At 38.7% G+C, this 107967-nt stretch overlaps 4 protein-coding genes across 6 annotated transcripts; 1 reads left to right on the forward strand and 3 right to left on the reverse strand.

Moving 5' to 3' along the window:
• Positions 1–41557: 41557 nt before the first annotated feature.
• On the forward strand, positions 41558–46080 carry ptger4b (prostaglandin E receptor 4 (subtype EP4) b). Its single transcript, XM_028602337.1, has 3 exons — positions 41558–41628; positions 41742–43012; positions 44414–46080. The coding sequence occupies exons 2-3, from the start codon at positions 42233–42235 to the stop codon at positions 44984–44986; spliced, it is 1353 nt and encodes a 450-aa protein (XP_028458138.1). The 5' UTR covers positions 41558–41628; positions 41742–42232; the 3' UTR covers positions 44987–46080.
• Positions 46081–50903: 4823 nt separating this feature from the next.
• Positions 50904–64372, reverse strand: ttc33 (tetratricopeptide repeat domain 33). Of its 2 annotated transcripts, none has more exons than XM_028601536.1 (5): positions 64301–64372; positions 63606–63833; positions 58725–58806; positions 55335–55466; positions 50904–52083 (listed from the first exon to the last, which is right to left on the reverse strand). In XM_028601536.1, the coding sequence occupies exons 2-5, from the start codon at positions 63830–63832 to the stop codon at positions 51709–51711; spliced, it is 816 nt and encodes a 271-aa protein (XP_028457337.1). In that variant the 5' UTR covers position 63833; positions 64301–64372; the 3' UTR covers positions 50904–51708. The 2 variants fall into 2 exon arrangements, with proteins under 2 accessions (XP_028457337.1, XP_028457338.1); XM_028601537.1 differs by lacking the exon at positions 64301–64372 and adding an exon at positions 63989–64291.
• A 597-nt stretch (positions 64373–64969) lies between these two features.
• On the reverse strand, positions 64970–75267 carry prkaa1 (protein kinase, AMP-activated, alpha 1 catalytic subunit). 2 transcript variants are annotated; one of them, XM_028601599.1, is made up of 9 exons: positions 75045–75267; positions 72321–72462; positions 70804–70897; positions 70342–70486; positions 69978–70065; positions 69625–69849; positions 68947–69466; positions 68443–68569; positions 64970–67620 (listed from the first exon to the last, which is right to left on the reverse strand). In XM_028601599.1, the coding sequence occupies exons 1-9, from the start codon at positions 75139–75141 to the stop codon at positions 67340–67342; spliced, it is 1719 nt and encodes a 572-aa protein (XP_028457400.1). In that variant the 5' UTR covers positions 75142–75267; the 3' UTR covers positions 64970–67339. The 2 variants fall into 2 exon arrangements, with proteins under 2 accessions (XP_028457400.1, XP_028457401.1); XM_028601600.1 differs by lacking the exon at positions 64970–67620 and adding an exon at positions 67649–67849.
• A 5633-nt stretch (positions 75268–80900) lies between these two features.
• aif1l (allograft inflammatory factor 1-like) lies at positions 80901–96668 on the reverse strand. The gene is made up of 6 exons (XM_028602157.1): positions 96527–96668; positions 96286–96347; positions 93934–94000; positions 88024–88065; positions 86946–87108; positions 80901–83005 (listed from the first exon to the last, which is right to left on the reverse strand). Exons 1-6 carry the CDS (start codon positions 96543–96545, stop codon positions 82918–82920), a joined length of 441 nt encoding a protein of 146 aa, XP_028457958.1. The 5' UTR covers positions 96546–96668; the 3' UTR covers positions 80901–82917.
• Between the last annotated feature and the right edge of the window lie 11299 nt (positions 96669–107967).

The following is a 107967-nucleotide window of genomic DNA, read 5'->3' on the forward strand; positions in this document are numbered from 1 at the left end:
TTTTTGTATGTTTTGTATGAGATTGTTCATCAGAAGGGCTGTGAGACATGCTGACAGCTGAAAACCACTTTAAACAAGACTTTTCTGCCTTGATTCTGCATGCAGAAACTGTGTTTGTTGGCTTATTATTTTTGTATCGATGTTGTCTTCTGCATAAAGCAATACGTGATATGCAATTTGTCTCTTCCAAGTCCCCGGATGTCATGGCAGTGCAATACTAAGTCGTTGAAGTGACCCTTTTAGTGCTATTTTTCTATTTCATTAGTGTTTGTTTGGTTTTAAAAAAAGATTAAAGCTCAGTTTTCTGTGGACATATTTTGCAGAGGTCCTGCTCCTGTATGATCCCAGAGTTTTATTCTCTGTGTGCAGCTGAATGCTCTGGCGTGATGATTGCTTTATTTTAATAAGAGGGACACAAAGGTTAAGAGGTTTAGTCTAATTCCGGGAGATACTGTTTCACTGTAAGATTATGTACATACAGTAAGTAAGTGCCATTGTGTAATTACAAAAAAGGTAATTATTTCATTAAAAAGTAGCAGCAGTTGCATAAAATAAAGGAAAATAAAATAATGTTGAATGCCTTTATTAGAGTTCATAGTAGAAAAAAAAACAAGTCCAGAGATGACTGGATATGGTCAGCGCCTATTAATAAAGACTTATTAAATGTAATTTAATTTTAGTTTGAGTACCATCAACACAGCAAATCAAATGTAATACAATATTAGAAGTTGACCCAAGCACTGTCCACACATGATGTTTGTCTTTATGTACTTATATGCATGAAGTGTTTAGCTTCCAACCCAACAAGTACCCAAACATACTGTGTCTGATCACGGTATTCAGCTTTAATCTCACTCACAGTCTTAAGAGTTTCAAGAGCTTCACTTGAAAAAAGAAAACCTCTTTGATTGCGGAAAGCTTCCATCTAGCGCAAAAAAAAAGAAATAAAGTTTTCGTATGAAATAAATAATAAATCAGAGGGGGGTTTAAAGAGGGACAACTACAAATGAACAGCAACTGAAAAGCATGGAGATCAAAAGGATTTCAATGTAGCCTATGTATGGCATGCGTAGATGTTAAATGTTGTTGGTAGTGAATAATATTCCATTTTATCTTGTGATGTAAACATAAAAGATGCTTCCCAGGAGGATATTCTGAACAAGCAGCTACAATTTGGCCCTTTGTGAAAGCAGACAAGAACTGTAGCCGTCTGTTGCAAGAACAAACGTCACAAATTTGACGGCACAGGATGAACAAAAGGACACACACACACACACACACACACGCACACACACACACTTTCATGCTGGATTTCCCTCTAGCAAGCCTCATTGATGTGATTCGGTCTCATCTCACTGCAGGTGCGTTATTGCCTTTAACAAGGAGCTCCTGGATGTGAATATTTCAGGGCCTTTGTGGCCTGGTGGGTTGGGATTGGTCATCTTCTCTTAAGGCCATGGGAGGGCAAATCAAACATTTATCATACACAGCTGGGACAGAAGGAAGGCATTAAAAATACAACATGCTGCCACCCAAAGTCTCCCAGACACAGGCAAAGGAGGGGATGAATGTGTGGAGGAGGGTTGATGGATAAGATCGCTGTAGGATCCTGTTTGCGCACATGCATTTGTGTCTGTGTCCAGACAGGCAGTTAAAAAAAAAAAGAAAAAAATGAAATGAAAGGATTTTAATAATTCAAAAACCTTAAACCCTTATGGGGCTTACAAAACATGAAATCCTGTGATGCCTCAGGTCACTTGTAAAAAAAACAACAAAGAAGTGAGATACATTGGAAACAGAGAGCTATATTCAGTAAAGAAACAAAAGATCCAATAAAGAGAAACGAGAAAGTAGTATTTGCTAAGACATAATGAACGTAATGAAAAGTGATTTTACCGATATTAAAATAGGTTTAATCAAACTTAATCATTTTCATCCCCCAATGCACTGTACACGTCTTTTTACATTAGATTATTTGGCCTGATTTTCAATACTGATGTCATTTTCATATCAAATAATCTCGCAGTTTATTTTTTGAACAATGCACCTTCTCTGTCCAAGCTCTCTTTGTTCACTCATGTTGCTTTGAAAATTCACATATCAAAGTGCTGCTCGCAACTGCTGCCAAATCCATCCTAATGTGACACACATTGGTACTCGTGTTTTGAAGCAGGTCTGATTAAGTAACTTTAATTTAATTTAATTAAATTTTATTTATAGTATCAAATCATAACAAGAGTTATCACAGGATACTTTACAGATAGAGTAGGTCTAGACCACACTTTATAATTTACAAAGACCCAACAATTCCAGTAATTTTAATAACTTTAGTGTTAGCACAAATATAGTGTGGATACTAAGTCAGCTAGTCCTTTCTTGCTTTTGTCTACTGCTTAAAGTGGCTTTCGTTTCTTTCATAGCACTGAAACCCCACTCATCAAAGTGACTGCTTTCTGTCAACACTGGTCAGTTTTGAAACTGTCCACTGCTCAATTTCTATTGATAGTTTGGAAAAGTCGACTTTTGTGTTAGAAATGTCACTGTTGAAATTGGTAGGACCTCATTCACGCCTGCCTCATCTGTGGTGTCAATTTAAGATCCTTTGCATTTTCATCAATATCTGCTAACAGGGTTATAGTAGACTCCTTCCGTTTGACAACATGTATTCAGGGTATCATGTTAGTTTCTTAAATTTAACAGTTTTTAACCTGTTCTGGTTTTAATCTTTGTATCTCCCTCATTGTTTTACTGTTTAATGTCCGTTCTAACTTTAAAATATTCTGATTGTTCTTGGAAATGTTCTCGCTTACTGTTTGTTTAACTGGACTTGTACTTGCTGTAAGTGAAGCACAAGCTATCCCTAAATCATACGTATTAATGACAATCATCTGATATGACAGGGTTTATTGTCATTATTTGTTGGCATGGAGACAGCCATCTGTCCTGACTTGGCATGGGGCCACAATGAAGACTTTATTGCCATGGTGAGAGAGAGTGGGTTTGTGGGTAATACATCTTTTCACTGGCTGCATGTCGCTGGCTCCTCCTGTGCGCAGTGCAGAGTTGGCACTAAATGTTCATAATGGCACATAAGTGCACAACAGTTATTAACATTTAAATGAACTAAATTATGTATTAAATAGATTTTTTCAGGCATACTATTTAAATGCTATAAATCAACACAAACTTGAATATAGCAGGAAAATGTAACTAAAAACATGTCATCTAGGTGTCCTTGTAAGCCATGCAAGTGTCTACATCCACAGTATGGGGGGGGGGGGGGGGGCAGCAGTGACAGCCAACAGTGTAAGACAAGTAAACGGTTCACCTTGAGTAAGGTTGATATGCAATGCATGTTTCTGTTACAGACATCACATGAGGGTTGTTGTTACACTGGTTAAACCTCCTAAGCATGCATTATTTGTTATTTAATGAAGATAATTAAGGTGGATCAATTGACCAATGGTGAAAGTAACTAAGTAACTAAGTACTTTTCTACTCCAATACATTTATTTGACAGCTATAGTTATTTTGTACATTGCAGATTACGATTTCACATACCAAAAAAATGTCATCCTAACTTAAATACAAAAGGTCATACATTTATAGAGATTAAACTACCCGAGTAGTGTCAGCTACAGCATTTCAAATGCAGCTTACATATTAATGCCATTTTGATTTTGATACTTTAGGTACATTTTTCATTAAATACTTCTGTACTTTTACTCAATTAAGATTTTGAATGCAGGACCTTTACTTGTAATGAAGTATTTCTACAGGATGGTACTTCTACGTTTACGTCATTAAAGGATCTTACCACTCAACGCTGACACTGACTCCTCCATCTCATCATAGTCCCTCTCTTTAACAGCTATACCAGCCGGCCCTTTGTTTGAATTATAACTCCTCGCAAAACTTACAAAATAGAGCGACTCGCTGGAATAAGTATGTGTGTGTGCAAGAGAGAACAAACAAGTAAAGTGTATCTTGAGAGATCAAATGAGGTCTTGCATGGTGTGGATTATAACTAGAATATACACACACTGTGTGGTTCTAGTACTGAAAAGTAACTGAAGGAAAAACTGGTTTTCTACAGAACTGTAGATGTTGCATTAATTAATGAATATAGGTCATGAAGCAAACACAAGGTCTAAATATTAACATGGAGAGGAAAGCACAGGTGCACAGACTACACTCCATCACTGAGGAGTCCCTCGCTCTGCCCTGCCTGGTCTCTCTGTGGTATTTCTCTGGGCCAGCCTGCACCCTGCTGAGCTGACAACACCTATGTGTCACCCCATTGTGTGTGTGTGTGTGTGTGTGTGTGTGTGTGTGTGTGTGTGTGTGTGTGTGTGTGTGTGTGTGTGCGTGCGTGCGTGTGCGTGTGCGTGCGTGTGCGTGTGCGTGTGCGTGTGCGTGTGCATGTGCATGTGTGTGCGTGTGTGTGCGTGGGTGTCTGAACATGACTGAGAGAGACAGAAATGGAGAGGCACAGAGTTCAATCAATCAGTTCACATGAGCACACAGAGTTTTACACGCTCAGTCATGACACTCAGTACAGTAGCCTATACATACAGTATTATATATATATATATATATATATATATATATATATATATATAGGAGTACTGGGATTCACCTTTCTATTATTGTCAGACTTTATCCTGTCCAGGCAAATTACTTGAAAATGCCAGGCAAAAGAAGGTTCTGACCTGTTTTTCAGGACACGGCTCACAAAGTCAAGCTAACTCAGTGTGTGTGTGTGTGTGTGTGTGTGTGTGTGTGTGTGTGTGTGTGTCTGAACCATCTGAACCCTGTTGTGACTGCTGTGCATGGACCATTACTGCCCTCAGACTGGCTAACTTGTTGGCTAACTGAAGATTATCGGGATGACAAAGTCGCTCTGTCGGTCAGTCGACCTCTTAGGTCCAGACTGAAATACCTCAACAACTACTGGATGGATTGCCATGAAATACAGAGCACAGGTATCTGTGTTTTACCGGAGGATGAATCATATGACTTTGATGATCCCCAGACTTTTAACACCACCAGCAAGGTCAACATTTTCAAGTGGCCTATCCAGTCCATCTACTCAATAGACTGGCACACATTTTGGTACAGACATTCATTCCCCCACTTCAGGATGTAATAACATTGATAATCCATTAACATTTCAACTGGTGCCATCATCAGGTCAGAGAAAAAAAATGTTAAATGACCAAATACTTGCAAAACTAATGACATTCCCATCAGCCTCAGCTTTTCTTGCTAATTAGCATACTACCACACTGAACTAAGCTGGTGAACATGGTAAACATTATATCTGCTAAACATCAGGATGTTAGCATTGTCATTTTGAGCATATTAGTATGCTGATATTAGCATTTAGTTCAAAGCACAGCTGTGTCCAAAGCCTCACAGGGCCGCTCGCATTGGTGTAGTAGACCTTTGGTCATGTGTTACTTATACCGCTTGCAGAAAAGGAAAATGACTTAAAGCTTTTGAGTCAATACATGTGATAAGAACAGATTGTTCTCACCATACAGACAGAGCCCCTATATCTGTTTAGGATTCAGTACATGCTGTTCTGACGCTTAAAGCATTTTTTTTATCATTGTTCTGGATAAAGTCATATTTTTAGGCTGGCACACACAGGGGAGGAGAGACAGTGTTACTGCAAAGTCAAAAGCCTCCCTCCATGACCCTCTAATCTGCAATTTACTAATTGATCTCCTATCAAGACTGAGAAAAGTATCATTGGCTGTAGGTGAAAAGTCTTTTTGGTAACGATCCCAGGAGGCATTAGCTCTGATTTAAGGAGCAGAACAATATCCACATGCCACCGAGGTTTTTCAACTTCAAAGAAAATGCATGCATTGCAACGCGGCAGAGTGGCGCAAAATTGCTGAGAAATTCTAGGATGACACAGAAAAAAAAAAAAGGAGTTGTGTTTCATAATGTCATCTTTTTTTTTTTTTAAATATAGGAGATCGTTTTTAGTTTAGACCATGTAGGCAGCTGTTTAGTATCTTGCAGAGTGCAGGAGAGGCTTTACCATAATTAGACTGACAGCTCCCTCTTGTGGTGATACAGTGACAAGCTTAAAAAATGACTTTCTATAAATTGAGGCTTCCCTTATTGTTTAGCATTTGCTTTACTGTAATACTGCCACTATGTGTATTCTATATTTATATTCTTATTGCACTTTTATAGAAAGTATGATGTTGCTGGCACTTTGGCCCTTTAGTAAAGAGTATTATGTTCTCTTTAGCACTAAAGAATGACAATGAACTATTTCATATCCTGCATTTTGAAAATGTTGTCATCATACTTGTAGTAGATTAAAATCAAGCAGTGGTGGAAGAAGTCTTCAGATTCTTAACTTAAGTAAACGTAGCAATACCACACTGGAAAATGAATCCATTACAAATAAAAGGCATGCATTGAAATTATTATAAAAAGTATTATTAACAAAATGCACTTAAAATAAAAAAGTGAAAATACTCAATTATGCAGACAATTGTTTTCTGTGAGTATTATAATATTATAATACTCTACTAGTAACTAGTAACTCTAGCTTTCAAATAAAGGAAGTGGAATAAAAAGTACAGTATTTGGCTGTAGTCGAGTCAAAGTATAAAGTGGCCTGAAATTTAAAAAACTCAAGTACCTCAAATTTGTGCTTAAGAATTGTACTTAAGTATGTACTTATTCAAAAATATACACTTGAAACATGATCTCACTATAAACAACTTGAGTCAACCTGAATCCCTGATTGCCTGTTTGTCTTGATCTTTAAAGGACACAGATTCTGATGACTAAACTTTAAAGTTACCGTTGTTAAACATAAACATTCTTCGCCCGGTGATGTCTCCATCTCATGTAAAGAGCTTCCTCGCCCCGGAACAGAGGAGAACATTTCATGGCCGCCCACAGGAGCTCAGCTCACTATCTCTGTGCTTGATCTCTGTGAGTCAATGCTACACCCTGATAAAAATCTTGATCATTACAACATGCTCTTCCTCTCTGAATCTCACTTAAACTGCACAAACTTCTCATTGCCTGAAATTCACACACACCCACCCACACACCCACACACACACATACACACACAGAGTGGAGCCGTTGACAATGACCTCTACATAAATTACAGAAAGCACAGAGGAGTACAATCTGTGAGGTCTTGTTTTTGCACCATGCTGGGCTTTTATCGTCAGCCAACTTGACGTCAGCTTTTTTTTCCACAAAAAGAATTTGAGAGAGACTGAGTGTAACGTCAGCGTTCTAATTATGTGCATGTCTGCTGGGGGGTGTTATTTGTAATTGAAACAACCAGTGAGTGGAGTTGTGGAGCAATAACATGATAAAATAACACCTAGAAAGAAAGGAAACTACAAATGTATGTCCTGTGTGTGTGTGTGTGTGTGTGTGTGTGTGTGTGTGTGTGATAATCAGTTTGGACATTTTGGGATTTGATTGTACAGTTAAGGGGGGTGAGAGTTAAAGAAAAAGTTTGAGTACATTTTGAGAAATATGCTTATTCTCTTTCTTTCTGAGAGTTAGATGAATGTGCGATGCAATATGACTCTCCCGTCTCTACACACAGCGGTGGAAAGTACATTTACTCAAGTCCTGTACCTAAGTTACATTTTAAGGTACTTGTACTTTACTGCAGTAGTTCCATTTTATGCTACTTAATACTTACATATTGAACTTTTTACTCGCCTGCATTTATCTGACAACATTAGATATTTGCAAAATCAGATTATTTATACAAAATATGGCCTAATAACCTAATAAATGATGATGTGTTATTATGGATTAGGCTACCCAGCAGTAGATTAATTAGTTATAGTTTAAATTAGCTCCACCTTTACCAGCTGCAACATTAAAGTGATGCTTACACATCAATACATCCATAATTAAAATACAATTATATAGTATACTTTATTCTGGAATGTGCCATTCTGCATAATGAGTACTTTTACTTTTGGAACTTTAAGTATATTTTGTTGGTAATACTTATGTACTTGTACTTGTAACAGAGTATTTTTACAGTGGTATTGCTACAGTCTTTATGCTAAGCTAACCTACAGCCTGACACGAGAGTGGCATCGTTTCATCAAGTCTCGCATTGCCAGACCTTCCTCCACAGCCCAAAGGAGGAGGGTCTGGCTAGTCCACACAGCTTGTGCTCTGGTTTATTGGCATTTCTTTAAACCAATCACAATCGTCATGGGCGACGCTAAGCGCGGGACGGACAACGGTGCCTCTGCAAACTAGCCTCTGGAAGGAACTTGTTTTGTGTGCACGTAAGGAGGCGAGCTCTGGAATTAAAATGGCTGTTGAGAGTATGATAAAAAGATAAATATAATTTGATTGTTGGTTCTGGCTCGGAGGATGTTTCCCAAATTGACTGGAGTTTAGAATTCCAACACAAAAAAAGTGGAAGGTGAGGGACATCCGGCGGGACCAGAACAATCTCCTAAATGAAACGTAGTTGATATAGACTACTTTTTATCTAACAAAGAAATTAAGCATATTTCCGATCTGAGTAAGTTATGCATTAAGTGCTGATGTTTAAGTTTTGGCTTAGGGAATTAATGTAGTTATCTGCGTCTACATATACACGTGCACTCTGCTTTGTGTGCCAACTGTTTCCATTTCAACAAGGGCAAAAAGACAACAGTGAGTAACATTAACTCCACCAACACCATTTCAGTGGAAATACTTGGCACCTCCTGCACAATATCCCACATGGCAGCACCCTTCCCGACATCTCAGTATGCTGGAGCGGCTAATAGAGCCAACTCTGCTTAGCAGTAAGTAAACTGTGGGAAAACACTGAGACCACATATCACAGAGTTTTCTTAACCAACGGTGGACCAAAGCACAGAAATAGAAAATATACTGACTGGTGCTTTTAGCTTGATTTTTAAAGCACTAACATATGTTGTTTGCCATTAATCAGAGTAAAAACGATTTATAACTTTTAAAGTCATGCCATTTCTTTATTTAATATAAATATTAAATTTTTTGCAAAATAAAGGAGTAAAAAAAATGTTATGTCACAAATACCAGAGATCAACCCAGTATTTCCCATTATGGGAATATGTAGGAATACAGACCGCCCTTTCCCAGTTAAAAGCAAAGGCTTCCTATTTTATCAGACCAGTCCTTCCTGTGGTCAGCTCTGTAGATTCTCAACCTCGGTATTAAATGTTGAAACATGTTGTTCTGTACAGAGGAAACTCCCATGTGTACATACTGTGCTGTTCTCTGCTGGTTCTTTGTTCTGGTTCCTGTCAGTTTAAAAGCTCAATCACTTCTTTAGTGATCACGCTATCCACCAATGGGTAGACTGATGTTCATCCAAAGCGCTTCAACCCCCCTGAAAGGTTGATTAAGAGACCTGGGCAAAGACATGACTGTACACCACAATAACAAGACGGACAAACAAGTATTTACAGTAACCTTATCATCTTGAAATGCACCATACATACATATTCATAAATAAGTACAGAGAAACACAAACTGTCATTTCATAAAATGTATTCTCAGGAAAATCAATACTGAAATACAGTAATGCCATTGAGAATGTAGGAGGTGGGGCGCCCATATATAGAGGTTTACTCCTCAATGCATTTGGCCCGGGTTCGACTCCGACCTGTGGCCCTTTGCTGCATGTCTTTCCTCCTCTCTCTCCCCTTTCATGTCTTCAGCTGTCCTGTCAAAATAAAGGCCGAAAATGCCCACAAAAATAATCTTAGAGAGAATGTAGGAGGTGAATCCCTGTAGTGACTTGGAAAATGGGAGACAACACCAGGGGTATCAGACTGGGGGTGGAAAGGGGACTGAGTACCCTGGGCCCTCATGTGAGGACGGCCCAAAAAAGATGCCAGAATAAATAGCTGTACCTGGGGGGGAGGGGCCCATAGAGAATGCCTTTCTACAGTGCCCAGAATTCTGTGCTACGCCCCTGAATAACACACAACAAGCCAAGCAGTAAGTAGCCGAGTCATTTCTATGCTTAGCAGTCTGAATCCCCCCAAATCTGGAGACTTAAATAAACAAAATATGGAGACGTCCCTATATTCACCTTTAGCATCTCTCTGTTCTGTCATGTCCGTTACTTTTTATGTGACGTGATTGTGCGCTTCACAAGGTTGGTTTCATCACTGTGTTTCTGTGTTTTCAGTTCCTTATTCCCAGAGGAACAATTAAGGGAAGCACTCTTAATTTTTCATCTTCACCAGGCAAAACTGACCAACAATACAACACAAGGCTTGTGACTCTGTTTAAAGTTCAAGGTTTTTTTTTCAACGATGTGATTGTCATTAGCAAAAAAGAATTGCTTGCTTAGTAGTTTCCTCTACGGGACGGTTAGTTTCAGTTAATTTGATATTGTATGTTGATTTTGTTGGTGTTATTTTAACACCCAGTTTCAAAAGAAATGTTTATGTTTTATCTCAATGTTTTAAAAGTCAAAAGGTCAATATCTGTATGTCTGTCTGTGTTCTCTCGTCTTTCCTTCGTTCTTTACAAAACCTAAAGCAGACCTGGTGTGTCTGTTAAGTGTATTTGGGTCTGTGTGGCAGCAGTGGTCAGGCCTGGCCAGTGTTATTGACTTCTGCCAACGGGTATGCCAGCTTGTCCCTGTACAGATCTCATTTCAAAGCCCACAGTGGGGTTTTTTTGGGCAGTGTTTACAAAACCAAATAAAGCCAATTTTTCAAAAGGCCAAGGAGCAAGCCTTCTTGGGAATGTTTTTAGAAATTGTCAGGTCAAAATCGAACACGAAGATTACGTCGCATGGGAGCGAGTGGCTGTTGTGTACACTTTGTCAAGTTGACCCTCCAAAAGAGCCACCAAAATTGCTCAATGTCACTTCTCATCTAGTCTCTCTTTGTCTCAAAGTGGAGCCACAAAGAGAATGACATTATAAGAAACAACGGTTTATTTGTAGGTAACTTGATGAAAAGGTTTGATGCAGCCATTATTATTTTGGTGAGGATTATTGTCTGAGCTGCTGTATTTTGTATATAAAGAAGAAACAAAAAAGCATCCCTTTTACTTCACCACTTGTTTTTTGTACATTTATCCTAGCAACGTGTGCTGTTTAGTATCTAGAGATGAACACTGGTGATGGTGCATTAATGCTGTGCAGAGGTTTTGTTAACACCAGTGCCTGGAAGAAGCTGCACGTGTTTGTGCACTTCCCAACTATATTAAACAAAATAGTTTGAGTCTTTTTTAACACATTCAAATATGATATAGGCGAGATAAACAAAAGGAAAAATACGACTTGGCATTGATATGGTGTTTTTAATTTACAAAGATGGCATGTGGTGCACAGTATTAAAGAATAGTTTTTTACAAGACGTGCCGGTGCGATAATACAGCTGTCTCCTGATCCGTCATACCAGGGGCATTACACATAGCAGAGAGCCTTTAAAAGCTATTAACAACTTCAGAGATGGAACAAAATGCTCACTCGACAGTCCGAAGACGCAATCCCACACAGCTTATCACTCCTCTAAGTCAAAGTCTTAGGCAGTGGTGCAAATTAAGCAATGAAAACACACATTTGGATGAAGACAAGTCACATATGCCCACAAACATGTTCACCCCAGTGGAATTAGAGAAGCATTAAATGTCCCCACTTTCTCTGGGAAAGCATTTATCTTCAACAGATCACACACTAATTATTTGGCCTGGAGTTCCCGGTCAGGACGGGACACTAGAGTTTGCATCATGATCACAGACGTAGTCCGGCAAGGGTCATTCAAAGTGCTGCATAGCTCTGAATCAATTCCCACGGAAACAAGGAACAGTAGCTCAGGAAATGGAAGACCAGTCTGCTTCAATATTTGCAATGATCCTCTTTTTATGTGCTGCTGGTCGCACTTTATTTAGATGATGGAATTTTACTATCAAGACCGTATAAAATGTCCCCGAAATATCTACGTCCTGGTGATACGATAAGTGTGGAAAAGCAATTTACAGACAGTTTGATATTTGTATATATAATATGCTTGTTTGTTTTCCTGCTGAGAGTTAGCCGATTAGCTTAGCATTAAGACCGCAAACAGGCGGAAACAGCTAGCTTGGCTCTGCCAAAAAACAACAGAATCCGCCTGGCAGCACCTCTAAAGCTCATTATTTAGCATGTAACGTGTAGTTTGTTTTATCTGTACAAAAACCAAAGGGTTTATGTCTAAGAAGACTGCATGAAGTCACTGCTTCCAGCCACACACCACCCCTATGCACTTTTTAAACTTTAAAACTGGAAACACGTTGCGTCTCAATTTGCGTACTTTTGTATTTATACTTGCTATTTTGAGTGCATAAATGCGTTCACACTGAGAAGTATGGCAAAATGCAGTGAACTATAATATAGTATATAATATATATAGTCTACACATTTAGACACAGCAACCGTAAAAACTAGCTTGTCTCTTTTCAAAGGAGGAAAGAAATTCAAAGGCCATGGTCAGAGTGGATATATGTGTTGTCAAAAGAGCTTAAAAATTGGCCTTTTTACCTTTTTTATGCCACTGTGTATTCTTCTAAATGAAAAGGAAGAGGAGAGCTGAACAGTGTTTAAAAGCACAGAAATCTCCCTCAATGTTTCCGTGACAATGTGATCATAAAGAAATTGGCTTGATTTTCTGCCACAATATTTTAACCACAATATTGCAATTGGAAGGTAGCAAAGTATCAACCTATGCGTGATTTCACACACAATCTAAAAAAAGATGCCTGAAAACAACATTGACATTTTGCCCCACTGAAAACATTCCAGACAATAATGCCTGCACCCCACTTGCATTAATGAGTTCTACTGAAAGAAAGTTACGGGGAAGGTATGCTGGAAAAAATGTGGTACTTTCCAAAGGTTCCTACTTCAATAAAGTGCTGTTTTTTGTAAAATAGACGGTCTCAGGCTGTCTGTCGAGTTTGTCCAATATGATGTAACTTACCTCAAGCTAATGATCCATGCATTCATTTCTTCTCCTACTACTCCAATACTTGTACATACCATCATATCCTCTTTATCTCTCTCCAACGCCCCTTCCTGAACACAAACTATTTTTCCCTGTAGTTTAATCCTGCTTGTTAATACAAGTGCAGCTGTTGAAATGTTGTTGTTTTTGCTTTAGATGAGCAGTCTGAAAGATTTCAACACTTAAGCAACTCCGAGTGATGAGGCTCAAGTAATAAAAAAGGCTCTTGGTGATAAGATAAAGCCTAGTAATTACTCATTGTGTTGGATTGTGTCCCAACTGATATTCAGCAGACGTGGTCAGGTCACCATGTAATTAGTATTATCTACAGACCCGACACGATACTGAATACTTTAGTTTTTTTTTTAAATGCAAACAAATTATATCTGGACTAAAAACTTGGTTATAACTTAAACTTACTTTTAAGAAGATACTTTTGAAACTGCAATATTGCATGTTTTCAAGGCACCAATGTTCAGCAGGTTCAGATTTAACAGCTAACTCACCTAAACTATAGCATCTACTCTACTGTAGGTATCCAAATTTACATAATGTGAACATGTCAATGAATACAACACATTGTGTCCTAGAAGTGTAAAAATGCCATGTCTTTGATAATTTTCACCCAGCATGTTCAGGCCTGCATCCAGTCAATTTTTTATTTGTCACATGAAATACGAGGTGCAATTCCAGTGAAACGCAATCCCATAATCCATCACTGCCGTAGGCATACTCTATATTTCATAGTTATTTGTAGACAAATCATATGAAAACAAACCATTATTATGTTTGTAGCATTTATAAAGTCAGGCTTATCAATTAATCTGTTGAAAGCCCTTTTGGGGAGCAATTCTTTCCGTTACACTCTTGCTAATAAACATGCACATTCCTTGAAATGATTTACACCAAGGGACGGTAGTGGGTGGCCGTATGCCTTTGTGTGTACTTCTTAGCTTACTTAGCTTAGCTAACTACCAACATCTCTAAACTTTACTAGTTGAATCATTATATATTGTTTCTTTAATCTGTACAACAAACGTAATGTAAAAACAAAAGTTCAGGATGTTATGGGCTGTAACCACTTCTATGCTGGACGCAATGTATTGTCATCACTGTAATGTTGCCAGACAACCAATTGCAGAACACAGTAACTAATGTTTTACCTGATGGTCCAAATAGCTAATTTTACTTCCTTTTAAGTGTGATTCGATTGAGATTTTGATAATTTGATGATCCAAATGGCATGACTTCAAGTTAAGGTTTAGATCTGTGTTCCAATGGAGTTTGCCTGATATCAGACCGAAAACACAGGCAACTAGCAGTAGTCGGGCTCATGGGTGATGGTTCTGGGATCTTAAAAAAAAAAGAAGTGGCATAGCACAGAGGTCGACAATCTTAAGTATTTGGAAAGGAATTTGCGGTCACATACTGTATGGGCTAAAAGTAATATTAGCTTGTTGGGGTTTGCACCAACCTTTAACCCTATGTCTAAATAATAATTTTACTATTAATCATATGAATTCTAAAGACACAAAAATGTCTTTGTGGAATGTACTTTATCTCCAAGACTGCCAGGAATTGGAAATTGTGGCATGGTAAAATATTAGCTATCATATATGCCATGAAAATGGTGGGATATGAATTATTTTACGAATGTGATTATCGTAATATTTATTTTGACATATGTATTCATTAATACATGCATATGCTTATTTATTTATCTCCACATCTGCTATATGATAATTTAGGATGGTGGAAATGTGGATTATTACACATGGAGATAAACACATACACAATAAATAAATGTGTAAATAAATTAAGAAATGTGGATATAGATTTCAAAAAATATGGAAAAATAAATAACTATAAAACAATAATAATATTCTTTATGTATTGCCCATGAATCTATTTACATTGCTATTTTTAATCAGGCTCATTTATTAAAAAATTTCTTTCACTCATTTATGTCACATTTGGGCTTCTATACATGTGAACACTGACAGTATAACGATGACTGCAATTAAAGAAGTGTCATAATGTAGGTTTGTATGCGTGTACTGTAGGTGTAAGCTGCTAGAGGAACTCAAATGTGTGAGATAAGGCTTTCACAATCTCTGTTCCAAGTTTTTATTTTTTAATTTTTTAAATACTTTATTGCAATGTTCTGTCACCCCCTTCCAGACAGTTGTTAACACTTCTGAGTCCATTGCACATTTCCTTTTTATACATGTACAAAGAAATTAATATCTAATCAATAATAACTGCAAAATGGGATGCCCAGCTAGCTCAGTTGGTCGAGCGGGCTCCCATATATAGAGGTTTACTCCTTGACACAGCGGGCCCGAGTTCGACTCTGTCTTGTGGCCCTTTGCTGCATGTCATTTATGGAGTTATATTACTGCCATTAGTCAAGAGCGCATTATTTCAATTTGAGAGCATTTCTCACTGATATTACGTTCAGATTTCTTACTGTCACACTCAAATAGTCACTGTTCGTGCTTAGATTTGCTCTGCTTGTGCTCAAACTTTCTGCTTAGACTCAGATATGTTGTTGTTTGGACAGATTTCCTGCTCTCAGCTTTGAACCTTCTCCTCGCACTCAGGCTGATTCTGCTCGCTTGCAAATTTTCTGCTCTCGGATCTCTCCTGCGCGCTTGGATTTTTTTGTGTTATAACCCCTGCCAAAAGTCAACAACCAATAGAATGCCAGCTGTAGTGTTGACCAATGAAATGATCCCTGCCCCGTTGAGGGTGCGTTCACTTTAAGTTAGAACGTCTGTTGAGGGCGGCTGCACTATAACCGATAACTGTAACCAAGTTTATATATCCCTGCGCCGTTCATTGCTTTATTATAAGTATATGTCAACAATGTGCACAGAATGGTCGACGCACTTTCACCTGCACCCATCAGGAAATGGGAGAAAGCTTTGAAGTGGGACATATGAAGATATGTCCACAACTACGAGGGTGAGTAACATAACTTAAGCACCTAGCTAGCTAGCTAACATATGGCGCTAGCATATAGCCTAGCTTGATGTCCATAAACAAATAGATTTTCTTTATTGTATAGCTAGATTGAACGACATATGACGGACTGTATGTGTATATGTGATGACCTCACTTTGTATTTTTTCCTCGTTTGGTTAACCATGTTCCTGGGATTTGGCTGATTTCATGTTAGAGCCAGTAGTAGAACCTAAACTGTAATATAACTGAAAGAACACCAGAAACTGGATTGTTTGTGTCAGCTTTTGCATCACTGTTGTGTTGTTCATCAGAATTTAGTCTTCATTCCTTCATATAGCATTAGTCTGAAAATGATGAATTAATATCAGTCTGGTCTGTGTACTTTTTCGTTCATTCAATTTTCATTTCATAAACAGGTATTAAAAAACAACTGCAGCCGGGACATTCTAACTCTTAACGTGAAAAAGCTTAATGTGGTTTAATGTACCTAAGCAATGATCAGTGTTTACCAAATTTTCTCTCATATTGCTCCTCATAACCACTGAAAACTGTCAAAAAATCTAAACCAAAGTCCAATTATTATGGACGTTATGTGACTGATAACTGACTGTTTAGTTACATTAAACCACGTTAAGCTTTTTCACGTTAAGCTTTTTCACGTTAAGCGTTAGAATGTCCCAGCTGCAATTGAGGGAAACTGTAGCCTATAACTTCCTAAGCGACTGATCATCCGTTTTTTGCCACCCTTTACATAATAAATATGGCTATGAAATAGAACATGAAATACATAAATGAGGCAATACATATATAGGCATTAGCTAGTCATTATAGTTCAATAGCCTAAATACATATGTTTTACTTATATTTATTTCCGGGGACTTTTATTTATTCCGTCTGTTTATATGCAAGTTATATTTTATATTTTATTAAGTTTTGTTATCTCACAGACTCTGACTAAAAGCAGCAGCAAGCCTGCCTGGCATCAGTGCATCATAGCATATCACTGCAAAGAAAAGAAAATATGAATAAATCACAAGCGCGGCAGATTCCCAGCTCAGCTAGAGCGGGTAACGCCAGCGAACCGCAGGGACCGAGGTCACAGGGCTGGTGGCTAGCTGCTAGCTAGCTGCAGCAGCAGCTAATATTAGAATATTAGACCCAGCACCGGAGGTCTGATCCCCATGATCTGATCCTGAACCCCCGGTGACTCTCTGCCAGATCAGCAAGTTTAACGGCAGCAACAGAAAGTTTGCTGGGATTGTTAACGGTGGCGTAACAGTACCGTTACAGCCGTGAACTGAAAGTCTGTTTCCTCAGTCAGCTGGTTCGATTCTTTTTGGGCGAAGTTGTCTGTGGCGGGAAGAGACTGAGAGTCAGAGGGAGGCAGGGAGAGAGGGTAATAAATACATGTGACATTATGAAATAAAATTCCCCCCAAGCATTATCAAGAGTACAGGTTTCCAAAGTAATTTTAGCCTGGGCTGAAAGCAACACTGGTAGGCTAGGCTGGTGCTGCGGCCTTGGAAATGACAACATCCGGTCTCTGAATATGAAAAAACAAGACTTTTTTCGTTTCTGTTTGAGTGATTTTATTTTTGTTATATAAAATAGAAAATCAAAATCAAAGCATATTTTAAATTTCTCCCATCCCCTGTTGACCATGAAAAGGAAAACATGCCTTGTATTTCAATTTCAAATGTTGTATTTTAAAACGAAAATCAAATAACCATCGTTTTTTGTTTTTCAATACCTGTTTATGAAATGAAAATCGAATGAACGAAAAAGTACAAGGACCTTTTTTCATTTCTATTTGAGTGTTGTTGTTTTTTTGTTATATGAAATAGAAAATGAAAATCATAGCATATTTTAAATTTCTCCCATCCCCTTTTGACCATGAAAAGGAAAAAACGCCTTGTATTTCAATTTCAAATTTCATATTTTAAAACGAAAATCAAATAACCATTTGTTTTTTGTTTTATAATACCTGTTTATTTAATGAAAATCGAATGAACGAAAAAGTACACGGACCCAGTCTGTTAAGTACAATTTCACCACTATAATAAAACAGATCTAGAAATGTTATGCTTTATTTGCAACTTAAATATGTTATTTTTTTAATTAATACAAAGCAAACTGAGCAGAAAAAAACAAGTGTTTTGTTTGTTTTTCTTCTTCTAGGTGTGACTGAAGTATCCCTGTTGTAATATAATAGTAAAATCATGTTACATACACTTATCATTTATGTTTCTTGCTTAAATTCACAGGGTGCACAACCAGGCCTGGGAGAGAAAATTACTGATATCCACAAAACCAAATCAGATAAGGTATGTATGTATGTATGTATGTATGTATAGTAATGATGTTAAAGAAAGCTATGTACACCTAATATCTTATGTGTTGATGTCTATGAATTTGTCTTTAATAGGAGCATACTATACAAAGACAACAGTGGAGAGTTGCTGGATCTTTCTGTCCTCAAAGCGCCAAAGATCTACAAGGACTTCACCCCTCTTTCTGCCCCATCACCTGCATAATCAAAGTGATAAAAGAGAGAACAAACTATTGTTTTCTCTGTTGACATGAATAGGTGCCTGTAATGTCTGCCAATATATTCAATCAATTCAATAAATGTTGATAAGTATCACTGATATTTCTTAAATCATTGTAGTTTTTCAGAACAATAAGATACAGATTATTAAAACCATGTTCATATTTGCAACAAATTAAAACCCTGATCAAGGCAAATTGTTTTTTTCATTTTCCATAACATTTATAACAAAAAAAACAGTACAATTAAATTGACCAGAGCTGACACTTGGTAAATAGCTTTAATTTACCTTGTCAAAACAATGAGTAATTCATAACAAATTGCACAATATTTGACACAAAACCTTAAAAGTGTATTGTTCATACAACGGTGAAAGCAGAACAATTTGCCTATAGGATTTACTGTAGCAGGAACATTGATATTGGCAAACAGATGACCCAGGTTAAGGTGAGTTTGTGAGCAGGGTTATGAATAAAGATAAGATAAGCCTAGTGTTCACAAGAGGGATGATTCAGGTATTGCAACACAAATTAAGAATAATTCAATTAAATAGGAGGTATATACAACTAGTAGAAGATAAATGAACTATACAAGAGCAATTAAGGTTAAATTATGAGGTAGTGGTAAGCTAAAGTGATGTATAATTAATAGCATGGAGTCAAGTCAACAGTGTACACCAGAATAATATATACTGTGGTTAAGTAATGATACTTACTGTTGTTTGTACTAATATAACAAAACAAAAAATATACTAATATAATATAGTGTGTGACGCAGTATGGAGAACAACCAAGTCCCATATGAACCCAAGAGACTTTTAGTGCAGCTGTTGATGTTCACTACAAACAAAACTTGCAGATGGTTGTAGTCTGTAGTCAGCCATACAGTAGGTAGATCTGGAGCAGAGGGTTGTAGTCTGTAGTCAGCCATACAGTAGGTAGATCTGGAGCAGATGGTTGTAGTCTGTAGTCCGCCATACAGTAGGTAGACCTGGAGCAGATGGTTGTAGTCTGTAGTCAGCCATACAGTAGGTAGATCTGGAGCAGAGGGTTGTAGTCTGTAGTCAGCCATACAGTAGGTAGATCTGGAGCAGATGGTTGTAGTCTGTAGTCAGCCATACAGTAGGTAGACCTGGAGCAGATGGTTGTAGTCTGTAGTCAGCCATACAGTAGGTAGATCTGGACCAGATGGTTGTAGTCTGTAGTCAGTCATACAGTAGGTAGATCTGGACCAGATGGTTGTAGTCTGTAGTCAGCCATACAGTAGGTAGATCTGGACCAGATGGTTGTAGTTTGTAGTCAGCCATACAGTAAGTAGATCTGGAGCAGATGGTTGTAGTCTGTAGTCAGCCATACAGTAGGTAGACCTGGAGCAGATGGTTGTAGTCTGTAGTCAGTCATACAGTAGGTAGATCTGGACCAGATGGTTGTAGTCTGTAGTCAGCCATACAGTAGGTAGATCTGGACCAGATGGTTGTAGTCTGTAGTCAGCCATACAGTAGGTAGATCTGGACCAGATGGTTGTAGTCTGTAGTCAGTCATACAGTAGGTAGATCTGGAGCAGCAGGGTGAATTCTAGCTATCATGGGTTGGTGATATGACACACACAGATCAACAGGGGTCGAGCCCCTCAGCCCCACCTGGATGAAAAGAATGTGAAACAAAATACTTGTTTTTTCAGTTCAGTTTGCTTTGTATTAATTAAACAAATAACTGCTATTTAAGGAGCAAATAAGAAAGCATATCATTTCTAGATTTGTTTTTATTATAGTGGTGAAATTGTAATTAATGTTACAACTTTTTAAACAGACTGATATGAATTCATCATTTTCAGACTAATGCTATATGAAGGAATGAAGACTAAATTCTGATGAACAACACAACAGTGATGCAAAAGCTGACACAAACAATCCAGTTTCTTGTGTTCTTTCAGTTATATTACAGTTTAGGTTCTACTACTGGCTCTAACATGAAATCAGCCAAATCCCAGGAACATGGTTAACCAAACGAGGAAAAAATACAAAGTGAGGTCATCACATATACACATACAGTCCGTCATATGTCGTTCAATCTAGCTATACAATAAAGAAAATCTATTTGTTTATGGACATCAAGCTAGGCTATATGCTAGCGCCATATGTTAGCTAGCTAGCTAGGTGCTTAAGTTATGTTACTCACCCTCGTAGTTGTGGACATATCTTCATATGTCCCACTTCAAAGCTTTCTCCCGTTTCCTGATGGGTGCAGGTGAAAGTGCGTCGACCATTCTGTGCACATTGTTGACATATACTTATAATAAAGCAATGAACGGCGCGGGGATATATAAACTTGGTTACAGTTATCGGTTATAGTGCAGCCGCCCTCAACAGACGTTCTAACGTAAAGTGAACGCACCCTCAACGGGGCAGGGATCATTTCATTGGTCAACACTACAGCTGGCATTCTATTGGTTGTTGACTTTTGGCAGGGGTTATAACACAAAAAAATCCAAGCGCGCAGGAGAGATCCGAGAGCAGAAAATTTGCAAGCGAGCAGAATCAGCCTGAGTGCGAGGAGAAGGTTCAAAGCTGAGAGCAGGAAATCTGTCCAAACAACAACATATCTGAGTCTAAGAAAGTTTGAGCACAAGCAGAGCAAATCTAAGCACGAGCAGTGACTATTTGAGTGTGAGAGCAAGGTTTTGAGCGCAAGCAGTGACTATTTGAGTGTGAGAGCAAGAAATCTGAACGTAATATCAGTGAGAAATGCTCTCAAATTGAAATAATGCGCTCTTGACTAATGGCAGTAATATAACTCCATAGTCATTCCCCTTTTCTATCTCCCCATTCATGTATTCTGCTGTCCTATCGAAATAAAGGCTAAAAAATGCCCAAAAAATTAATCTTAAAAAAAATAATATTAATAGTAAAATAAAAAAAAGTTTGGTTCAAGTTAGTTAAGACTTTGAGAGATTCTTGTGTAAAGGCAACACCTACAGTACAGGCCAATAGTTTGGACACACTTTCTCATTCAATGCGTTTCCTTTTTATTTTCATGACTATTTACATTGTAGATTCTCACTGAAGTCATCAAAACTATGAATGAACACATGTGGAATTATGTACTTAACAAAAAAGTGTGAAATAACTGAAAACACCACCCTTTGCTTTTTTATTAATAAGGGAATAAATTACACTAATTAACCTTGACAAGGCACACCTGTGAAGTGAAAACCATTTCAGGTGACTACTTCATGAAGCTCATTGAGAGAACACCAAGGGTTTGCAGCGCTATCAAAAAAAGCAAAGGGTGGCTACTTTGAAGAATCTAAAATATAAGACATGTTTTCAGTTATTTCACACTTTTTTGTTAAGTACATAATTCCATATGTGTTCATTCATAGTTTTGATGCCTTCAGTGAGAATCTACAATGTTAATAGTCATGAAAATAAAGGAAACACATTGAATGAGAAGGTGTGTCCAAACGTTTGGCCTGTACTGTATGAAAATGATAGCAGAGTAAATAACACCAATAAAATATGGCAAAGTAACATTTAAAGCTAAGCAGGCACGGATGAACAGGGGAACGTACACAAAGTAGTTGGGAAACTAAATTGGAAATACATACATTGAGTATGTATGTATGAATGTATGGTGATGCCTTCTCCCTAGAGTATTTTGTATTTCCTCACTCTTCAGACATTGTAACATAACAACAACGCCTGCAAATGAGAATACAATTATCATACAGACTTCTTCAATTTAAATCAAAATTAGTTTATCCCTCAAAAAAGGATTCGTTTGAGGTAAGCAAGTTTGATAAAACATGAAATACACTTTTTGTTAACTTATGGTATTTATTTATTTGTTTCAGTAATTCTATATATTTTATATCTCCTGTTTTGGATTTTATTTACTTTAATTTTTTTTTTTCTGCAATAAAATGTCTTAAATTTCTCATATCCTGATAGAAAATCTTAAAGAGATGAATAGCTAGGCGACGTTTTCTGTGATGTCAGAACAAACTGCAACTAAACATCCCATTCAAGTCTTTACGCTCCTCTTATTTTCTTTTACTTGTGTTATTCGTCCAATTGATTATCATCTTTTTCATCATCAATGTTCAGTTTGGAGTAACAACACTGAATGAAGGGGAAGATAACTGACAAGTGCAGGAAAAAGACAAAGAGCGGCAGCAGCAGGAGCCAACAAAGTTGCCAGTGGCTCCAATCAACCACAACATTAGACTCACCTGTGCTGATTAAGGAGTTGTGGGGCATGGAGTGAGAAGAAGAAAAATAAAAAAGCTAGAATCTACCAAAGAAATCTAAAAAAAATCATCATGAACTGCATTTTTACATACTTATTTCAAATTGAAGCAAGCACATTATGCTTGCAATTTTTAAAGGCAATCTTTTGGGGTTTCACATTTGAAAAAGAGATGTCATGATATAAAAGGTCCTACTGTATGTGAGTGGCATTCAGTAGTTACAGTAGATATTACATAACAGCTACTGCCCTAAAATTCACACTATCCTGGCAACACCGGTCTAAAAACATTTTTGACCTAAATGCAGCATTTGCTCCAAGATTTTGAAGGACAAGATTAAACAGAGGGTTGACTTTAAATGCTGCCTCTAATCCGCTGATCGCATTCACCGGTGCTAATTAAGGAGCTGTAGGGAGTGGAGTGAGGAGATAAAGCGACTTTAAATAAAATAAAAACTACCAAAAAAATGCAAGGGTGAATACTGGCGAAGTGGGACACTTTCTGATAATTTGCCTTCTGCGTCCTTTTAGGTAATGATCCAAATGTCTTAGCCCCTCATATGATACTATTCTAAATAGCAATAGAGATCTACCATATGCCGAAGATACATGAAAGAAACAAACACAGGATGGATGACTCTTCCTCAAACACACATAAAAAAACCCGCAAAACCCCATTTTTCCAGGCGCTACTGTCACTTCAAAACACATTCAACTGTTATTCAAATGTAAGCCTAAGGAATTAAATACACAATAATATTATAAACAGCACTTTTTTTTGTGATGAGTGGTAGAGCACTCATCGTGGTTCACTGCAAGGTTCTACAATATGGTGTGCCACATCTTTTTTAATCTCCTACTTGCTTACGATGAGCTCAGTGTTGATTTTTAGCAATGGAAGTATATACATGTAAAGATAAAAATGATGAAGCTTAACTGTTCCACTTCACCAGTATTCACCCTACACATGAATCTAACACATTTTTTTGTGTATTTGTTCATTGAAATGGGACTATGCACATTGCTTCGAGTGTTTCTTTAAACTTGTGTGTTGTGAAAGGGAACTTTCGGGTTTGAATTTTTGAAAAAAAGGTCAGAAGTTCATGATCTCTCTGCAAACTGGGATGTCAAATATTTGCTAAGTATCTCTAAGCCAAAATTCTACCCACATAGGGATTAAAAAAAACAAAAACCTCTCACATACATACCTGCCCACTTGCGTGAACATGACAGAAATCTAATACTTCTGACCTTTTCTTAACGTTTTTTTCCCCCCAACCGACACAGACCCTCCTCACTGGGACCACTGTGGCGTGTCATAGCAGGAGAAGCACAGGTGTAACCAATACCATTAACAATGTACCTGTTAAATTTACTGCAGTTGTCCCAGTTGGTAGAATCCACAATACTGGTAATCAGTTACACCTGTGTTTGACAATTACAAACGTCTATGTAGTACTTTATGTAGTAATGTACATGCTGCAAAGTTGCACAAGAGAAACAAATAGTATGATTAATCACATCTTACCAAGGGATGAAGTAACATTATTTTATACTGTATTAATTCCTCTTCTTACAGGCTGCCAAGTTAACGTCTGCATGTGGCAAGTGTGGCAACTGTAAACAAACATGTCTCACAGTCTCAGTCTGTTGGGTTTAACTCTAACAGACTGTGAGAAGGAGCAGGTGGTTTCTGCAGACATTCACTCCAATGTGAGATGAATAGAGGTCAGCCAAGTGTCTATAAAGTCAGACATGACTGGCCACGTAAGCTGTACGTACAGCTTTGGCACAGTAAGGAGATTTGCATGTGTATATCTTTAAAAGAACAGAAATTAAAGAAGTAAGCTCTGTCATAATGTTGCAATCATAACCAAGAGAGGGAGAGACGTGTTTTGAAAGAGCATCAGAGCTTCTTAACGAACCATGAAGGCACACTGATCAAGCGCCAGCCTCCGGACACAGATGGATGCATGCCAGTCACACAGCCCTCTTTCACTGAGGCAAATCCAAAATATTAAACGGCCTCAAAGCTCTGTGATGAAGATGGAGGACGCTCTGCCCGGCCTTTCCCTCCGTCTTGTGTTGGATGTCAAACTGGCCGCGCTGTTCTGATATTCAGGAAGCCGCCTGTGCAAGCTGCCAGGAAGTGCTTTGTTTTTCTCTACAAATATTTCATCACTCTGCCTGCAGGCCCCAACGGCCCCCCTGCCATTCTGAAAAGGACACATGAAAATAAACACACACACACACACACCTGACTTATATGATATAGCAGTATATCTTTCAGAGCTTGTGGGTGTTTTGTAACTCCTTTTTATTCATCTTCATTTTGCCTCGCCAGTTTTGTTCTGAGACTACCATGTTTGCTGTTTTACTGCATTTATACATACATTACTCTGACATACTTTTATGTATGAATTGCTGTTCTTCAAATCCAGGTCAGTCAGTCACAGCTAACTGCTGTTGAACTCTTAAATACTGTGGGGGAAAAAAATCCTTTCAACATGACTGTCCTGTATTAAGCAACAGCGTATCCACATAGTTGACATGAGGAAGTGAAATATGTATTTTTCATTAAGCCTTTGAGACAAGAGTTTCTCCTCACAACTACAATTGAAATGTTAGTCTGGCATTGCCAGATCTTCCTCCACAGCGCTGCGAAGGAAGGTCTGGCTAGTCCACACAACATTCCTGGATAGGAGGAAAATCATCTTTCAGAAATTGACTTTCAGTTATGAACAATGAGCATAGTGTTAGTAAACTAAGATGTTTTTTGTACACAGTCAATGTCAGATGTACGTAGAGTTGTGAAAAGAGGTACTTTTTGATGATCTGTTGGTTTATTTGTACTTAAGGTAGTAAAATATTACCACATACTTGTGAGAATAGTACCATAGCATCAGAATAAAAGTGTAAAATGGCTGTCAAGTGTGTGATGAGAATATATTTAATTTGATTATCGGTTCTAGCTTGGAGGATGTTTCCCGAATCGACCAGAGTTTAGAATGCCAACACAAAGAACGCGTAAGGTGAGGGACATCTGTGAATGAAACGTCATCGATATAGACTAAGGAAATGTAACACACTCAAAACTGACACTTTACTAAAGGAGCCAACATGATTGGTCATTCCTTAGATCAGCTGAAGATCAGCTGATGTGTTAGCAATGACCTCAGCCTGACCTAATTTGTGGCTTGCAACTTTTTCTCCACCCCATTTCAAACACAATATAGATTAAAAAAAGCTGAAGTCTCAATGTCACTATACCAATATGAAGCATCGTAGCAGGAATAAGACCACTGGCATAGAATACTGACTAGTTCTTTGAGTGAAAATACAGCGCTGCCTGAGCAATGTTTGTCTTTAGCACACAGTAAATTATTTCGCTGTCTTTTTTTTGCAAAGCTCAGTCAAATTCAGACAAATGGTTAGGCAGAAAGTGATTTGTCTTTTGCCTTCCAGCATTTTCACTGCAACTTCTCGATCCATCTCCTCCTCCCTGGCGCTTTTCCTTCACGCTTTTCTCTGATAATGGAGCACAGATTTGACAGACTGTGCAATAAAACTGAATAACGCAACATGGAACATCCCTGCACGATCTTATGATATTTCATCTGCAAAAAGGCTGCTGAAGTTGTAATATTTGTGGCAATATTTGCATGCCAGAAACTTTTAAGCTAGTGAATCATTGAATTAGTTAGTCAAATGTTTTAAACAGGGCTTGGGATGTTTGTTTAATGTTTTTTTTTAAATCAGATTAGTTCCACTGAAATAAGTTATTGATTCCTCTGGGATGTATTATACAATACAAAACAGCTGGACAATAATAAGCGATTGATAGGTTACAGTCCCCACACACAGCCCATATAACATACTAATCTCCTTACTTTTCACCCATATCCTTTTCCTATATTGATGTAGTGTCAATGATGAATGTCTGCACAGACAACCAGATGGACAGGAACCATACCTGCATGTAAGGATGTGAGGTCAGAGAGTCCTGTAAACACAACTTTTTATGACCAGGCAGGGCAAAACTTGCTATACAGACATATCCTGTCATTAGAAACACACACAGACATGCATGCATGCACGCATGCACGTACACACACACGTCCACACCCACACTCACACACACACACACACACACACACACACACACACACACACACACACACACACACACACACACACACACACACACACACACACACACACACACACACACACACACACACACACACTATCAGCAGTAAACATATATATTAGTTTGTCATTGTGACCACATATCACTGCAGCTTCAGATATCACAACTAACTGAAAATCATGTTTAACTCTCTGAACAAATATGAAAACCAAACATTTAAAAAAAAAAAACCAAGCCCCACTAAAATACTGATAATTACAATTAATTTGCTTTGTTCAATGTAACAGTACAGTTACTTGGTCAACAAGAGTTTAAACGTGTACACACTGTTTGCTTCAAGCAAGAACACCTAATTTGTGGACTCAAGCACAGTCGTAGGACTACTCAGTTTTTAAGTAGGCATGGCTCATCATACCTTCTCAGAGCACATTTACTTACTAGAGATGCTAACCACAGTCCACACCATTCATGTCACAGAAACCACAAAAATCCCCAAAACAAAACAGAGCAATACAGCCAAATAAAGTAGCCTAGAATGATATTCTTGCTTTTATGCAGCTGGTTTGCCGATAAAAAAGACTTTTATTTTTATTTGCCAGTTAATGAATGTGTGAAAAGACAAGCGCTTGAGGGAACACAGCGAAAGAATCTGAAATTAAAGTGATCATTTTATAGCTGTGCGCCAGTTTATTTAGACAAAGCTCCCTTTGTGTCTCTGTAGGTAGCAGCAACTATTATATTTTGTTTTGAAACCTGTAGGATGCCTGAGGGATAAAATGGTGGAAAGCACCAATAAGAAAACATTTGCATAGTAGTTAGTGAGCCCGTCACTGAGTTAGTGAAAGAGAGGGAGAGTGAGAGAGAGAGAGAGAGAGAGAGAGAGAGAGAGAGAAAGAGAACCCCTTGAGAACATGAAACAAACAAAGTGTGCACACACTTACCCACATGCATACACACAAGCAGTCTAACTGGCATGTGGAGCTCAACCGTCATTCTCAGACCACATTTATTGTCAAGGAATGTAGAAGAGGACAGGTGTGGCACTGTGGTATCATAACAGATGCCAGCATTCGCTACTGATGATTAATGACTGTCCTATTACATTTTTCAAAATGTGCTATGTGAATAGGAGGGAGCTTCCAGAAATGTCTTCATACCTCAATAAAATCAAATTGGTAATGGTGTACTGGACCATCCAGGTAGGATGAATGGTCAGATTCAACTCTTTTGTATGGGTGCATGGGGCACAAACACAACAAAGTGTAGCTATGACTTTATCAACACAATGACAAAGTGTGGCCCATGACAAGTGGCAGCACTGGGCAGTAACACATTACAGTGGGCTACAAGTAGTTTAAGGGATTACAACTTGAAATTCAGTAATTAAATGAGTTAGTGAGCCCAATAATGCTCCATTACTTCGACAATTTGGGGATCGAATTGTTGCTAACAGAAGCTTAGCGCAGGTTCTCAAGGTGTTGGGAGGTGGATAGCCTTTACAAAAAAAATTAGAAATGTGCCTCCCGATAAATCAAAAGTTCTCTTATTTTACGTTATGTGTCTGCTAGCTAGCCTCCAGTAGCTTTGTTAGTTTTTTCAGTTCAGGACTAGGTTCCCTAGGGCTAAGCTTACGTTAGCTGCTGATAGTTGGCAAACACTTCCTAACCTGGCTGCTTGTTACACCACAATGTCTTATTTTCTATTTAAATACAGAACTACACAATATAAATTTTTAGAAATAGAACAAGTAATGTAAGTAATAGTCGAGTTACTAGTTATGTATACTTACTAATTAATTAAGCTACCTTTACTTTTTCCATTTTCCAATCACAGTCACATCATCCTCAATCAAAAAAAAAAAAAACTTTTTAAAAATGTCACATTAACATCACTTTAAAATGAACTTGAGTCACACGAATGGATCATTGGTTTGGTGCATTTGCAGGGAACAACTTTTTCCGCACCAAAGACACAGCGTGCCATGCAAAACTCAGGTTTCAGTAGTGCAAACAGCCAGGTCAGCAAGGTCAACTGCTCACATGGTGTCTGAAGGGGCCTGTTAGATTCTAGGTCAACCTACTCTTAGCTGTGTTTGTGCATATGAAAGGTGTATGAAAGGCAGTGGTGGAATGTAACTTAGTACATTTACTCAAGTACTGTGCTTAGGTACAAATTTGAGAAAACTTGTACTTAACTTGAGTCTTTTCTTTTCATGCCACTTTCTACTCCGCTACATTTCAGGGGGAATTTTCTACTTTTTACTCCACTTCATTAATCTGACATCTTTACTTTACAAATTAAGATTTTTGCACACAAAACACATGTAGTTTATAAAATGGGATGTTTTATTATAAATTAAACTACCCAAAGATATGTAGGCCTACAAGTCCAGCTGATATGATTAGCCGATAAAACACTTGATTGACAGAACTGTTTTGATCGTTTCCATTTTCTAAGCTGTGAGGATTTTTCTGCATTGAGTACTTTTACTTTTATTACTTTAAGTACATTTTCCTGATGATACTTACATATTTTTTACTGAAGTAACATTTTCAATGCAGGACTTTTACTTGTAACAGAGTATTTTTTTACTGTGCGGTATTAGTACTTTTACTTAAGTAAAGGATCTGAATACTTATTCCACCACTGTTGAAAGGTACAAACAGCCAGGTCAGAAGGGGCCTGTTGGATTCTAGGCCAACCTACTCTAAGCTTTGTTTTTGCATAGAATGAAAGGTGCATGAAAGGTTTCGGCGTGCATCTTAATTTGGTAATTATACAATGCAGCTCCCCATCTCTGTCTCTCGCTCAGTCTCACACAGACACAAATACTGATAACTGTGGGACATGAAGTACTTGACATGAAGTACTTGATGTTTGTTCTTCAAGCCGCCGGAGGGAAATAGTTTGCAACTGTTGAGACTTGTTCCTCTAAAGCTTATGTTAAAACCGCACCTGAGTGTCGAGCTGATCAGCATAATTATAGCCATAAGTGTCTGAGGTTCTTTATGAATGTAGTGATTGAGAGGAAGAAACTTTGGGACAGATTAAAAAACAATGTCTAAAGGCAAGTACAAGTTGAAAAATACGTAAACAGAAAAAGATGCTAGCTTTTCACATATTTCCATTTCATCCAGGAAGTCAGGAAGGAGTCCATCACTCCAGAAAAACAAGCGATGGGTCAGATGTGTGACAGTTTGGCTTGCCTCCTGCAGGACTGCCAGGTTTTATCTATTCTCACACACACACACACACACACACACACACACACACACACACACACACACACACACACACACACACAGTCCATACTTAAGTCCAGGAGGCAAAGATAAAACTCCATTTTAAGCAAGTGTTGTCAAGACAGTACAGAACAGGCTGTATGTATCAACAAAGTCAGTACTGTTAGGCCATGAGTCAGGACTTAGAAATGTTACATCTGTTCAGTGGTGAGAGTAACTAATTATATTTATTCTGATTTCTGTAATTGAGTAGCTTCATAGCATAAGTGTTGAGAGAACGATGGTACTATTAGTGTTTTTCCACTAAAAGTACAGATTTTGTTAGCTGCCTGTAAGCATCAGAGACTAAGACCTACAGAAAAACACATGTGAAGTTAAAACAAGCCATCTGGCTTTACTTTGTGCTTTTTATTTCGCAATATTTCATTCTTACCAACACAAAAGAAAAAGATAACTCTCAAAAAAAACGAGCTGGTGCGGCCGGGTTGGCTCAGTGGGTAGAGCAGGCGAACATATATACTGAGAGGTTTACGCCTCAACGCAGAGGTCCAGGGTTTGAGTCCGACCTGTGACGACTTCCTGCATGTCTTCCCCCTCTCTCTCCCCTTTCTTACCTAACTGTCCTATCCATTAAAAGCGGAAAAGCCCAAAAAATTATCTTAAAAAAAACTGAGCTGGTAACTTTAAACTATTACAAATTTGTGTTCACTACTTTTTAATCAATGTTTTTTTTTTTTTACATGGGTACAACTCCTTGGGTAAATAATTAGCTTTTTTTAAGTGTTTCTTGTAGTGAGACACACTAACTGTATTTCAATCAGGAGAGACTTTGTTGCAGATATGCAAATATTTATTGTACTAGTGCATAATATGATAATCTTTGGAGATTAGACTCCATCATTATTAAATGATATATAATTAGGGGGTTAGAAGGCCAGAAGCTGATCCCCCGATGGAGTCTAGACACTGAAGGTGGTGTGAGGAACCCAAATACCGGACCGAAGAGTTGACGGCAGTCAGGTCAGAGGAGGAACCAGGAGCCGTGCAGGATGAAGACCGGAGGAGCAAGGGGAGGAGGAGGAGGAGGGTTGTGTTCTTAGCCTGAAATGACAACTGAGCAGCAGAGAGAGACAGTTTTAGAAGAGAGAGAAATGGTATTGAGTTTAGCAGTCTACCTGCAAAGAATTTACGCTGAGCTCCATTAGTTGCATCATAAAAACCTAGATGCTGAATTTGATGGGTTATCAGATTGCTGTGTGTTAATCATTTACCTTGCATTAAAAAAAACAAAAAAATATCTGTTTACGTGAAGAAAGGTCAGCAATCATGGTAAGCTGGTATTTTCTTACAACATCTTTAAACCTGTTCAAAAAAATGTGTCCAGGCCGTGTCTAGATGAAGACATTAGCATGTCATCCATAAGAACAGAATTGATGTTTTCCTGGATTGTGACCGAGATTATGAATGTATATAAAGCCTACAAATTGTGCAAAGACTGTTACATAAATATAAAAATATGAGGCAGATCGGTTTGGCAGCCAAAACAAAGAAAAACCAAACCCACCAAGTAAAACCAATAGCAAAGAAAATATGAATTATTTTGTGCATAGAAAATGTGCATTATGTCAGATTGCCGGTTAATAAGGTGATGCAAAGGTACGCTCTTTCTATTAATGTATGAACTTGGCTGATTTAGGTGAAAAAAACTAAATTAGGCAGCTTTTCTTGTGCTCCATTCACGGAGTTCCATAAAGGTGTCTCATCATTGTTCCTCCCTTTAATGACAACACTGACATGTGGTTAAGGCTAAATATATCCCCATATACAGATAACGCAGTTGTCTATGTCACTTAACGTATCAGGGAAACATTTGTGTTCACACTATTTATTTGTTCCTCTGACGTCCTCTTTTTCCATGCAACCACCTCTGAATGTTGACGTGTTACGATCAGATTTTTAGTACTATATGAACAGGCCGTGAACAAACAACTGTGGTATTCATAAGCATTTTAAAAGTAAATAGGATGACAATCTAGCTCTTTTTAAGCGACTGAAATTTGTCTTAACTTATATTCAGCTTTATTATGACTTTGATTGACATAATGAAGCATAGCAAAAATCTAAATCTAACAGTAAATCTATTTGCTATGATTGAATTACTTGACATAGGTGTCTCTGACTGATTTGGTGTTTCTCTATTAGTTATTTCTGTAGTCAAGCAGCTCAGTGCATTCTCCCAAGAAATTAGAATTATATAAGGTGACTGGCTAGTACACAAACTTTAATTTATTAAATGCTTATAAATTGTTAGTACAAGAACACAACAAGTGTTTATTATTGTACTGTATATAGTAACAATTATAACTTTTACAATGACAATTGTATTTTATATCATATCATAGCTGTGTTTTGCTATATTGTTATGCATTTTAAACATCACCTCCACTTATGGGTGTCCACAGGAGGAGTTACTAAACACATCTGCTCACAACTACAATATAGTGTTATAAACCATTCAGCAAAGGTGTATATGCTGTACTTCTTATGAATGCTAAATAGCAGTCATAATACTCACTAATATCACCATTTGTAGATATTGTATAAGTAATTGCTTAAAATACATTGTTTTAGGGATTGTTAAAAAGCTTTGTCGTCGAACATTAGGGTCTTTCAGAGTCTTTCTCAGAGTCGTCCGTTATCAGCGCTCTGTTTAGCGAGCAGGCTGCAGCCAGCTGAAAAGCTCCCACTTTATGCCTCAGTTGTCTCTCAGTGTTTGTTTGTTTGTTCTACTTTAATCTCTTTAAGAGCAACTGATCACAGTGGTGATATCTTTTTGGAATGTCCATTGCAGTCAAATCCAGAGTGCATCGTCGTCTCAACAGTTCCACTTTTAATCCGTGCCGTTCTACAAAACTGGGGGAGTAACCTGACTCCCTGGGGGCTTTACTCCTCACGAACAACATGGGAAGTTTGTGTGGGAAGTTTGATTAGCTGGATTTTCTCTAGAAAAAACACACAAACATGAACACAGATATATGATGGCCTTCTGTCTTTATTGTCAGACGCAGAATTGTTCAGTGATGTTTTTTCCAATAATTAATATTATTGAATTTGATTGAAGGAATGCAAGAATTGACAGCGAAGTACAGACAAATCAGGACTTGCCTTTCAGTGCTCTGTTCCCTTATTTAGAACAAAGAGGATCTTTAAGCTTTAATAAAGCTCTCAAACTGTTAACACTCAAACCTGTGTGAGAGCAAAACAAGTCAGAAACTGCAACAGTAAAATAAACAACAAAATACAGTTCTGCACTTGTAGGAGATAAACAGAGAATGGGATGGCACATTCACAATAGTATTAAACTGATTACAGTGACAATCATTTTGGTTTTAAAAAGAAACATGGCACAGATTTGTGTATATATGCACTGAAAGAACTTGTTTCCAAGTACAAAAGCCATGGGTCAACAATGTTTTTATGTTTCCTTGATGCATCCAAAGCTTTTGACCGTGTTAATCACGGTAAACTGTTTATTAAATTACGAGAGCGAGGGGTCCCTCCATACCTAATACGTATCTTGCATTATTGGTACTCCCATCAAACAATGCAAGCTAGATGGGGCAAGATTACATCAGATCCTTTCCCAGTTACCAACGGGGTTAGACAAGGTGGAATATTGTCGCCTGTTCTTTTTAATTTGTATATGGATGATCTTTCTAGGACATTAGAAGTGTGTAAAACTGGTTGTATGGTGGGAGATAGGCATATTAATCATCTGATGTATGCAGATGATTTAATTGTTATGTCTCCTTATAGTGTTGGCCTACAACAATTGCTTAGTGTCTGTTCAAACTATGGACTACAGTATGACATCAAATTCAATGCAAAAAAGAGTGTTGTAATGATTGTCAGAACTAAGGAGGACGGGAAGCTATGCTTTCCGTCTTTTTATTTGACAGGGCAAGAGCTAAACGTAGTTACTAAAACAAAATATTCGGGCCACATTATTAGGGATGATTTTTGTGATGATGATGACATACAGCGCCAGTGTTGTAAATTATATGGACAGGCAAATATATTGACACGTACATTTCATATGTGTACTGAAGAAGTTAAAACGTCTCTTTTTAGAGCATACTGTACACCACTTTATACAGCTCACCTATGGTGCAGCTATAGTAAAGCAAAGATAAATAAGATAAAGGTGGCATACAATGATGCATTTAGAACTTTGTTGAAGTATCCAAGATGGACCAGTGCTAGTCATTTGTTTGTGACGAGTAATGTTCCCACCTTCCATGCTGTGCTGAGAAATTTTATGTACAAATTTAGGTGCCGATTAACAGAGTCAAAGAATACAATTTTAACTGCCTTAACTAACCCTGCACTTAGTGATACAAGATTTACTTCCAAACTCTGGAAACACTGGCACACGCATTTGCATATGTTCTAAGTATTGTGTATAACTATCTTTGTGTCTGTGTATGTATGTATGTAGGTATGTATGTTTTGTATGTTCCCTCTGTGTACTGTGTGATAGACAGTATGTCTGTATGTTTGAGTGTACCCTTCTGTCTGTGGTGTGTACTTTTATATTGGACCTTGAGTCTGTAAATAAAGTTATATATATTATTCATTTTCTCTTTAACCCAAAACATGTTAATAAATGTTACTCAGCAAGTGCTCTCACATGGTTGATGTGCAAGTGCACTTGAGCAGCAAATAAATGTCTTTATGGTGTTTTTATTAGTTCCCTGGGGAAGAATAAATTACACTCACATGACCTGAATCACACATGACCTTACTCCACAAAGTGGACCTGAGTTGAGATGGGGAGTGGGATCGAAGTGGAGGCGGGGGGAAGATGAAGAGTGGTAGACTTGGTGCTTATAAACCTCCCTGGGGAACTCAAAAATGTCTCTGTTTTTCCCAGGCTGCGACAGTTTTTAGTTTATTGTGAAATCTGCATATCTTCTCTACATACAAAGCAGTATAAGTTCAGTAATTACAACATGCCTTCAAGTCTAAGATATAAGAGTATTAAAACAAATGTTCTTCAGACCCCCACATCATTTTATTGACAGCTGTCAGTCTGTCATCAAATTTGATGAGGCCGACGGGGTCCAATTGGTCGGTTAGGACAGAAGACAAACATTTCTCTCATTTAAGGTGGTTTATTATGGATGGAATAATAGAACTTGTATACCCTTGGTATACAAGGATTCCTTCAGTTTGAGAAGCCACAGTCAGCGGGTTACTGTTACTCTGTCGCGCCCCGCCCCAAAAGAATACTGAATACTGGTTTACATGAGATTATATAGAAATGTGCAAGCTATTATGATTGGCTAATACTTAGGTGGGAGGCAACCGTGGTTTAGGCTTGGCGCTTCCTTGTTGGTCCACAGGCTAGTCCTAGCCTCTTGGCACACGATGCTCCATCCAATGGGAGACGTCGACTCCCTGGAGGATTCCCTCTCTCCCTCTCTCCCTTCCTCCCGGGCATTTTCCACTCAAGAGGAATTTAATCTACTTCCAACCAGTAGGCTATACTACCCCCTCTCCTTCTAATATCAATGCTTTGTGTGTGAAGGACATGCATTACTTTATGTGTATGTGTTATCTTGCCAAGAACAGACATTCTTTTAAGATGACTGTTATCTACAGTATTGGTAAATATTCCTTACAGTACATAATCGTCCAAAACTCTGAGTGAATCATCGGTTCAAGGCTCTCCATCCCCTTGGGAACTCTGCCTAGTTAGGTATATCTTAACCTAATCAAACCTTCTCCAGGAGACATTCTTGAGCTGGCAGTTTGACCCCCCTGACCTCTTTACACACATTTCAGTCTCTTCTAACTAAAGTCAAGATCCGGTACATACATGCAATTATATTTAATGAGAGTCATTATAACTAATTAATTATTTGATTATTAAACATTTTATAGGCAGACATTATAAATGATTGTCTTTCTATTGAGGCCATTTTTATTTCCTCACATGGCTCCACGTTTCCTAAATTTTCCTGAAAAATGAAGTCAAATTAGATTCGGGAGCAGGGCCACACCGCAACCACATCTCTAATCACCTGTCAAGCCTACTTATGCCTGGATCCGGCATCGTTTGTCTCAGATTTCTCAACCCACCCTCCCTTTCCCTTCATCCATTTTCCTTCCTACCTAATCCTCTCATCCTTCACTCCTCATCCCTTCCTATTCAATCTGATTCATACCCTTCTCATGTTTCATTCTATGTAGCGTCTGGGGTCCTGTAGAAATACACCAGCAGTGTCATACTTGGAAACACGACTACTTGTGTGAAGTCTACTGGAAATAGACCAGAAAGGGCAGACATGTAGCCTTGACCAACTCTCTCCCTAGTTTAATGTGGCCATTTTGTCTGTTGAAGGCAGGGACTTTGGTATAAATCCCACTTAGTTGGTCTTACTCATTCTGCTGATGTTAGGGTTGTGGGTTTCTGTTGTTATATTTCCCGTTTTATTTTTTTTAACTCTTGCCCCGTTTGATTGATTCCTGTTTCCTTTGTTATTCATTATTTGTTAATTTTTTCCCCTGTACTCATCTTGTATATTTCGCTTGGTTTACTTCCTATATTATTTATATAGTGTTTGGTTTTATGTGTCTTGGTTTAGCTTTGTTTCCTGTTTGAGTCTGATTTGTCCCTAATATGTTTCACCTGTTCGCTCCCTCCCTGCTTGTTTGCCCCTGTATTTAATATCCTCTGTTCTGTTCAGTCGTTGTCATGTAATTGCCGTTGTCGAGTGTACCTGCTTGTTCCTGTTCCTGTTTTCTACGTACCCCTTGTGTTGGACATTTTGATGCCAGTAATTATTTTGGAATTTCTATCTTTTTTGGATTCTTTAAGACTCACGTAAGCCTGGATTGTTATCTGTTGTTATAAATTCTACACCTGCATCAGCCCTGTTGTGTCGTGCATTTTGGGTCTTCGCTGCTGACCAGCGACCCAGAGCCCGTGCTGCTCAGCAACCCTGAGGCTTTGCAGCCCAGCCTAGTGATGGACATCCAGCTGGATCTTCAACCGTTCCTGAGTCGGGGGTCCCGGTAAACGTCACGTCCTTGCCTGGGTACCAGTCGGTGGTCCAGCCAACTACTGGTCCCTGTCTTCTGTTGGTGGCTCGGCCGACTCCCCTCAGCTGCTGTGTTCCACAGATGCAGTTCTACAACTGCTGGCCTCCTATGCCCCCCGCTGGACTCCTAGGCCCCCCCTGGCCTCCTAGGCCCCCCGCTGGACTCCTAGGCCCCCCCTGGCTTCCTAGGCCCCCCCTGGCCTCCTATGCCCCCCGCTGGACTCCTGTGCCCCCGCTGGCCTCCTAGGCCCCCCTGGCCTCCTGTGCCCCCGTTGGCCTCCAGTTCCTGTGCCCCCGCTGTCCTCAGTTCCAGTGCCCCACTGTCACCAGTCCCTTTGCCTCTGTTCACCCCCCAAACCTTCTGCTCCCTGGACACTGTTCTCTCCTGACTCCCTACACCCTCCCGTGTTCAACTTGAACTTTCTGTTGTTCTGGACTTTAGAATTTATTTCAAAAACTGTGGGATTTTTGTCCCCCATCCCTTACATTGGAATTGCGTTAAGAAGGGACCTCTTTGCTGATGGACAACCCACAGTTTGTCATATCTTTCAGTCATAACCAAGTAAAACATGGGTCTCAAGATACTCCATCAAGAGGTAATAAGAGGCAATTTCATGCAGATATAAAATATCCACATAAAGAAAAGTGGGCAAAGCAGATTAAAACTTTCACTTCCTGTATTATTTTGTGGTCCCGTGTTTCAAGAGTTTAAACAGATGCTAATGGGTCAGTATTATCTTTATATATGCACAGTAATATTACTTAACTGTTGCCAATACTGAAACTAAGTAACATGACAGCTTATTTTGATTGTCAGTGGCTCAAGGTAGTTACGACGGGCCCTAGTGCACTCTATTATTATGGGCACTAGTGCACACACACAGACACACTCACACACACACACGCACGCACGCACGCACGCACGCACGCACGCACGCACGCACGCACGCACGCACGCACGCTGCCTGCACTGTCTATATTTACGGCCCTGTCAATTACACAGAATCTAAATGCAAATCAGAGCTACTTTTTGCTTGAAAAAATTTGTGAGGTTTGGTGGGAACATGTGGTCCAAAGATGGATAAAGATGTTTTCATTTTGAATGAAGCTTTGTGAACAACTGTGGCAAATGCAGCCCATCTGTGCTTCTACAGTACATCTAGCATTAGTATTGTGTAATCTTGAAAGCAGTACAAACCAAACTAGTGTTTACATCTGCAAATTTATTTTTTTGATGTTCATGCGTGTTGACGGATTTATATCAAATTCAAGTATGGAGACACAACACACAAAGTAGGGGTTTGTATCACTTTAAAGAGGTCTATGAAGACCATACAATAAATAAATCACATAAATAGCGCAGGCATGATTTGACGATAGATAGATGACAACTATAATTTGACGTAGAAATTGCTCAGTGCCACCTGATTTTTACGAAATATTTCATGAAGTGCACACCACCACCTGTTTCTGCACACGACGATGTGGTGAAATAATAGAAATCTGATCTTGTCCACATTGGAAGAAAAAGAGCAAAAGCAAAAAAAGAACTGCACAAAGTTAAAGTGGACCCATTATATAGCATTTTTATGTTTATATGCTTTAATGTTCAAAAAACACTTTTATTTTTCTCATACTGCCCATCGCTGCTGCACTTGACTTCAAAAATCACAGATAAAGACTTCTAAACCAAATACTACATAACCAGAAATGTTTTAGGAGTATTGTGACCCAGATTTTGGGAGAATTAACCACATTGGCTGCCAAGATTTCATCTTTTACTGCCGTTAGCATGCAGCTACATCAGGGGTGGCCAACCAGTTTAGCATAAAGAGCCACAAAAAAACACGCACCATAGCAAAAAGCCACACTATACATGCACATCCACATTACAACAGCAACAGTGACTTCCAGATCTAATGACAGTCATAATACATAGCAGTTTTCATAGGTTTTTTCTTTCTTTCTTTGATTGACTCAGTGTGAAACCTGACAGTCTTTGTTATCCACAATCCTTTTTAGGTCTGGTTGTACACAGTTGTGGCCACTTGAAGCGACTCTTTCACTCATTTGTCACTAGAGGGGCTTTTACACAATCTAATTCAGCATTGGCAATTGGCAAATGTATTGGCAGATGCATTAAAATGCATTTATTTTTTTTACTTATCTGAAATGTTTCAAAAAGTAAAAAAAAAAAAAAAAAAATCCACCAATAACACAGTACACTGTAAGAGCCTCAAAGGAGCAGGCAAAGAGCCGCATACGGCTCAAGAGCCACAGGTTCGCCATCCCTGAGCTACATGGAACAATGTTAACACCACAGTAGCTTAAAAAAACACTCCAGTCCTGCCTGGCTGGAGCAGATGACCAATCATAGAAGACCTGCTTGGAGCTGCGTAAAACTTAGCCGAGAGTAGAAAAAACTGATGAAACCGGAGAGTTCAGAACAGTTGGAAATCTGATGGTTTTAACTCACAGGGATTTCTCTGAAATACATTTACCTCATTATTTGACGTTTTGGCCACGTTTGACATGAAAATCCAACATTATGACATATGACAGGAAATACAGAAAAGCATAATAGTTCCACTTTAAGGGTTTTTAAGGTTTTAATAGCGTCCAAAATATTATGCCACGAAGGTCTTCACCTCTGCCTCATACCACAAGATTACCCTAGTAAGCAGATGATATGATTTGATTTTGGAGCAATGTGCTAAAATGTACACATCGATGAGGAGAATGTTACTGCGCTTTCAGTGCAAGACGTGCATTCCCTTCTTGTTTGTTCAAGAGAAAGCTTCAACCTGATGTCAGAAGAAGTGAAGGTTACAATCCGTTCAGTGGAGGAAATGACACATTTTCAGCATGCACAACTGATCACTCCACCACAACACTAACATCCTGCTCTGAAACATTTTGTTTACAGAACAAATAACAGAATAGGTTTGTTAGTTAGTCCGTTTGATTCAGTGAACACACTATCAACTTCCTGACTATAGTGTCCTAACAAACTTTAAGATATTTATCTGCTGCAGCTGTTTTTGTTGTTCTAAAACAATCCGATTGACTCCAAGTATAAACAGAATGCCGACAAATAAAAAATATCTTATAAATATAGCATAAAAAACAATATCAGGCTGAAGATTATACAATGTTCCTGTCTTAAAGTCGTGTTTGTACGTTCCTTAAAATCAATTTAAAAAATCAATTACTTTAAGATATATTTTAAATCTACTTCTAATTCATTGAGGTTTTTGCTGAGCAACTTTGCAAAGTATCATGCTGACTCAGTGGGGTGTTTATAACACGGGAACTTGTGGTTACGAGGTGCACATACCACAAGTTAAAAAGTACATTTAGATGACGCAGGTGTACGTTCACGTGTCAACAAACTTTGTGGACTGAGGGTGAGAAACAAAATTATCTAATAATGTACATATAGGTTGCTTATTTTGTAAAAACATTTTCTTATATTCTGCACTAAGTTTCTACATGTAGAGCTGACTTTTTAGTATCTTCAAACAAAATAAAGCATGTTGTTGCACTAGATATTAAGATGAATGAAGAAAACGTGATGTCATAATTTAACAGGCTGAATTTAGACAAAAAAATAATTAGCTAGGAGTCCATTGTAGGCTAAATGATAGACCTAACAGACTGATAATTAGGAGAGTTTTGCAGGGAATAAATGCATCATAATCTAAAGGTGTTTTGTATGAAATATCATAATTAGTAATTACATGTAGTGGACTAAAAAGTTCAATATTTCACTCTGTAATGCATCACATGGAAATACTCAAGTAAAGTACAAGTACCTCTAAATTGTACTTAAACCTACAATATGTAATATTTAGCCGCTAGGGGTCTCCATAGGGGTGGCAGCTCCAGGGTGGACCAGAGACCTTCGGTTGGCGCCTGGGGTCCGACGTGGTCTGTTATTGCAGTTAGCACCTGGTGCTGGGTATTGTGCTGGGTATAGGCTGTGTCCCCGAGGATGTTGTCCACTTTCATCCCAAAGAACCATTGCATTAGATTACTAGACTACCCATACAGCAGACGTTAACATGCAAATTTATTCGTGGGTTAGCCCAGAATCTCGCTTTGCCAGACCTTTTTCTACGGCACTGCGGAGGAGGGTCTAGCTACTCCACACAGCAGGAAAAAAAAACTGCTCTGGTTTATTGGCATTTCTTTAAACCAATCACAATCGTCATGGGCGGTGCTAGGTGTTGGACGGAGACACGCTGCAAAATAGCCTCGGGAAGGAACTTGTTTTGGTGGATATTCCAACACAAAGAAAGCGGACATCTGGCCGAAAAGAGTGACATCGGGGGGATAAGGTTATATGATGCCATTGACAGGTGACCAAATGACACACTTCCTATCACTGATTGAAATTACAGATTTCTCTAGGTTTTAAATATTGTTTTCTTAAATGCAGACTTCCTAATAAGTGCATTGGTCTTGTTTAAAGTAACGCCACTGTGACTCTGCTGATGTCAACTGAAGATGATGAGGGTGGAGATAGATTTAAATGAAGAAATGAAACTAGATCTGTGACGTTACACAAATGTTCTCCCGATGCACGCGGTGACTGGCTGCACTACTTCTTAAACAGCTCACTGGTTGCATTAAAAATGCGGAGGAGGAGCTCCCTTGATTGGCCGAGGAGGAAACTTCTCTGTCAGTTTTGAGTGTGCCATGAACGTAAGCGCAGCTCGCAGTGTCGGAGCATCGCTTGCAAGCCAAAACCACATGAGTAAACACCTTCATCCTGTGGATTGCTCGTGTTTCCTTCAAGATTATGGAGTTTAAATTGTATGCGTAAAAGGGACATTTGGAAACCATGGATTTGCTTCTTGTTGGAGAACCTGGAGAATGTGCATTAATGCAAAATGCCACTACTTCGGAAGTGAGAGGAGAATCTTTGCTTAGTGTGAAACAGTGAAAGAAGTCCCAGCAGGTATGAACTCCACGGCAGCAGCGGGGAGATTTCAACCGCCCACCATCCCGGCGATTATGTTCATCTTTGGGGTGGTGGGGAATGTCATCGCCATAGTGGTCCTGCGGATATCACGAAAGGAACAAAAGGAAACGACTTTTTACACACTTGTGTGTGGCCTGGCGGTGACAGACCTCCTGGGCACACTGCTGGCCAGTCCTGTCACAATCGCCACATACATGAAGGGCGCGTGGCCGGGAGGTGATCCACTGTGCCAGTACTCCGGCTTTATCCTGCTCTTCTTCTTCTTGGTCCAGCTCAGCATTGTGTTTGCAATGTCAGTGGAGAGATATTTGGCAATAAACCATGCATATTTCTACAACGAGTACGTCAACCAAAAACTCGCTGCGCTGACTCTTTTGGCCATTTACATTTCCAACGTCGTGTTTTGCGCGCTGCCCAGCTTGGGGTTCGGACAGGTGAAACTCCAGAGACCGGGGACCTGGTGTTTCATTGACTGGCAGAACAACCAAACATCGGTGGCGACTTTTAACTTGATGTACGCGGGTGTAAATTCAGTCATCGTGCTTGCCACTGTCATATGCAACGTGATGGTATGCGGGGCTCTGATCCTGATGCACAAGCGGTTCATCCGCCGCACGTCTTTGGGCACGGACCAGAGGCGCATCGCGGAACTCAGGCGCAGACGGAGTTTCGGACGATTAGCCGGAGCAGAGATTCAGATGGTGATCCTGCTTATAGCTACCTCCGCTGTGGTTCTCATCTGCTCCATACCTTTGGTGGTGAGTATCTGACACATTTTGCAGCGGGTATATGTGCGCAATCAATAAACAAATAAAGGAAATGCAGTATGCCTAGACTTCACTACAGCTTAATTCACCAGAAAGTAATGAAATGGATGAAAAAAAAAAAAGAAGTGTGCGCCCATATAACAGCAAAACACCAACAGAAGTTCCTAATGGTACCGAATGAATTAAATGATAAAAACACAGGCAGGAGATGGTTAATAATAATCACCGAACCTTGTGTTCCCTGTGGTTAGGTGACGCATTTCTCTGAGGCACAAGTGAGATCACTCCCTCCGTTTGCTGTTTAAGACAGCATTTACATAGGGAAATACGTCTCTCTATATAATATTAGTGTAAACTTTGTGTTATTTGCAAACAGTCCCTGAGAGTTTGCTCATTTATGTCAAACTCTCTCAATGTTCAGACTATACACGGGCTACTAACCAACTAAAAATCAGACTTCGGGAGCAAAGGATCAGAGATTTCCGCAGGTGTTTGCTCGTGGGCTGCGGAATGACAGGCAGACATCCCTGCATCTGTGGGGCCAAAGTCAGTGATCGAATTGAAAGATGGGTTCATACTGACAGGCTGTCTTAAAACAACAGTCAGGTGCCCACATGAAGAGTTTGGTCTTGCTGTAAATATTAGGCTACTTGGGAACAAAATCCTCGGTCCTGATTCTGTGTTAAAATATATCCCAAAGTTCAACTGAAGTTTTTATAAGGCTTCAGCAGTCTGACATTAGCAAATATTTGAGTTTTTTCCCCCGATGTTAGTGTCTTCTCAGTACATTCTTTCACAGTGGCTTCAAATAAGCCTTGGAATGTGTTGTTGCAGTGGACTCCTCTTCCATTGGAAGCATGATAGAAAGGGATATTTGAAGGGCCAAGTACAAACAGGAGGAGTGATGACAGCGCGCAAAAATCAGATTTAATGTGGGTATTTGTTTGGACTAAACAAATGGGAACCTAACCTTTAAGGATCTCACTTTTTTAATTAATGAAATGTCCAACATTAAGGCTTTTGTGACTGTTGATTGATTGTTGATTAGACCCATGGGGAAGCCCAATGGCCAAATGTTCTCTTATGATGAAGGATGATGAGAACTCTGTTTTTATTGGCCTCTTGCCATCTCCACACTGCTGTGGTTACACAGAAGTTACATTCAGCCAAGTGTCTATTTAGATTTGACCGTTCCATGCCAACCATGTAGGAATATATAAAATAAACAATTACTGGACTCTTGTAAGTGAAGTGTAGACAAGTTTGGGCTTGGAAAAACTCTAGCTCAAATTGATTCTGCATTTGAAATGTAGTTCCATGTTCCTTTATGTGATCGACAACCCAACGGCACATTTCTTAAATGATCTTGTGTTTTCTCTCCTGTGCCATCAGTGGAGGATCTTTGTGAACCAGCTGTACGGAAACCAAACAGAAGAGGCTTTCGGCTTGAATAAAGACCTGCTGGCCATCCGCATGGCCTCTGTCAACCCCATCTTAGACCCTTGGATCTACATCCTGCTGAGAAAGACAGTGGTCCTCAAGCTGATGGAGAAAATCAAGTGTCTGTTCTGCAGAATGGGCGGGCGGGGACGAAGCAACGGCAGGCAGTTCCGCTGTGCCGAGGGCGGCCTCTCCGCCTCCATTGTCTCGCGAGATTCTCCCTCGATGGTGTCACATGAGCTGCGGGAAATGGTGAACACCTCACAGACCTTCCTGTACCCGTCGGAGGAAAACACCAGGAGGTCATTTCAAGCAGGGGCACAGGGCAACTCCAGTCCACCAGAAGCACAGACGTTACAGGGCCCCCAGGAGGTCAAGGGGCCTCAGAGGGAGCTTTCACAGAGTGATTTAGAGGAAAGAGTACCAGGCAGGCCACTGAAAGAGCTTCCAATGTGCCCCAAGGACCCGGCTCTACATGTGACCTTCACGGACGAGAATGCAAACTTACGGGAGAAATGCATATAACAGTTAGCATGATCTCGAAAAGCTTTCACTTCTGTTACAGAAACGTCTACGGACAGAAGATAGGAACCAATAAGAGCACTGCAAAGACATGATAATAATGGGACAGCACCTGAATACAGTGGATATCTTGCAAACGGCTATTTGACAGACTAATGAACTAAATACCCATTATCAACGTAGGCCTATTGCTCTTTATCCATGAGTTATCACAAACACAATATCACTAAATAACACTTAAAACAGTACAATCAAACCAGTTAGTATATCAGCGAAACCAGAGAACAACATGACGTTGTCGAGGAGCTCTTTTCTTGCACTTTTTTTAAATTGTTAAACCACTGCGAGGCTGTTTTGGCAGCCTTCAAGATGACTGTTAAGAATGAATGTCAAAATGTGAAATTGTGTTCCATGATGTTAATTTATTTTAAGTATGAAATTGTACAGTATTGTCCTCTCTGTGAGAAGGTCCAGATAGTTTGGAGGCATTTTAAATCGGCACAAGATGAATATGTTCAGTTCTTTTTCTTTTCTTTTTTGGATACGTACTGCGTAGGAACATTTGCAAAGAATTTGGTCCAACTGGTTGACAGAGCAGCTCTGACAACAAAAACTAGAATCATACCATCCCCTGCATTTTATAACAAAAGGCAGCTATACTGCGTCTTTTCCACAATACAGACACTGGAGGATGTTAAGAGGCCTCATAAAGTAACGTGTTAATATAAAATCATTAATGTACTTTTCCCAGCCCAAGGATTAATCCAACTGCATTTTATTTAACCTTAATGTAATGTCCAATCCCTCTCGTCTAATCAGACTTTATCGGGGAATTAAGAAGGGGAATGCAAATTGAAGACATTAAGTTTCCTGTCTGATGAGTTTAAAGGTTTTGCCTTTTCTTACAATGGATTTCCTGATGGCATTAATGCTATTTTATAAAGATTGATATATAAATACCGTGTTTATACTTCAATGTTAAAGTTGTTGTTGCAATAGCCGGTGTGAACTTTACCACAAAAAGGTTAAGTCTCTTGTGAAAAGACTGTTGTACCAAACTCATAAATAAACCAAGAATTGGTAAATATGCACATTCATTTGTGTCACTCTTTTGGTATGGTTTAGTATGACAGTTAATTATGTTGAATTGCTATAGCTAAATATGCATGGTATATGTCTACAGTGTACTCTAAAGTAGGGGAATTTTTAGGAGTATATTTAGAGCTGAAACAATCATTTGAGGGATGGAAAATGAATCCGCAACTATTTTGATCATTTAAGTAATCAATGTGCTGGACATATTCCACTATTTTCTGACATTTTATAGACCAAAAGAGTAGTTAATTTATCAAGAATCTTCATTTTAATCGACAATGAAAATAATGAGTTGCAGCCCTATCTGTACAGAAACTAAATCTATTTAACCTGAACTAGATCTCCCTTAGCGGCTGCCTCTCTAAATCGTTGCTGAAAATGAAATATTGATCAGTCCTGGATAGAAGGGCTTTACTTATTGAAATTAAAGTCAATATTGAACATTTGAGGTTAATGGATTGCAGTCACATCTTTAACATGAACCTGCTGGAGAGCAGTGTGCAAAGAACTGCCGCAAAAGCTGTTCATAAAAAAAATATTTATATTGATATATATTTCTATGTAAAAACAGTCCTAAATGAAATTCAAGCACATCTTTATGTAAATGCTCTACATTAACATGTTCTTTTGCCAGCATGTCACTGTCAGTACCCTTTAACAGCTGAGAAAATACAGGTCAGCTTACATCTCTTTCATCTAGATGAGGAGTGTCAAACCTGATTTCACTAAGGGCAACACTGGAAACAGAGAATCACATCAAGGGCCAGACATACACAGTTTATTGACATGCTTTTTATTAAAACATTTTTTTGCAACAAAAACGTCTGAAAAAGGGACATAAACTAGGCAGGCCAAAATTTATTGTGAACCTATTATGGATCAACTAATTATCGGCCCTTTTATGGTGAATGCATATCTGTTCCAAATATCGGTTATCTGTTTTATTAATTACTAATTATCGGCCCTTTTATGGTGAATGCATATCTGTTCCAAATATCGGTTATCTGTTTTATTAATTACTAATTATCGGTATCAGCCCTGGAAAAAACAGGCCGGATCAAAATTCACAAGGGGACGGGTTCAGCCCACGGGCCTCGAGTTTGACACATGTGATTTAGATGATGGCTAAAACACATTTGGAGCCAGTTCAGAAGGCACAGCACCGCTCACCAGCACACTGACGGTTTCTCCCGCCCTCAGATCATTTCCAGGTCGAGTGTGGCAGATGTCCAGAGCCTTCCGACAGCAGCTAAACCTCCCTCTGAGAACAATACCCAGTAAAGGACGCTGTGACCTCTGACTAAGAAATCTGTTAAGAGCCTCTCGGGAGGCAGGAAATAGTGATTGACAAAACAGTTGTGATAATATTTTAACAGACTGTGAAATGAGGGAAAATGATTTTGGATCTTGGAAATGTCATTCCTCACCTCATCAGCTAACAGCAGTAATGCACTACAGTATATGTGACAGGCTGTTTTAGACATTTAAAGTCCTGCCACGAGGAGCCTGCTAAGACAATTGCCTATAAGAAGATGGCACTCAAAAAGCAATGCGTGTTCATGATGTGGCCTTTAAGCACAGGAGTGGAGTTAAAAGCAAAAAGATTCTAAAAATGCTTAGAGTATTTGTACTACCATATCTGGGCTAATGTACATTGTAAGGTTAAGGTGCATGAGGATTTAAAGTCAGATCTACTCAGGGTTTTGGTTAGGCTATAGTCATGGTTAGCGGAGACTAGAAGATACAGCAAATAGTTCAGATAATAGACATCATTTTCCACCTGAACAGCATCACAAAAACTCAAAAGATGAGATTGAATTATCGTCACATCCTATTTTCTGGCTCACTGAACGTCATCTGCGTGCGTTTCTTTATCTTTCTTGTGTTTCATACATGCGAGACATACCAGCACAGTGTTTCTGCCTGCCACTGGGTTTGACTATTTCACTCAGTGTAAACATGAAATAACTCCATTGAAGAGTTGGAAAAGTCAATAGAGAAAATATACCCGATATTGGCAGAAAGAATGGCATTTTTACAACTTTAAAAGCTATTGTACGTAAAGGAAAACAAATGAATTAACTTGTATGTTAACTTGTTATATGTTATATTAGGTATTAAAACGGTGTTCGTTCACAAGCAGCTGTAAAGCGGATGGAGTAGGCCTGGTTGAATGAAAACAGTCCACTAACAACAACTAAATAGATTTTCTGTAGCACTTTCAGTTTTCAATAAACTTGTCATACATTTGTTTGAGTGTTTGTTTTAGTAACGCAGTGTTAACAGCAGTTGGAACATCCAGATACTTTCACCTAAAATTAAGGGATTTTAGGTGAAAGTATCTGGATGTTGAGGTGTGCTAAGGGGCACACCCTGATTACACACACAGGTGACCTCCATTTATCTTATAATGCACCTGCTTAAAACAACTGCTGCACCAGCTATGATTTGGGTGTGCCACAAGTAAGGGTGTGACTACTTATGTAATAATGTCTCTTTGTTTTAAACTTGTAACTAATTTAGATCAATTTGTAGATGTGTTCTTATTGTCTCTGCCATGGAGAGCCAATCTTTGTTTTTGTTTTTAAATGAAGGTGCTAGCACTTTGTATTGTAATTAGTGTGCAGCAACCTCAGTTGCTTTTCTGTGTACAGAACATCGTGAGTCCAGTTTACTTTTTGTAGCCATCTGCCCCTCTGACAAGGAGACTCTGAATATTGTTACATCTAAAAAATGATGGGGTTTAAAATGCACTTACAACAGTTCAGAATCGGGACTTAGCAGAAACTCTAAGCATTGTTGCATGTTAACGTGACCTGCCAGTGCTGACTAACCATAGGAATATACAGATCCTTCTTTTCACACAGAACCTGCACTATCTAGGGACTTCCAGTGGCCCTTTTATAGAAACTCAATTAGTTCTATATTTACGCTGCTCTACAAGGCTGAGGAGTACCTCAACTGCTTGAGAAGTGAGACTTTTGTCTTCTTTTCTACTGAAATGCATGTTCACAAAATAGTCCACATAACTATGGTGCTAATGCAATTTACCTTCACATAAATAACTTAAGTTTCTGCATAGTGATACATTGATGAAATATTAAAACACTGTGACCAAAATGGAATAAAAGAACCTAATGTCTTTACTTCTACTATATTTTCACATTTGTTTGAAGCATTTAGTTTCGTAGGAAAGCTTTTTTGCACACCTCTTTTTGTCGGGCAGGTGCGTAGGATATGATCAAAAGTAGCAGAAACGTTGTATTTTTCTAAATAAATTATTGCTTGGGTAATGGTCAGTGTGCGGGACTTTCTCTAAGCTTTTGAAGCATTTAGTTAAAAGACATGAAAGCAGACTTATGGCCAAAATTGAATTTAAATCATCAAATCATCACCTTCTTTAAGTTACTTTTAGGGCAGGAAGTATAATATTCATTCATAATTAACACAAAAATGTAAAAGGGTTTCTTTCCCCAACAGAACCACAAATGAGAATAATTTGAGTCATAATTCTTAAACAATTTACTTATATTTTCCAGTAAGAACGTTGCCTATTACGCCACATTAAAGTTATCAAGATCTTACAATAATGCTAATGTTTTAACTGTTGCTATTATTCCGTATTACTGAGAATTTCACTGGAAACAATCAACGTCTGTAATTAAAGCTGTTAGAAAGGAAACAGACAGCACGCTGCGGCTTGTGGTTAACGGTTCTTTTTTCTTTTGTATTTTTCTTTGCCACTGCAATTGACGCTTGTGGTTTGTCTGTGTAGCATGTTATGTGGAAAGTGTTTGAAGCTCATTGTCCCACTGACAATTTAGAAAATGCATATCCTCCTAGAGTGTGCAGTGTGTAGTAGCTCTTTATTGCTAAATGCAGAATGTTTTTATTTATTTCATTTTGCTCCAATTGTTTTCCATATTGATTCAAGTAACAGTTTTCAAATAGCTTATTATCCTAAAGACACAACTAAGTTATTGGCTGTGAATCTCCTACTTGCGCAACATGGAGCACACATGTATCCATTTTATTTTGTATAATATTTGATTTGTTTTGACATGAAGCCCTGTATTTACATTTGCTCTGATGCTAGTGGCGTGGCTCTAGGGACGCTAGATGAGTAACTCCGTCATCTAGCGTCATCTTCAGGTCAACATTTGAGTTTGTCCAATACTTTGGTTTATGAACAAATACCTGCAAAGCTAACAACATTTCCATCAGCCTCAGCTCTACTCCATTTAGTGCTAATTAGCAAATGTTACCTTTCTAACATTAACATGTCCCAATACATTGTATGTCAAATTAAGTATGCAAAAGTACCCAGATGTGCTACTGCATCTGGTCACATTTTGCAGTATGCGAGCCAGCATGCTTTTCTGGCTATTCTGACCCACAATCCTCTGCGCAGTGGAAGATATGTCACATCGACTGAGCCGCTGAGAGAGCACAGACAGATGACAGGCCTGATGAGCGCTCAGACTACAGACTGCAACTGATATATGAGGAAGAGGTTTAAGGTTCAAGATGCAATATTATTACAAAGTAGCATGTCCCAATTGTATGAATACTGCATGCAACACCATGAGTACTTTGTAAGGGCAGCTGCAGTGCATACTAAAAGAAAAAAGTATGTGATTTGGAACGCAGCATTAGTCTTGTTACTTTCTCACATAATAAACATTATAATGGTAACATTTGGTTCGACAACTTCAAAATCCTACTAATTATCTCCAAAAAAAGAAGAAAAAAAAGAAAACATAAGTACAAGACAACCACTGGACTCAAAAAGTCCCTAAGGAAATAACACTATTGAAAACACAGCTTCCTTTTATACTTTTTAATTCAGGTTTAGTCACTCATTAACAATTTGCTGAGCATGGACGCTCTATTTTTTTTAATAACCATCAAACACAGACACACTGAAACCTCAAAGGTCAATACTCCTACCTTACAACTAGATAAATCAATTTAATCTACTATAGAAGCAAACCGCTTTAAACACAAATGCTGATTGTGTTTCCTTATTAACGTGTTAGCAGCATTTCACTGCTTCATCTATAGGATTATTAGTGCGACTGGAGCGTTTGTTTTCCTTCTTTATTTGTACATTATCCTGTAAATTGTGTCTAAATTTGATAAATAGTCAAAAGTGAAAATGCTGCCCATTTCAACCAGGCACATCCTTTTTTCTTTTTTTTTCCCACCAATAAAACCTACGAAACCTTCAGACTCCATCAAGTGGAAGTCTCTGGTTTCAGAGTGTCATAAAGTAGATTCTAATGTAACCACAGAGTACATTAGATATTAGCTAAAAGCATTATTGTGCTATCCAGAGGAAACACATACCGTAGAACTATAGGAGATGCTAAAGTTTATAGCTTCAAAACATGTACAAACTTTGCGTGCACATTTAACACAATAAACATTAAATGGATGGAAAATGTAAAACAACAAAACTCAAATTGTACTTCATTCTGTTGCAATCTACTCAAAGTTCTCGTGTTTGCTTCTGACTAGGTTTTTTTTTATTTATGCTATAGCTTCACACACTCGCTGTGGTTTCAGAAATAAAAGCATTCAGTCCAAAGAAATGTGACCCGTGACAATCAATTCATACTGAAACCAATTCAAAGTCTCCTTGCTTTGACAAACTGTTCGTTTGATGGTATGGCTGCGTCCTCTGCTCCCTCTTCCCCGGGGAGAACATTTTTTACATTTCCCTCAGCGTCTATGACCACGGCGCTCCTCTTTAGCTCCTCGTACTGTGTCTGTCGCTCGGCAACAGCCACGCAGGCGGCCAGCACCTCATCAGACTCAAAATCATAGTCCTGCTCGAGCTCAGGGGCGTTAAGGATCCGTTCCTTGGTCTCCTCCTCTTGCCGAGTCTTCTCCTTGGTTGCTAAATCCTGTTTCTGTAACCTCCATGCCCACTCCAGGTCTTCCTGCCACAGGCTGCGCTCTGATGGGCACAGGTGGATCGCAACCTGGAAGGACCTCACAGCCTACAGGGACAAGTACCGCATGAGCTTAGGATTCAAACACAAGCTTTAAAAAAAAGGGGGGGTTATAGTCTCCAACAAATTGAACATTTAGCCAGAATTATTTCAGTTCCTGTTTGCGGGGCTCACTGTAATGGACACAGATGAATGGTATGACGTTGACATCTGTGCAGCTGAATGAGCAGGTGGGAGCATGATCAGCAATGTCAACAAGCAAGACTCTAACATTCTTCGTGCTGTGTCGAAGGCAGACTTATGGTTTCATTAAGGAGACATCAATAGCTCTCGGGCAGTTGCAGATCGATGTAAAAAATGATTGTCCCACTGAACGGAGCAACACACGGCCTCCAATCGTTTATGGGGACCTGATGTCAAGCCTTAGCTGTGACGATTTGATACCTGTGAAATGGTGAAATAAATCCATCCCTACATGCAATCCGAGGTGACCGATGAGCTCAAATCAATTTCGGACAGACACCTGAAATCTGTCAAGCACAGTCTATGATAAATAGTTCTGTGTTAATATGGTAATGAAGCCAGTTAAATGAATGGTAAATGGGTGAACCTGACTCCACCTTAAAGACTTCACAATTATCCAAATAACACTGGCTGAACACCCGTCTTGGTAGTAGTTCACCAAATCTCATAATTTTACTTTCAGACCTACTTTTGTATAAATTAGCAGATGATGAAGCGCCCAGGCAGTGAAGACAAAACAAGTACATAGAACACTATATGTTAAGCTAATTTTAAGGAGCACTCGACTGATTTTACAGAGCAGTGCTACTCAGCAAAAGAAATATAAGTATAACGTCTTCTGAGGATCTGTAGGACCTTAGTGAAGTCTTTTTAGGCAGTTCTCGTACTAAGGATTAAAAGTCAAATATGAATATGAATAAAAGTTTAACTAGGGGAACGGGACTCCTGAAAGTGACCTGACGCAATCAGCTAGATCGTTGAGTTGTTGGATTTACAATACAAAGCACTCAGGGACAACGGCCAGGTTTAATCTTGGCCTGTTATCAAGCTACACACCGACTTATTGTTCAATATTGACAGCTGGCATGACCTGCTGCCGGCAACGTTTGTTATTTCTTTTGTGAATGTTTTGTGACTGTACACAGCTCTTCGATGATGAGAAACAGGGATGGGAGATACAAGATTCAAAATCTGTGAATTTTGCCAACTAACCTAATTTTTCACATTCACTCACTCTGCTCGCACTGTACTAAAGGAAAGCAACGCTGCAACATTAGCAGGCTCAGGTAGACAGAACACAGTTGACTACAGTAAAAAAAAAAAAAAAAAAAAAAAAAAAAAAAAAAAGACCTGCATTTGATCAGGTTTATTTAAGTCGACCTAAATACATTAAAATATGCCCGGATTTGCCCCGATAAAGTTCCTCGGGATCAGCTCAGGACATCCTTAATGTAAGTGCAATACTAAATGGCTGGAGTTCCCCTACAAGCACTATGTACAGATGAGAAGACAGGGTTGTGTTCACGTCCTGATGAGGGCAGTTCAGTTATTTTTTTCCAGTGGCACCTGTTCCCAGTGATACAGTGAGCCTCGCCTCCAATCCAATCAGTAAGTCATCCCTAGGACAAAAGCCTTGTGGGCAACCTGTGGTACAAGTCAGGCCAGGTCAGATTTAATGACCAAAACAAACTTTGCCAACTGGCTTTTCTTGGCCCTTTAACAAAATGGGAACTTGTTACTACACTGATCATGTTCAATCAGTAGTTTTGTAAGGAAACAAAAGAAAAAACTGGTATGACCCAAACACATGATTAGTTTCTATGTGAAAGACTACGGCTTCTCATTAACCTTTCAATAGGTATTAAATAAATGCTTACAACTTGTTGTGAAGTGTTCCCCACTCGTAACCGTGAATAACCTGCATTGTCAAGTTCAACTTGAGAAGTCTGGGACAGGTTAACTGTAATAGATTGGACTAATGAAACTGACTGTGCCCAAAATAACATATCAAGTTTCATCTTGAACAGACTGGAGTCTCGTCAGGTCTTTATTTCCAAAGTAATCCTTCAACAGACAAAATGCCACAGTAGGCAGATTAACCGGCTCCTGAATGATACTAATGGGAAGATAAATGGGGACGGTGCGGTCAATGCAGTTTCCAATGCTTTTAAAACATAAACAACACAGAAGTGAGTGAACGCTAAATCAGAAGCTATAGGTTTGTTTTATTTGGGTACTTTCCAGGGGTGGAAATTAAAAGATGAGAAGGAAAAGAACAGACTCACTCATGAGAGAGAAAATGTGGAATCACTGCACTCACATTTGCACAAACAGGCACAAATCAAACATGTTGATGCAGACAAATCTCTAGAACTTGACAGAACAAGCCTTGCTAAAAATAGATGTGCCCTTTTTTTCCTTCCTTCCCAATAGTTTTATTATACAAGGAGGTGTGTCTATATTTGGTTTAGCTTGAGCTCAGGTAACTTTCAACACTTCCCATTGTTGTTTTTAGTGCCGTAGGACAGGTCTCTCGCTCTAGGAATGACATGCAGTGCTATTAGCTGAAGGGTTTCGGAGTTCAGCCCAGTTTGCTTGGCTCTAAATGGGTGAACAGTGTAACTCAGACCCGCAGGTTTCATCCACCTACAGGTCCCGGCGTGTTCTGCGGCAATTTAAGCAATCGTCCAAGCCCCAGGCTGAAAGAGGAACATCTCAGATGGAGTTTGCAGAAAGTCGTAAACAGAAATAACTGACGTATTTTAACAGCCCGTCAAAAGTTAATACAAAATTGATTCATAGCCGGCTACAAAAACAGATACAGTTCATTGCAAAATCAAACAAAAAAAAAATTAAATAGTGCCATTCCAATGAAGATCATTAGGGCCTTTGATTGTTATGCAACACTACTGAGTGAATGTTGGTACAGTCTATATGTGCCAGCTTCAATTTGGTGTGTTTGCATGGGCAAAATGGTGCCGTTTTGACTACAACTAAACAATGCCTTTGGATTTGATTACCACAGTGAGCACAGTCTCAGCCACCTCTAATACACAGTCATCTGCAAACAATGTTAACTGTTTTACTGGATTTTTTTCAGGTTCAGTTTGTTTTCTTCTTTAATGTCTCCTCCCGCTATGACTGACAAATTCCTTCATCTAGTACTCACATTTCTTGACAGCCCTGAATTTGATTGCAGTTCGACAGCTTTTGCGAGCACGCCATCATTTCAATTATTTTTTATTTATTTGGGGTGTATTGATGGCCATACTTACCAGGTCCACTTCTCCCAGGTTGAGCTGGGCACGGCCCAGAGTCTGCCAGCCCTCCCACCAAAGAGGGCGAAACTTCACAGCCATCTCTGCTGCCTTCACAGCAGGAAACACTTCCTGTAAAATGGTCAGTACCTGTGGAGAAACCAGTGATGGTTAAAGACTCTTGAAGAATTACCTTCACAAAAGGACAACAAAAGTGTGATTCCTGATATCAACACAGTATGTGCCAAATCAAAAAAATAACAGTTGAAATACTTTTTCATGCAAAAATGCCAATCCTTTTTTTTTTGCTTCCCACATCTCTAATGTGCTGTGTTTCTTTGATATCAATGCCAAGGGAATATCTTTGGGTTTTGGACTGACAAAACAAGATAATTGAAAATATTTCATTAAAACCGTTGTTGTTTTTTTTTATATTATATAGACCAGACAAGCCCTAGCGATGTGACTCATTCACTATTAGAACACACTTTAAAGAATAGAACAATAGCACGGTCACGAGATTGCTTTCCGTAATTTACTTAACTATACTCAAATGTAACAGTGTTGCACTGAGCTCATTAACCTCTCTAACATTGCCAGGCCCAACAGTCTTATGAATCATCTTTTATTCAGACACTAAGTAGATGAATGCCGTTTCACCGGGAATTTATTTATTTATTTAGCTTTTCTGTCATGTAGGAAACAAGAGCTGTCAAAAAATGAAACCATTGTGCAACCATTTGCATACCAATCTGTGAAAAAACTAATTTGAGACCAAAAGTTATTCAAGAGGCTCGCTAATTATCGCAGTGGTGGAGTTTAGTTTTCTGCCTAGGGCGGCGACTGAAACAAGTGCTTAAAAAAAACCCGTTGTACTGCTGCTGTCAGAAGATACAGGTTTAAGTTTGTGTAAAGCAAGTCTACTTTGACTGAGAAGCTCTGTGCTAGACTGACAGTGTGGCATCGATGTATACTCTTGTTGGTTTTAGTGCATCATCTCACTGTCATACACATTGTGTTATTAGATATATGTTAACTCACATAGTCTTCTGTTATGAGTTATCTGTTTACTCAAACATTCTTCTGTTATAAGTAATCTGTTTATTCAAATATTCCTCTGTTATTAGTAATATGTTTACTCGCATATTCTTCTGGAACAGGAGTGCAATTTTGACAACAACAAAAAACATAACTAAAACAAGTGAGTTTTTAAGATGCAAGAAATTAAGATGCACCATTTAATGATCAAATAAAATTCATACCGGCACACTGAACCCAAACACATCATCGCATTAATACCTACGCTTGATTCATAGGTATGTCCACTGATAAGCAACTAATACTGATAAATGTCTCTGGCTGAACACGGAGAACCAAAACAGCATGACAGCTGTAAAACTATTAACATGCATGGAGCTGAGAGTGTCTTTGGTTAATACCGAAGGAATATTTTAAAGATACATATCACAATGGAATATAGCAAGAAATGTTCTGTTATGGTTTCAGTATTTTGCCTTATGTTTTGTGCTATTTCTGTTGATTCTTTGTAGTTTTCTGTATGTTTTCTGTTGTTGGTTATTCTCAATTGTGTATGTTTTGGTTTATTCCTGTGTTCTCTGTCCTCCATTGTGTTGTCTAGTGTTGTGTCAAGTTTCTGTGTTTAGTTGATTTCATGTTCTCTGTCTGTTTTTCCTGTTTCCTGTTTTATTTTGATAGTCTGGTTTTCTGTCTTGTCTAGTTTACTTCCTGTGTTTTCCCGCCTTTGTTGATTGTCCTGCCCCGACCTGATGTGTTTCACCTGTTGTCTCACCTGTTCCTGATTTACCCATCACCTCATGTATTTAGCCTCTGTGCTCCCTTTGTCTTTTGTCAGATTGTTTTACCTCCTTGTCTGGTTAGCTTGTGTCTGTTTGTGTCCTGTCCCCGTTAGTATGCGTCAGTTGTTTCCTTGCCGGCTCAGTTTGTTTTTCCTTGTGCCTGTCTTCAGTTCGTGCCCCCCTGGATTCCCTGTTCTGTTTTTTTCCCTGCCTTGGATGTTTGTTGCCTGCTGCATCAGGACTCCTTTTGTTGCTCTGGTTTTTGTGTTTGTACAATAAAACCTACTCAATCTTCCCCTGCCTGCCTGATGTCTCTGCATTTGGGTCCACCTTTTCCTGAACACACAACATGTTCATTAGAAAAGCTCAATTAACCTCATGACTTAACCACAAATTTTACAGCAGTTTTAAATTACCAAAACTTCTCGCGGTCAGCTGAAATCTTCCATTGAGCCAGGAAGAAGTGGTGACAGCTTTACAAATGGAGCCAATTTCCTCCAAAGCGCATTATAGTCTGCTGTAACAGACATACAGACTGACAGGGGACGTATTAGGCACAACACTGATTGAGTTAAGAAGAAAGCGATGAAGGGAAGTAAATGACCAGAATCAGTGTAACCCTTCTCGTCATCTGGGATAGTAATGGGAATATGACGAGGTCCAGCCTGTTTTTTAGCCAGATAATGGACACTAATATGTTAGATGTGCTATACTGTACACGTGTAGTCAAACACATTGGAGCAGAATCTACAGTAAGCAGTGTGCTTATGTCAAGCTTTGAGTTAAAGCATGCAGGGAAAAAAATCCCCTTTGTGGTGGTTTTCCTGGCCTGGTCCTCTAATGATTTCCTTCTCAAATATCCTATAATGGATACTATTATATTAGGCATACACTGGTTATGGCTATAGGGAGATATTTGATTGTGTTAGCTGTAGTAAATGAATAATAAATAATGGAGTCTGTCTACCTCTGGCTTCTCCACTTTTTACCAAATATATGGGAACCATATTTTTCCATAATGCCTATTTTAGAAGAAAAGGAAAAGCAGCTGAGGAATGATGGCAAAATAAGATTCACAAAGATATATTGACCCAGGGGGAAGTGAACGTAACAAGAGAAAGGAGCTAAAATTAAAGCTTTTGGAAACATGCTGCACACTTTCAGTTATGTCATCACCGTGCTGTTATCACTTATCTAGCTTAAAAGCATACCAAAGTGGCAGCTGAAAGAGGATCTATGTGGCCGTGATAGCTGATAAACAAACACACAGACACACACACACACACACACAGACACACTGTTGGTGGTCAGTAGCATTCTCAAACCAATTTTTTCACAATCTCCAACACAAGTGTCTGCTGTTTGGTGGCATTATGGGTAATGTAGGTGCCATGTTTTGACAAAGAGGAAGAATGCGTGGAATTAGAAATGATATTTCTGGCTTTGCTGCATCGATTTTGACAATTAGGATAAAATGCTAAATCGGCAAAGTACTCTTTTAAGACACATTTAAAACACATAGAAAGAGTAGTAGACATGATAAGCATGAGTAAAAAATGAGTAAATAGTAACATATAGGTTTATAATATACCTGAGACTTCATCTCATACAGAAGTGGGTTGTCTGGAGTCAGCTGAATGGCTTCGTCCAACTTCTTAACGGCCTCCCAGTGCCTAGAGAAAATACACACTGTGGTTTAACAACACATTATAGAACTGGGATTGGGACTGGATTAATCACACAAAAGGAGTTTGTTTATGGCATCACAACATAACCTGGCTGCCTACTGGTGCACTGTAAACCACAAAGTGATATACAACTAAATAGATATACATCTTAATTATTTAGAGTAGAGTTGAGTAAACTTTATTGTCCTCAAGGGAAAATTTGTCTTGGCCACAGTGCTATGGTCAGTTGCTTCACAACAAAAACATGAAAACACTTAAAAAATAAGAGACATTTAATTTTACATTTGACATGGACAACACAGCAGTTTAAAAAAAGAACCTTTAATAATTAAAGTGCTAAGTGCAATGTGTATTGATTGCAGATTGCTCTATTGCATTCAAGTTTAGCATTTATAGGGCATGAATGTGTTTTGGCTAGGATCTAAAGTTACCCACAGCTATTCACGCCCCACACAGATATCTTGCACTCCATCGAGTTAAACATGTCTTTGTATTAACGTTGGCTCAACTTAAATAGACAACGACATAAAGCAGTGAAATTGGACACTCAGTGTTATTGTCTCCGCCCTGAGATTTGATATATCTTATGTAACCTAACACTGGGCCACATGTTCGTTCAGTGGATATCGTGAAGCCCTTTCAATGAAGTCAAAGCTGCCCAGATCCTGTCTTTCCATTCGTGCATACGACTTCGCAAAAGCGGATATAAATAGACTTTCATGAAGCATGGCTGAGTCATATTTCTGTTAATGTTTACTATTACCTTGTGTTATGTGCAGTTTAGTTATTCCTTCCATCCAAATACAAAGTTCTAAATAAAATTTAAGCTTTGTTCTTTTGACTTGGAGTGTGATGAAGGAGAAATGGCTGCCAGAACAATATGTTACATGGGCTTCTTGACGCTATAAAGCTGTCCACCTGTCTGAAGAATGGCAGCACAGACTATACAAGGGCTCCAGCAAGCGAAATAAACAAACCGGTCCCCTGAGGTGAAAAGATAGGTTGCAAATCAAACTCTTTCTAGGAAAGCCTGTAAAGTATTCTGTTTCTTATCTGAGATAGCAAGACACTGAGATTGGCTATACTTTATAATACTGTCAAAACTAAACAGGATGTGCATAAATTTGGGCAGAAGTCACACTGCAGCCTCATTCCAATCAGCTGGCACTGATCTGTTTTGCATAACTATGTATGTATTTATAAAGGTTCAAACTTTTTGTAGGTTTTTGACAAACAGATTTATTTATTTTTAAACACACTGAATGGACACATGAATACGCTCATGCTCACTCCAGCAACCTTCTCCTCCTCAAGTCAATATTGACTCAATAATAATTTCAATAGGCTGATCAAGACAAAGGCTTGGAAAGATTATGAGGTGAAATCCTGGGTTTGACAATACAAATATGTCTGTCGTGTCTACACCTTTTATAGCTTTATGAAGAAGGATATCCTGAAAAATTCAAAAGCAATTAAAACCACACAACGAGACCGTTAACACTGAGCAGTCATAAAGCTCGGATCACAGCCAGAAACAGGATCAAGCCTGAGAAAAGTTATACCACTGCTATTTAACAGTCAGAGAGAGGACTGAGGAAATGGAACTAGAGCAGTGTGGAAATCTTGCCGACATATGAGGCAAAAGACACTGCAAAATCAAGTGAGGAAATTAAGCAATATGTAATACATCACATGAATGGAAAGCTAAAAACAGCTCCTCCCTACTGTTATCAGATCTCTGTACATCAGACAAAGAAAGGGCAGAGAGGGAAATAAGATTAATAGAAGCCTGCAATCATTGGCATGATGAAAGTACACACACACACACACACACACACACACACACACACACACACACACACACACACACACACACACACACACACACACACACACACACAGTTCTGAAAAAGAGTAAATAGTTGGGACATCATGATCACTTCACATACTACTGTCCAAAAGAAGGAAACATGCCCAACACATGGTTATGATGACAACACTAAACCATTAAGCTAATATAAACCAAGAAACAACAAAACAGACATTTGGAAGATGTTGAACATTTAGAACAGCCTCTGAGAGCCAGATCACATATTTCAAGCTCAGTTTTAGCTTGAAGACTCAGCATGGCAGCTGGATGTTGGACGCGTCGACGCTGCCGGTGTTGCACTGGACTAAAACGATGCATGCACAAAAAATGCGTTGGCCCACCTATCTACAGCTAGGGGAGACTGTGATAAGCCCTATTTCAACAAACGGTGGCGTATCCCTTTAAGGTGCAGTAAGCGATGCTAGGCAAAGATCGTTGAGGTTTAAACTCAACTGCCAAACAAATATAAATTCGCTCTCAAGTCGGACAGTTTCCAGACGTTTCCAGCAGCCTTCAGGCTGAACAGGAAGTGACAGAAACACTGTGGTCCGATTTCGATTTAATAAAATGTTATCAGACCCATATATCAGCTTGTACACAATCTCCAGTTGTTTTTATTATGACAGAGTAGCTGTCAAAATGCTCTACATGTGATCTGTTGCTGATTTTCCCACTGTAGATGATCCATAATCTGAACAGATTTAATTATTAATTTTAGTCTCTCTGACTTCTAAACATAACTATCAGCCACACAACATGTGTTCTGTACTGAATAAGCTTTTAAATCAGACAAATAGCAGTTAAAATCCCTCCGATTCAAAATCAATAAAAAGTTTATATAAAATGTCATCATGCTGAGTCGATTCTGAACCAATCAGCTGTTAGATCAGTTGAGAGACCGGTGTTTTTTTTTTTTTTTTTTTGACGAAAAAAAAAAAAAAAAAAAAACATACAAAACTCTCGTTGGGGAAAAGGATATACATGCGTATATATAATATAAAAATGTTGTCAATGTACAAGAAAGAATTACCTGAGCAAAAGAAACAACAAAGAACAAAACAAAAAGGGGGAGCTCGGTGGAGAGCAACTGCGGCGCCTGGCTCTAAAAACTGCGACCGCCTTGATCTCGTGAGATTATCGTTGCACACGTGTGCATGACGTCAGAGCAATTCGGCATCAAGTCGGACACAAATCTAACCAGCATGAATTGGGTGGCGATCGCCGGTGATTGATTCCGCGCAGACCTGGCTCATCTCGAACGAGCCTATTAGCGTAGCCTGGCTCTGCCCTCCTACGTACTTCTGCTCAATTTTCATTTTCCTTCAGTACGCCGTCTGCGTTTTTTTCGCAGGTTTTCTCTGGCCAAATCTTTCCTGGTCCAATCAGCGAACAGAGGGAATGGCTGAGAACAACGACGCTGAGGTCTAGCGCTAATTTGAGTTGTAGTTCCGTAATGGCGGCGGAGAAAGATGTGAGCGAAGCCATTCGGTCTGTTGTGGCAACGCTGGCGAATATCCAGAAGTTAAAGCCCGAGCAACAACAATCTCACGGGGTTGGGGAAAAGTTTGATTTTCCAGCTCGCTCCATAAGTGGTAAAGGAGTTGGCTAAGGCGAACGCTAGCGTTGCTAAGCCGACATCACGACCAAACGTTAGCGATTGGTTATGGCAGATCCAGAGTGGCTCTGGGCAGATCCAATAGTTTTAAACTTCAACAGAGTACCCGCCTTCAAGGACGTTAACACTTGTTAATGGAGAGTGGCCAGACTCTCTGTACTAATGAAATGTACCAGTCTGGTAGGACCAGGCTACCATTAGCCTATGTTACAGAAAGCATTTTGATGTGCTGCCTTTTGAAGATTACTGTGTCTGTGATCTTTCTTAATATCAACTGTGATTGTTAAAACCTTGGTAATTGTGAGAGTATAGGAAAGTGGACCTAACTGCGACTCATGACTTTAACATTTTTGAAAAACCACCAAAAGTTGCATAAAACCACAAAGTGATTGTTATTTGGCTAAAGGTTAATTGTCATTAAAGAAATATCAGTTTCTGAGGGAGGCAGAGTAATTTTGTGCTTGTTATATCCATTTACTGATCTCATCCCGAGAGCAATACAGCTCTTTGGCTTTTGAAATCCAATTCTATACAGTAACATGTATGATTGCAGACACCAAACGACACCTTTGTTCTTTCACAGAAAAAGCCATTAAATGAAATACAGAGAAAACCTCAAGTTTCGATGCTATTGATTGACTGTGCCTTTGAAATACAATATTTGTTCAATGTTAATCTTTATTCAGTCAGTAGAAAGGCCATCAGCTGTGTTAAATGGGTCTTCTGTGTGCTCTGTACAATGGTGCCCTCACTTGGAGGATTTCTAATATAACATGTCCCTAGTTATTCAGAAAAGTTGAGTTCCTTTAGGCTATTCTTTATGAAAACAAAAAGTAAAAGCTGGAGGTTTTGTTATCACCATTGCCCTCTCTTCTCCCTCCTTTCTCACAGTAAATTTCCCAATTGCTGCTCTTTGGCAAATCCTGCTTCAGAGGAGGACGAGCCCATGGTTCACTGGCTATGGTAATAACTTTCTCTCGACAGTATGATTAAGCCCCTGATATCAAATCTAGTAGTCCACAAAAAGAATCCAGCAGCGCACAGACAGGAAGCCATCCGTATCATAAGATTGAAATTGTCATCTTGCTTGCTATAAAACGGGCAGTTTTCAAAAGGAAATAATAACGTATGCATAAAGCTTGTTTGTTCAGCACTAGCTGTCGTTTTTATCAAAGCAACAGGTGGCTGACCAAATACTGAATGTGTTTGTCTTTGTTATTTTTAAAGTTTCCACTGGCTGTGATGTAGGCTACAAACAGCAAGCGCAGAAAACCGCTAGCTTTAAACAACATCCCTCACCTGCCGTGCTCAGCCAGCGTTGCACCTTCATCCTTCAGCCTCTTGCTCTTGGCTGCACAGTCCTCCAGCAGGATCTCCCGCCGTCGTTTGATGGCGTGCAGCCAGTCCACCTCCTCATCGTGACGTGGTCCAGCATCTTCAACCTTCTCTGCCTCAGCCTCAAACTGCTGCACCACAGACTTTGAAACCTTCTCACCAACTTTCCTCTTCCAGCCAAATGAAGCCATCCTGTAGGGAAAATGGAGTGGGGAGGATGGTGGCGGCTTTCACTGGCTATATGGACAATATATCTCATCTGATATCAATATGCAATCAGTACTGGAAAATCCAGACTTTTATTTTTGAAATATCAGGATAATAGCTAGATTTTAACGTAAAGTTACCATCAAATAGTAACTGTAGCGTACCCGGCATTCTGGCTGCTACAGTTAGGTGTTTCTCCTATTTAAGCACAGTGCATATAACTGGTTATCTAATAACTACAACAGTAATTACGGGGGATTAAAGAAAAACAACCCTGTCACAAAGCTAGCTAACGTTAGCTATAATGACCTAGCTAGCTAACACTTGGCCACACACTTGACATCCAGTACATTTGCTCACACAAAATTGCACTTGATTTGACTATGACATAGCATATTACATTTGCATTTGCTATTTTAAGACCGTAAAATATGCTCAGAAGGTATACGCACAGACGTCTACAGCTATCCGTGGGCAAAACTAGACAAGCTAACGGAAGCTAACGGCTAGCCATATTTAGTGACCCGGAAGCTGTGGGAATGTTTACATCGTCTCTTAAAGAAACACGAATCGTGTTTTTAAAGTTGTGATACTAGCATGTTAACGACACAAAAATATATTATATATATTATTGTAGCCTACTACCACATATATTTTTAGTATAGTATTTAGTTTTACTTTTCAAGAAATGTCATTACTAAAACCAATGCAATTGTCTGGGACTGACAGTCCATTTTGACCACTAGATAGCACCACAGGAATGACTCAGAACAATTTCTTGACATTTTGTCTGCTATACAAGATGCAGTTTTCAATGTCGGATTTAATATTAAATTGCTTTCAATTAGAGTAAAGTTATATTACACAAAATGACCTGAATAGCTAAATAAGTTCATTAGATTTCAGAATAACGAACACTAAAGGACTTTCATTTCCAGGTGAGTGTACACACCTTTCTTCTTTCAGTTGGACATTACTTGTTTGGAGTAAAAGCAATTTTCTTAGCATTGTTTATTGCATGGCTGTGATGTGAAATTGGTACTATATTTCAAGTTAATGTGACTTAACTGTTCCTCAGAGCTGTCAAAAGACTCGAAATATTCAGAGAAACTTCAGCAGAATTGTGTGCAATTAAGCAGTTTATTAGGCAGGTGTGTATACAAATGATTTTAACACTTTCCATTTAGATTTACACTGGTGAATCTGGTAGGGTCCCTTTACACACCAACAAAAAATAGAACAATATTTTTTGAAGCAGTCTGACAGAATGAATCTGCCAACAGTCCACTAGGACACTACTCCATTAACTGTCAAAAAAAAGGTCACGGTTTCACACATTCATCTTTCCTACAAAACCGAGTAAGTTCTGTAATCAAAATTTGCAACTGCCCTATACAATAAGTTCCAAAGACCATAGTGTGTTTCTTTACTATGATCACAAATGTTCCATAAACTCTAGTTTAAAACTGAGACATAAAAGGTCAAATATCAACTAAATATTTCAGTCCAAACCTGCCCCGTAGGACAGCAAGAGAAACATGATCACAATTATTGTCACTCTTGGCAATTTTTGTTGATCTCCTAACGAGATAGGCAAAGTTCTTTAAAACCTGGTTTATTTGACTTAAGACAAAATGAATATGATGAAATGATAAACTAGTTTACAGTTCAAGTTTGCTTTGTTTTTTTTTCTATTGCCATAATTAAAAGGTGGTAGCAGTTACTGAGGGCTATAATAGTTTGGCAACAACTATCATGTGTTTATTTTATTATTTTTATTGTGAATTAACAACATAATTAGTGGACTTCAAACCTTAAAATTGCAAAAGGTGCCAATAATTCTGACCAGCAGTAGTTTCCAACTTGAATGACATAAAAACCGATTAACATTACAGATGATAAGGCAGCCAAACAACAGATACCGCTTAAAACTTGAAGACTGGACAAGAAATTGAGGGAGACTAATCTTGTTTTTTATGAAATATAAATCACCCACACAATTATCATCTTAATGCTTGTGTGATGTTTTTTTCTTACATGAGAATTGTGAGCTATCCAGCAGGACTTCACAATTCCAAGCTCACAAGTTTGTTTCAGGTTTAAACATATGTAAACCTTTTTTTTTTTTCCAAGGTTAACCTTCAAGGGAATGTGTGGGCAATACAAACAAAACAAATCCAACAATGAAAATATTCTGGATGTATTCACCTGCCAAGACACATTGTCCATGCACTGCATGTAATTGCTACTACTCATTTTCAAATTGAGCCCTGAGGCCTATACACTTGTGATGGATTGGCATTTACAAATTGCATGTAGACAAAAGGCATTTCACTCGGTAATCATACTCAAATCCTAATCATTAATCTAAAAAAATAAAATAAAAATAAAAAGTCTAAATCAACTTGTCATTTTAATATGAGACACTGAAAATGATATATTTCTATATTTTGACTGTCATGGCAAAATACCTCTTAAATGGTAAAAGCAGGCTATATTTATCTGGAAAGACAATCAAGTATCAGAATAATTGTGATTGAAGGAAACAAAGTTGTGATATTGATTTAAAAAAAAAAAAAAAAAAAAAAACAGTAAACAGTAAAAAAGGAAAATATATACCATCCAGCAATAGATCTTGATGCAATAAAGAAAGAAAAAAAAAACAATTCCATTTCCAATAGAAGCAACACTCCACTGATAAATATATTCATGTCTTTATATTTAAAAAAAAAAAAAAAAAAAAAAAAGAAAGGGGACAGACAAATTCAACCTTTTTTTTTTTTTTTTTTACAAGGACAAAACCATGACAATTTAGTCTCTGACAACTCCGATTCACAAAAACGAAAACCAAACATAAATCTGATGAAGCATTCTTTTGTCCCTGACACAAGACAGAAATACAGGGGCCATTGCACTTCTTGAAAGTCTAATAAATGTGATGGGCATGACAACCCTTGTTATAGCCAGCGCACCACCTCTCTGATCTCCACTGAGAGAAAAACAAGAGCAGCAGGAAATAAAACAAACTTGTGCAAAAGTGCTTCCTGCATCCTATAGGACTACCACCCAAACACCCAACCCTCAACATGTGGCTTCCTTCTCTGCAGGCAAAGACTTGATCTTGTTCTCTGTACTGGAAAGCAGTGCTCACCAGCTACAGTACAGAAAATTCAGTGTAATCACTTGCGTATATATGTATTGTTGGGATGTGGACACTTGCTATTTAATTGATCAGGAAATTGTAAAACCCCCTCCTAAATGTTGTTCTGTCTTAGCTATTAAGTAGCCCGTCTTTCATCTTTCCAAGTAAACCATTACATTTCCTGCCAGCTTAGTATACATCCCTTCCGCTTAGGGAACACTAACCTGCATCAGTGCCATGGAACAATCACTTCATCCTCAGCCGGGATGAATAGAGCCATGAATCGGTTGCATGCTTATTGCTATAAAGACACTCGGAGAGGAAAAAAGGCTAGCGATTGTTTTGCAAGCTATCGTGCAAGTAGTTTAATAAGATTTGCGCACATCTCAAAGAACTCGATGGTGTGGCTTCCTGGTCGAGGGACGGTTAGGGTGTCCCCCCCTGTTGAGTCGATGGATGAGGTCAACGATGAAGCTAAGGAGCCTTCTGCAGCCTTGGTGAGGGGCACAGTGCTAGACATAGCTGGAGCATCTGCTCCGTCTGCATCGTTCTTAATAGTGGTGCGGTAGTTGCCCACAGACCCAGAACGGAGAGGGGTAGCAGTTCCAGATTTTGTCTCCAACATATCATCTGAATAACAAAAAGACACAAAATGTATACTACAACGTGCAAAAAAAAACAACCAACCTTTCATTTCAAGTTCTATAACCAGGGTATATGCAGGTCTTAAAAAGTCTTAAAATGCACTGAAAAACAGGCTGTGAAAGATATTAAAAAGTAATTCATTTACAAATGTCTTAAATACTCTTTCCTGCTGTAGACAGTAAGATTCGTTCTTGTTTTGTTATGTGGTTGCAGTCTGTTGGGAGACAACATTATCAACGGTCAGTCTCTCCTTTAACTACAGCTAAACAACACAATTAACATAAACCACATAAACATGTGGCTGACTTTGCTGTAGCATCATGAAGTCAAAATGCTGTTACATGCCCTTTATACAGCATGCCTGTGCTACGCTAATTCCGCCCATAACAACACCCTTATCTCCTATTTGCCTTTGGTTTACTGCTGCGTATATACAAAGACTGTTCAAAAGCCAAAGCCCTCAACCCTGAGTCAATTATTTATGAAGTCTGCACAGACGCACCGTACTGGTACCCAGATACAGGAAGCTAAACTCAGGGCTTACCAGAATATCTTGTCAATTTTAACAGGTTATACACATACACACTTACAAAACTGTAAGTGGTAAGAGACTAGTTTAAATGATAAAACTAACATGAGAGAACACAACAACTGTTTTTTTTTTTTACTATTAATATTTCAACTTTATTTTTTAACTCCCAAGGCTTTGATTATTTTTGCAAATATGCAACGTAAGAACAATCATCAATTTTTCTGCGTTTTTCACTCACATATCAGTAGATCCAGAACAGTGTAGTTAAAACTTACCGTCTATGCTACGGAAGTCGAGGAGGTAGGTTCTACTGTCCACCTGGTAGAGTTGAAGGCTCATCTTGGTTTGCATCCCAGTAATCGGATTCTTCCTTTTCACACGTAGATAATAAGGATTCACAACCTGGAAGAGTTAACAATCAATCAATTTCTATTTGTCACATTAAATCGTACGAGGTACAATTCCAGTGAAATGTTATCCCATCAGCTATTCAACTTGATTCATCATTAAGCAGAATGTGTCCGTCAGATTGACACACAGAAAAAGAGCCACGGGATCCGATATGAAGGGCGAAGAAACAATGACCCTATGAAGCTCTCTCTTTCAAGGTACTCTGATAGCACTAATTGTTATTTACAGTTAAGTAACATAATCTCAACTTAATTACTTATTCAATGTGTGGCCACAATTTAATTTTACTGATTTCAATTACAACAAATTAAGCACCATTTTAGGCCTTTTTTCTCCTATATGCCCCTCTCATGGAGTTTCTTCCTTACCTTCCATTCATAATCCAGCTGTTTCATGGCACGGCACACTTCTGACATGATATCATTGGGTCTACTCTGACTGCGGATACCCAGGTGCCACTTGGCCCTTCTAACACCCTGGTGCTTGGACCTCTGGGGGTTCAATTCGTCCAATGTGTGGCGCGGCCTGGGAGGAGTCTCCGCCAAGAGGAAGGGTACACGCTCAGGGTGGGGCTTGATAATGCCGGCCATAGCTGCACCAGACGAGGTCAGGTGCTGGTCATCTAGAAAAGAGTCAGGAGGGCTAGACGCCAGGTAGAAATCCTTGGCTTCACTCATGATGCGACGATTGTCAATGATGAGATGGTAGGCGACAGCCAATGGATCCTGATGGTTGCGACTATATATGCAGGACAGGACCTCCTCCTCTGTGCACTCAAACTTCTCACATACCTCCTTTAGAGCCTCATCATCAATCATGTTGTTGCTGTACGAGGGGTCCTCAGGGAACAAGTACTTTGGTAGGCCCTGTTTGAACCACTCATCCTCTCTGCGGGAGGAGAAATTATTTTTGTAGTAAAACAAACCACAGACCATAAATGCAACACCGACAATAAGACTAGTCTTACATATATTATAATCTAGACAAAAGAAGATGAAATGGTTATAGTCACAGTTTGACTTTGTAATTAATCTTGTCAGGCTCACCGGATCTCTTTGATGGTGGCTCTTTTCATGGGGTCCACCTGCAGCATGTGTTTAAGGAGACTTATTACTGAAGGGTCCAGATACTGCGGGGTGAAAAAGATCCCGTCGCAGATCTTCTTAAAGAGCGTTGGCACGTGGTCGTCATCAAAGGGAAGCGTCCCACACAACAAGGCATAGAGAATGACCCCACTGCTCCAGATATCTACCTCTGGACCAGCATATAACCTAAGGAAGAGTACAAAGAAACAATCCTATAATCATGAAAGCAACATTTTATTTTGGGGCAGTGAGAGAATGCTTAAGTTCTGTGTCAATGTCGACTTCTAATGATGTCAACAACGAAAAAACATTACCTTCCTGAGATGACCTCAGGAGCAGCATAGTTTGGAGAACCACAGCTTGTTCGCAGGAACTCTCCATCTGACATCATGTTTGATAATCCTGCACAGAATTTAGTTATAATATGGTCAGTATCGGCTCCGATAGTGATCCGGCATATTGGATTGGTGCATCCCTACATATAATTTAAAAAAAAAAAAAAACTGAAATACTACCCATAGAAAACATTGCTCCATAGCCCTATTAGTAGTCACAAACTCCACATGGTACATTTAATATAGAGTTAATAAACAACGTTGTGTACTATTGTGCCCATTACTTTAACATTAAACCAAAGTCACCTGTGAAGACCTGAGTTTAAGATTGAGACACACTTACCAAAGTCTGCAATCTTGGCATTCATGTGTGCATCAAGCAGCACATTTTCAGGCTTGAGGTCTCGGTGCACCACCATGTGTCTGTGGCAGTAGTCTACTGCTGAAATAATCTGCTGGAACAGCCGACGACTCTCCTTTTCATCCAACTGTCAAAGCAGCAATTATCCATTAGGTGCGATCTTCTCTGTGACTCAGTTAGCACATCACAGCTGACTGAGCAGCACTTCGTGTTGTGTTTGGATATCTTTTCCATCTGCCGTTTTTGGTTCACAGGTTGCTGTATCTGCACCAAAGGCTGGCTATAACACCAAGAAGTACATAATGCACTTTTGTGTTCTGGTCCCCTCACTGATAATAACATATGCAACATCTGCTACATATGACAAGATTGCAAGAGTGAAAGAAAACGTGGGATATCATTATAACAGACTATAAGACATTTTCCAGTATGATAGTGTATTACCTTTCCATTTTTGCAGATGTAGTCGAACAGCTCGCCTCCTGAGACATACTCCATCACCATGAAGATATCTGTAGGGGTGCTAATAACCTGATACCTGCAGACATCAGCACTAAGTTAAAATCATGTGGTGATCAACAATTAGTAGGTAGAACACTGCTCAAATATAGACAGTGAAATATAGTTTGTTTCTATTTCATCATTTGAACAAAGAAAAAATAGCAAAGTGTGATATTATATCTCGGACCGCAATCAGTATGAACGACCAGGCAGTTCACATTTAAGTTAGTGAACCTAGTTTTCAAACAATCAAGACTTAATGCCTCCAAGCAACAAAAGGATATTTACCAAAATACCTACAAATACCACATTTTAATACAGCATCAGTACTCAAACATATTGTACATAATTAATATGTCAGCAGCATTAGTTTAAACTTGATTCAGTGACTTAATGTGTTATTGGAATTACATCGAAATCGCAATATGGACTCCTCATATCGTAAAGCCCTACTGCCTACCCTTTCAGTCTAAGGCTTAGTGAGAAATTCTTGCACCTCAGAATATACACCAGCAACCAGCATCTATTTACACTACACTGGCTGTGTGGCTACGCTTGCACATAAGCCACATTTCTCCTTGCGATTGTCATATCAACATCAAGCAGCAGAGTAAGCTAACAGGACAACGGAAATTTCTGTCAACAGCATTGTAACCCCTGCAGCTCTGGAAACATAAGTATTTAAAAAATAGCCTACTAAAAACAGCTGCACAGTAATGACAAGGTGACAGTGTTAAGAAATGACATCTTAAATCCAGCATCCCAAAATTGCCATATCTGTCTAAAAGGTTAATGAGAGAATGATTGCAGCACAGTCAACAGGAAAAATTCCGTCTCAAAGTTAAAACAAAGTTTCAGCACATGTAACAAAAGTTGACTAACTGCTCATCTCGTGTGTCAAGATTGCTACACATTCTGTAAACCAAATTAAGCTGTATTGTGTTATATTGCTTCATTTGTCCTCACTAGACACTATTCAGACTAGACAGGCAATGTGCACTCTGCCCCAGTTCTTTTTCTCTCTCTCTCTCTCTCTCTCTCTGTCTCTCTCTCAGAGTTTACATTCTTGTGCATGCATAAAATGGAGCTGGTATTTCAGACAATTAGCCACACCTCATGGTCCTCTTAATGACCCTGTAACTGTGGCCTTGGGTCCTTGCTGCTTACTGTGTACATTTGCATATCAGGTATGAAGTACCTTTGCAATTTTGTAAATATATTTTTAGATCAGTGACTCTTTCAGTGTACCCTTTTTTATATTAAAATGAAAGCTCAACAGAGAGGATAACCAATAAAGCAGCCAAGGACTGATGGGAGAAAAGACTGGGTCAGACAGATATTATCCCACATGGATGTATTCTAAAACACACCATTAAAGCCTTGAAATAGCTCAGTGGGTGGTATTAATGTGGCGGCATGGGGATTATGGAGCAGCTAGCAGGATGTAATCTAGGACTTACAGTTTAATTATGTGAGGATGCCTGAAAAGCTTGAGGTTCTGGATCTCCCTGCGAATCTTTCCCACCACGTCCAAACTGCGGATCTTCTGCCTGTTCAAGATCTTCACGGCCACTTGGTGCTTGGTCAGCTCATGTTGGCCCACTGCAAGATAAAACAAAATTGAGCGGACATGAGTAATACCAATTATAGTCTCGCATTGCCAGACCTATCTCCACAGCCATATAGAGGAATGTCTGGCAATGCCATAGATACATTCTAGTATAGGAAAAAAAAATGCTCTGGGTTGTTTGCATTTTTTTTTAAACCAATCACAATTGGGTGTGGCTAAATTCCAGACGCAATGACGGTGGCTCTGCAAAATAGTCTCTTAAAGTACTTGTTTTGGTGTTCATTTGTACCCCGCAAAAGAATAAGTCACATATTAAATGAAGTTAACTGTTCACACAACACGGTGACGTGAGCTGTCGCTGATCCTGTATTCCATTCCGAAATGAATCGAAAGATAATTTTTATTGATTTTAGATTTAAAATTGAAATCATTACACCCCTACTGTAAACGAAACATTGACATATTATCACCATATAAAATGAATATTGCAAATATGTTATTTACACATCCAAAAGACAACATTTGCATTCAATCGTGTTTTTCTCCACCTGATGAATGTATGTCCGATATTCAACTTCCTTTAACTCTGGTCTGGTCTCCACCAACTCCTGAGGGAATATCTGGCTAATAAGCTACTAAAAGCTCCAATATGTAGCTAGTTGCTAACTTTGTCCAGTTGCCCTTTAGGGCAGGGCAGGTAGAAAACAGTGGGGATATCAGAGTTTTTTGATGAAAACAGCTGCCTGCTGCATCTGGAAATGATGCTGAGACAATTAACCAAAAACAGTAAAGCTGGAAAACCAAAACAATGAGCTAAAAGATGTTAAAATGCTCTGTAGATATGAGGGCAACTGCAAAGTAAAGTGATAGTTCTCTGTGGTCTCTGTGACCCCATTCACATAAAAATAGTCATGTAATCCTATGTTCATATAATAATATTGAATACTTCCATCACCTCCAGCTTTCTTTGTGTTGGCATTCTAAACTCCGGTGGATTGATGAGGACTATTATTAACTGCTCCTCAGATCTCTGCAGGGTACATCAAGACAGCTAGGTAGACTATTGGTTAAATCTCAGTTTTCTCTCACGTGACTAAAACAACTTCTGAACGAGCACATCAAAACAAGTTCCTTCCCGACGCTTTTTTGCGGCATCCGGTGCTTAGCGCCGCCCAAGACGATTGTGATTGGTAGCACGTGGACTAGCCAGACCCTCGTTGCTGCGGAGGAAGGTCCAGACTAATATGTCTGTAACCACAACATGCAAGATCAAGAACTATTTACAAATTTAAAATACCACCCAAGCAGCTAGTTTTTTATCTCAATGACATGGTTTAGTCAATAGTCAGTGGCTTTTAAAGATACCCAACCTAAAAGACATAGGATATCTAAACCCAAAAAGTCTTCATTTTAAGTGAAAATAACTCATGCCACAAAGATTTCACATGAAGAGCAATATGCCACAGCAGAAGGATACAAGTATGCAAACATATCAGAACAAATACCCATACAGAGAAAAAAAACATAACATCTGAATGGATGATGGGAAGACGACACACTTGCAGAGAGTTAGTAAACAGCTGCTATTGATTTACCAGTTGTGCTGGTAGTAAACGATTAACAAAGTCTCCAGTAATCAAGACCATAATCATAGAGCAAAAGACTGTGGTCGTCTTTCTTACAACAACAAAAAGCTGAATGCAGAGTGATTATTCCCTGGGAATTAACTGACTGTAAAACAAAGCGTGCGATTGTTCTTTTTTGGAGGACCTGGTTGGTTCACTTAATTTGGGTATACTGGGGCTAAATCATATGTTCCTAGGGGACAAAATGCACTACATGGGGAAACAAAACGCAGTCTACAGAAGAGGTTTCAGCTTTTAACTATCACGTCAGTTGATAATAGTCAGATCTGAGAAGGAAATGTGAGCAAATACAAGTTGTTTTTATAATGCAAAAGATATTTTGGTGTTGGTACAAGCAAAGCTGTGTATTGACATACTAATCGCTCCGCTCTCTGGACTGACAACACTGGGCGTAGATTCGGGTTTGCCCTACTCCCTCCCCACACAAATCTAAAAGCATATATGTTTCGTCAATAGGATGGCAAATGCAAATCATGAGGGCAGAGTTAAGACTATATTTACTATCGAGCTGTACAACTTTCTTACATCACGTTTAAAAATAGAGAAGATAAAACGATAGGAATCGGGATAACTAAATGCTCCTCGTTAATATGTAACGTTACCCAACCAGCGCTAACACCAGTCAAGAAGGTTTACTTCCCGGTGTCTTACCAAGCGACTTGTGGCTCTCTGGCTAACGTTAGCTCACAACGCAACCGCCGCTACCTGTATGTGTAACGTTATATGTGGTTAAATAGATGCTAATTTTCTAATACTTGCATTGTGTGGCTGTCGCTGGCAGCTGCAGCCACATCCCAACAAACGTAATGTTTGTCAAAAACAAGTTGAGCAGGACAACAAGTGTGCTACCTTGGCGTTGCGACAACTTAGCTTTTATAGCATGCTAAATTTGCAGCTAAGCTAAAAGCTCCCATTGCCACCATCTTTCAGTTTGCAGGATGCACAGACGTCAAGACAGTCGGACATACCTTTAACCTTTCCAAACGTCCCCACTCCGAGTGTGTCTCCGAGAATGTAATGTCCAATTTTAACTCTTCCTTCGTGTTTCTGTTTTTCCGTCGCCATCTTCCCGCAGTGGCCTTGCTGCGGGGTTAGCTAGCAGCGAGCAGAAATGGACCGAACTCCGCTGTGTGCGTCTCTACTCGAACGGCTGCTTCGCACGGAGGGTGGGAGGCGCCTCTGCTCCTGCGCGATTCGTCAGAAGCGTAGGCGACGTAGTATGTTGCCTTCAAATGCTTCCAGTAAATTCAAAAATCTGGGTGTGATTATCAACTTTACATGGATTGAACTTTTTTGTGCCTGGAAAATAATTAGGTAGGCAATATGGTCATTTTGAAATCAAGGTCAGAGTGACTAGTTTAGAAGATGTACATTAGAGTCTAATGTAGACGTAGGCTACATGTGATAATTAATGAGCAGCGAAAGTAGGACAAAACTGTAACAGAATCTCAGTAGCAAACATGAACAAATGTAACAACATTAATTCATTATTTACAGAGAAAGCTAAACAGTGGCCCAAGCACTATGGAAACTGTGGATCAACTCAGCACTGTAGAGCCACATATGGGCCTTTTTTTTCCATCAGTCAGACCAACGTATAAATGACCTTTGTCTAAGACACGGTAAATTAAATTTGATTATAACTGGTAACAAGCCTTGTAGACAGGGAGTTACTCATCTCATCCAGCATTTAATGTATTTATAATTTACACAGAGTTTCATGGGAATGTAATTCTGTGGTTACACAATGTGGCTCAAAAAAGGGCCAAACCCAAGCATTACCCAGTGCCAAAAATCTTGTTTGCAAAGCTTCCTACAATTAATTCATCCTCGTTCCCTGAATGTACACGGTCGCAAATATGACAAGTGCCCTGATGATCAAACTTCTTGTCCGACCCATTATGGTACTGAAATGCCCCTGAAATTACATTAATCTGGCAGTCACACTCTTTGTATGTCTTTCTGTTAACCTGGTAACTATATCATGTTGAACTTCACTCACACTTTACTTAATAACAACACTGAAACATGCCCATACTCCTATACAATTACCATTTCTCCAAGCCTAAACTTGATCTTCTGTTTATTGAGATATGAGCTTGTCAGTTTGAGAAGAGCAGAACAGCAAGCCGAACAAACCAGACCAAACTCAACTAAGATATTGTTGGTAGTTTGTTTAATACTGTAAGTGCCTGATCGGAGTGAGGCTGTTAATGTATGTCTCAGAGACTGCAATTTGCACCACTTTATTATTCATGTGAACATTATTTGAAGACAATTCTGGATATTAAAGTTATTACATGAAAAAAAAGGCCTGAATCAAAGTAACTATTCATAATAAAAATATGTAACTGATGGTATAGATTTCCATGATGGCATTTCATATGTACATAACCCACACACCTGTAATCTCCTATACGATCTACACGAAATAGTGGTCTCACTTTATTTTACGATACACTAATAAGACGTAATAGGCCATACTTTAGATATAATGTGGTCTTTATTAGACAGTAGACAAACACAGTTATACCCTAATTAGACATCATATTCCTAAATTATGCTGTAGTTGGAAACTGCATGTAATGTTATATTAGAGCCAAATGAATGAATTCAATTCGGTTTAGAAAAGAAGGAAAATCCAAGACACTCTTCTTCAAAATTATTTTAAAAGCCTTTATTTTACTGGCTATTTCATAATAGAAAATGTAAAAGACATAGGGAGAAGCAACCCATTTGTAGCAGCGCAGACAGCCTTCTTCAGGGTGTGCTTCCCAGACAAACAATTTCCCCTTTTGTGTAGGCTAATTGGAAACACCTGAGTGATATGGTGAGTTACTGCATGAAAACATGCCAAAACAATCCACTAGGTGGCTGGCTGTAAATGTTCACATGCAAAAAAAAAAAAAAAAAAAAAACAGTTCACTAAGTGGCTATACATATTAAATATCTACATACAGAGAGAGTCCACTAGCTACATTGCAAGTTAAGCAATTCTGTGATTTCAAGACAAACAAGATGTATAACATAAACGCATTCATTAATTTGTAGTGTACAGGTTATCATGCAAATGTGGATGTTTCTACATAGGCCGGACTAAAAGACATCTTAAAGACAGAGTATCCAAGCACAAAAATGCCATTAGAAAAGCCTTTTTTTGAACTGGATTATGGTTGGACATTGTTTTAGTTCTGTGCACAGACCATTCCATCATTTCCCACCGCTGATTGTAATGCACTGACTTTTTATAGTCGTGCGAACGGCTAGAACCTTGAAATTAAACTTATCCCTTAAATTATAACCCCCCTCTCTATCAAAAAAGAACTTCTGAATATTACCTGTTAGTAGTTTGTTTTTTGCTTTATAAATGATTTGTGAAACTTGAAATTCAATCAGATCAATGAACTTTAAAGCGCGGAAATGTAAAAACAGTATGTTGGTGTGGTCATAATATCCTGCTTTATGAACTGTTCTTATGGCTCTTTTTTGCAGTGTGATCAGTAATAGTAATTCTTTAACTGAATGTCTTGCTGAGACCTTATTCGACAGTCCAGAGCATCTCTGACATGTAGGACAGCTGTGAACTCCCTGAAGGCCTCCTGTGTTTGCTTGTAGATCTTACAGATGTGACTTGTTTTTCTTTAGTGCTGGTCTGAATTGATCTCAGGGTTGTGAACATCTAGTAAGTCAAAGGCAGCTACACAATGCTGTGTAGTCTTAATGATGGTTCTTGAGTTCGAACGGGCCACTTATTCTGTATCTCCTGAGCTGGAAGACTGAGAATGAGACATGTTGTGAATAACAATGAGCTTGTCAGGATGTGAAGAGCTGCTCAGTGACAGTGATGGATGACCAAAACACCCTCAAAGCGTTCCAAATCATACCCCACAGCACAATGAAGCACAGCATACAGTAAGGGATATCCTAAATAACAGCAAACATCTTTATTTTTATAAAGTACAGGCTGAACAAATACAGGGTTCTCCGTGAGCAGTGAGCAATTATTAAAGAAATAATGGCCTGGTGAACAGTTACCATGACTCCCTGCAGAGGTCTGGTAGGAATTAACAGTTAGTACCAAAAGTCCTTGTCAGTGTCACTTAGTTTACATTATGTGTGTGTGTGTGTGTGTGTGTGTGTGTGTGTGTGTGTGTGTGTGTGTGTGTGTGTGTGTGTGTGTGTGTGTGCACTGTGCTCTCTATATATGCTTTATCTTTATGAGATTAAAGAATACTGATTAATACTATTAATACTGATTTTTTTTTACATAGTTTCACCATTTGAGGACCCAAGAAGTAATTTAATATCAATACAGTACAGAGCATATAGGTCAGGTATGTTTAGTTCTGTTTCTGTTTCTTATTTATCTGTTGGAAATTTCAGAAGTGAGGGCCAGTAAATGTCTTTCTGTGAATGTGTTTGTATTTCTTCCATAGACTGTATAAAATAGATTTCTTCACAGCTCTTATCATAAACCTACAGATGACCCAAAGTCTTCTCAGTGGCGACATCTTGTGGTCGCTTCTCAATCTTGCACGTGCAATTTGTCAATTGAGGTTCTGGTCAGCTCCTCTTCTCAGTTGTGAATAAGCAGATGAGCTGCTCAAGTTGAGAAGAGCTGCTCTTTGACAGTGAATCCAATGTTTGTGTATTAACGGCGACTGTATAGGCTCCGTTACATATCCTTGTACAGGTTGTTCTTTTTTTTTCCGCATTTATTTTAGGAAATAGGTCAAAGGTTAAATGGTGTGTTACAGTTCAAGTGGGCTGAAAAGTCATTCAAAACATTGTAGCAGCTTATCCAGAAAGACCTCCACTTTAACAACTATTCATAATAAACAACATTAGGTCGTGGTGCCAGAAGACGGACAATCTAACTGATGATTACAGCCTAGGTCCTATGCAACAATGAGTTCAGAGAACTTATTAACGCTAAATCAGAGAAATTATGAGTTAAAATCGTGTAGGGTGAGATAAACCACTATACACACTAAAATACTCTTTCAATCAGATAAATACATGATGCCACATAGGTGGCAGAAGCACTTTTTTAAGCATCTCTTCAAAATAAAGCAATGCCTATTTGCGAGTCTTGTGTAAAAACTGTGAATGTGTAGTTTTCTTTTGAAAAGAACCAACCAAAGTGTTTGGGTGGGACTCAATGTGTAGCATGTAATAGTATTTGCTATGTATTGTAGTGTATGTGTTTAAATGTTTAACAAAATATTCAGACAGGCATTTAGGTAGCAGGTGCTTCAAACTTGTGTCTTATATCTGTTTTCCTTGTATATTCTATCTGGTGTTACAGTAGTCCCTCTCTGGTGGTTCAGTACATTAGCAGCTCAGTAATCAAGGCTTTAGTTTAATCAGTGGTGGAAGAAGTATTCAGATCCTTTACTTAAATAAAAGTTCTAATACCACACTGTAAAAATACAGACATTTTGGTATATTAGTATATTATTTGAGCCAATATTGTGTATGTTTATCTGGGTTTGCCTTAAGTATAGATGACATTTGCTACTGCTTGAGCTTTTATATTATATAATTGTATTGTAGGGTGCCCAGATAGCTCAGTTGGTAGAGCGGGCGCCCATATATAGAGGTTTACTCCTCGACGAAGAAGGCCCGGATTCAACTCCAACCTGCGGCCCTTTGCTGCATGTCATGCATGTCCCCTTTCATGTCTTCAGCTGTCCTGTCAAAAAAATAACCTTAAAAAAAAGAATATTGTATTGTAGTTGTCTGCTGATGAAAATCTTAATGGACCCCCACAGCTCAAGACAGATTCCTTTAGCACTACCAGTCCATTAAGGTTGTAATCTGTGTTATTAAATTTAGACTGTTTGTGTTACTTACGGAGATAATGTGGTTCCTCATTTTTCATGAATCCATTTAAGGTCATGCTTTACTTCCAGTTCTCTCACTTTCTTAATTCCAGTCAAATATCTCACTCGTGTCCTGACTTTGAGTGACCAGTAGATGGCAGTGTCTATGCAAGAAAAGAGAGCAGATACTGAGGCGGATGCCTATGGGCGGATGATGTCCTGTGCTAGCGTACACTGCAGTGTTGCATTCATTAGGCCTATTTCTATGTCAGCCATGGACAATTAATTACCATCCATACAGAATGATACACCTTTTGTCAATTATTTTATTTAAACCTTTGACATTTACTTGACTCGGCAATAACTAGCAATAAATCAAGATGAAAAACAAGCCAGTCAATGACTAGAACAAATTGGGTATACGCTAAATCTGCGGAGCACATAGCTGAAGCACACCGACTGAGGACATACAGAGAAATAAACACAGAAGCCTGAATGTGGCCCAACTACAGCAGGAAATGTAATGAGACATTCTTTTAACCAGCCTGACACACAATGCTTATGTTGTATATATGTATGTACTGTATGTGAGATCTAATTAATTAGATGAAATACAACAAAAGGCACTAAATAAACTTGATGTTGCTAACTTTAGAAAACACAGTAGATAAAGTTGGACCTAACATTGGCCCTGGGCTCAGTGTCATCATTAGCTGAATGTTTTAATTCTTCCTTACATGAGAATCCCAACTCTTGTTATTTCCTCCACTGTGCCTACATAAGCTCCTGGCAGTTTATCACATGCAACACTGATTATCGTTTTAATTACAGAGGCGCTTATAATAATCCTACTGGATCTGCCTGTTAGAATGCTTATTGAAGTATTGCTTACACTAATCCCAACCCAAGCACCTGCTTTCCCAATGAAATGGAATATGAATGACCTTTACAGTGCATAGAGAAAATAAAAAAACAACTGACTGTTTGCACTAGCAGCTATTGACTTTCTTTATAAACCATTTTATTGCTCAGGAGTATGAATGTATACAGCTGCACCTGCAAGTATTAAGCAACATGACAAGTTAATGAGAAAAAATATGAAATGAAAACATTATTACAACACTCGACTTGTTTTAACAGATTGCCAAACATGTGTTGCAATGGGATCTTTTACAACACATAAAACTCCCCCTAGCTTGATGGACAGCCAATCGTTTTGACTGTGGAGTTGTTTGCAAGCCAAGGCCACTCAGCTGTCATATTAGGTGCTATGACTAAATCTCCCTCTCAATGTAGCATGCCATCTCCTGCAATAAACCGTGGAAATTTGTTATGAACAAACACTGGTGTTTACTAGTGAAATGAAAACATTACTCTTTACCTATTAAACATGTCATTTTACACCCAAATTCAAAATTGGTCGCATGTTTAAAAGAGATCTCTATTACAACAATGAACAATTCAAAACTTAACAGGCAAGTGTAAGAATTATTTTAATTCCTTTGATGTCTGCAAACAATGTGCATCTTAACAACATTAAACGATGTAATATAACTATCAGACTGAAAACAAAATAACACAATAGCTTAAAACGTGTTAAGTGGGTTAAAAATACAAGTACCAAATTCACAGTAAGTAGCGTGAGTTACAGGAACACTGAGGCACAAATAACAGAATTCACAGGACAATGAACACAGTTCAACAGAGAGGGAGATGGTTAGCTGATGTGAAACAATGTGAGGGAGAAAAATGAATCCAAGACAAATAGCAACTATTAACACATGTATGAAGCATATGGTAAACTAAACAGTCAAAACACCCAACAAACAAGTTAAAACGCTTGCTGTGACAAACAAATAATGGTAAGAAAAAGGGAAAAAAAAAACTACATTTAAAAAAGAAACACCACCCGTGAACAGCACTCACTCAGAATGTATTGGAAACGCCATATCAATATAATTCAACAAACTTCATCAAAACTAAAATAACAGAACATTATTTCACGGTTTTCTGTAATTAGTAAGTTAAGAGGACTGTGTGAATTGAACACTTCTGTGCACTTCCTTTTTTAATCTGTGTTTAGGCTCTACAGTATCTGCATGTTGAGGCACTTGGAAAGGATATGATTGTACTGTGTGTAGTATATTATGTACATTTGTTACTGTATGCTTGTGTGCCTGTAAATCACACTCCTTCCAAAATTAACATGTGCTTAACCTTACAGATCTAAAAACGGAGTGAGATTTGCTTTTCTTTAAGCCACATACTGAAACTGAAAGTCCCATGGTCAACATGATCTCCTATTCTTCTCTCAGCTAGTGAGTGAATGTTATAAACGCATTGCAAAGCAGTCATCTACAAAAAAATAAAAATGTTTTTCAGAAAATGAGGCGGCCATGTAACCTAGTTACTGATTCCAGATCAGTATTCTGGCTCAAAGGGCTGATGACTTTGACCCAGAGGAAATAGGGTGGGCCTGTAATCTCTGGCACCTGATCTAAAGCAAGATGCTGACTAAAATAAGCCTGGCAGGAATCCATCCAAGACCACTGAGGACAGTGCAAAAATGTGTTGGAAAAAAATGCTTCTTTTCTCCTTGGGCTTCTCCAAAAGCGTTCTATCGCAATGGTAAAATTATTGCGTCCCAAAACTGAAACGAAGAAACAATGAAGGAAAAACAACCTCTGGAGAATTTGGAGTCTTCCCTTAATAATAGAGTAGATGAACCATGAAATGCGTAATACAAAATGTAATTATCAAGCAGATTACAACTATCAATGCTACATTTCAATTAAAAAGGAAAAAAGATGAATAATAATATTCACAGTCAAACATCATTTAGTGAGTTGTGGGCTCAGTCTTCCAAATGACAAACACCTTGCACACACCGTATATTACAAAATAACATCCTCAATCACTGGTCCCACACGAATACAACACTCCACATGTTAGGAGAACGTCTCAATTTCACGCAACCACCGACAGTCACTTGCAGTCCAGAGGCTGACATCTACAGTTAAGGCAGGCTAGCAATGTCCCGCTTTGGAGGGGGTCCGTCTGGTTTGCAGGGAGTGCCGTTGGCTTTGTCCTCAAATACCAAGACTCTGTGGAGGGAAGTGGGGGTGGGGGGAATAGAGAGAGAGAGAGAGAGAGAGAGAGAGAGAGAGAGAGAGAGAGAGAGAGAGAGAGAGAGAGAGAGAGAGATTAATATCGTGAAATAGCAAAACAAAGCCAAATTCATGGTGTTTAATAATAAACAATACACTGGACTTTTGAGGCTAAAAATCAATATTTGCTCTCTGGTGGACAGTAATGGTGACCGTTTCTAAATGACCTCAAACCTATAGGTTGGCATTTCTATAATGACATTTGCCATTACTTATAAGCTAACTTAAACACAAATACTGATATATCTGCAATAACATATTCAAATACACAGTTCACAGCGAATACTAATGTTATTTGATTGTGATGAACATGAGCACGCATGAGCCCTTGTCTTGAAAACCTGGGCTTAATGATCTGTGAAGGGGGTATCAATCTGTGCGATTGCACTCCAAAAGAAAAACTAAAACTAATAATTATGCTGCCGGAGTTAAAAAAAAAAAAAAATTAGTTGGACCCGGATTTTGCTGGGGTGTTGCTAAATATTTGTGCAGCATTGCGAGGTGGTTGCTGGGCTGTGCTAGGTAGCTTCTCTAGGGTGTAGAGTTCTGGGTGGTTATCAGGAACAGTATAGGGTGTACAAGTTGCTTGTTATAGTGAGTCTGGTTGAATACTATAGGGCAATGTACGTCTGTGGTGTAACACAGGATCACATAACCAATTATATCACCCTGTGTGAGCAAGTTGCAGCTAGTAGTTAATAGGCATTGCATTTGCAGTTGTACGTGCATTTATATTTAGTGCTGCAACTAATGTTTATTTTATGTATCAATTCATATACAGTTTTATTTTTAAATTACAATTAATAGACTAATCATTTGGTCTATAAAATGTCAGAAAAAAAAAAAAAAAAAAAAAAAAAAAAAAAAGCAGTCACAATTTTCTAAAGCCCAAGTTGACGTCTTCAAATGTCTTGTTTTTTGTAAACAGTCCAAAACCCAACATATACATTTAATATCACATGAGAGAAAGAAAAGCAGCAACTTTTCAACGGTTGAGAAACTGGAACAACGTAATATTTTATACATACATACTATATAAAAAAAGAAAAGAAAAAATTACATAGATTATCAAAATTGACTAATTGATTCAATTTAAATGATTTAAACAGACCAAGATAGAGACAGGGAGACTTGGTTGGATGGCTTCAGCATCATGGAGTGTAATGAAAATGAAAATAAGGAAGACAGAAAAAAGGTAAAAGGTGAACAAGAAAAGTATAAACAATACAAGCAGGATGTCTAAGTGAGGAAGGGATAATCAGCTCCTAGGGGATACAGAGAGCCACAATTACAGTCGGGTATGAGCTGGCTGAGCGGTAAGTGAAAGGAAAGGAATGAAGGGAAACCACAAAAGGGGAGTGAGGGGAATAGTGGTTTCAACTGTACACAGTAGAGTGAGCGATCTGACAGGAGCTATTCAGAGCGAATGCCTGTCTTTAATTTCCTTTTTTGGAAAACTCTGCAAAGCTCCACTAAGCTCATAAGGAGCAATGATCCCGCCGACGAAACCGGCACTCAGCAACTCAAACTCTGGCACATCTCTCTGGCAACCGCTCTCCCTCCCCATTTTTCTTCACACTACTGATATCTGCCATCCAAAGCTGCATGAAGTCAGTCAGATCACCCCTGACAGTCATCATTCAACTATTGATTCAATGATGTATCCAATAACAAGTCAAATGTCCTGTTTTTGTAAATAAGTCACTCGTTGAACATGTGAAAGTTTTGTGACTCTGTCCCCATTAAAATTGATGAGTATGTATAAGCATGTTTTTAGCATATTGCGATGTTAGGCTAATCTGCTCTAATGCAGACAGAAGAGCTCAATGGATAAAAAGGGACCAGCTGACCTAATCTTGTTATTGTGTACATACCATAGATACCCATTACACACCAGATACCCGTTTCATCTGTACACAGATGGAAATATGCATATGCACTTATAGTGATATTAAGTGAGTAGGTAGGACCCCTGTCTTTATCTTCATTTCATGGAAAAATAAAAAAAAGTGAAAATTATGTTTTGTGTAAATCCTACATTTTTTTAGTCAAGATCCATCGCAGCTTACTTGTCTTAAATATAAAATCCGTAAAGGCTCATCTGTCATTCAAAAATATTGGTCAAACAAACCAGCGACCAGTGACCGTGCATCCTTGTGCACTTGGGTATTGCACTGGTGACTTTATTCAAAAGAGCTTACACAAACTGTGCCCAATTGTGGAGCCTGACCTCAATCATTTTCCTCTGATTGTAACTACATCAATTGTTGTTGTGCCAAATGCTTTGAATAACACTATTCTAGACCTCATTGCACCCTCAACTTCTCCCTCCCTTCTCTTCTCTCTGTAGAGACAAAAACAACAGCACACAAGAGAGGCGTTGTAGACCTTTGCAGTTATCAGAGTGGGCAGCAGTAGTAAGAAACAGCCAGATACTCTATATGAGGGATGGCGAACCTGTGGCTCTTGAGCCGTATGTGGCTCTTTGCCTGCTCCTTTGGAGGCTCTTACTGTGTACTGTGTTATTGGTGGATTTTCTTTTTTTTACTTTTTAAAACATTTCAGATAAGTTAAAAAAAAAAAAAAAAAAAAAAAAAAAAAGCATTTTAATGCATCTGCCAATACATTTGCCAATGTAAATTCTGCAACATTCTGCACAGTGATTTCACAAGACTGTTTAAAAGTGACTATCCAAACAAAATGTGAACACGGACGTAGCTATTCTGTGAAATTAATAACAAACATAAGCTTAAGTTCTGGAATTCGGAAACTATCTTACTAGAATGCTCCCAAGTGCACAAGTGAAGCTGGAAGGGAATGAGGTGTGTGTGGGGGGGTTATAAATAGTGGTTGGGGGATTATGGGATACACTTTCGAAAAATAGTTGAGGGCAAAGGAGGAAAAGTTATGCATTTTCTCTGCTTGGTGTTTTTGGGATTATGAGGATTTGTCTAACGGGTCCAGCCAGCTAAATCGAGCAGAGCTGACATGCAGCAGTCAATACAAGCTTTCTCCTGCAGTCTGACCCACTGCAAGGCTGCTTTAAAAAGGGCTTACACTGGCTACACTAACCCGTTTTAGAATAGCAGGAAGTTATGTCACCGGATTATCCACCAGGGACTATTGTAAAAAAAAAAAAAAAAAAAATGATGAAAGAAATAATTAATATTGTAAAAGCCGATTTATGTTGACAGAGTCTGATGTGTTTGGGTGTTTTTGTCAGTCCTGCATGACTGTCAGTGGTTAATCAGCCTATAATCAGTTACCTTAAGCACATGATCCCAGCTAAGGATAAGGATGGGTTCACTATGGATAGGCAACATAGATGGGTTTTGTTGCCATGGAGATTAACGACTAATGCAGCATGTGGGTAGTGACATCATCGCGAGTCATCCCAGAACCGCCTGCTGAAGGATGAAACAATTGGCTGACACAGCACACGATTTATATCCTCCCTCTCAATCATGTCAACAGACAATAAAACAGCAGATGGTTTAAAGACAACTAACTCTGCACGTATGCAAAAACAGGTTTAAAGGTCCCATGACATGGTTCTCTTTCGATGCTTTTATATAGACCTTAGTTGTCCCCTAATACTGTATCTGAAGTCTCTTTTTCGAAATCCAGCCTTTGTGCAGAATCTCTCTCTCTCTGAGGAGATTCCAGATCGGCCCATCTGAGCTTTCATTTTCTCAAAAGGCAGAGAAGGATACCCAGGGCTCAGTTTACACCTATCGCCATTTCTAGCCACTGGGGGGCCATATGCAGGCTGGGGGAACGCATATTAAGGTTAAAAAAAAACCTCATCAAGTGAAATTTTCAGGCCATGGGACCTTTTAAAAAGAATTTTTACACACATATGCAGAGGTTTACTTACAGTTTGAGCACAGCTGAACGCTTGCCCAGCATCATCTTGACAAAGTCCCTGTAGTTGATGGTGTTGCTGCTGCCACCCGTCACCTCAACAATCATTTTTTTTAACTCCAAGTGGGTCTTGGGCACCCCCAGCTTCTCCATCATCCGCTTTAGACCCATGAGATCTAGAGAAGGTACAGTTGACAATCAGATTTGTGCTGAAGGGAGAGAAGATTTATAATTTTTCATGTATTTTAGTTTGTATTATTTAATGCAAGTTCACATTTTTAACAAAAATGAGATTGTCAGGAAACTGGAACACTGTCTGAATGAATTCCATGCGCCTGAAGCATGTTAAAGGGTCACTTCAACAATTCTACACATATTCAGTTTATTCATCACAAGGGCCACTACTATTCTACAGTATAATGTCTTATGTGGCTCTGGAGGGAGATTTCCAAAGTGTAAAACAATAACCCTTATGAGTCACGTCTCCTCGGGGCATACATTTCTTAACAGAAACCCTGTATTACATACTGGAGGTGTGGGGTTTGAAAGATGGGAGCATTTCATAGGAGAATAGTTTTAAAGGTAAAAGGTTTGGTTATTAAACCAAAAATTGGACAATTCAAATACTGATGAAAGAACTAGGTGAAAAGTTGAGGGATCCCCAAAGTCTTTCGAATTCATCCTCTGGACAGCTTTGATATCTGTACCAAACTGCAAGGCAATCAGACTGGACCATAGCAGTGGACAAAGCGTCTGACATTGCCACCGGTTTGTTTTTTAAGCCACTATTGTGGCTGAAATGACACAAGTTGACATAAAGGACAATTAGCAGCTTCTTTCAGGACCTGCAGTCCGACATTTGCTGTCTGACTCAGACACTAAAGTTCACCTCACATCTGCTTACAGTATGGTCTCACTTTACGTACAGGACACAAACATGACACATGAGCTTGTTCAAGCCCCGTGCTCACACTGGTCAGACAATACACACACTCAGTATTAATTACTGCTCCCTCATGTTGACACTGCACACGGGTCAGCTGTTGTTATCCGGGGTGCAGCAGTGTTTTAGTGCTACTACTATTACTCACCAATTTCTCCTTGGTCATTCAGGTCAAACTCAGCATATTTATCTGCAAAACAAACACACACAAGATTACACACACAAGATTACACACACACACACACACACACACACACACACACACACACACACACACACACACACACACACACACACACACACACACACACACACACACACACACACACACACACACACACACACACACACACACACACACACACACACACACACACACACACACACACACACACACACACACACACACACACACACACACACACACACACACACACACACACACACACACACACACACACACACACACACACTAATGACAGGTGTGTTTTGAGTGGGAGTCTGTTTTGAATGTCTGTCAGTGTAAAGCAGGCAAAGGGCAGCTGAGTGGGGCATGCGAGACAGATTAAAGCGAGAGGGTCAGGAAGTTTAAAGAGAACTTAAAGTTCAAACACAGCAATCAGGAAGTAAAACAAAGACGCTTAGTCTGAAATTTGTTAAATCTGGTCCTTCTGGCCTGACAACATGCAGAAAAACCACTGGTGCTTGCCAAACAGATAACCCACTATCAACTTTATAGCTACTTAGTCTTTTAGCTGAAGAAAAAGCCGTATTTGGCACAGCTGCGCTAACACTCTGTCATTGCGTTTGTCCTCACTCCTGACAACTGTGCACTATAACGCATAACGTTTGCGGTTTGGGTGGTTGAGTAACACATCATTTTGTAGGTTGGGCGGTGCAGATTGACTCTCATAACAGGCCTTTAATAACCTGTAGTCTGTAACTCCTCTAGCTGAAGGGTCTGTGCACAATGACTGAAATAAGGTGGGGGTGAAAGTAAACTCTGGGGCTTCTCGACTGATGATTTAAATCATCAACCTTTAGGCAGCCTTCGTAATTATTAACTACTTCATCATTGACGTGTAAAAGCTCATTATTAACATGCTACTGAAAAACCAGAAGCAGACATTTTCCAGCTTCTCTCTGAATCTCACCGTTCTTTGTTCAGAAGACCACTTTAGTCAGATTACACTTGCTATTTCGGTCCCACACTGGAAGCTCTGTCTGTATGTGTGTTGGGGGGGGAGCGAGGACTGTGTACTGTGTGAACCCATGGGGAGTGGGACAGGACAATGCTACTCTGTTCGTAAACTCAGAGAAGGGGGCCTCCGCACATTCATGAACACACACACACGCACGCAAAGCAGTTCTTGAGAGGGCCACTTGTCGTAGAGCAGCCTGTTGATCATCTGCAGCCACAGAAAATGGCTCATCTGAACAAAACTCAAGTCTTCAGTGCATCCTCCTTCCTGACCTACATTCATTTAGCAACGGATGTGACAAAATGACCGCGCCATAAACTTATAAGCCAGCCATTTTCTGCCATTATGATTTTTTGCTTCTCTTTGAGGTTCATAAAGAGGTCTTTGATTTAAGTTTGATTTGAACATTTGAGTTGTTTTATAGAGAGTTTGACTACCAACCACGTTGGCAGCTATCACGTGAAAACAACAACCTTGCGAATAAAATAGTTGAAACAGATGAGGACTTCCCCTGCCACTCCCAACAGATAAACAAAGATTTTTCCCACACTTTTAAAATACACTGATCCTGCGGGCAGAGAATAGCTTCAGTGCAGGAGTCTGTTTATTCTAATAACTTGATTTCCGTTTCCTAATACAGTTTTACTGAAATGGTCCATGGCCTATACTGTGCCGTCAACACTAATTTGACACCGACCTATAGAAATAAATATGCCACATGTAGGCGCTAACATGCTCTCACACTCCAAGCATTTAACACACAAAAACACTTTTTTTTTTTTTAAATAAGTTTTCAAGAACTGATGTCTTAAGGGTTACACCAAGGAAGTAGGGGTGGGAATCACCAGAGGCCCCACAATACGATATATATGAAGCTGCACTTTCAAATGGCTCTTTGTAGTTTTGCTTATTTAAAGCTAATGTACTTGCACTGACTACTTGTTGTCTGGAGTTTGCACCTTCAGGGTTGAAAGCACTTAATTGGAAGTTGCTTTGGATTAAAGCTTCAGCTAAATGACATGTAATGTAATAACCTTTTTTCCAACTTCAAATTTTTCCCAATTTCAAATGATGTCCCCAAAAGAAAACTTTGTCAACATCCGTTTTATCTAAAAAGATACATTTCTCTGTTTGTTCATATTACTTCAATTGTATTGCTGCAAAATGGGATTGTCAAGCCGACATACTGACCAACACATATAGAATAATAGATCGATACTTGGCGTCTGCGTATCGATACAGTATTGCCACGGAAAATATGGAGTTACTATGCTCAACATTCTCTGACTTTGTGCTCGGATTAAATGCTGCAAAGTGAACATACGATGCGATTGCTGAGCTGAACTCAACTGCTGGTAACACGGCCATCGTCGCTGACAGTTAAATCTCAATAAAGTCTAATATTAACACTAACAGAAATTTAATTCAGTTTTTTTTTTTTTTTTTGAATGCGCCATGACATACTGTTTGCATCTTGTTGCACTTGTTAATAAACCACTACAAATATGTAACTCAAACACCAAAAACAAACTCAAAATTTTAATTTGGGGTATTTACCGAGTGTGATTACAAGGCCCTCTGTTCTGCCGATATTGCCTAAATGCATCTTTAATAAGCCTAATATTGTATTTCATTAAAAAAAAAAAACAACTGTCTCTTCACTTCAGGTGAGGTGGGGAAATTCCACTATAAAATGCTGCATGAAACCCCATGGCTTACTAAATGATTGTCCCCATAAGAGCTGTGATAGTTTACAAAGTTCAATTAAATTACACTTTCAAATTATATATATTTTTTTTTTGTTTTATATATTATATTTGTTTTAATAGTGCTTGGACCAATTCTATTCTCCTTATACATGCTTCCTATAGGCAATATTATTAGGAAACACTCAATTAACTTTCACTGTTATGCGGATGACACCCAATTATACCTATCAATTAAGCTATACGAAACCAATCAGTTAACTAAACTTCAAGCATGCATTAAAGATATAAAAATCATGGATGACCTACAATTTTCTGATGTTAAACTCAGGCAAAACTGAAGTTATTGTGCTGGGCCCTAAACATCTCCAAACCTCATTATCCAAAGACATAGCTACTCTGGATGATATTGCCCTTGCCTCCAGCACTACTGTCAGAAATCTAGGAGTTATTTTTGATCAGGATATATCCTTTAACACCCACTTAAAACAAACCTCAAAAACAGCCTTTGTTCATCTCCGTAACATTGCCAAAATTAGGCACATCCGGTCTCGATGCTGAAAAACTAGTCTAATCATATTTCTCCTGTATTAGCTTCTCTGCACTGACTCCCTGTAAAATCCAGGATTGGATTTAAAATCCTTCTCCTGACCTACAAAGCTCTTAATGGTCAAGCACCATCATATATTGAAGAACTCATAGTACCTTATTGTCCCACTAGAGCACTGCGCTCCCAGAATGCAGAGTTACTTGTGGTTCCTAGAGTCTCTAAAAAGTAGAATGGGAGCCAGAGCCTTCAGCTATCAGGCTGCTCTCCTGTGGAACCAGCTCCCAGACTGGGTCCGGGAGGCAGACACCGTGACCACATTTAAGAGTAAACTTAAAACTCTCCTCTTCGATAAAGCTTATAGTTAGGGAGTGAGGAGTTGCAGCGTTCAGCCAAACCGGCGGGGGAGGGTGTATGCCTGCAGACGCAGCACCCCTTCTCTTCTCGGCTTCTCTTCATAGTCGTCAGATTAATCTACCATATAAATCAATGATATAATCAAAGTAGAGGGAGGCAGGCCAATACAGCCCGATCCAGCAGGGCAGAGTTCTAGCCCAACCGGGCTCCTCTCCTTAACCAGTCTCCCTTAATTATGCTGCTATAGTTTTAGACTGCCAGGGGACTTCCTGTGACACACTGAGCTTCTCTCTCCCCTCTCTTTCCATCTGTGTGCATCCTTATCCCAGAAATGCTTGTTATTAACCTCTTATTCCCTGGAAATGTTTTCGACCAGCATGTTTCCTTGGATTAGGGTGTCACCTAAATCATGGTTACAGCTGTCCCGGTGGTCCGGCTCCGCGCCCTGCTATGCCCCGTTACACCCTGCTACGCTCTGCAGTGCCCTGCTACGTCCTGCTCTGTCCTGCCATGCTCTGCTGTGCCCTGCTACGTCCTGTAACACCCTGCAGTGCCCTGCTACGCCATGAACTACTACAACTACCATTTCTGATCATTTTTCCATTATCTTTATTGTGACTATTATTGCCATTGTTCATCACACCCACAAGTGGCACCGTCAGACACCGCCTACCAAGAGCCTGGGTCTGTCCGAGGTTTCTCCCTAAAAAAGGAAGTTTTTCCTCATCACCGAGTTCCTTCCTAAAAAGAGTTTATCCTCACCACTGTCGCACTAGATGCTTGCTCTTGGGGGAATTACTGAAATTGTTGAGTCTTTGTAAATTACAGCAACACTATCTGTAAAGTGTCCTGGGATAACTCTTGTTACGATTTGATACTATACATAAAATTGAATTGTTTTGGTGACAAACATGGTGACAAGCATCGGTCATATAACAACTAATTAGGGCTGGACAATATATCGATATTATATAGATATTGTGATATGAGACTGGATATCGTCATAGATTTTGAATATCGTGATATGACACAAGTGTTATCTGTCCCTGGTTTTAATGGCTGTATTACAGTAAAGTGACATTTTTTGAACTTACCAGACTGTTCCAGCTTTTCTATTATTTGCCTTTACCCACTTAGTTATTATATGTACATTGATGATGATTATTTATCAAAAATCTCATTGTGTAAATATTTTTTGTAAGCACCAATTGTCAACCCTACAATATCGCCGCAATATCGATATTGAGGTATTTTGTCAACAATATCGTGATATTAGATTTTTTTTTTTTTTTCCCCACATCGGCCAGCTCTACAACTAATAACACAATGTAATAAGATATTACAGAAGACATTATAATTAGATTAATCAAATTATCCAAAAAAATTGTATAATTCAAGAAAGTCATGTAAACGTTAAAGTAGGGCATGTTTAAGATTTGTTTTGTTAATGTGTAGCACATATGTGATTTGGTTGGTTGTTTAAAGCACTGCGTTTAGATACTGACCTCTGGGTTAGTGGGACAGTATGGAAACAGAAGGGAAAGATAGGAAGAAAAAACAGCAATCCTCTCAGGACCTGGGTGTCGGGTCCTCTTTCTGTTTATATATTACTGCTCCATATCCTCCAGCAGGCATAGATTCTAAGTAGGACACTGGCGCATGTTTCTCATTTCAAGACCTACACATACATACATACATACATACATACATACATACATACATACATACATACATACATACATACATACATACATACTCAAATAAAAACGGTCTTGTGTTATTCTGTCTGGAAAATCGCAGATGAAAAACTCACATTGTCAAAAGAAAACAAAATACTCTACATGCACCCAGAGCATACATGGGTGATATTTTGTTCCCGTAATTAGCTCCTACTAGCAGTGAATTTTTTTTTTCTTTTCTCCCCCCCCTTTCTCCCAGGAGCTATAAGCCCAGCAAAGTTCTGAAGATTGTAACAACAGGCAGAGGAACGCCCCAGCACATTCCTCCAAGGCCACCGAGGACTTGGCCTTGTAAACATCTCAGAAATCTCAACAGTCTGTCTTTCCCACAGAGAAAAACAAAACGCTGAAGACTCATGTCTGTGTGCAGACTGCCAACAAACAAACAAATACTGAGGCTAAGACAAAAGCCAGAAAAAAAAAAAAAAAAAAAAAAACACACCCTCACAAAGACGGCCACATACATGCAGATACTGAAACTACTCGGGGAGGACTGGATTTGCTTACTTTTGAGACCTTCCAGTTTTTCAGCCAGGTCCTCTTCATCCCTGTATTTCTGGTCTTCCAGGTATTCCTGCGAAAGAGGAAGAGGGGTGAATAAACTGAAGATGACCAGAAACACAAGCTTGACTGAAACCGATACCTCTTAAAATCAGTTTTGAGCCCATTTTGAAACTTTCCTGACAAAGTTCCAGCTGTGTTACAAACAGGGCTGGCTATCGTTCAAATAATGTTTCAATACCGGTATCGATACCAATACCATGACTTCTATACAGGTTCTGAAATGATACTTATTTCGATGCCAATTTTATAAAACAAAAAAAATTACAACATGACACAAATCTTTTTATTTATTTTTCAGCCCCTACTACTAGCCTACGTGTGTGCGCAACAGAGTTTTTCCTGCCTGCCTCTACGACGTGTAAAGTTAGACAGCCAATCAATTCAGTCGGTGGCTATAATTGAATTTGGTACCCAGCCCTAGTTACACAATAAAGGAGGAAGGAAACCCACGCACAAATTAGAGCATTAAGTTCATTAATCTGATTGTGTTCTGTTAAATGTGTCAAAAACTTCCAACTTGAGAATTACTCACAATCTTAAGATGTCATTACTGATCACTGTGTTCATTAAGTGGGACACCTCACAAGGGTGTTAAGGAAAGAGCCTGAAGGAAGCTATTCTAATGAAATTATAATGATGCAATCTGCCATGTGGGAGTCAGCTTCCATCTACATGGAAAAGAAAGAGAAAGAAAGAGAGAGAGAGAGAGAGAGAGAAAGAGAGAGAGAGAGAGATCTGCATTGACCTGTGTCTATGTGTCTGACAAGCTTGTAATTAAGGGTGAAGAGGATAAACACCACAACTGGATGTTTATCAGGCCTGACTCAGCCACGCTGAATCACTGCAACCCCCCCACACCCACACAGGAATGTCCTCTCATGGTCACAGTAGATCTTTCAAGTATGTGAGTATATTTGAACAAGTGCAGTGCCAGTATTACTAGTATTATCTCGATAAAGAATGTGTTACAATAGAGAGGTCATTTACAGAGTTTATCGTATCTCCTCTAGCTGAAGGTTCAGATTTGTAAGTATTTAGGGTGGCAACAGACTAGTTTATTCATTAAATTATCAGCAAACTGTTTTGCTTAATTGTTTGGTCAATACAATAACATGTCATGTCATCATAATTACTCATAGGCCAAGCTGACATCTTAAAATTACTTGTTTTGCCCGATCAACAGTCCACAATCCCAAGATATTATGGTTAATAAAATAAAGAAAAAATAAAAAATATATATAAATATATATATATATATATATATATATATATATATATATATATATATATATATATATATATATATATATATATATATATAACATTCACATCAGAGATAATGGAATCAGTGAATTTGAGAAGATTTTCCTTTAAAAAGAAATTGCTGATTAATTGTCCATCAGTGACTAATCGGTTATTTTTTAGATGGGATTCTCATAGCTTACATGAGTAGCCACCCTATTTACACAACAGTGTCAGGATTCAAATTGTCAAAGTCACTATAATGTAATGGATGTCAGTGTATATAAACCTAGAGTTTAATCACTGTACACATATTTTTTAAGACCTAGCCGCTTTAAAGAAAAGGGGTAATTTCTCTAATGAACAAATGAGGGATATCAAAAACTACATAAATCTCTATGAAGGAACCATAGACTGTGTGTGTGTGTGTAAACAGGGTATGTTTGCAACTGTGTGGACAGTAATGTGACAGGCGCTCCCGGCTGCCTTTGCCGCGACCTGGTTTTCATGCGAGAGCCGATGACAGCCAAAGTAAAGGAGGGAAACAGAGATTACACAGACATCTAGTTAATCTGTGGGAACTACTACAGAGTTATCAGACGAAGCGAGGCCTGGTCTGAGACAAAAGACAAAGAGCTAATTCAGACACCTGTTTCCCGACCAAACACCAGGCAGATGAGCCACAAAACACGCTTCAAATGGGTTTCACCTGGGACCAACAGATCAATATGATCGGGTCAGAATGGAAACACGATATGTGACAGCATGCAGCCATTCAACAAGTGCCACGGGATTGCAGGGGGTAATCAATACAATGCATCAACAGCATCGCTATGGACAAGTCACGTCCAATGCGTGTGGCGTTTAAGGGATTCCTTTTTTCACAGCAGATAGAGACAGTTAAATCTAACTGCCTTGAATCATCAATGTGGCCGCACGTTCAAAAACAAGGCCAATGCCAAGTCAAGTGTATGCGTGCTCATTAAATTCAAATTCCCCTGAGGTGCCGTTAGACACGCTGATGGCAAATAAAAAAAGAACATGCGTAGGTACCTTGTTTATTTCTTCCAATTTTGACCTTTGCTGCTCCTTTAACAGTCCAAATGTTTTTCCTCCTGCAAAAAGAAAATCACGTTGTTTTAATAGCAAGCTCGTTAACACCATCATAGGCTTAGCTTGGACGGTAACCGGCGGGGTCGGCCTGCTGATGCTCTATTGTAAAGACTCAAAGCTAACATAAGCAGATGCCTGGGAAAATAGAAGAAAGCAGTCCGCTGTCGTATTTTTTTATTACCTTGTACATTTGAAGGCATCCCGGAATTGATCTGTAGCGTATAAATCCAGAAAATTACAAATATCCGAGCCAGAAGACTACCACGACTGTCCGCCGGGCGATACTTCTATTCTCCGTTAGAAATTGGGCTCAGTGTGGGCAACTAAATACCGGTATCAAGACGGACGTATTTAGAGAAAGGACATCCGGTCAAACTTTTCAAAATAAACGATTGACCCCCTTTACACAAATAACATCAAAATCAGCTTTGTTGAAAGCTTCTTTTTTATTCTGGTCTCATACGGTGGAACAGTCTGTATGCATTTGACACAAATAGGGCTGCAACTAGGATAACAATTATTTTAATTCAGAAATACTTTTTTTTAAAAAGACAAGAATATTTTCTGAATTAATTAATTAGCCCTTTATAGTTTTCCAGAGCCCAAGGTGAGGTCTTCAGATAGTTTTTTTTTTTTGCCCGACCAACAGTCCCAAACACACAAAGATTAATAGATATGGCTTATGTTTGGCTTATATGGCCTATATTTGTTTTGTGGTGTAGTTTACTATGATGTAGCTTAGTATTGGTTTTACGTTTATATTGTTCAATATTGTGTCCAATATTGTATGTCTGTCTTTTAATATCTTGGTTATTAGAACAGACAGACATACATGTTTGAAATAAGTGTTATCACTTTAACACAAACCCTTGGATTGGTGTGTAAATAAATCAAATCACATCAAATATAAAAATTGGATTAAACTTACAGCAAATATTTTAGTCTCGAGAGTGGAATCCACAATCCACATTGCAGGGAAATGTTGATTGTTTTGTTGAATATCCTGATGTGAGGCAAACATACCACGTATTTTTTTTTAAATTTTATTCCTGAATTATTCTGTGTTTTCACATGGCATTGCAATGTTTTTGAGCACCACAGTACCAGAAATATCTATCATACTGTTTATTTTTGAGCAGGACTGTTGCTGCTATTTTAGGCAGGGCTCCCTTGGATTTTGTTATGCCAATGGGACTTACCTGGTTAAATAAAGGTGTATTAAAAAATTGGAGAACTAGGCTGCCACAATGTAAACAATTCAATTAATTTGTGATTTTCTAACGGTAAAACATAATGCTTTTATTTTGAAGGCTGAAACATCTAAATTCCGGTATCATCGATACACCGTCCTCATCAGTAAATGATGCTCCTGAGTAATCTGGGATTTACTTACGATCACCACCATGTGGCGGATGCAGAAACTGCACATAATGAGGGTGTGATTCAGACAACACAAGCCTTTAATATAAAGAAATGACACCCAAATATTATTTAACATCTAGCTTCAGTTGTAAAAATAGTCTTGTAATACTTTCAATGTGCTTCCATCACGATTAGCAGTTAAACATTGTGTCACACAATACAATTTTAACCTTATTTATCCCAGCAAAAATAAAATGTAACACACGCTCATGACAAAAATGAAGATTCATTATTTAGCTTTTTCACTGTAATGTGAAAAAAAGAAGTGACATTTTGTGTTTTCATTAAGGCTTTAGTTCATTCTAACTGTAATGAAAAACAATACATTAGTCATATTACAGTAAATTGATCCTATGTCCTACTTATCTCCCATAATTTGTATTTTAAATATGTTATTTACTATGTCATCATGTAACAATGATAAAGTGATATATGAATGAATGAATACATGTCAATAAAATACGTTGTGGTAATATAATCATGTTGTGTTGGCATCATTTAGGGGTATTTTGTCACCCCCTTGTGGTCATTTATTATTGAAGCCTCTATTTTTGTTGCATGCAGAAAAGAGCAATGATGCAGTTCTCTCTTTGGGGACATTTGGGTAAATACTGCAGAGCTCCAATCTGGGTTGTGACATACATTATAAAAGATAATTATAAATGTTTATTGGTTTTTATATTTTTTTGCTTGTTGTTTACAATAGGCTAGCTTTAGAAGTCAGGCACAATGTTTTAGATATTTGTTTAAGTTTGTTGTTTCTATAGTTGCTATTCATACATGTTTGGATACTCCCAGAGAAGCAGTTTTGTTTATTGAGCCACTGGTACATATAATATACTAATGTATTGCATTATATAGGCATTTGTAAAAAACAAAACCAAAAAAAAACATTGAAATGTGTTAATGTGGACATTTTCCACACTGGGTTACTCTGTTTCAGTTTGTTTAAATAGCATAATTCAATGTAAACCTACTGTAGCCTCAGGTCTTTATTGGACTATGACTGATGATGATACTGGAGCACTGGAAAAGCACAGAATATGAATCAATGCACTATGGTTAAATTAATGTCCAGTGAATTCCTAGATTTGCATTTTTTAATAACAAACCTGCATACAGTATAGTCTACTGTGTTAGCAGTTGTATGAAGTCCTTTTTTTTTATAATAGGTCAATAGGAACAATTTGCTCGTTCAAAAAGCAAAAAGTATGTGTAAATGCAAAGTACCTTACAGTGAATACATACAATATGTAATATGTTCACAAAATGGAGGGTAATCTAAAAGTAAACACACAAAACAAAACATAATTACAGCAGAAAAAGACACAAGAAGACGCTTTATCTGTAATAACACATCATATATTATCATGAGATGCTGCATGTCTGTCCAAATGTAACATTTCACTTTTCTCAGTGCCATTGAGCAACTACTGCACACTTGATGGGTCTGATAGGAGCCCTATTTTTAGGTTTATTGGCTCTTTTTCCTAATGGGACTTCTTTGGTGGTGTCATGTTCATTAATTGTTTAATAATGCAGACATTGTGAAAGCCTTTTAGAGTGTAACTGTGGGCTATTCTGTATTAGCTCTTTTCAGATAAGCTTGACTAATTCACAGTTTCAGGGCCTACATGTCATCTTCAAGGGGAAACATTTGGAATTGGCAGTCTCACCTGATTCATTACATGCCAGTGATTTACACGTGATAATTTAGGAGTAACATTAGAACCACATATATATATCCAGCTTCAAACCAAGAGCAAATGGTTTTCTATAAATGGTTTTGCTTCTGTGAATACTCACACAGAATAATAGGATAGCTGAGGCCTTTTTCAGAAATCAGCACATTTCTGAACTTGTAACTTCAGAAATACGACTATGCCGAAACTAAACAGACCTGGCTTTAGACAAAATATTGTACAATCAGAAGTCATGTCTGAATTTGGTTATGAAGACGTTTTTATTCACATGCTACATTATACTCTCTGTCAGAAATCAACCACAGAGTTGTAGCTCTTGTCACTGTAGCTGCACAACAAAACACAGAATTTACATAAACGACAACATGTGTTTTGAGTGTTTTATGGGAGAATACATGAAAGACGGTTTGTTCAGTTCACCACAGTGCATATGGTTTTATTATAGGAGACATTTTTTTACGCTCACCACTCTGATTTAAATGAAAAGGTCTACTGGTCTTCCTTTAACAGCTAAAGAGATTAGACGGCATCATATTAAATCTATGAGACTCAGCTACAGAAACTATCTACTGTTGATTTTTTACATTCATTAATTCAGTGTTAGATCGTAGGGCTGCTGGCTTTAAATAAATCATGACCTTGGCAAGACCTCAGTCTGGTACTAAATTCAACCGGCTGCAAAACACTTTCAAATGATAATATGTTGCCCTCCCAGTGATTTTCAAGCTATCTCATATTTTTGTTGACATTCAGAAATAGGTGGCATACACACGTTTTCTCCTTCAATGTTTTGTATATTGCTGACAGTTTGACTCATTCTACTTTTTCTTTATTATTTTTCATTGTTTTCTCTACCGAAAAAGGTGATTGATCTAAATAAGACTCAATCTGCCCCAAAGTTCAATATGAGATTGTACTGGTAAATCTCAAATTAAGGTTTAAATTGGTTTTTGTGATTTAATAGAACAATTTTTGAAAAGTTGACCAGTTAAACCTCAATGTTATTTTCTTCCAATTTTATTCCAATCAGGTTTGGAGTAGTGAGTTCCCAGTGGAAAAGCTATTAAATAAACTCAAACCATATGTGTGAAGAAGTTAGATTTTTAAGTGTGCTGCTGGACATGTAGCATCTTAGCAAGCTTACATTTGCAAATTACCTTTACAAACTAAATAGTCCAGCTGTTTTAGAGAATTATCAGCCTTTTCTTGGAAATTAAACTGTATATTTGTGACCACATTTTAAAGATTTACATCTTCAGCTGGAACAAATGTGTTTAGGATTTTTGAGTGCCACAGACAAAGTTGGAAATGAAGTACAGAGAGGTGGGCTATACTTTATGGCTGTTTGGGTCTTTGGTAAATTTTGGACTTAAAACTTTTGCTTGCCACAGTTCACAGTGCGAGAGAGAAGTTCCACAACTGGTTAGTTTCACATGCTCCTTGTTGTTCTTTGAAAGTACCCTGAGATCCCCAGGTCAACAATGAACATCTGGTGGGTCACAGTGTTAACAGAAGGTAAGGGCTATGGAGAAAGGGCTGCAGCTGTGTGAAGGGACAGCTGAGGCTGGTGCAAGAGCCTGTTTTGAAAACAGAGTGATTGGGATCGACAAGCATTTGTCTGCAGTTTGATGCCATACAGGACAATCAGACGTAAGCATCTGACAGAGGGGGATAGGAAGGGAGTGCAGGCTGCAAGTATGCCAGTAGAAATGAGTTTGTAGGCACCTGTACAGAAGGAGATGTTAATTCAGATTCACTGGACGAAAAAAGAGGTCGTGAGTGAATTAGGTCAAGGGTTAAAAGGGTAATTGCATCCTTGGAGAGTGTCAAACGTGGGAGACGCAGTCCTCAGTGAGCAGGGAACAGGGACCTGAGGTCAGAAAAGGTTTCGTCAGAATCGAGAAAGTGAGAGGGAGGAATCTGGTGGAGAAAATGAGAAGTGAATGGAAGGTGAGGGCAGTACAGTATGTGTTTCACTGAATTATGATGAGGTGAGAGAAGAGCCGGGTGGGGGATGAGGACAGGACAGCACAGCATGTAGCCTCTAGAAGACCAAGACAAGTTGGCCAAGTGAAAATAAAAACAAGACAATTTAGATAAGATGATGGTCTGAATTTAACAACAGAACCTAACTGTGAATTTGTTGCTAATTTTTGGCAATTCTACCATAATCACTCAACAGCAGATGAACAAAATAGCCCTCTCCAACCAAGTCTATCACAACACACGGGTAGATGGAAACAATTTGAAACAAGGCTAATGGTTCTTTTATGTGTGTATTCTTTGGTAAAAAATTGAGGGTCGAACACACCACATGAGGGCAGCATTGAATCACAATGCTGTTGCCTCTCTGAGAGAGGATAAATAGCTAGATAGATAGATAGATAGAGAGATAAGGAGATAGAAAGATAGATAGATAGATAGATAGATAGAGAGACAGATAAGATTTTCATTGTCATTCAACCGTACACACAGAGTGCACATGAACAGAATTTCGTTCCAGCCATGCCTTTATACTGAATGCAGTACATCATTTCAAAAGTTTTAAAAATGATAAAACATGGTAAAGAATCCCAACAACAAAAAGTCAGTAAAATATAAATCACAATTACACCGAAGAACACAGAACACGGAAAAGGGAAAACATAATTGATACTGACATAAAAATAATCATCCAAACTTCATCCTCTATGTAAGACAGATGTCTATAGGCGGTACGCCGGTAGATAAATGCATAGGTATACATGCTGAAGGCCACAGAGGTAAACCTTCAGATAAAAGTCAGTGATGTTAGCATTACAAAGCTACAGTTCATTTATATTAAGGAGTAAAAAGGCCAGCTAATGTTGCAATAGTCAGCTACTAGTCTCTTCAGCATATATACTTGATAGATTAAGAGACTTAACTCACTAAGTTTCCTGCTGAGCTGTGGCGCTTACAAAGATGAATGTTAGAAAATACAGCTAAATTCTCGCCTAGATCACATCTAAAAATCCATATCGTCTATCATAATATGAATAGATTGAACAGAGTAGAGCAAACTTTCAGATGTTACTCTTCCTCCACTGAACCTGTGTATTTAAAAGATTAGTTTAAACTTCACTTCAAGGGCCTCTATGATAATGTCGGCCTATTTAGGTTTCACATCTCAACTGTTAAAGCATTTAAAGTGTTGAAGTAAGACGTGGTGGAATTGTATTTATAAGTACTTCTTCCTTATAAATATCTTTTAATCTTAAGGCATGGCTCTCAAATTGAAAAGCTGACTGGTCTAATTACTCTACAGATGTAGGGTAAATACCAAACAGATAATCAGGCTAATTTTCTTTATGTCACGTCATTGAGAATTATCTTCATCATTTTCATTAAGTCGCAAGTCACTATCAGTAAACAATGCAGGAAATTAACAAATAGACCTCGCTGTTTAATTAGATGACAATTAACTTCCAAACAATGACTGATGCACTGCCTTAAAGTGATTATTAGTGGTACCAATATTCATTAACTTTATCTTTGATTGGATCATGTAATCATTTTACTGCATGAAATTATGAGAATCTAAATGATGTTGTTGCCACTTATTAAACTGAGCCGGCAAATGTGCCATCACATTTTTCGGCTATGGCAATATCAGTCTGTTGGTTGGCTGGTTAATCGTGCCCAGGCAATATATCCTTATGACTTTTCCACTCGCACCACCATGAGGTTGACATTTGAGGTTTTGTGTGAAATGTTTTGACAACAATCAAATCGATTGCCATGAAATGTGGTCGAGACCCCTCAAGATTAATTGTAATATCATTGGTGGCCTCTTCATTTTTTCATCCTGTGCCATCATCAGGTCAAAATTTCATTTCGTCCAATACTTGAGTTTATGACCAAATGGAAAACTGGTATAATAATCAGCCTCACTGAACCACTAAGTGTTGCTGTTGACTGATGTAACTTCTTAATTCTAATCCAATCAATCAATTCATTCATCCACCCACCCATTTTCTTACTGCTTGTCCAGGTAAAAGCGACAATGGGAACAGCAGAGCAGCCCTGAAAACCCCATTATGTCAGCTACTAAATAATAATTGTTTTTTGTGGTTCACATCGACATGATTTATTCTGTTTACATCTCTGTCTCAGAGAGCAAATTTTTCTGCCTCTTTGACAGGATTTCCCATATGCGACGTGTCTTTGTGGGCGTTCTAAACACATGGTTACGATGGAAACGCAACAAAATATTTGATAAATACAGGGCAATTGTTACCTTATCAGATTACACTCACACACACATTTATGAACATATTGATAAATGAGGACCATTTGTGAAGAAGCTGCAGCTGGACCCTGAGGTCCTCTGGTATGACTGAAACCTTCACCCCATCAAGCAGAGTAAAATCAGCCACCCTCAGAATTTTATTTTATCTGTTGCATGTGCAATCGGTTGGTTACTTCCCAAAGCGTGTGATGCATCAGATTAAAGATTGACCTGTAAATTGAGAGTTTACTTTGTGCCCCAGCTCCCTGTGGGTACATCCACACTCCCATACAAAGTCTGCATTAGTGCAGCTGATGCCCTTCACTGAGGTCACTCTTCTTACCATTCCTTGTGAATAAACCACCTTTTTGTTCAGTCGCTTCTTGAATTGCAACCTTATCATGGTGGAGCGGCTGTGTGTGCCTCAGTGACCCCGGGAGGGAGCAATGTTTTCAGGAACATGAGCTCCTGTTAAGGACACCTGAGGCAAAGTGGTATCAGATGAGGAGTCTGTGAAGACAATTGTGCCCAGAATAAACACACCAGGGCTAGAGACAGAGGCTAGTGACCCCTGTAATTGGACAGGACCCAGGGCCTTAATCTGCACCATTGTAGACAATGTGACGATGATTACCTCAATAGTGAGTCATGCTCCGTAAGTAAAGTAAAGTATTTGTACAATTTTTGACCTTCATTATACACTATTTGCCGGTGATACCATTGCAATGCACCATCCAGGAGTGGACTGGCATGTTCTACATCAGTACAAGAGCCAAGTTGACCTTGTGCTTGTACGAATTTATTCAACAATTCTCTTGAAAAGTACAGCATTTGAAATCACACTATACAATGGCTGTCCAATGCATTCAAAACAGAAAAAAAAGTAAATGACGGCAGCAAAACCCTTAGGCTTGTTTTTATTGCAGTTCTTGTAAAAGATTGTCATTGTACCGAGATCAACAAGCATAGTCAAGCAAGGAAAAGACAAAATAGGAGCTCCAGCTGCCATCACTGTTGCTTTCCCTGTCTGAATATCTATTTATTCTTAGTGGACTCGTTTCAAATATCTAAATAACCAATCAGAAAACAATCAACGTTCCCATAAAAGACGAAACGTGAATCCTGAATTTTTCCTTGAAAGGCCTGGCACACAATAGACCTAGATTGAGACAGGGCTCTCAAACATCTGCTACCCTTTTACTGTCCTCAAGGTAAACTTAGTCCAGCAGTGTCTTTCAACAGTTCCAGAGCAGCAATTTTCCAATTATAGCTTAGCCGTAACTAGGCACGGCCGGCTTAGTCATGCTTTGGATTTCTCCACATGTGGAAGCAGTTTGGAGGGCATGTTTTGTCTGCTATAACCTAAGATTCAACTGTTAGCATGTCGAGCTAACTATAGCTTAGGGACTATAGTAGATAAGAAGATAAGCAGTCACGTGTTAGCAAAATAACTAGTGAGTGAGTCTATTCTTATTTTTATAATCATATTCTATCAGTTTTGTACGGTGCCCCGGTAGGATCACAGATAGAAAAAATATTATTGCATAGCCAAGCGTTATTAGTAGCCTATGTGGGAATGAGAGAGCCAGCACAACGGACTTTTGCTCCAGCCAAATCGATACATACAGTATAACCGAGCAAGCCCATAGACAATGCTAAGAGTCACTAAATGTTTTAGAAAAGTTTTAATAAATTATGTTCAGCCAGTAAAATTGATAGCTGCTGGCTAGAAACGAGAAACCTGCTTTTGTCCACATCTGTATGAAATCAAGGACCCATTGTTTGTTTTTTTATTGTTTTTATTGAAATTTGAGTAAATCTGCCAACATTATCTTTGTAATATTATGCTTATGAGCCTACTTACAGGAGTATAGCAACAGCATATATTTATTCTGAAGAAACATATAAACTATAACTATAAAATCAAACATCACCATCCTTCACAAATGTCTCTTTCTATTCAACCACCTCACTTTAAGTCAGTAAAGAAATAATAAATCGGTGGAGTGAGATCTAAAGAAAAAAAAAGGGAAGCTTGCAGCCGAGATTTTTATACAGCTATTTAAACCCAGCAAGGATCTTCCTCAGGTCTCTGCAGGTGACACATGAGAGTTTAATAATGGATCCACCGGTGGCTCCAGCAACAAGTAGGCTTAATCTTTTCAAGGGATTCATAGAGGTATTTGGGTAGCCAACATAATGTTAGCATTTCACAATTTAAATTAGTTTTCAACACCTCCAATCACGGCCCAATATCATATGCTTTATCAATCACTTTACATGACACAACAATACAGTTAGCAAGTTCTGTGGTGACAGCTCCTTGCTCATTTAATTATTTTCTAACACTATGCTTCTACTGTATACAGTATGTTGACAGATATGCAGAGCTTGGGCTCATAAAGCCTTTTTAAAACTCATTAGATAATGTCACATATGCATTCTTATCAAGCTCAAAACAAGGCTGCTGTTTTGATCAAATTGTTTGACATGACAGGGGAAGTTATAGACAGGTGCCATTTTCCATGGCATTGTGTATATACTGTACAGACCACTAAGCAGGGGGTGGGAGAGACCATATTCAGTAGTTGTCAGCAGGCAACAATGCTACCTGATTAGATAGGGGACTAGTTCTATAAAGCACTTGTATCCATGGAGAAGGACATATGCTAGCCTAAAGTGCAGGAACATACAGTGGTCTGGTCTCTTTTTTTTTCTCCCGCCCTTAGCGAATAATCTCGCCCCTTTCTAGTCTCTTGCTACTCCTCAATAGTGAAGTCTGTTCCGGTAAGCTGAGTTTGTAGTGTCAGTGTCCAAGTGTCAGCGGTATACTTTCACTGTGTGAAGGTTGAGTGCATGTAGGGATTAGTGGGAAGAGGTGTTTGAAGTGGGTATTACCCTTTTATTCACCTCATGTGTATCTTTCCTTTATATGCCTGGCATGTCGGGGCACAGCAGAGTAGAAGAGAGGGAGGGCAAATGTAACCTATTCATTCTGGTGCCTTATTTCAACTGTATAATGAAATATACAAACAATTCAATTTCCACATTTGTAGGTTTTATTGTATATGCACTGTATGATATGGTTGTAGACCTTGTAAATTTTCATATCACAATCTTTTTTCTAATAATTGTGCATGTGTATTTTTTGCTTTTTTTAAATTTGAACTTCCATGGAGATTAAACCTATTTATTTTCTTTTAGCTGGCATTAAATGCAAATGTTAACCTGCATTAGCTTGGGGCAGCCTCTTGGGGGCAGCGGGAACAAGCTGTAAACACAACACTGACATATTCCCACCTTTTAAGTTGACATGACGAACTTGTCAGCAAACAGATGCTAACATCTATCAGGTATAGAGCAACATTAGCATTTATTCGTTGTGTTTCTGGTATATAGAAGTCCAATATTCACTTTCCTTTAGCTCTGTTTTGGTCGCTCAACTCAAAAAATAAGAATATCTGTCTCTTTTGCTGCTAAACACATTTTAGTTCACCAGCTAATGGCTTACACTGTCTTTTTGCTGTTTGGCGCTGACCAAGTAGTGTGCAGTCAGTTTTTAACCCTTTCATGCATGAATTACGACAACCTCAGTCAGGATTTTTGTGTTTTTAAATTCTTTAGGCATACAAAAAAAATAAAAAATAAAAATTCTTTCAAGGAGTTTCTCACATGTCCACTCAGGTGGACTGCATGCGTTTCGAGTTATTGAAATTTAGAAATATACATACAGCAGCTGGCCAGTGGTGGCAGTGTATAAAATGACAGACTACTCTCCACTATAAAGGGTTAAAGATTGTGAAAGACTGGCGAGACCAAAACAATTAGCTAAAAGTGGCAGAAACGTTTCGTAGAGCTGTGGGAAACTATGTTGGGTGACCATTATCTGTGGGTTCATCACTTTGAGCGAACCCTTTTTACACTAAACATAATCATTTAATCTATTATAAAAATATTATAGCAGCTTTTAACTTACTGAAATTACAGTGCCTGTCCCTTTACTGACTTCTCCATTCGTTAGAATATCAGCATTTTTGTTTTAATAAATTTGAACGATCAAAGTTCATTACAGCCTCATGATCCCCATAAATACAGTTGGACAATTATTTCTTTTTCTCCCCATATATTGAATGATATCTATGCTCTGTGGACCAGCGGCAATCAGTACTTACATAATAAAAAACAAAGAAGACATACAAAAAGTCCTCAATTGCAAAGAAGCACTCCTACAAAAATAACTTTGAGCTT

Source organism: Perca flavescens, chromosome 16 (genome assembly GCF_004354835.1).
Source record: "Perca flavescens isolate YP-PL-M2 chromosome 16, PFLA_1.0, whole genome shotgun sequence".
Lineage (NCBI taxonomy): Eukaryota > Metazoa > Chordata > Actinopteri > Perciformes > Percidae > Perca > Perca flavescens.

Bases quoted from the DNA above. Each gene is read 5' to 3' on its own strand.
- aif1l (XM_028602157.1), bottom strand. The intron at 94,001-96,285 runs GTACCTACGCAT...CCTCTTTCGCAG, and splicing joins AATTGGAAGAAATAAACAAG to GAATACCTGGAAGACCAGAA. The intron at 87,109-88,023 runs GTGAGTAATAGT...TACCTTCTCTAG, and splicing joins GAATGACCAAGGAGAAATTG to ATCTCATGGGTCTAAAGCGG.
- ttc33 (XM_028601536.1), bottom strand. From the start codon at position 63,832: ATGGCTTCATTTGGCTGGAAGAGGAAAGTTGGTGAGAAGGTTTCAAAG. The intron at 58,807-63,605 runs GTGAGGGATGTT...TATTTTCTCTAG, and splicing joins ACGCTGGCTGAGCACGGCAG to GCACTGGGAGGCCGTTAAGA. The intron at 55,467-58,724 runs GTATATTATAAA...GTTTCTCCACAG, and splicing joins TGTATGAGATGAAGTCTCAG to GTACTGACCATTTTACAGGA.
- prkaa1 (XM_028601599.1), bottom strand. From the start codon at position 75,141: ATGGCGACGGAAAAACAGAAACACGAAGGAAGAGTTAAAATTGGACAT. The intron at 70,487-70,803 runs GTAATACACTAT...CTGCTTTGACAG, and splicing joins ACATCTGCAAAAATGGAAAG to TTGGATGAAAAGGAGAGTCG. The intron at 68,570-68,946 runs GTAAGGAAGAAA...TAACTCTTCCAG, and splicing joins AGCTGGATTATGAATGGAAG to GTTGTGAATCCTTATTATCT.
- ptger4b (XM_028602337.1), top strand. From the start codon at position 42,233: ATGAACTCCACGGCAGCAGCGGGGAGATTTCAACCGCCCACCATCCCG. The intron at 43,013-44,413 runs GTGAGTATCTGA...CTGTGCCATCAG, and splicing joins TCTGCTCCATACCTTTGGTG to TGGAGGATCTTTGTGAACCA.